The sequence below is a fragment of the Nycticebus coucang genome, chromosome 3, assembly GCF_027406575.1.
Source record: "Nycticebus coucang isolate mNycCou1 chromosome 3, mNycCou1.pri, whole genome shotgun sequence".
Classification (NCBI taxonomy): Eukaryota; Metazoa; Chordata; class Mammalia; order Primates; family Lorisidae; genus Nycticebus; species Nycticebus coucang.
Genome location: NC_069782.1, coordinates 83,605,034 through 83,749,212, shown reverse-complemented (window position 1 = coordinate 83,749,212; position 144,179 = coordinate 83,605,034).

Sequence of the window (144,179 nt, the reverse complement as noted above, 5' to 3'; positions counted from 1 at the left end):
GGACGTGGAAGACATTATTCTTAGTAAAGCATCACAAGAATGGAGAAGCATGAATCCTATGTACTCAATTTTGATATGAGGACAATTAATGACAATTATGGTTATGGGGGGGGAAACAGAAAGAGTGAAGGAGGGAGATGGGTGGGACCTTGGTGTGTGTCACACTTTATGGGGGCAAGACATGATTGCAAGAGGGACTTTACCTAAGAATTGCAATCAGTGTAACCTGGCTTATTGTACCCTCAATGAATCCCCAACAATAAAAAAAAATAATAATAATTAAAAAAAAAAAAAAGAATGCTCATGTATCTATGTAAGGTCTCACACAGCTATCAAGACCAGAAATATTCTGGCTTTACTGGATAACTTGGATGAGTCAATCACAAAGAAACTTGAAGATGCAGAGAAACCTGATCAAAGCTTTTGACACTGTATGAAAGAGTCTTATAAATACAAAAGTCATCATTGAACACTTTTTACTACCTACTGGCTGGTTATAAATACATATAAGAAAGGAGTGGGAATAGTAATTAGAGATGTTTTTTAAATCTTTGAAATAAATGAGAAAATAAAGTGACTGTGGGGACTGAATATTTGTTTCTCCTACAAAATTCTTAAGATGACATTTAGAGACAGAGAATTTAGAAAGTAGTTAGGGTTAGAGGAGATCATGAGGTCATGAGGGTGGGGCCCTTATGATGTAATTAGTTCTCTTATAAGAACAGATACCAGGTATTTATCTCTCTCTCTCTGAAACCCAAGCACACACAGAAGAGGCCAGGTGAGCACACAGCAGAATGAAATCTGCCCTGCTAGAACCTTAACTGTGGTCTTCTACCTACCAGAATTGTGGGAAGTAAATGTCTGTTGATTAGGCCACCCAGTCTGTGGTATGTTGTTATGGCAGCCTGAACAGAATAAGAAAGTGAATCTATGTCTAAAATCTTAATTCTAAGTTCTTGCCTCCACAAAACTAATTTTAGTTTTGCAACAGGGACCTCCCTTGTTGCAATTTGACAGTAGCACAGAGTGGTGAGAATATGCAGTGAGCATTAAACGAAATATTCTAATATGTTAAAAGACTTCACTGGAAAGATTTAAAGCAATAGACAGTTGTGTCTGGCAGGAGGTTGGGTGGGGGCTGAGAACAGCCTCGATTGCTGTAATCACCAGTTTGGTTGCTGCCTGCCTGGTGTCCCAGCCTTCCAATCTCTCAGCTCTGGGATTTGCGGATTTTCCTGGACCTCTCAGTCATGTAGCAAGTTATATGAACAAGCACAGAGGGAGGGCCGTCAGTGTCAGTTGATTCTTTAACAAAAGGCTTTCAAATTCTTTATCTTGTCTTCCTTTCCAGTATCATCATCTTATGGCAGCATCTCATCAAATCCCATAATAAGAATATTTCAACACTCTCTGCCTACGTGTTCATGCCTCTTGTGATTTTCCTATAATACCAGCACTATTTTTATTTCATAGACCTGATCATTCCACACAGAAAAAACTGATAGTTACCTGCCACCTGCAGGTGCCCAGACCCTGATTTGTTGTTATAGCTTCATCTTTGGCCAGTCCCCTCTCCAACTCCTAGATAAGCCATGCCATTATATTAACATTACCCACCTTTCATGAACAAGTCTTAAAGAGTGGCCTTTCTAAACTTTCCCCTGTCTCCAATGCCTTTCACCTACCATATAGCATCATGAAGTTATTGCTTATTGTGGTAGACAGTAAAACATTGTCCCCACAAGATGTTTTCAACTTTTGAATATGTTTTTACATGGTGAAGGGGAATTAAGGTCGCAGAAAGAAAGTCACTAGTCAGCTGCCCTTGATATTAAGGGTTCTCCAGTGGGCCTTATGTCATCACAGAGGCAGAAGGAGACAGGAGAGTTAGTGATGCAAAGTGAAAAACCATTGTGGCTTTGAAGCTGACGGGTCAGAGCCGAAGAACACACACAGCCTCTGGATCCTGAAAAAGGCAAGAAAACAGATTATCTTCTAGGGACTCCAGAAGGAATATAATCCTGCCGACACCATGATTTTTAACCCTATATGACCCACTTTGGAATTCTGACTTCTAGAACTGTAAACAACTTGCATTGCATTACATCAATAACTGTGCAATAATTTGTTACAGCTATGATAGAAAACTAGTACATGTATACTCATTGTTTTATTTATACTGAGAACCACTGAAGCTCTTTTTTTACCATTTTACTAAGCTCTTTGATAGGAACAGAGTGATGAGGGATGCTGTCCTCATCCCCAGGGATTTAAAAAATTCATGAATGGATTAATTAACTGTGGTATGTAAATACCGTGGAATACTACTCAGCCATAAAATGGAGACTTTACATCTTTTTTATTTACCTGGATGAAGTGGAAGCATATTCTTCTTAGTAAAGTATCACAAGAATGAAAAAACATACCTTTCATTCTGAATAATCATATGAGATGAATAAAAAACCACACACCCACATGAGAGAAAAATGCGAATATATTCAAGAGGGAGAGGGAAGGGGAAGAGGGAAAGGGGAGCAGGGCAGAGGATTAGTAAGCTCTCACCTAATGTGCACAATGTAAGTGTTATACAGCACATCCTCCTCTGCGTGAAGGGCTCAACCACAACTTGAACCTTTCCTTAGAGACACGAACAATGAAACCTAATCATTTGTACCATCATAATCTGAATTTTTTTTTTAAATCCACTTTGGAGAGATAATAACAACTAGCATTTATTGAACCCTTACTCTGGCAGATATGTTTGGAAACTGAATGGTTGTGTCCCCCTTAGAATTCTCATGTCGAAATTCTAACCTTCTATATTACGGTATTAGGAGGTAGGGAATTTGATAGATGATGTCAAGAGGGTGACCCCTATGAATAGGATCAGTTCCCTTATAAGAAAAGGACAGAAACTCCCCCTTTCCTCCCATCATGTGGGTTATACAAGAAGATCACCAGCTCTGATCTAAGGAGCAGGCCCTCAGCAGACACTAAATCTGCCCACACTGATCCGTGTCGTCCCAGCATGCAGAACTATGAAGAGCAGATTTCTGTTGTTTATAAGCCACTCAGTGTGTGATATTGTGTTACAGCTGCCCAGGCTAAGACAACCTGGCTCTGCCATCATACATAATGTTACCTCGTCCTTCTACTCTGCAGCAGGCTCCAAGGGGCTAATTAATGGAATAAGTTACCATGAGGGAGGAATTGGCATTTGAATGTTAGTCCAAGTAACATTTTCTAAATTATTTTAGCTAAACGTTTTTTAATAGAAAAGGAACAGATATTTGCTTTAGGGGTTGAGAGGGCAGTGGTATTATTTGCATTGAAAGGGTCAATAGTTTCTGGGAGGAAGGAGATTTTGAGCTGGATCCAAGCTTAGATGGGATATCATATATTAATCATTGTAGTCACAGAAAGTCGACTATTGAAGCATTCAACGTGTATTCATCATTTTTCCAAATGTATGCTTGTGTCACTGTGGTTCCTATTTTTTGCTAGCTGTCTATGTCTTGAGGGGTAGAGGATGCCCTGAGGTCCTTAACATGTGGCCCCCCCCTTCTCATAACATGATAGTTGCATCATCTTTGAAGCAGGCAGGAGAATTCTTTCTGAGGCTTCACCTTCTTTTTTGAGAACTCACCTGATTAGGCCAGGCCCACCCAAGATCATCTTCTCTTTGATGACCTCAAAATCAGCTAATTAGTAACCACCATATGGGAGTGATAATGTGTCATATTAGCTATTCACATGCACACTCAAAGGGAGGGCATTGCACAACACGTGGACACCAACTGCTGAGAATTTTGAGGGCCATCTTAGAACTCTGCTCACAACTGTTTATTTGGACATAAGAAGAAGCAACAATAAAGTTAAAATTTAACTTTGAAGTAGCTCTGATGTTTGACATTAAGCCTTGGCTACTACTTTAAAACTCTTTCACTTAAATTTGATCTGTGTAACTACAAATGGCCCACTAAGAAACTGAAAGAAAACCCAAAGCCAGCAGGGTGTGATCTGCTGGCTGGCAGGTGGAAGGGACAAGAGAATCTCAACATGGCTTCAGAGTCCAGGTGTAAGAATAGATATGTTAACTCCCATTCTTCCTAAACTAATCACTACCAGTTCCAGGAGCACATTTAACAGTCTTCGTGTATGTTTACTTTCTACTATATACAAGAAACAAAAAAGTTTTTAATTAGCTAATAAAGGGAAAGAACTTTACACCAAAGTCAAATTTTTATGCAGAGTTTGACATAGGGATTTTGTTAGACTGATCTCTCCCAAGACATTTTTGTTATTATTACTGTTAATTCCATTAGAAATTAAAAAAAGTTTCATTGGGAATATTGGTTTTTAAAATATTAACACTTCAATTATATACATTAAAATTCATTTCTTATTGCAAGTCCCTATGGGCTTTGCCAAGTGCATATTGTCATATGGGCTATGTATATCATTACAATATAACACAGAATAGTTTTACCATCCTAAAAATTCTGTTTCCCCTGTCCAAATCCTCCCCCATCCCTGGTATTTGCCATTTTTGTAATTTCACTTCTTCCAGAATGTCATATAAAATTAAATCAAGCAGTGGGTAGCCCTTTCAGACTAGCTTCTTTCATTTAGCAATATGAATTTAACACTGTCTCTGTGCAGCTAAGAAACTTATTCCTGTGTGTCACTGAATCCTATTACATTGTAGGGATGTGGCATTGTTTGTTTAGCCATTGACCTATTGAAGGACATCTTGGTTTTGTTCAGTTTTTAGGAATAGGAAAATTAAAAAGCTATTATAAACATTTCTATAAAGATTTTTTGTAAACTTAAGGTTTTAAATCAATTGGGTAAATACTGAGAAGCAGATGTTAGGGCATATTAATAAGACCAAGTTTAGCTAGCAAGCTCTCTTCTAAAGAGCTTGTACCATTTTTGCATTCCCACAGAAATAAATGGAATTTATTTCTACATTCTTACCCAAAATTGGGATTGTCAATTTTTTAGATTTTACTCATTCTAATAAATGTGTAGTGGTCAGCTTTAGTTTTTAAAGACACCTTGCTGAGTATGGAATTCCACGTCATTTTTCTTTCTTGCATCACTTTAAAAGAGATGTTTCACAGGCTTCTTGTTTGCATTTTTTCCTGACGAGAAATCTGCAGTGATCTTTGACTTTATTCCTCTATACACAGGTGCCTCATTTTTGCTGTGAATGATCTTAAAATTTCCACTCTATCACTGATTTTGAGCACCTAGATTACAATATTCCTGGATGTGGTTTAGTTCATATTTCTTATGTCTGGGTTTTTTTCATCATCTTAAATCTGTGTTTGTAATGTTTTTATCAAATTTGAACATTCGGGATTTTGAACTTCAAAAAGTGAAATAGTTGGCCTTGATAATATCTTTATACAGAATCCATTGGATTTATCCCAAAGTAAAAGGCTTGATAAGCCATTTGTCACCCTCACTAGCTCTATCATAACTGAATCATTGATGGTCTCAACCAGTGGGTAATAGGTAAACATCTGAGGAAAAAAGGCAATATGACCAACTTCACAAAGTCCCCTAATAAAAGGCTTTCATATAATTCTCCCCCGTTCCTCATGGTTACTAGGAGAGCACTGTACTGCGATGTGTCACACCAGACACACTGCTCACGCTCTCAACTCTGCCACATACAGTGCCCCACGTAAGGGGACACCATTCATATCGCAGAACATTAGGGAATTTTTATTCATGCAATTAGGTACTTTGGGGGGATGCAATTTTTATCATTTTAATCTCTATAGGGTAGAGGAATTTGTATTAAAGTATTAAATGAGAAAGGTGAAACTTCAACTAATAGATCAACTTTGTGGCCTCAATTCTAGTTGGGGTTTGGAAGGAAATCCAGGAACCATGATACAGTATAAGGTAAGCAATCAGGGTAAATAAACATGGGGAAGGTTAACACACCATGAAGTTTATAGGTAGAATCAGGTGCCAAATGGACCCCTGATCAAGATTCTGGCTCTGTCATTTACTGGCAACAGCAGTTAAGAAGGTTCAGTCAAACAATAATGGTACCTTGCTAATGGAGCTGGCAATGCCTAATTGCTATTATAATGTCTGAACAAAATGATGTTGATTTAAGTGCTCTCAGCAAACTGCCTGGTATACACTGAGCCCTCCAGAAATGTTAGTTATTATTGATTAGACAATGAAGTTGAAGCTCTAATTGAAGGGACGAAATGCAAAAACCTGTCTAATTGGTCCAGTGAAGAATAATTTGTTTTTATCTAAGACTATATGAGATCTAGAAATCAGGAAGAAAGAAGTCGATACCTGAAAGGAAAGCCAATAGCCAAAAAGCCAAAAAAGGTCTGGGGATGTTAATCACACTCCCTGCCTCCCCACCTTACCCCCCCACACACACACACACACTCAAAGAAGAAAAAATATTGGAGCTGGAATACAAAGTGTGAGGTCTGGAAACAATGAAGGTAAATAAGCAGAAAATGGGGAGAGGTCGGCAGAAATTGTCAGGACTTGTGTTTATGGCTGAATTTCCTTACCAGTAAATTTGACTGATACTATACTATAATACCTGGGCACCATAATAAGATTAAGGAAGATAACTATCCACTTGAACATGCCTCACAATGGCAGAGTGAGCCTCGGTCAACACCAGCTGTTATTATGATGGTGTTGGGTATGTGACAGATGCCACACTGGAATTCAGACCTTAAGGCAATAAAAATTCTAAAACAGTGAATGTGAAGTTGAAGACACAAAAAGAAGCAACTGGAATAAGAAAAGGGAAGTAGAGAGAGAAAAGGAACATAACAGTATAAACCTCTGTTACTGTTCCTAGCATCCACTGTGCCTAGATTGCTAAGAAGTTGATTCTAAAACTTTTGGAAATGAGTGTGTATTTTAAATCTGTTTCCTATGCTGGTTTGGAGTTTTTTGCTTATTTTTCACTCTCAGGAAGAGTTGATTTCCAAGAGTTTTAGTTGATTCTAAAACTTTTGGAAATGAGCATGTATTTTAAATCTGTTTCCTATGCTGGGTTAGAGTTTTTGCTTATTTTTTACTCTCAGGATTGGCTTTTGTGACTACAAAATTTCTGAAAGGCAAATCAGGCATTTATAAATATTAACCCCTTTTATAGATGGAGAGAGAGGTCCAGAAATATCTAGAGATTAGTTCATAATCCCCAGCTCATTTGACTAAGGTTTAAACCCAGGCTATTTCCCAAAATAAGTTCCTCTTCCATTTTACCATGTTGCCATATAAGCAGCATGTTAGTTAAACACTAAGGTGGTAACCCCCATAAAACTAAACAGCAGGACAGATGTGCTTGCTGGAGGCTGAGCCAAATCTGTCGGTGAGCGCCAAATTACTGTCTCAGAGCTGCTGCTAAAGCCTCATCTGCTCCCTGCCTCAGGCACCAGTAGCAACAGGAAGGTCCTTCCATATGGCACAAAAGCTCCCAACATGTTAGGAGGCACAGCCATGTCACTTCATCGAACTTGTTTTAATACCTATGCCAGGTTCAGCTGGGGCAAGGGTCCAGCTTTGGTGAGGATGAGCTTGAGGGCTGCCTAAGAGTGTACCCAATGTTGAGGACCAGGCAGTGCCTTCATGGCAAACAGAGTAATTACAGAATTTAAAGTTTTGATATTTTATTAATGAATAAGACTGCATGAGGTATTGAAGGATATCCATGACCATGTGCATATTTATGTCATGAAGGTACTTGGGGTTTATTTGCATCTCAGTCCACAGGGTCACTGTTGGTATCTGGCCGTTTAAAATAAGCAAAATGAAATCCTTTCCTTTTACAATTATGTATAGCCAAATCATGAATCAGGAAAGTGTGTTGTAAGGCATCTCATCCACTGCTTTTATAAATGAGAGGACTGGTGTCTCAGTGGGACCAGTGGACGTTGGTCTCGGTCACAAAGCTGATGGATACAGGAGCCTGGCTCCCCACCACAATGCCTGGACTTGCACTTCCCCATTCTTTTGTGTCTGGGGAAAGTCACATACATGCGAAGTACCAGTTCTTTCTCTTCTTACTTTTCTCCTTTCCTTTTGCTTCTATTCCTCTTTTAATATTTTATTACCCCATTTGATTGTTTAATAATTTCTAATTTTTTGTCTATTTTATATACTTTGTTCCTTTTCTCCCCTTCAGATTGAGCAAGAATATTCCTCATACAGTATGTTCAATACGAGAGAGATTTATTTGTTTATTTGTTTCTTCTGTTTCCAATTTTTACAAAATGGAAACTCAGAGCGGGTAGTGCCTTTCTAAGTTTACATAGTTACCCAGAAACATATTGAGGCTGAAAGTAAGCTTCCTTCACTGTCAGTATCATTTATATACATTTTTTTAATTAAATCACAATTATATACATCAATGCATTTATGTGGTACAATGTGCTGACTTTATATACAATTAGGAATGCTTACATCAAACTGGTTAACATAGCCTTCATCTCATTTACTTAATTATTGTGTTAAGACATTTATACTCTACTCACAATAGATTTGACATGTACCCTTGCAATATACACCATAGGTGAGGTCCCACCAATTATCCTCCCTACACCTCACCTTTTCTCCTCCCCTCTCCCTCCTCTTCCCTCCTTCATCCTGCACTATAGTTGTGTTTTATATTTCATATGAAAGTGTGGTTGATTATAAATTGGTTTCATAATAGTACTGAGTACATTGGATACTTTTTCTTCCATTCCTGAGATACTTTACTAAGAAGAATATGTTCCAGCTCCATCCACGTAAACATAAAAGAGGTAAAAAAAAAGATCGAGACTTTACATATTTGTTTTTGCAACCATAATACATCTTCTTCCACTATAGTTACCACTTGTGGGCAGTGACTTTAATTGTATTATTGATAATATGATAGCAATTTTCTTTCTTCAATGCCTACATAAACTCATAAAAAATTTTAGTTCTTACTTCTCCAAACTTCTAAAATTTTAAAAGAAGGATTCACATTAATTCCATCAGTGGAAACTTATGGCAACAAGTTTACAAGGCAGAGATTTTGTTGTGATGTTTCATAACATAAATACTCTCCTAGTGGGAAAAGCATAAAAGAATATTTTTAACAATTATTAATATTGACAAATTAACGAACAAATATCATTAGCACATCCTCCTCAATTTACATATATTAATACTTTGAAAATCTCACTTTCTTTGTTCATTTATGTCTTTATTTGAAGGATTACCAGCCACTACGTTGATTAGCCTAGATCAACCAAAATTTCTTGACATAAATTGATCAGTTTTTTATTTTTTATTTTTATGTGATAGGTCAAGTAAATCTAATTTGGCCCTACCATGTATATTTAAGCTAGACTTTCTTGAGTTTATCTCCAACCTTATTAACCCCATGTGACTCTGGATATGGCTGGGCAGGCTGGCAAGAGGCTAACAGATTTTCTATTTGCTTAAGGGTGAAGTGAATTTCATGGATAGTTAAAGATTAGATGATTTTAAGCCAATGGCTGATAATTAGGACTAAGATCATCCTACTAGAATATGCTGTCTATGCTACTTGCCTTCCCACACCCCCTTCTCCAGAAATCTGCTTGTCCATCAGTCATCCAATGACTTCTCTTTCTGTTGTATGACCCACGTTGTCCACTGTACAGTTATTTGAACCAAAGCCAAGCACTTCATGCAAGGGCATTAAAATGAAGTCTGGACAATGATCCTTGATATGAAGAAGTGAATGTGTTCGATCATAGTTTTCTTTCAGGAGATTGATGTAAGAGATTCTAAAAGAATTTATTCATAGCTAGGGAAATCTTCAACAGAAAGAGTGAAAATACAAGACTGACAACTTGCTACGCTTCCTGATGAATAAGTATGTTTATTATTTAGTATAATCATTAATAAAAAACTTTTCATTCAGGGATAAACCTTAAAACATAATAACACATTGTCTTTTACTATTCTCGCAGATAATTACTGTCTTGAGACTCATTCTAATATATTTTTGACTTCCTAATGAAAATAACTTTATCTCTGATTTTTCCAATACTGATCTGCAGACATGTAACAATCTTTTCGGATATAATAATTTTCAGGCAACTTTTGTTTTCTACCAATTACAAGGCTTTTTGTAAATTTCTTCTCTTTTGGAGTCACACTGAACTTTTTTTTTTGATTTTTTTTTTATTAAATCATAGCTGTGTACATTAATGTGATAATGGGGCACCATCCACTGATTAACCCTGAACTTTTTATTCTGAGAATCCAATTCTTCTGAAGACTGGATTTTCTCTATAGCAAATATTTTAAGTAAACATATGTTTTAAAATATTCAGGCCCAATATTTTTCATTTCATCTTTTTTTATGTACAAAGGTTATAAATAAAGGCTCATGAAATAAACAGAGATTATGTTTTCCAGGTCAATTTTGGTTTTAGCCCACATGTTTACTTAAAATCAGTAACTTCTTTGGGGGAATAAAATGTAAGGGATTTGTTCCTTACAACTAAATTTGTCCTGATAAATTGTGAAATACTGACCATCCTTAACAGTGACAGGAGTGTATGGAATTCTCTTGTTCATGAGAGACTCCTAGGGATCAGAGCACAGTGGATTATAAGACACCACAATTATAGACATACATGTCTAATCATCTAACTAAATTTCCTATGGATTCCTAAAATACATAGCATGCCTGCCTCCCAAACACTAGTTCATAGACCAGAGCCCATCTCTAATTATTTTCCTAAAAGTGAGGAAAAAAATTAGTACTTTTTAATAATATAAAATTTATTATATTTAAGTGGGTATTTATTATAAATACTCATCCTTTCTATATTCTGGAGTTCAAATATCTTTCTTTTATGGAAAAGTAATTATATTAAAGAGTGTTTCTTTCTTGACTCGGCCTAGTTAAATAATGGCCACCACATGCAATCCAAAGTACATTTTAAATTTTACTTAAATTTAAATTTAAAAGTCTGGATCTATGATACATAGGGCATACAATATAATACTATGCTGGGTTTTAGAAGCTTAGGAATGAATTTCCAGAAAAACACATATGGTAGAATCAAGACCTGCTAGGAAGATACCAATGTGCTTGAACCAAAAAACCCTATGGAAGCCACAGGTCTGACCAAGAAGAATAATCAGAGGCCCTATGTTGAGCCTTTGCCTAACCAAGGGAAAGAAGATGCCAACCATTGTTGAGGGGAAGGCCATGAGTGTTACGGCTGCTCAGGAGCCAAGAGGTCACCTTGGGGGCCCACAAATGGAGAAGAGGGATGTAGGGGCTAGAATATCAAGAATTGTGATGACAGGGTAGTTATCAAATATGATTTATTCCTATCACTATTGCCCTATTTCAAAGGGGGTATCTCCCACTCTGTGAAGCTCAAGAAAAGTAGATTATATCTTTTTAAAAGCCAGAAATAATTGGAAACTAGATTTGAAGTAAATGAGATGCATGGAAATCCTTTGGAAATTCCATCTTTTTGCATTTGAGTACATATGGTTCTTAATCCCGGATGTATATTAAAAACACATGAGAGATTTATATAACTACCATGATGAGTATGGAGACCTTGTCTTCATCCGTCGTGTGCCCTTATGCAAGCTACATCATTCTAATTTCTTATTACAAAATGAAGTCACTAGAATAATGATCTCAAAACTTCCGTTTAGCTCATATATTCTAATATGCTATTCTCTTACACTGATCCATTTTTAACCCCCAAAGGAAATGTCGTATCTTGGTCCGAAGACAAAAAAAAAAAAAAATGAATTAATGTTTAATATATTTCAATTCATTTAAATTTTAGATTAAATAATAAGGCTAAACTCAAATACCTGGCTTTTGTCTTAACAGGTGAGATGGCAAAAAATAAAAGAGTATCTATTTCTTCCTTTGATGGAGAGGCATAGACACAGTTCAATGATGGTGGAGAGGTCCCTGAAAAGACTGATACACTGGAATTCTGGAACTTGCCAGAAAGTTGTTCTGGGAGAGATAGCTCATCAGAGGCACTCTGCTTCAAACCTCTCGAGGATGTTGTTGGAAGAAGCTGCTGGCAATCAGGTGTGCTTGACTGCTGTGCACCACAGGGCCCAGATGCTGGAGAAAGTTCAGGTGCTGCAGAAGAAGTCCTGTGCTCAGAAGGAGCTGGACCTGGGGAAACCACATGCTCCACAGGCATCTGCATAGGAATATGTTGGAAGTAATAAGCCAGACTCTCTCCCTCTAAAATGTCTCTCCAGCACACTCTGCTATCAAAAGTTATGATTTCTAACAAACGAAAAACATTTAAGGGGCCCAAATCCTCCTTCACAAACCAAACTAAAAGTAAGAATTAGGAGCTGAGGTGTCATAAATGAACACCACCACAAGGCCCTTGAGGGAGACATGTCCGGTGATTCTGCCTATGAGTTTAGAATGTGCCATGACTGTGAACACCAATTATTCTCTGTGTATTGTCCCCAAAGTTCCCACTGTTGGAACTGGCTCAAGCACTTGCCTTTGACCCTGATTCCTAATCTGTGCGATCTCTTCCTGCAGTGTTCCTGTCTCACCACTGACTCCCACTGTGGGTCTCGAACCTCCGAGTAGTGCCTTCCAGATGCTTCATTAATACTCTTAGATTCCGCAGACTCTAAAGTAGGGAGTAATTCACCAAAGAGTGTTTAAGTAAAATCCGGTATTTACTGTCATATTCAGTGTGGAAAGACAGTAGAAAAAAGACATGAGTGGTCACAAAAGAGACCATGATTGGGAAAGGTGGACACAGCACTGCAGTCTCTAAGTGACAATGCCGCTGGGCCAATGCTACTTGCCAACAATGTAGGGCTCTGCTCATTCAAGAGTTAGAGCTCCAGAAACCTGAGAAACTGTGGAGGAACCCACAGAGCCAATGACTGCTAACATGCAATTGGTTTAGATAATTTTTCTTTAAATCAATCCTTACAACTTTTATTTTTAAATAAATTTATTTAAAGACATGCTATTTGAAAGCAAAGCTATTAATTTTTGTCAGTTAAATATAGTTTCTTACTATTACATCATGAAGAGTAACACATATTTTTGATATTTCTGATTTTTAAAATCCAAATATTTGAAGGAAACTTGCCCAAGTCTATGAAACATAGACCTTATTTCATAGACTTTATTTTTTATAAGTATCACTGCTATTAAGTTTTGTATTTGGGGGCCTTGATTTCTTCACCAAGGAGAAGAAAATTCTTGGAGAAGAAAATTCTCAGTACATATGTATTCCCCCATGTAAAGCTGAAATAAATAAATAAAAACAGTCATTCCCAATATGGAGAATGGAAGGGGAAAAGGGGAAGCATTGAGAAGTTGGAGTTTAGAAGTTAAAAACAATTGCTGACACTAAGCAGAACTGAGGAGAGCTGACCAGATTTCCCCATTATTTCTCCTTAAAAATTGCCTGTTTTCCTTGTGTCATTCTCAGATATGTTTCCTAAAACAGAAAGACTGCAGCATAGACAAAGCATCGTCGATGCCACATCCTCCCGTTTCATATGGTGGGGAAATGGTGCTTTGTATTTTGACAATCTGACATCAGAACATAGAGTAGCACAGCCCTGGTGGATGGAGGCAGCGTTTGCTGAGTGTACTCTTTTCTCCCTCTTCTAGAGATTGATATTATCACGTACACATTGCAAAGATGTCCCCGTTGGAATTCCCAAGGGCCCCAAAAGCAGGGAGTACCATCAGTCCCAAGTTTTCTTCTGCATAATAGGTGTTATGAAGTGATGAACAGAGAAATCTTAGCTGCCCCACATAGGACCCCCACAGGGGAAGAAAATTTTGAGTGTGCCAAGTTCTAGAGTCAACCTTCATCCCTCTACATGTCCTAAAACTAAATTACATTGAAATCTCATAAGTGTGGGCAATGTTGATAAGGAAATCTTGGAGTAATTAATTAAAAATACTGGTCAAGCCCTATGTATTGTCTATGTCAACTGAGACTGATCATGAGGCTGGTTTGCTGAGCATTTCCCTGTGTGTAAGTGCGTGTGTGTACTTGTGAACACCAATATGTGTACCACATTTTACTAAATATTCAACTTCATGTTCTTTTAAACTACAACCTTTTTCCACAATTATAAAGTAGTGCATAATGACTATATATAAACACCTATGTAAATACAGAATAACAGAAAGAGGAAGATCAAAATGTCCTATTGTTCTTCTTATAGAACAGGTTCATTGTAGAGGTCTCCAGATACTGAAATCGACTATTATGATAAGAAACAGAGACAAAAGAAGGAGGTCATTACACATCTCCATTTCTTCTCAAATTTAACCCAAAAGCTGACATTCAGTGATTTTGTTAATAACTGGAGCATCCTGACTTTCAACTTGGTCTTAACCTCTGTATCACCATTTCTTTTTCTCATATGTAAGTAATGAATTGTATTTTTTTCTGTGTGGCTTTTGGGTGAAGATGTCTTTAGATATTCATTGTAGGACAATGTAAGGGAATCCCTGTGGGGCACTGGACCAAAATAGCCATGAAATTTGAGTTTTTTAGAGCAGGGTCCTAAGAAGGAAGCAGGCAAGGAAAATGCTCACTGGGGGTGGGGGTTGGGCTTCACTGCAGAATAGGGGAATGGCATTTAATAAAGTACAATGTCATACATACATTTAATAAAGTACATGCTCAAGGTCTGGAGACAAAGCTTTTGCAGCGTGAAAAGATTTTAACAGAGCTGGTTCAATTCCAACTATACCACTTACCAGACTTGTACGCTTGAGCAAATTACCTAGCAACTTGTTACCTCTATTTGTGCATAAGTAATGAGAGTTAATCATCACACCATCCTTTTGCAGATTATTTCCAGAATTACATTCAAAATCTAGGCAAGCCCCTAGTATGATCTCTGGTGCTGAAATACGTGAGCAGCTTGAAAATCTCTGTTCTCTCATCTCTTCTTCCTCACTGCTGATTTATAATCCAGTGGGTTTGGGAGTTGAAGGAAGGTTACTTTCGAAGTCATTTTTTCCTCCTAGATTTCTTTTGGTTCAGTATGTGTCTGTCTTCCGTTTCCTATCTTAGACTTTGTAACCCTGGGTTAGCAATATGGAAGGTGTTGCTATGGCTACCGCTATCCTGTGACTTCAGGTAGTGATAAAGCTACAGGAGGCAGAATCTGTGCTTTCAGACAGATGTCCTCAAAACCACAGAGAAGGAAGGGGGAACCTTGTGAGAACACTTGGGAAGGAAATTCTGGGTTTTCGGGGGATGAGGGTCAGAGTCCGGGCGTGTGAGATCCTGCACCACGTGCTCTGTGCAGTATCGGCCATTCCAGGCAGCAGCTGCCACATGCCAGGCACTCAAACTCAAATTTCTTTTTCCTTGTATTTTTGTCTCTTTTTGTTCAATCACTCCTCTATTTCCAACCAGATATCCTCTCCTTCCTTTCTTGAAAACAGATGCTCCCTAGTTTTTACTCTGGGAACAAAAGCTTTTTCCTCTAATTTATGTTGTTTATTGAATCAGTTCAGTTTATGAAAGGCAACAGCATCCAGCACGTGCCTCTTCTCTCACCCCATCATGTGGTATTGACTCCTTCCCTTTTTGTCCTGATATCTTTGCCATTCTTTCTTTTGTTAGCTTTACTGGAGTCTAACTGATAAAAATTGCATATATTCAAGGTTTATCTTGCAATATTTTATAATACATATTCACGGCAAAATGATTTCTACAATAGGGCTAATTAACATCACCACATACGGTTAGCTTGTTTTATATGTGTGGTGAGAACACACAAGAGCACTCCTGGTCTATTTCAAGTACACAATGCATTGTTATTAAAAATAGTCACCATGCTATACATTAAGTCCCCAGAACTTGTTTACCTTATAGCTGAAAATGTATATACTCTTTGACCAATATCAGTCCCCAGTGCTTGAAAACCTTTCTATTTTTGTTTCTGTGAGTTCAACTGTTTTACATTGCACATATGAATGAGGTCATGCAGTATTTTTCTTTCTGCGCCTAGCTTATTTCACTTGACATAATGTCTTCCAGGTTCATTTGTGTTGTCACGAGTGACAGGATTTCCTTTTTTCCTAAGACTGAATGGCGTTCTTTTGTGAATATATATACTGCATCTGCTTTGTCATTTATCTTTCAGTTAACACATAGATTGTTTCCAAGTCTTAGCTATTGTAACTAATGCTGCAATGAACTTGGGAGTGTAGATATCAGCTCAAGATACTGATTTCATTTCCTTTGGATACGTATACTCCAAAATGGGGCTATTGGATCATATGGTAGTTCTATCTTCGATTTTTTTGAGGAACCTCCATACTGTTTTCTATAATGGCTTGCACCAGTTTATATTCCCACCAACACTGTATGAGGGTTCCCTCTTCTCCACATCTTTGGGGAAATGCAAATCAAAACTACAATGACCTAAAAACAAACAAACAAACAAAAAAAAAACTACAATGACCTATCACCTCACACCTGTTTGTTAGAATGGCTATTATCTTTATTATTTTAACCTAACACCACAACAGTCTGCAATTTGAATAGAATGTATTTCTCAATCCATTCAAAATTCTGGACATGAAAGGCAAAAAAATGCAAGAATTACCTCCAGAAACCCTGCACTAGCCATTTAATATAATGTCTTCATTTCATCTTACCAGCTATACTAAGAAGTGGTTGATACTTCTTAATGTTATAGAACTTATTGCCTAAAGTTACAGTTAGTGTCTATGCCACTATGTGAACCTAGTACTATCTAACTGCAAACCAGCTCTCTTTCTTTCAGTTTATATATAGTGACATATATGACATATACATATTAATGCTTTGTACAGAGCATTATACATGGGTAAAATTACATACAGCATTAAAAGCTGGCTGTTATAGCTGGAAAGTATTTCAGCTGAGGCTTTTTCCTAAGTCAGTACAGTATTCATCAGTGTAACCTATTTTTAGGGTTGCTGGTCTTTGAAAAATATATGTCTAGGGAAGCAGAGGAAAGAACTGATGTTGCCTATGGCATTTCATGTCTAATGCATAATACTACATCCCTCAGCTCTTGGAAAATGAATATCTTTCTTTCTCTCAATTCTTAGAATGTTTGGCCACTATTCACAACAGAGAAAATGTACAGATTATCCTTTTCCAGTTGAATTCTCACTTTCTCCATTAAGGGGTCAGGAGACAGAGGGGCGTGATGAAAAGAAATTGGTCTTTAAACCATGAATAATCAGGTATGAACGTTAGATATCTTTAGCCGCCTCATCCGGTTCTTTATCTGTAAGTAAGTGGCCACGGCTGTCTTCTTGCAAAGACCGAAGTTGTACTTGTGATACAATGTCTGTATGAGTCAGTCCACCCTATATGTTGTGCTCTCTGAAATACGAGGCCCATCCAAACACCCAGTTACCGTGTTCTGGATACTCAAGCACAAATTCATTTCCCCCGGATTTTTATCTCTATTTTCTATTTCCAACCATATATCCCTAATGCTAATGTGAGGATTTAAAGAAAATACCTAGGTGAAGTTTCTAGCACTTTATCTGGCATGTATGAGCTACTCAACAAAATAAGCTTCCTTGTTTCATTTTTTCCATTTCTAAGAGGAAAATTCCGTTTCTCTGTTTTTGATACAGGTTACTTTTGTTTTATTGACAAATCAAATTTCCACCGATCATAGCTCTTTCAGAAGTTCAGGAAAACCAGCATTTACTCAACAAATTGACACTCTAATATCATTTCCTCAGGGGAAATTATCCAATGGATAAACTTAAAAACCCACCATATAAGAAAGGAGGAAATATAGAAAACAAATCAGGGGCTTAGTCCTCAAAAAAGTTCATAGCCTGGCTGGGGAGAGAGTGATGCAAGAAAGACCTGTGAATGTGGACTAAGGGGTGCTATATCTGGCTTGGGGACTCCAGATTAGGACCCCAGAGTCACAAAGAGTGGGAAGGGTCTCTAACCCTAGGCTGAGTGGAAAGGTGATGATGGAATCAAACTCTCAACAAGATTTGAAGACTTGTAATTCTTCCAGGTTTCAGGATAAAATAGATCCTCTACTCCTGAAGACAGGACCGCATCACCACAGAAAGGTCTACCAGCAACCAGCCTACTGCCTGGAATTTACAATCAAAGAGAACCAGTTCAGGAGTCAATTATCACTTAAAACAATAATTGTACTTTAAAACTTAATTTGAGCCTTAGGATCTCTGTATCATACGTGGGATCAGAAAATCTTCACCTACACTCTTAGCTGTATTGATGTGGTCTAGTTTAAGATAAATTAGGCAAATGCCTAAGCTGTCTGAAAAACTAAGTCAACCTCATTTGATGGGTCAAGTGCTGGGCTGGGAGGGCTGTCCTGGTGATGGTGATGTACACTGGCCATCAGGTGAAAGAGTGATCCACTTTCACTTCCGGTGACTTCCTCAAAGTCTTCCCAAGAGGAGGGATTTCCCTAGGGGAGATTTTGTGCTGCTAGAGAGGAGGATCAGGCACTGCTCTGTCCGCGTATCTCACACTAACTGTGCTAACATCATTAACGACAGTCCTATAGTCCCCAGTGCTAGGTGTGGACTTGTACCTGTCCCTGGCCTGTTAAGAACTGGTCCATTCAGAATCATTGCCTGAGTTCTGATTCCTCTCCCACCCTTCCACACACACATAGGTCCTTCAACACCTTCGGAAAAATTGCTTTCCATGAAACCAACTGGTGCCAAAAATGTTCTGGGTCTGTGGCCCATTAGGCACCAGGCCTCTCAGCAGGAGGTGAGTGGTGGGCTAGCAGCAAAGCTTCACATGTATTTCCAGGTGTGCCCCATCACCACCTGAACTCTGCCTCCTATCTCATCTCCCCTGACCTCTATTGTGGAAAATTGTCTCCCATGAAATCGATCCTAGTACCAAAAATGTTGGGGACCACTGCCCTATTCAACAGGTGCAGAGATCAGAATCACAGAGGTCAAGTGTCCCAAGGTTACTTGGCTGGTAAGGGGTGGAGATAAGATTCAAACCACGGCTCTGTAAATGAAGAGCCTCACATCATTCTCCATTCTACCATGCTGTGCTCTGCGAAAGTACAGGATCTGGCAGTTTCTCTCTTCATTCTGCTTAGCTTCTGTTTTTGTTTCCTTTTCTCTCTCTGTTAATTTTTTTTCTCCCTCCATCATGTTTTGCTTCCCATCCACATTCTCAGCTATGTTCTGGTGGCATAGACGTCATGTTTATTGACATTGGTTTATGCTTCTCACTGTACATCATTGTCTAATAAAGCCAAATCTCTATCAGTGGGACAAAGCCCTCAATTTTCTGTCCATCAGATTACAAGGATCATTAACTTTTTTCTATTCTTCTCTCTTTATCTTTTAAATTTACTTTTGGAGTTATTTATTGCTTAAGACATCAGCTTGTTGAATGACATTTCCAGTCACTGCTTCCAAAAGACATAGAATTGTTAAGGAACCATATGTTTGCAAGGCAGTATAAAATTGCCAAAAGCAGATTAACTTTTTTCCTCCAATTTAATTCTATAGAAAATTTCCATTATGCTCATACTTCTTTTTACTCATGATTCATACATGGTGGCTGATAAGCACTCTACTTGTGTTTCATTTGCTAATAGCATTCAGCAGAATATTGTAATGTCATGAGAGACAAGGTAATAGTAGTAAACAGGTCACATATGCTATTTGCTGTAAAATGGAGACATGTGATTAAGATTTTAAGCAAGTAGTTGTCAAAAAGGAATACATTTTGCTTTTAAAGGCATAACTTCAGTTTCATTGAAGAGTTTAAATGGCTGCAATCCTGACTAATAACACAGTGTATTTTAGAGATGGGCAGTTTTATTTATTTATTTTTTTTAACAGCTGTTAGAGCACAAATGTAGGTCAGTTTTGGGACATTATGCTGAGAAAGGCTCCATACCTCAGAACAGCCTTAAGCTCAGCACAAACATCAAAGTAACACCACCATCTCACTCTTCACATCCTGCTCTTGGCCAGCCATGCCCAACTCCTTTAATAAACAGCCACATCCAGTTAAATACATACAAAAAGAAACCTACGTATCATCCTAGCTCACTTTGTTCTGTTCTTCAGACCAAGATCTACTTGATCCTATCTCTCCTAGCTAACATTTCCCTCTGTTCCTGCCTTGTCAGGGAGAGCATGGCCAGGACTTTAGGATTATTTAGTGAGATTTGCATGATTCAGTAGTTCAGAACAGACAGTGGGATATATTCTTGTATTTTATTATGGGTTAACAGATGAGGATGCAGTGAATAAGAGTGTGAGTTAGAGTAGCAGCAAATAAAATAGTGGTCTAGTTATCTGATAGGGAGTACTTCAAAACTTAGTGGCTTAAAGTAACTAACACATTCATTTTGTTTGCTAATCTGTAGTTTGGAAGTGAAGCAGCAGCCCTCCTCTGGCTGGCTCAGCCACCCAAACCCAGTGATACAGTTTGCACAGATCAGCATTGGACCTCAGGGTAGGGTGATGATGAGTGGCTAGAACCAAGTGTAAGTAAGGGGACAAGAGAAAACAATCACTGAATAAATCGGTGAGTAGGATAGCAGATATGTCTTATTATGAAGAATGAGCTATTAAGGGCCACTTGGAAATCTAGCAATAGAAATACCTCTGGAGTCTGTCTAGTGGTGAAATGTCTCTATAATCTGTTCTTTTTTTTTTTTTTTTTTTTTTTTTTTGTAGAGACAGAGTTTCACTTTATGGCCCTCAGTAGAGTGCCGTGGCCTCACACAGCTCACAGCAACCTCCAACTCCTGGGCTTAAGTGATTCTCTTGCCTCAGCCTCCCGAGTAGCTGGGACTACAGGTGCCCGCCACAACACCCAGCTATTTTTCGGTTGCAGTTTGGCCGGGGCTGGGTTTGAACCCGTCACCCTCGGTATATGGGGCCAGCGCCTTACCAACTGAGCCACAGGCGCCGCCCGGTCTCTATAATCTGAATGAGAGAGTGCCTACACTTAGTCATTGAGAGGACTGTGGTTCTTTTTGACAGTCTATTGATGCCTTATTCTTATACAAGAGAATGATAAATCTATAAAACCACATACAGACTATGGATAACCAGGCACTCATTTGATTTTTTATCTTAATAAAACAAGCACAGTTCAGAATTATCTAGCTGTAATCAATTTTGTTCCATACCATAGGCAAAATTACTTTTCAAAAAATGGCATACATACATATGTGCATGTGTATATATATGCACATTTACATACATATCATATAAATACCAATTATTTTTTGCACACCAGAATTGTAGACAATTTTTACATGCTAAACTGTTTTTCCCTAAGTTTTTCTCTCTACATATACATGTGTATACATGTATATGATATGCCAGTATGTATGTTTGTGTATAGATGTGTGCATGTACACACACATCAATGAAGGTAATAACATCATTGAGGTAGGTCTCTGTCTTCTCTGGAGTAGTGTTACTGTGCCCAAGATTGGAGGATGGTGGGGAAATCATTCATGCCATAATGTGTACCATAACGTCCCTTATAACATCTTTCTTTGATAAGCCAAGCAGATCCCTAAAATATTAACCCCTGTTTTGATATTCAAGTGTTTTTTAGTTTCAGTGGTACTGTCTCATACAGTTGAACTCCCATGAGTATATAAACATTTCAAAATGCCAGTGATGCTTCTTGTCAATAAAAAACTGGGGCTTTCCAATGTCTTAAATGCTTAGGCACAGTAACAAAGAGATCATTTCTTAGGATTGTTTCTTTCTTTTTTTTTTGCATGCTTGTTTAGCTTAGTCTCTATCCTCTTATAATCACATTAGCTTTTCCAAAGGTTTTGCTACCTTTCTAGCCTGATAGGTTGAGAAAAGGAGTTTGGTAACTTTGGGATTGAGACTTGCCAGTACCTACAGTATAATCATTTCTTCTTTGACTCCACATGGGTTAGTCTGTTACACAATGATAGTTAAGTTTTATTCTTACCATATATCCATAGCTTCCATTCTATTAAAGAACTAGGCATTTAGTTATAAAATGCAAAAAACAGAATCAGATGTCTCCTGTGTCCATGATAATATCCCATCTCTGAGGTAAAAAATTGAGTAGGGCTTAAGGTAGTTTAAGAGAAAATTAAGTAAAATACAGAAGAGGGGAAGGAATAGTAGCTCACAGCTATAATCCTAGCATTCGGGAGGCTGAGGCAGGAGGATTCCGGTAGCACAGAAGAATCCTTGGAGAGCAGGAGTTTGAGACCAGCTTGAGCAAGAGTGAGACTCCATCTGTACCAAAAATCAGAAAATGAGCTGGGCATTGTGGTGGGCACCTATAGTCCTAGCTAGTCAGGAGGCAGCTGAGGCAGGAGGATTGCTTGAACCCAGGAGTTTGAGGTTGCTGTGAGCTAGGCTAGTGTAATGGCTCTCTAGCCTGGGGCAAAGAGTGAGACTCTTGTCTCAAAAAATAAAGAAAAAATGCATATATTTTTTCATATATATATATATATAGAGAGAGAGAGAGAGAGAGAGAAAAGGGAAGTTGGAGATGGAAATTTTAAAGAACAATTTTATAAAAGTCATTGGTTAATATTTCCTACTAACATTTTGTCACTATTAGTTTGTACATAAAATATACTTTTTGTTTATCTAGCAACAATCTTCTCTATAAGTTCTGTAACCTTTACAAAGTAAAAAGAAAATTATGACAATTCAAATAAGATAGGTACGAACATCCTGATGTTTAGTTATCATTACAAATTTATAAATTACTTCATAATTCTAAATCTCAGTTTCCTCAGCTATAAAACAAACTACTTCATAAAAAATTTTTGAAATAAAATAATCAAAACTCAAAATGCAGCACCTAGCATCTAAAAATCTTGTTATTTATTCTTTCTTTAATTTATTTAATTCCTCTGAATCATAATGCAGACAAGATTGCTTCGTTGCATTTCCATGAGGAGTCAGCTGGAGCATTTGTTTGTGATCCTTACACACTGTTTAATATTGGAACCCAGATTCATTTATTTCAGTGAATTCTCCATTTCCACGGGTCCTAAAGGTATCAGAGAAAAGATATAAACCTGTCAGAGAAGAATGATCAAAATTAAACCAAGTATATAAAAAGAATTAAATTGCCAAGGGACAAATTATAATTCAAAATTGCTTCTGTAGGATCATCTGCTATATATGAAATCATTGAATTGGCTTGTCCTGTAGCTAAAGTCTGTCTGTCTTGAAGGCAGAAAGTGCAGACAAAAAGCATGCTCAAAAGTGAATCCCAACACCAAAGATAGGAAGCACTTAAAAGCAGCCTATTCAAAAAGCACATTAAATTCAAAAGAGCAAAAATAAGGAAGATAATTCCTTTTCAAAAGAAGTGATGAAAGGCAGAAGACATTGAAAAAAAATCTATAAAGAAATGAATAAATATAATATCACAAAAATTCTATTCACAGTGAAAGCATATTTTAAAAGAGAACATGAGATACAGATATTTGCAACACACACAGAATTTTCAGCAAACTGTCATTTTAATAAAATAATAGAAATAGTTATTAAAGAAGAAAAATAGTTACAGAAGAATGTATAGGAATACAGACAGAAAAAAGTAAGAACAACTGATGAAAAAAGAAAGAAAAGAACTACAGCAGGGTTACAGTCAATGTATATTAATATTACAAAATGACAAAAAAACAATATATTAAAGGTTTTAACAGATACAGGAAAATAAAATATATTATAAAATAACAGGATGTGGGAGCAATAAATATAGAAAAATGTTCTAATGCTTCCACTGTCTAGGAAGTGGTAAAAGTATCCATTTTAATTAAACTCAAGTAAATCAAAGAAAAAGATTGTGCCCACTAAACTACGACTAAAAAGGCAGTGAAAGCATGTTTAAAAAAAAATCTAAAGAAGATAAGATGTAATAAACTTGATTACTAATGAGATACTGGGAAAGAGTACTACAAAAAGTAGATCAGTTGTGACAAACTGAAAGAACATGTAAGAATATAGTTAAACACTAGTATCTCATGGGTTAATTTAAATTTAGGTGGACTAAGCATTTTAACTAAAAATATGAAAGACAAAAACTATATTATCTTAAAAATGACAAATCTTAAATGTTAGGACAAGAATTACCGAGAGTAATTGGATAGAAAATGTCTACAACACAAAACTAACTTAAAGATATCAGGGACAACTATGCTAATGTAGTAAAAAGTAGATATTAAAAACAAGAAGCATTACTAGAGTTAAAGAAGAATTTCCATAATGATAAAAAACACCAAATCCACAAAGACCTTTTCACAATTCTAAATATGTGTGCCCAATAATGCATCCTCAGATCATATCAGGCAAAATTTAAGTATAATAAAAGGAGCAATAAGCAAATATCCAATTATTATGGAAGACATTAACACATCTCCCTCAGCATCTGATATAGCAAGAAGACAAAACATCAAAATGAATCTATACAAAGGTGTACAAAATCCTTTCAAAGTTGATTTAATTGTTACATATACAATATTGTATAAGACAGTACTGAAGTAAACATTCTTTTCAATTATGAGCATTTACCAATATTAACTAATGCTAGAGCATAAGGAAATACAAAAAGATTAAAATCATTCATATGTTCTCTGAGGATAGTGGATTAAACTAGACAGTAATAACAAAAGATAATTAAAGTCACTATATACCTGGAACCAAACATGAAATACTAAATTGGAGAAAGTATACTACTAAATATTAAGATGTTTATAAAGCTATAAAGCTTAAGCTAGTGTGGTATTGGTACCAAAATGAAAATACTGAAAGAGAACAGAAAGATCAGAAATAGATCCACAGATAGATGATCACTTGACTTATTAAAAAGGGGACTTCAGAGCAATTGAAAGTCATTATGAGTCATTGATTTATAAGTCATTCATATAGCCAAGTAAAAATTAATCTTTATTCCTAATTCATATCATATGCAAAAATAAAGTCATATAGATTATAAATCTAAATGTGAAAGGAAAAATAGTAAAGCTCTTGCATAATACCATAGAAAAATATTTTCTTAAACTTATGGTAGGAGAGATCTCGTTAAAAGGGCACAAATAATCAATAAACATAAATAAGTGATTGATAAATCAGAATATGTTAAAATCATGTACTTATGTTCATCAAGAAATACATACAAATTGTGAGGGATGGGGTGACTTAATTTCTGGTATTTCTCCACAGCTGAGACTTCAACCCAGAGTAACAGTTTCACTACGGTCAGACAGAGACCAAATGAAAACAAGACAGAGCCACTTAGCCCCACCACACCAAGCAGGTACCCAGTTTCTCAGGCCAAAGCACTGTACGGGTCCTCGGCAAAGTTCCAGGGGAAAAGATACAGACACCAGTCCAAGCTCTTGGGCAAAGGGCTGGTTAATCACTACTCCTGGAGCTCCAAACCCAACTTTTCTTTATCCACTCATCTAGTCAAATGGTGTTAAAATAATCATGGGGCAGAATCAAGGGAAAACTCTGGTAACATGAATAACCAGAGTAGTTCAATCCCCACCCCCACCACCCAAGGAAAGATATGGCAGATGTAACTGAAGATCCCATTCATAAACACATGGCCGAGATGTCAGAAATCGAATTCAGAATTTGAATTGCAAACAAGATTAATAAAGTGGAGGAAAATTTGGAATTAGAAATTCGAGCAGCAATTCAAAAGTTGGAATTAGGAATTCGAGCAGCAATTCAAAAGTCGGAATTAGGAATTCGAGGAGAAATTCAAAAGTTGTCTCAAGAATTGAACGAATTCAAAGACAAAACCACCAAAGATTTAGACACACTGAAGCAAGAATTTGCAGCCCTCAAAGGTCTGATGAATACAGTAAAATCCCTCAGTAACAGAGTGGAGCAAGCAGAAGAAAGGATTTCTGACATTAAAGACAAAGCCTTTGAATGCTCCCAAACTCTCAAAGAGGAAGAGAAATGGAGAGCAAAAATGGATCATTCTCTCAGAGAACTCTGGGATAATTCAAAGAAGGCTAATATCCATCTCATTGGAATCCTGGAAACGGATGAAGTGGCCTCGCTAGGCACAGAGGCCCTTCTCCATGAAATTATGAAAGAGAATTTTCCAGACATGCCTAGGATTCTGAAATTCAGATAGCAGACAGTTTCAGAACCCCAGCATGACTCAATCCCAATAAGACACCCCCTAGGCATATCACAATTAACTTCACTAAAGTTATTATGAAGGAGAAAATTCTCAAAGCAGCCAAACATAAGAAAGCCATTACCTACAAAGGGAAGAATATTAGAAGGACTTCAGATCTCTCTGCTGAAACTTTTCAAGCTAGAAGAGGGTGGCCATCGACTTTTAATCTCCTAAAGCAAAATAACTTTCAACCCCAGATCCTGTATTCAGCTAAACTGAGTTTCACTTATGATGGAGAAATTAAATACTTTAACGACATTCATATGTTGAAGAAATTTGGCATAACCAAACCGGCTGTTCAGGATATTCTCAGACCTGTCCTCCATAATGACCAACCCAAACCTCTACCACAAAAGTAAACTCACTCAGAAACTTTTGATCAAACTCCAACTTCCGCAGTGGCAAAAGGATTAAAAATATCCACTGGACTTTCGAAAAACTCGAAACCCAAAATTTTACCAGACTTACCAATATTTTCCATTAATGAAAATGGCTTAAACTGTCCTCTAAAGAGGCATAGGTTACCAGATACAAAAACTCAGGCCAGATATTTTTTGCATACTGTGTCACAACTTACCTTAAAAGACAAATATAGACTCAGGGTGAAAGGATGGTCATCCATATTTCAGGCAAATGATAATCAGAAAAAAGCAAGTGTCACAATTTTATTTGCAGATATAATAGGCTTTAAACCAACAAATGTAAGGAAGGACAAGAATGGTCACTTCATATTTGTTAAGGGTAATACTCAATATTATGAGATTTCAATTATTAATATCTATGCACGCAACCAGAATGCACCTCAATTTATAAGAGAAACTCTAACAGACATGAGCAACTTGATGTCCTCCAGCTCCATAATAGTCGGAGATTTCAACACTCCTTTGGAAATTTTGGATAGATCCTCTAATAAGAAGCTGAGCAAAGAAATTTTAGATTTAAACCTAACCATCCAACATTTGAATTTTGCAGACATCTACAGAACATTTCTCCCAAAAAACTGAATACACACACTTCTCATCAGCCCACAGAACATACTCCAAATTCGATCACATCTTAGGTCACAAGTCTAACCTCAGTAAATTTAAAGGAATAGAAATTATTCCTTGCATCTTCTCAGACCATCATGGAATAAAAGTTGAGCTGAGTAACAACAGGAATCTGCAAAAACTGGGAAGTTAAATAACCTTATGTTGAATGATAGCTGGGTCAGAGATGAGATTAAGAAGGAAATTGCCAAATTTTTGGAACAAAACAACAATGAAGACACGAATTATCAGAACCTCTGGGGTACCGCAAAGGCAGTCCTAGAAGGGGAATTTATAGCACTGCAAGCCTTCCCCGAGAGAACGGAAAGAGAGGAGGTTAACAACTTAATGGGACATCTCAAGCAACTGGAAAAGGAAGAACATTCCAACAAAAAAAAAAAAAAAAAAAAAACAGTAGAAGAAAAGAAATAACCAAAATTAGAGCAGAATTAAATGAAATTGAAAACAAAAGAATTATACAACAGATCAATAAATCAGAAACTTGGTTTTTCATAAGGTCAATAAAATAAATAAACCTTTGGCTAACCTAACCAGGAAAAAAAGAGTAATATCTCTAATTTCATCAATCAGAAATGACACAGACGAAATAACAACGGACTCCTCAGAAATTCAAAAAATCCTTAATGAATATTACAAGTAATTTTATTCTCAGGAATGTGAAAATCTGAAGGAAATTGAGCAATACTTGGAAGCATGTCACCTTCCAAGACTTAGCCAGAATCAAGTGGAAATGTTGAACAGGCCCATATCAAGTTCTGAAATAGCATCAACCATGCAAAATCTTTCTAAAAAGTAAAGCCCAGGACCAGATGGCTTCACGTCAGAATTCTACCAAACCTTTAAAGAGGAATTAGTACCTATATTACTCAACCTGTTCCAAAATGTACAAAAAGAAGGAAGACTACCCAATATGTTCTATGAAGCAAACATCACCCTGATCTCCAAACCAGGAAAAGACTCAACAAGAAAAGAAAATTATGCACCAATATCAATAATGAATATAGATGCAAAAATGTTCAACAAGATCCTAAAAACAGAATCCAGCAACACATCAAACAAATTATACATCATGACCAAGTTGGTTTTATCCCAGGGTCTCAAGGCTGGTTCAAATACATAAATCTATAAATATAATTCAGCACATAAACAAATTAAAAAACAAAGACCATATGATTCTCTCAATTGATGCAGAAAAAGCTTTTGATAATATCCAGCATACCTTCATGATCAGAACACTTAAGAAAATGGGTATAGAAGGGACATTTCTTAAAGTGATAGAGGTCATCTACAGCAAACCCACAGCCAATATCCTAGTGAGTGGAATTAAATTGAAATCATTTCCACTCAGATCAGGAACCAGACAAGGTTGCCCATTGTCTCCACATTTTAACATTGTAATGGAAGTTTTAGCCATTGCAATTAGGGAATAAAAGTCGATCAAGAGTATCCATATAGGGTCAGAAGAGATCAAAATTTTGCTGTTTGCAGATGATATGATTGTATATCTGGAAAACATCAGGGATTCTATTACAAAACTCTTAGAAGTGATAAAGGAATACATCAGCATCTCAGGTTACAAAATTAACATTAATAAATTGGTAGCCTTTATATATACCAACAATAGTCAAGCTGAAAAAACAGTTAAGGACTCTATTCCATTCACAGTAATGCCAAAGATGAAATATTTGGGAGTTTATCTAACAAAGGATGTGAAAGATCTCTATAAAGAGAACTATGAAACTCTAAGGAAAGAAATAGCTGAAAACGGTAACAAATGGAAAAACATACCATGCTCATGGCTGGGAAGAATCGACATTGTTAAAACGTCCATATTACGCAAAGCAATACACAATTTCAATGCAATCCCTATTAAAGCTCCACTGTCATACTTAAAGATGCTGAAAAAACAATACTTCGTTTTATATGGAATCAGAAAAAACCTCGAATAGCCAAGACATTACTCAGAAATAAAAACAAATCAGGAGGAATCACGCTACCAGACCTCAGACTATACTATAAATGGATAGTGATGAAAACAGCATGGTACTGGCACAAAAACAGAGAAGTAGATGTCTGGAACAGAATAGAGAACCAAGAGATTAACCCAGCTACTTACTGTTATTTGATCTTTGACAAGCCAATTAAAAACATTCAGTGGGGAAAAGATTCCCTATTTAACAAATGGTGCTGGGTGAACTGGCTGGAAACCTGTAGAAGACTTAAACTGGACCCACATCTTTCATCATTAACTAAGATAGACTCTCACTGGATTAAAGATTTAAACTTAAGACATGAAACTATAAAAATACTAGAAGAAAGTGCAGGGGTTCTTGAATTTTCTTGAAGAAATTGGTCTGGGCAAATATTTTATGAGGAGGACTCTTCAGGCAATTGAAGCAACTTCAAAAATACACTACTGGGACTTGATCAAACTAAAAAGCTTCTGCACAGCCAAGAACATAGTAAGCAAAGCAAGCAGGCAGCCCTCAGAATGGGAGAAGATATTTGCACGTATGTCTCCAACAAAGATTTAATAACCAGAATCCACAGAGAACTCAAACGTATAAGCAAGAAAAGAACAAGTGATCCCATCTCAGGCTGGACAATGGACTTGAAGAGAAACTTCTCTGAAGAAGACAGGTGCACAGCCTACAGACATATGAAAAAATGCTCATCATCCTTACTCATCAGAGAAATGCAAATCAAAACTACTTTGAGATATCATCTAACTCCAGTATGATTAGCCCATATCACAAAATCACAAGACCAGAGAAGTTGGCGTGGATGTGGAGAAAAGGGAACACTTCTACACTGCTGGTGGGAATGCAAACTAATACATTCTTTTTGGAAAGATGTTTGGAGAACACTTAGAGATCTAAAAATAGATCTGCCATTCAATTCTGTAATTCCTCTACTAGATATATACCCAGAAGACCAAAAATCACCATATAACAAAGATATTTGTAACAGAATGTTTATTGCATCAATTCATAATTGCTAAGTCCTGGAAAAAGCCGAAGTTCCCGTAGATACACAAATGGATTAATAAATTGTGATATGTGTATACCATGGAATATTATGTAGCCTTAAAGAAAGATGGAGACTTTACCTGTTTCATGTTTACATGGATGGAGCTGGAACATATTCTTCTTAGTAAAGTGTCTCAAGAATGGAAAAAAAAGTATCCAATGTACTCAACCCTATTATGAAACTAATTTATGGCTTTCATATGAAAGCTATAACCCAGTTATAACCTAAGAATATTGGGAAAGGGGAGGAGAGGGTGGGAGGAGGATGGATGGAGGGAGGGTTATTGGTGGGATTATACCTGCGGTGCATCTTACAAGGGTACATGTGAAACTTACTAAATGTAGAATATAAATGTCTTAACACAATAACTAAGAAAATGCCAGGAAGGATATTTTAACCAGTGTGATAAAAATATGTCAAATGGTATATAAAACCAGTGTATGGTGCCCCATGACTGTATTAATGTACGCAGCTGTGATTTAATAAAAAAAAAAAAAAGCATTGCCTTCATGTATTGTAGAAACAGAGAATTTTTCTCTACTCCTCTTGAGAGGCAAGCTTTGAAGAAGATGTCAACTATTTTTTGTTAAACCAAGGCTTGGGCTTTGATTTTATAAGTGGTAAGTCATTTCCCCAATATATCCTTCTGATGTCCAAATCAAGGGGCTATAGAAATGTGTGGAATGTTTAATCTTAGAAGCAATAAAAAATCTGCAGTAGATTAGAATTGATAAGACATCCTGTGAACCTTTTTTTTTTTTTTTTTTCATATATTACCTCACCATATTTCTGATGAAAATATGTCAAATGGTATAGCAAACCAGTGTTTGGTGAAAAAAAAAAAAAGGAATACGTACAATTAAATCAAGTCACAGTGTAGAAGATACTTATAATGTACATAGCTGACAAAATATTTTAAATATTTCATGCACAGTGGGCTCTCCCAAATAAAAAAAAGACCCAATAGAAAACAGTAAAATGCCTAAACTGGTATTTCACAATTAAGATAAGCAAAAGTTCAATGAACACTTGAAAAGATTCTCTTATCTCATCTATTGTTAGATGTGCACATAAAAACTGATATAACAGTTTCCTCCTTTATCTCTTCCTTGACTCAACTGTCTTTTAGCATAAGGTTGTTTAATTTCCATGCCTTTATGTGCAGATGAAATTTTTTGTTGGAGTTGAGTTCCACCTTTATTGCCTAATGGTCTGAGAAAATACATAGTATAATTTAAATTATTTTAATTTTTTTGAGTTTCGTTTGGGATCCTAGGATATGATCTGTTTTGGAGAATGTTCCATGGGCTGATGAGAAGAACATATATTCCTTAGCTTCGAGATGGTGTGTTCTGTACCCCTTTGTTCTAGGCTTGCATTTATGTCTCTTGTATCTTTGTCTAGTTTCTGTTTAGAAGATCTTTCCAGTTCTGCCAAAGGGATTTTAAAGCTTATAGTTCAGATCAATCAAGGTCTTTTTCAAGAATCTGGGAGCATTAATTTGGGTGCATAAATATTTAGAATTGAAATGTCTTTTTGTTGTATTGTTCCCTTGACCAAAATAATGTGATCATCTTTGTCTTTCTTAATTTTAGTTGCTTTAAATCCACTTGTATCTTTGGAAAGAAGTATGGAGAAACTTCAAAGAACTCAAATCCCACTACCAAGCATTTACCCAGAACAGCTGTTCTCAACCTGTGGGTGGCAACCCCTTTTTAACAATGAAAATATATTGCAGCATTAGGAAGGTTAAAACCAGTGACCCAAAAGAAAGGAAATTATTTTACCTTTACCAAAAACATTTGCACTAGATTGTTTATCACAGCTCAATTACAATTGTCAAGATGTGGAAGCAACCTTAATGCCCATCAACTCAGGAAAGACTAACAAACTGGTATATGCACACCATGGAATACTGTTCAGCCATAAAGAAGATGGTGACTTTACATTTTTTGTATTAACCTGGATAGAATTGAAACACATTCTTCTTAGTAAAGTATCACAAGAATGGAAAGGCAAATACCCAATATACTCCATACTTCATACTTATATGAAGCCAGTAGATAATCTAATTCACACCCACATAGGAGAAAAACTCACTTCAATTCAAGTTGAAGAGAGGGGACGAGGAGGAGGTTTGGGGTACTCTCACCAAATGGGCACAATGCAGGGATGTATGGCACACCTTTTGGGTGTGGGATACAACTACAAGAGGGACTCTACCTAAGAAATTCAAACATTGTGACCAGGTTGTTTGTACCCTCATACGAGGCTGAAATTTTAAAAAGTATAAAATATCAGAATTGCCAGATTTTAAAAGATTAACAATAACATTTGTTGAGCAGGTATGTAATAAAGGAAATTTACATAGTTTTCTGTTAGTATTGTATGTTGTTATAACCACTTAGGTATACTAGCGATATTTCCTAAAGATCACTGTACAGATATATGTTAACACAGCAATTCTATTCCTTAGTAAATTTTCAACATAAATGCATGTATAACATTTTTGGAATCAATATTTGTAATATTCTCACAATTGCAACAACACCAATGTCCATCAGTGTTTTAATGCATAAACATATATATATATATATATTGTGTCTTATTCATGCTATGCAATTGCCACGGACCGCCCTGTCGGTGGGCTTCAGTCCGAGGGGGAGCAGGGAGAAGGAACAAGGAAAGTTGAGAGGTCGGCGCAGGAAAGACAGTCTGGCACACCACGGGTGAAGTATGCAGCTGTAATTTTACTGTGAAACTTATGCAAGTACTTATACACTTCTGCTCACAGGCAGGGGCGTCATGGGTTACACAAGGGTCATTCTGAATTACTGGGAAAGTACGGCTGTGGTGCCGTGGGTGCGGCATGCAATCCTATACAAGATTACAAATTAATTAACTTTGTACAACAAATATACAAAAAAACATGGATTATCCCTGGATGATACTGACTGAAAGAAGATAGACTTAAAATTAAAAGAGTATAGACTATAAATCAATAACAGATAAAACTATCAAACAGTGTTAGAGCAGAGATTACCTTAGGAAAGAAAGTGGCTGAGAAGGGCGCAGTTACTTTTATGAAAATTTATCTAGATATATCTACATATACAAACATACTTTGTGCACTTTTCTGTATGTGTATTTCCAAAGTTTACTTACAGGAGGATAAAAACACTTAGATGAAAATTTAAGTAGTTCAATAAAATTTTGTCAGTAATTTTTACGTATTTCTAAATTATTAATATTTGTTCCGAATTATGTTCTGGCAAGTGGCAGGAGATTTGGGGATTTGGGGACCACCTTAAACCCATCCTTTTCTCCATTCTTCCCTTTCACTTAGCTTCTGTGCCCTGTTGAGTGTCAAGCTCCACATGTAAAACTACAATGTCCTACTCTCTGTGAAAGCTACTCAGCTCTTGTCCTCTTTCTAGAGAAAACTTTCATGATATTATAAAGTGGGACTATTAGATAAGAGGTTGAACGAACTCCAGATATTATCCTCTTCCTTCTGCAATAATAGTTAGTGTAGCCACACTTGAGGAGAACTTCTGGCCCAGTGGTACCTTCGGGAGGTGTCTTTGCCCTTTGATAACTAAAGAAGACCCAAGATGAGACCTGAGGAAAGGGAGCAAAGATAGATGCATAGCAACTTTACCTGTGGTATTTACAAGAAAGCATTTGCATCATAAGATTGCTTGTTCTGTTGTCCATCTCAGCTTCCCAGCGCAGGAAAGCAGAGAATTGGAGCTTCCACGATCATAGTTGTTCTTGAAATCAAAAGGGTTAAGAGTGACCATTCAAAAAGCTGCAAACCTGGGTGAAGAGGAAAGATCTCATCAGAATACCTGAAGAACTATAGGAAGAGTGCTCATAGAGATGTTGACCATACCATAGTGTGCTTTCCTGAGTAGATGCCTTCAACATTTACAACACTTCTCCAGATAGCTTGGAGACCTAAACATCACAACTAGAATGTCTATTAAGACTCATTTTTTCTCATGCTAGAATATAATGAACCAAAGGTTAAAGTGTGGAATGTACTAATAAATGCTCTCCTTGATTTCATCAATATTGACCTTATATATTAGTTGATTTAACCAAAAGTTTGTAGGGACCTTGCCCCTGCCTGCATGTCTAGTAGACAGCTGTTGAAACATCTTCCCAGTATGGAATGATACCACTTTAACTGTATCCTCCCTCCTTCTGTCCCTAGTTCACATAATGAACTCCTGGAAGGCATTTCGTGCAGTGTGACCATGCCACAGTCCTGCCCCCATCTACTGTTGATTAAGCCCTATGACTAAGCTGGGCCAATCAGAAGTATATCTGCAAGTATTGAATTTGGTGCTGAGTGAGAGGCCATGTCTCTATGTTTGGATAATACTGATATTTAAAATTCAGAAAGTGTGGGACACTTATTTTTAATCAGATGGACTTGGAAGTGAAGAAACCTGATGTGCAGAGAAGGAGAGAAATAAGAAAGATATATACAGAGAAGCTGCCAAGTCTCATTTCGAGTGCAGCATTCCTGCCCTGGGATTTCAAGACACAACCCACTCTCATTACAAGAAATGCATCCATTTATACTTACTGAAGTAGCATGAGCTCTTTTCATGTGTTGTAAAAAGGTTCTAATAAAGAGGACATTACCACACTGAAAAAAAAAAATGGGTAGGTACTCCATCTGAGAGTGAATGTTGCTTATGCTGACTCAAAACATGTGTATATGCTTCTTTAAACCTATAGCTTAGACTCAAGTAGATTTTCTCTTCTCCTCTCTCTCAAAGACCTCTTTTATCTTACTTGAAAAACTCAAGACTGGCTTGTCATGTCTGTTTTGCAGTTTCCCTCTGGGACCAAAGGAGACAAAGGCAGTTATTTAGTCTTGTTTCATAATTGTCCTTGAAGATGTTGAAAATTGTGATTTTTTGTTTACTGAGTTTTATCCTCTTGCAATTTGCTAATGTTTTTACTTGACTACAAACAGATGGGGAGAGAAAGCAGTACAAAGGCATTTTCTGTTACTGTGTGAAAGATCTTCCAGTAATTCTCATTCCCCAAAGAGCAAGCATTCCGGGCCACCTTTTTTTTTGGCAGAAGGAAGCGGAAGACACTTTTGTGGGCATTCCAGACAGCAGTAGAGGAAGCGTGTACATTATGCGCAGACTTGGCTTCCAAAACTGTGTTTATATGATGGAAATCGATCTTCCAGATAGCAATTACATATTCACAAAATACTTTATAGTGGAGGAAGTACCTTCAGGATCTTGTCTGGGGAAACTCAGATCAACACAGACATGTATGTCTCTCAGAAAATCTTTTCTGGGAATACATGGATGGCTAGAGTTTATAAATGGATCCTGGACTCCATGGCACCTGCAAATGATTTTGAGATCTTAATCTTTGCAATTTAGTTTAAGCAGGAAAAGAGCAATAGCATGTCACGAATAATCATAACCTTAAAAATGTAAGCAAGCATTTATGGCCATTTAGTATGTGCCAAGCACAATGCTAATTACATATAGCACAGTATGAGGTAAAAATTATCCTTGAATTACTGACAAGCTTACTGCAGTTCAGTGATGTAAATTTACATGGTTCCACATCTCAGAACTAGAACTTCACACAGGCAATCTGATTTTGATACTTAGATTCCAAGGACACTCTGTGATCCATTCCACTCTTCATTGTTCAGACTATGGGACACTTGCCAAGTTTCCACACCCAAGGTCTAGGCAACAGCTGTCAGAAAACCCCAGGACTGAGTGTTACCTGAAGAGCAGGGAGGAGGCCTGGCATAAACGAACAGCATGTGGAGAAATAGTCAGCAGCCAGGAGGAACAAGAGGAGCATCTCAGTCCATGGTTAGTTGAGATCCTGCATTGCAAATGCATCCAAGCCCTTACCCCACAGTGAATGCAGGGGCCAGGCATGGGTGCTTAGGAGCATCTGCCGAGCTGACTCTATGTCCAGTGCTGGTTCTAGGTGCTCAGACACTAGGGCCTTTCAGGTAGCGGGAGAAAGGAAACAACATCCTCAGGTAACCATCAGTCTATCTACTGTGGGAGCAATGCTGGCCCCAGAGACAGAGCCCATGACACAGTTCTGGCTGCAAACTCTGGGTCCTTGGATAGCTCACCTGGCTTTCTAAGCATTTTTTCCATGGGATAGGAGAGTCTTTATTTTCAGTGCATTCATAGCTAAGTTACACAGAAGAGGAGTGGCAGAAATAATGTACATTCGGGCTCCAAATCTCAGAATCTTTGACCACAATTCCCAGCATCACTCCAGCCCAGACAATTTAGCATTTGCCAAAAGCTTTGTAAACTGCACATTCTGGAAGAATTCCTAGGCAGTGGAGAGTGACCACTTTGTAATCCTGTGTTCTCACCACTTTAAAGGCTACCCCACCTCAGTCCTTAGCAATGATATGGTAACTATGCCTAAATGGCTTTGTTTGTTTTGTGCATCCTTTAGTCCACTTCAAGCCCGGAGCAGAATGTTCCACAGTTTCTTCCTAATTTGTACTCTCCCCCTTCATCCCAGCCTTCCTCTCATCCCTCATCAGCCAGTTTATCTCAACCCAGGCTGAGAATACATACTAGCAACTTCTCAAAGCATATAGAGGAATAAACCTATTCCTTTTACAACTAACGCCAACTTTGAACAGTTCTGGAAGCACCTGGTTCTTCCTGGTGCTTGCCCATGACTTTTTAACCTTGAAATGAAACACACAGGATACTTCAGAGCTCTCACTCAAGGAACTGAGAGATTCTTGGCATAGATGTAATAACCTGGTATCCACACAGGACTTTCTCCAGTTCTGAAGGTGATCAAAAATGGGAAATGGACAAAGTGCTCCAACCCTCGAGTTCATCACACAAAGCTCCTTTGCCCTTATCTCAGCTTGTGCCTACCCCAGGCTCACAGGCCCTGGATGATCTCACACCATCTCCTAAAAGGTAAACCCTGCTACCCAGATTTATATGCACTTAACTATGTTTCTTCCTTCTAGGTCCCAGCCCCACTGTATTCAGAGCCCCAGCTAACATGAGAAAAATTTTCTAGTACTCTAATTTCCCTCATGTCTAAGAGAACATTGTATGGATGTCCACATGGCCCCTTAGAACCTGCCCTCTCAAATCTCACTTATGGTTGTACAGGACCAGGACCCAAACATCGTGAATGGGCTCTCTCAGTAGATATGGCTGTGGTATGAGCTCCCTTGCAGAGCCACTCAAAGATGTAAGTATCATTACTGTACACACTTTACAAATCAATACACTAAAGAACAAATGGATTAAATGATTTTCCCAAAGTCACACAGCTCACGAAGGATAGACCTGGGATTTGAATCCAGATAAATTTGAGCACTAAGCCACAGTTATTCCCTGCTGGCTTCCACAGTCTCAAGCTTCTAATGCACATCATATATTTTCATGAGAACAAATAATCTGTCATAACTAGCACAAAACTTGCACTGCCATGTTTTGAACCAGGCAACTTTATTTATGAAAATCTCTGGGTAAACCTGTTTAGGTTCATTATTTATGACTATACTTCCTGTGCTAAAATAAGACTGGCTGATAACTTGAAAAATGGACGGAGAATTGTATCATTGTGCTCTGACTGGTTAAAATCCCTCCTAAACTGTCAGTTCTCTCAGGCATTTATCTTGGAATTATAGTGCAAACCATTAAGCTTGGGGGTATTCTCGATTCTTAGCAATTTCATAAACTGTGGAAGCCCCATTGAGCATAAAGACTGAGCAATAAGTGGATGTGTGTTGTGAGTGGAATTCGTTGTGCTTCGAGAATCCATGTAGAGAAAAACAAAGGAACAAGAGTGTCAAATTTGATTCAAATCAACTGGGATCTTGCGACTCTTCCTGTTCAACTTTATAATATCTGGCAATACCCCTCTTTTTCTACAGTAGCTGTCAGCTATGCCCTGAGATCTCCCGGGGAAGCGAGCAGCTGTCCTGAGACCTGCCTGGGTAGGGCCTGCATCCTTTATGTCTCACCTCATCCTTTCAAGAGCTCAGCCCAGCTGCTTCCTCAGATGCACCCGGCTGCCTATTCTATGTCAACTCCTCACCAACCACGTTCCTCTGAAGTTCCTTCTCACTTGACTATGGTGGGACTTTCTGGCATTAATTTATGATGATCTCACTATAAGCAGCAGGTTGGCCTTTTGCTCCCTAGCCCTTCAGCTCCCTGCTCTCTGTGCTGGTCTCCCTGAATTTCCCTCCCCATACCTGGTGTTTGGGGGTTAACTGTGCTGATCTAAATAAGAAGCATGGGCTGCCCCAAATCAACTTGGCTAACAACCTGGCACATCAGTCCTTTTGGTGTGGCCAGTCCTAGGGACCAGGGTTGCTGAGCTTTATAACTCTTTTCAAACCAACCTTTCACCAGTGTGTCCATGAAAGTGTGCATACACATGTGCAAGTGTGTGCATGTGTATGTGTGTCCATGCTACACAAGTGTGTCTCTGTGTGCATATATAGGTGTGAGAGTGTGTGTGTGTGTGTGTGTGTGTGTGTGTAGAGGTGGAAAAGGCAGAAAGGGTGGATCCTTGACCAATTTTTCCTCAACATTACTTGATCCAACAAGAAATTCCGGGCAGGGACCCAAGGCCCTGGTGTGAGGCTGTGGATCTGCCTGCAGTGTGTTTTCACATGTCGGTGTTTACCCCTCTGTCATTCTCAGAAGTTCTCCTTGGGCAATCTTGTTGCACCAGCAGCCTAAAATGCACAGGAAGGGTTAAGGGCAGGAGGCCAAACCAAGGGCCATGGGTAGTACTGACCAGGAAGGACTTGTGAGACAGAAAGAAATAGATCTGAAGCAATCACTGGTGACACAAGAGATGATGGGAGATCAGAAATCACCAATGCATTGGTGTTTGTGAGAGTTACCAAGGGACAATAAGTGAAAAAAAAAAAAAAATATATATATATATATATTTTAGCTGTTTGGCAGCACTTTACCCACTGACAGGTCACCATGGTGCTCTTAGATATACTTCTGCCCACTTGTGCCCCAGCAAGCCTCATTTCAGTTCTGCCTGGGCGAGCGTCCAGGGCCACATAAGGGCAGCAGTGCAGCAACCACGGTGCACTTCCCTAGTTCCTAGCTTTAGAGAGACCCTCCAGACATACCATGATTTTCATCAGCTCAGCAAGAATATGAAAATTAGAAAGCCACAGACACTTCCAGGAAAAAAACAGCTGAAGTATCAAATCAGCTGCAAATTTACAAATCTAGAAAAGTAGAAATGGTCTCTATTTCAATGTATAAATATATTTTTAGTTATTTTTAAAAAGGGATTCAATGAGAAAACATCCAAGGGCTGATCTTGGCTATTACAAACCCAGGCATATTCACCGGCTCTCTGACACACACTCCAGCATCATGTACCCCTGGTACTCACAAACACACAGGCGTCAGAACATTGTCTACCTCTGGACCACTCTGCTCTTTTCTTCACTCCCTGGGTGTACCCTGCACGCTCTCAGGAAGCGGGTGCTCACTCTTCCATCTGCCTGGAATGACCACCGGCCTTCCTGTGTGTAGCTAACTCTGTTGACCTCTGCACTTTTTGTCAGTGCATCCTCTACTAACTGCTTTGTCATCTGTGGCACTACGCAGAGTTAAGGTCATGGTGATGTCAGAATTTCTAGACTGGTGGTCAGATGGCTCTTTATTTTCTTGGGCCAAAGATCTTGTCCCTGCTGATTGAAGGTGGCCTCCAAATATGACTAAAGTTGTCTTGATCCTTTTATGTTTAAAGCATTATTTTTTCTGATAAACTATCAAAGTCAAAATTTTCTAATTATTCATTAGGACTTTTTTCCCTCTCTTATTTCATCCTCTGTCCCCTAACCCTACACAAGAAGGTGTCTGGAGGTAGCAGAAGGTGTACACATCCCTAATGGACAAATAGACAAATGGACTTGTCCCCAGCTGCCCTCAAGGTCCTCACTGCAGTCTTATCCTCTTGTCCTGCCTAGTGACCAGTCCTCCTGTGCTAGCATATAATGAGGTGAATCTGAGCCTTTCCAAATTGTCGAGTGTCAGATGTGAGGGCAATATGGCTGTGGCATCTGTCACCCCATTGATCACCAGAGTTGATTTGGTTGCCTTGCCTCGCTAGGCGAGTGTCCCTTTCCTCCCTCACTACTCCACATGTGTCCCTCCCAAAGCTGCATGCTCAGTCTAAGAGGATGACCTTCCCTGACAGAGGAGGACCATTCTTCAGTCAAGGGTATCTGAGTAGCAGCACTCCCCTGCTGCAATCTTCCAACAAGCTCTCAAGTTCCAAACTGTAGAGTGCCATACCATACCGACTGCTGACAACCACTGATCTTGCTTCTTCAGCCTCGATGCCCCACACATTTGGTGTTCTCCTTGCCCTTCCACAAGCCTCTTCTGGTCCAGTGGCCATGGATCTAAAGTACTATATAGCCAGTGTGGGGATGAATCAGGCAGTTGAGGAGTTTTCTGGCTAGAGGTAAGCAGGGGGGACTGTATTCTGATGTAAGAAGAAACGTCAAATCTGGTATTTGAGCACAACATGGGGTATCAGCATATCCCAACTCCAGTATCAGGTGCAGGATCACAGGAGGCGACTTACCTTGTCCGGATTCCTTACTGCAGCAGTGACAATAGTCTCCTGGATTTGCTGGCAGCAACAGCAGCATGTTGGCACACTCCAGGACACCTCTTTACTTAGCGGCTAGCATCAAGTTTACCAGCATCCAGAGGGCATTTTAAGGGCTGGCTTACACAGCACTCTGAGGACAATGAGGACTGGCCACTGGGGTCTGGGACTTTAAGAGGAAAAAGAATATAAACATCAAAAAAGACATTCTCACCATAGTGTAAGAGGCTAAATATGCCTCTCCAAAACTTGACACTTTGGCATAAAAATTATTTTCAGCTGGAAACATTTGAAACTCAACAGATGCAAAAAGAAACCTTCCCAGAGCTTCCATTATCTGACTAAAAGCAGAAATTTTGAAAAACAAGGACTACCATGAATCCTCTGTCTTGGGGAAGTTTTATGACCATGAATAAGATGAAGAACTGATGCTAAGATGGACCTGGACAAGCAAGTCTTACACCATTTGTTTCCCCCATGTAATTATCTTCCCACTCTTTGCCACCCTTATAATCCTCAATCTTTTCCTTTGTCTGGACATTTATTTTTCTTTTTTTTTTAATACCCCAAATGCACAGACTTTAATATAAAAATCACTCATCATGCCAAGAACCAAGAAAATCTCAAATTGAATTTCTGTATGAACTTATTTTCCTTTGTTAAGAAGTTATGTTAACTCAAGTTCTAATCACCTCTTTGAGTTTCTCCTGTGTATATGTGCTGTATTTGTTGGTACACTTTGATTTTTCTCTTGTTTATCTGTCTTTTATCAGTCTAATTTGCAGGATCTTAGCTGGAGAACCTAGAAAAGTAGAGGAAAGGGATTTTTATCCCCTCCCCTACAATAGCAGTCATTTAAATCTAAACAGTATTTACTACACTACACATTTTTTTCAGAAAACATTTATTTCTGTAGATTGTCTCCTCTTTCTGTAGATTCACAGCCAAAACCTTGCCATTGAGGAGATCAGAGTGTGACGTTGGGAGATGGGGAGAATTGAGATGTGATAGTGTATTTACAGAAAGTTGTAGGAGATCTGGATTGGAGGGCTGAGAGATGTCTGCATAGGCTTCCTGGAGTCTTCACTCTCATGCAGTATTATGTATAAAATCTTGATTCAGATAAACCTATGATTTGCATACAGATCTATCACTTACATGAAATAAAGCACATCTGGGCATAAATAAGGAAAGATTTTATTCCAAAGAACTATTGAAATAAAAAGAAATAAATGTTGCGATTATGGAAGAGGGAGTACTGCAGTAAGGGGAGGGCTCCCATCAGGAGATATGCAATACCTCAAAGGTTAGGTAGAAAAGGGTTTCTCTTGTACAAGAAAGAATAAACAAGGATGGAAAGAATTGGGTGAAATGGGTGGAGATACAGAGGGCATGATTTGAAAGGGACTCCAAGGTCAGTCTGTCTTTGGCAGGGGACAGATGGGAGGAGCTGACAATTCAGAGAGTCTGTGTCTGGCCTTGTCATAGGTATGAACGGGAGAGCTTCTGAGAGCCTTACCTAAGTCATATCAGAAAGGATGACCCTGTACAGCAGAAAGCCACTTCCTGAAATACAAAAGAGGGAAGCGTTTTTTCAATTTTTGCACTTTTTAAGAGCATGGGCTCAGATAAAATGTAATATTGTCACTTAATTTCTAAATAAGTTTGAGCCTCAATTTCTTCACTGAGGAGTTCTCTGGCTAGAAAAGTTGGGTTAAAAAGGTATGATGAAGATCATAGATGGATCTTGTGTAAAAGAAGCTTGCGTGGTACCAAGCACAACTTAAAAGCTCAATAATAATAGTCACTGGTGCTATTCTGATTAATTTTGTTGTTATTACTTCATTCTGGGCTTTGCTTTTATTAAAGCAATTTTTATCATCTATTTTTAAATTTAATGCAAGTAACCAGAATCTATAGTAAAGCATTTAGCAAGAAATGAGTATGTGATTAATAGTAATGTGACCCCATTACCATCCAGGAGACAGCCAGTGGCATGGAAGCATCTGACTAAACAAAGGACACAACAGTCAGATCTCATTAAAGTAACTTTCAAACATGATTTCATTCAATGCATTCCCTGGAAACCCATGCAAAGCGTTGTTTGCAATTAAGTGAGCATGGGCCTCTGGGGTATAGAGGCTGGAGACTTTTTAGTGGAGCCAAAGGGATACCAACTCTCTGAGGGTTGTGCCTCTGGGTCTCAATGTGTACTCAGACTCCTGCTAATGTGACTACAGTGGCTTTTTCTATGAGTATTCAAATTCTTCCAGACCTTCCTCTCTCACACTGGGGATGGAGTGTCTCCTAACAGCTTCCTATTGGTTTGGAAAAGATTCCCTTTAGACTTTGCAAAGGAACCTTAAATATTTCATGGACTCATCCTCTTGTTTAATTGTGTCTACATGCAAAAAATACTTCCTGAGTAGACATACATTTTACAATACAGTTATCTAAATATTTAAACAGCTGGGCTTCTGTGTCCTCATGAAACGTACCAGTCTTTGCTTAGGAGGAAAGGTCCAACACGAAGAAGCTTTGGAAATGTCTGAATATTATAAGTAGATTTCCACATATAAATAGAGTGGCTAAATTTTATTTTTAAAGCTAATTAAACCAAAAAAAAAAAAAAGAAAAAAAAAACAACCGTCTGCCCTTGGCCTAGAATATTTGTTAGGGCAGCTTATGATAGGCTATTGTGGAGCCTTGGAATAAAAAAGGCATGAATGAGAGTCCTCATTTTACCATTTACCAACTAGGCAAAACAATGCCAGTCATGTCATCTCACTGAGACTTATTTTCCTCCTTTATAACTGGGAGTCATAATGGTGTCATTGGCAAATACTGGCAATCACTAGATGTTCTCCATTTCTTATCATTTCAAGAATATTACATAAATGGAATCATACAATATGTAACCTTTGAGAACTAGCTTTTTCTAACCACTTTACTGAAGTATAATTGACATACAAGGAGCCATACATTGTTTACAACTTGCTATATTTGGAGATAAATACACAGCGTGAAACCAGAACTGTGGGAAAGGGATCCTAAAACCTTAGATACTCCTTAGCATACTCCTTAGCATGAGCACGGCCATTCTAGTGAGGTTGTTATTTAGAGGACTTGGGCCAAAAAGTCAAATGAATGGAACCAAAGGTCAAACTACAGAACAATAGCCAAGCCAGAGGTCAAGAGGTTAAACTCAGAATAATGGTTAAAACCCCATGTTTCTGGAATATTGCAGGGCAATCGCTCCTAGAATGTGGTGGAGCATGGACTTTCCACCCTGGCTAGTGGCCTCTCTCTAGGAGGTAGTTCCTCCCATGGCTACCCATCCCGTATTTGTGTGATACTGACAGCCTTAATGAAGGCACCTGCAACTGGGAGGGGTAGGCTGAACTGGTTCAGACCCTACTTCTGTTCCTTTTCTTAATAAACTCCTTTTTGATCTCTGGACTGGATGTCTATCCTTTCTATGAATTATCACCCCGCTTTTATCCTTTACCCAACAATAACCACGATCTACTTCATAAACATATCCATGATCAAAAAAAGTTTCATTCAGACTGCACCCGTAGCTCAGTGAGTAGGGCACCGGCCACATGCACCAAAGCTGGTGGGTTTGGAACCCAGCCCCAGCCAGCTAAACAACAATGACAACTGCAACAAAAAAATAGCTAGGCATTGTGGTGGGTGTCTGTAGTTCCAGCTACTCGGGAGGCTGAGGCAACAGAGCCACTTAAGCCCAAGAGTTAGAGGTTGTTGTGAGCTGTGATGCCATGGCACTGTACTGAGTCAGACACTGTTGCAAAAAATAAATAAATAAATAAAGTTTCATTCTTTTATTTCATTTAATTTGTGTATATGATAAGATCATTTAATATAAGATCCATCCTTTTAGCAAATATTTAAGTACACAATACACTATTATTGACTATAGGAACTATGCTATACGGTAGATGTCTAGGACTTACTTATTTATCTTACATAACTGTAAGTTTGTACCTTTATCTAATACTTCCTGATTTCCTCCTTCCTTCAGGTCTTGGAAACTACCATTCTTCTCTCTGCTTTTATGAGTTTCACTATTTTAGATTTCTCGTACAAGTGGGATCAGGGAGTAGTAGTACTGTCTCGCTTAGCATTAAGTGTTCAGGTTATCCACATCAGTGCAAATGGCAAAATTTCCTTCTTTCAAAAAGTTGTATAATATTCCATTACATGCATGTTCCACATTTGGTTTATCCTTTCATCCATTGATGGACACTTAGGTGATTCCATATCTTGGCTATGCGGACATCTCCTGGAGTTCCTGATTTCAATTCCTTTGGATATACACCCAGAAATGAGATCAATAAGTCACAGGGTCATTCTAATTTTAATTTTTATTTAGCGTAATTTTCTCAAGATTTATCCAGGTTGGCAATTGTATTTTTAAATAAAAGTATAGATGATTATTAAAACAACTTACACCATCCAGGTTTTGATAAATATTTAATTCTCTTCATATGGCTTATACAAAGGGACTTTAATGAACAGACTAGTGCCAGACGCATAGGCAGGAGTAAAGGGACCAGAAAAGGATGATGTACCTGAGGATGAGCAACGGTGGGAGCCACAGTCATCCCTGAAGCAGAAGCAGAGCCCCATGAGAGGGGAAGGTAGTGGAGGAGGAGGAAGTTCTGATGGGAGCAGAGATCAAAGACAGACATAGCTACTGAAGATTGCAGCTGGGAAGACATGTCCTTACCTCTCCGCCTGCCCCAGATTTTCTGTATAATGTTAGCTGAACCCAGCTAGAAGCCAGTGGATAATGAAATCCACACAGAGCACTCTTCAGGAGCCCCCCTCTGTTGGCGCAGAGCAGGCACAGAAGGGCACAAATGGATTTAGGGACAATAGCAAATAACCAGCACAAGACGTGATACAAATTTGTCCTTTCTTCAAATATCTCTTGAACATCCTCTATTTGAAAGGCTCTGCTCTAAGCATAGAAGAAGCTCTAACCATTGAAGAACATAAGTATCCAAGAATAAAATCTTCATCCTTAATTTCTAGTAAGGAAAGATAACTAATAGATATGTATATGTGCAGACGTTATTTTTGTTCATGGAAATGATGTAAGATGAGAGATATGATCTTGCAAAGAGTAAAGACACTGCTGCAGTGATGCCCTTGAGTTGGGAAGAGCTGTTGGGATCCAGTGCTTAAGACTCAATGGCCTAGAATAGGGGTGAACAGTGCACCCATAATACCAGCTGGGGAGGCAAAATAAATGACACAGCTATGCATAGGTGTTCTGATGACTTATATGGCAGTTCTCTTCCATTGGTTTCTAATTTCTTAATGAAAAATGAATTAAGCTGATAAGAAGGATAATTAAGGAGCAGCTGGAGGTTTGAGGAAAGAAAAAATATGAGAAACTAGGAGAGTTGAACTGCAAATGGGTTAGGTCACAGGCACCTTTTATTTTTTTTTAATTTTATTATTTTTTTATTGTTGGGGATTCATTGAGGGTACAATAAGTCAGGTTACACTGATTGCAATTGTTATGTAAAGTCCCTCTTGCAATATTGTCTTGCCGCCATAAAGTGTGACACACACCAAGGCCCCACCCCCCACCCTCCGTCCCAAAACTCTTGCCAAGACTGTATCCCTGACAACTTAGATCACAACCACCAGGGGTGGGACCCAGGCACGAGTGTTTTCTGAAGCTGTGAAGTTGCTATCAATGTGCAGGCAAGTTTGGGATAGCAAGACCGGAGTAGGGAGATGAAGCCTGACTGTCAGGCAGCTCTGAGGTTCGAGGTGTGGTTTGAACGTGAGGCCAGTCAGCAGGGTCATTGCATCTCATCAGCTGCAATGGTATGTGTGTAGGCATAGAGTGGGTTGTGGGTAACATTTAACCACAGTTGGGTTTATATATAAATATAATAGAGACAAGGGAGCTGAAGTATGTGGGGAAAAGGTGATTAATATGATGGAACCTCGGCTCTCAGCTGGGTAAGGAAAGACTTGCGTGTAATGGTGTAAGCTCCTATGAGTTACCTTTCTGGATCTGGCATACTAGAGGGAGCGACCTGCAAAGTAGATGATGACAATCACATTACAGTATACAAAGGAGCTGATACTGGGGAGAGGATACAACTCCCAGTAATGCTAAATTTCAAAGCATGAATGCAGAAGCTGGTGACTTAGTTAGACAACAGAATATTAAGAAGAACAAGATAAAAACCTAAAACTTGAATATGTTATAGAGGTCTTGTGTGGGGGTGGTTACATCCTCAAACAAAATGTCACAAATAGTACTAGATACAAGACAATAAGCCAGATATATGTTACAAAGGAATTGCTGTATTTAAATATGATGTTGGAACAAATCTGGGTGGGGGGAATCCCATTGTCTACACAAAAGCTGAGGAAGACCAAAACAGTGATGAGAAGTAGATTTAGGGGTCTGATCTGACACTGGTTTCCCCACTTCTCTGTATGTGGCCTTGTGCTGATGACTTAACCTCTCTCTAAGCCACTTTATTCATGAATGAATGTAGCTGATGATAGCATTTCTCTAATAGTTTTGGTATGAGAAGTAAACTAATGTGGAACCTGTAAAATTCTTAGAATTCTGCCTGGCATTACCACATTGAATTTTGTCTACGTTTCTCAATTATCCTTGATGGTTTCTGGTCTGCAGTGACTCTGGTCTTTAAAAAGAGTGGAGTACTCAAACAAGAATGTGCATTAGAACCATCTCGAGGGCTTGTCAAATATATTGGATAGCCTTAATCCATAGTTTCTCATATAAGGTGGGGACTAAGAATTTGCATGACTAAAAAGTTACCAGATAAGACAGATTCTGCTAGTCAGGACCACGTCTGGAGAAATGTCCTAGGAGTGGACCCAGAAGGTGTGTTTTAACAACCCTCTTCTCCCTGCAGGCTTGTTATTACAGCATGGTAGTCGCACAAAATCATAACCTTCTCTCCTTTACTGATGTCAGGATTAGTGAAACTACTATACTTAATCCTCCTTCCCTGGTTCATCTCAGCATTTATCAGAATCTTCAGACCATGGTGGCATCAAACCTCTTTTGAAAGACGCATGCTTTAACTCCCATCAGTTTCCAAAGCCAGAGATGGGAAGGTGTAATCACCAAAGGCTTTAACCATGGGCACTCTCACCAACATTTTTTAGAGACTGTTCCTGTCAGGAAAAAAAAAAAAAAAAAAGGGAAGAAGATTTGTAACTTTAAAATAAAACTCAGCAACCATCTCTTAACACTTCTTTGTTAAATTGCCTATAAACACTCTTACTTCTTAAATGTTCTTTGAACCAGTTACAACACCTCATTGGTTCTCTCTGTGATCAACCAGTTACAGTCTTGGATGTGTTCATTTTAGATGCATCTGAGAGTCATGATTTTGCATATCTGAAAATTACACTTTAATGCCATTCCCTGAAGAAACCACTCAAAATTATTTTTCAGAAGACTAGGCTTAAAACATGGTGAACATGACTCCTCTGAGGCAAAAATGTGCCACCAGTACTTGCTTTTTGCTGTAATTGGCTCAATGATACATTGTAACAAAGGATATCAAAGAGCATCAAGATGGGAAAGCTAAAAAGCCATGATTTCCTCACCAAAGACGTACTCAGGTGGTGACCATGCAGAAGTTCTGTGTTTCCAGCATGAAGTTCTGCCAGAATGCAAGAACCCCAGAGTTTGGGGGTGGGAGAGAGATGATCCTATTTCCTGAAACTCTTTTGCTAAGCTATCTACTTTTGCCAAGTTCTGGTATAGTTTCTGTCTATGTTAGTTCTGTTATCATTTTGCTGTAAGGTCTCCAGGTTCTATTTAATAACCACCCATCACACGTGCACAGTCATGTGGTAACCATGCAATGATAACAAGTTAGGAGCACAAACCAGAACCTCCTGTATTATAAGGCAGGGAGGGACTGAGCATGGCAGACCCAGCCATGTAATTCCATCTACTCTTCTCTTAATTAAATCCAGATTTCTATAATAAACTTAACCAAAGGACTGAAAGATCTCCATAATGAAAACTATAAAGCTCTCTGTAAAACATTGGCGAAAGAAATTGGAGAGGACAAACACACACTCACATAGATATTTCATGGTCATGAATTGAAAGAATGAATATTGTTAAAATATCCATACTACCCAAAACAATCTGCAGATTCAGTACAGTCCTGTCTAAATACCAATGCTATTTTTTACAGGAATAGAAAAAAATAATCCTAAAATTAATACAGAAATGTAAAATATGCAGAATAGCCAAAGTCATTCTGAGGAAAAATAACAGAACTGGAGAAATCACATTACGTGATTTCAAATTATACTACAGAGCTGTAGTAACCAAAACATTATGGTAGAAGCATAAAAATAGACACACAGAGATTAGAGAACCAAGAACTAAATCCACACATTTACGGTGAATTTATCTTTGACAATTGCGCCGAGAAGATACAATGATGAAATGTTAGTCTCTTTAATAGATGGTACTGGAAAAACTGGATGTCCACCTACAGGATAATGAAATGACATACTTATCTCTCACCATGTACAAAAATCAAATAGAAATAAAGACTTAAATCTAAGACCTGGAACTATGAAACTACCAAACAACAACAAAAAGCCCATTGGGGAAACAATGATTTCTTGACTAATACTTACAAAGCATGGACAACCAAAGCAAAATTGGACAAATGGCAAATGGGGATTCCATCAATCTAAAAAGCTTCTACACAGCAAAGGAAATAGGCAACCAAGAGACAACCCATAGAATGTGTGAAAATATTGCAAACTACCCATCTGATAAGGGATTAATTACTAGATCATACAAGGAGCTCCAACAGCTCAACAGAAAAATAATAAAATAATTCAATTAAAAAATGAGTAACGGTCTGAATAGACATTTCTCAAAAGAAGACATACAAATGGCCAACAAGGATGTTAAAAAATGCTCAATGTCATAAGTTTTCAGAGAAATGCAAATCAAAACTAGAATGAGATATTGCCTCACCTCAATTAGGGTGGCTTTTATCAAAAAGGCAAGTGATATTGAATACTGGCAAGGATATTAAGACAGGGGAACACTCATACATTGTTGGTGGGGATGTAAATTAGCACAAGCACTATAGAAAACAGTATGGAGGTTTCTCAAAAAGTTGATAATAAAACTACCATATGACCCAGCAATCCCACTGCTAGGTATATATCCAAAGGAGAGAAAATCGATAGGTCAAAAGATATCAGCACCTCCATATTTTTTGCACCACCATTCACAATAGCAAAGATTTGGCATCTACCTAAGTGTTTATCAATGGGTAGATGAATTAATAAAGAAACTGTGGTACATCTATACAATGAAATATTAGCTAGTATATAGCCACAAAAAAGAATGAAATCTTGCCACTTGGGTCAAACTGGAGAACATCATATTACATGAAATAAGCCAAGTTCAGAAAGACAAATTTATATGTTTCACTCATTTATAGGAACTAAATATTAAAACAATCTAATGGAGACAGAGTAGAATGGCGGTTACTGAGGCTGAGAAGGATATGAGAGGGAAAAATAGAGTGGAAATGGTTAATGGGTACCAAGCTACAGTTAGATAGAATGAACATTTGCTAGTGCAAAGAAGTGACTATAATCACACTTTAAAATAACTATATGAGTAAAATTGGAATGTTTCCAACACAAAGAAATGATAAATGCCTGTGGTGACAGGCTCCACAGGAATTTATCCTGATTTGATTAATACACATTGTATGCCTGTGTCAAAATATCACATGTACAACCTATAAAGATGTACAACTATTATGTACAGATAATAATTAATTTTTTAAAAAAAAATCCATTTTTCCCAAGTGGAATGAACACTTTATAAACAAAGATATAATAAATTTCTACAGTGAAGAATGTTACTAAAACCTTATTTTTTGAAATTCAAATTAGCTAAAATTTAAGCAAATGAGAACATCAATCCAAAGAAAATTTAAGGAAGGAAAATTATAGAAATGCAGAAAAAATACAGAACTAAAAGTTAGTAAAATTGACAATTAGACCAAAATATGGTTGCTTAAAATGTCTCATAAAATAAGAAAAAAATAGTATTAAGTTAATCAAAATAAGATGAGAAATAAAAATAAGAAAAGGTATATAAGGAAGAAAAATGATTGAGTTAAAATGGATTGCTTCCATAGTTTGTGATAAATTTAGAAATATCAATGAAAGGGATCACAGTCTATAAAACAGATGAGTAGGTACTATAATACAGTAAAAGCAAAATTAACACAAAAATTAACATATTAAGAAGTAGAAACCTGAACAAAGCAATTGAGAAAATTAAGAAAAGTATTATAGGCTTGGTGCCTGCAGTACAGTGGTTACAGCACCAGTCACATACACCAATGTGGTGGGTTGGAACCTAGCCCTGACCAGCTAAACAACAGTGACAACTGTAACAAAAAATAGCCGGGCATTGTGGTGGGCACTTGTAGTCCCAGCTACCTGGAAGGCTGATGCAAGAGAATCACTTCTGCCAAAGAGTTTGAGGTTGCTGTGAGCTGTGATGCCATAGTACTCTACCGAGGGCTACATAGTGAGATTCTGTCTCAAAAAAAAAAAGTATTATAGATTATCCATAGAAATGAGTTTAGTGTAAAGGGATATTGCATATTATTCTTTGAAGATTTCACAGTCTGCCATCTAGTTACCTATTCCAAAGTATGCAGCAAAAGAAAAGGTACCCACGGTAGCTACAAAATAATCATCAACTCAATCTCTAATTCTGATAAAATCTTTACAAAAGCAGAGGTGAATCGATCATAGCTGTAGATATGAAAATCGAAATAAATGACTATAACTTGAGCAATACAATAGGGAAGTAATAAATCATATTGGGAAATCAACCCTGATACAATTTGAAAAAATTCACAAATACTACACAAAATATCAGTAATTGAATGAAAATGAATTCATATCATTTTGTAAGTATGTAAAAGAAATACGGTTAATCCATAACTCATGCCAAAAATTAAATTTATTATAGAAAATAAGATTCTTCTTTTAAAATTTTTTTTAATTTTGAAAATGGAAATATCTTTATTTTTAAATAAAAACATACAAACTTTGTTTATGGAACTGACCTGTTACAGCAGTGCAGATGGACTTAACCCATAGCCAATGGGTTTTCCGGTTGGGGCCCACGTTTCTGCACATGGGGATACTTATGCAAAGTGATTTAAGTACTAGAGAAAAGACTGTGTAGTTAGCAGTAAGATATAGAATTGAATATGGAACTAAGAAAAGTCCAAGAGGATAAGAAAATACTGACAGGATAAAGATGAGTACTTTTCTTCCACTATTTTGCCTCTTAAAGAAACTTAATGAACACAGACAATTGGTCTCTTGGTCCATCGATAATCTTAACAGAAGAATAAATAGTAACAATTGGCAAAGCCCACTCCAGACTACCCAAACTGCTAGTAAACTTTCTGAGGAAAATATCACAACCACTTTCTCCACTGAAAGTAGAAAATAGACTAGTTTGATTCTAAAGTGCATGTGTGTTTTGAGAAATATAATCTTTGATATTATTCTACTTACACAAGCTTAGACACTTCCCGAAACCGCTTCTGGGTCATCAAACTAAAACAGATTCATGGAGCTATGACAGCATTCTTTATTCTCTAGGCATCTCTTCAAACTCACATCAATAAATAACTTGAACTCTGAGAAATAGTGCAGGTAATAGCTAAAATTCTGACTCGGTTATCACGTTATGTGTCAGTGGATCCTTTCTCGCCTCTGTTCATATTTCTTTATACATCATATTAAGAATGTCATTATAAGTTCAGCACCTGTAGCACAGTGGTTATGGCACCAGCCACATACACTGAGGGTGGCAGGTTGGAACCCAGCGCGGGCCAACTAAACAACTGCAACAAAAAACAGCCAGGCATTGTGACAGGCGCCTGTAGTCCTGGGAGGCTGAGGCAAGTGAATTGCTTAAGCCCAAGAGTTTGAGGTTTCTATGAGCTGTGACACCACAGCACTCTACCAAAGGCAACATAGTGAGACTCTGTCTCAGGAAAAAAAAAAAAAAAAGAATGTGATTATACTCTTACCTGGGTATTTTTAAATGTTCATTGTGACAAGCTTACTGATTCCCAATTACAAACAGTTAAGCAAACTTCTCTTCTTTTTGATTTTCCTCCATCTTTTTTCTTCATTTTTTGCAAATACATACCTGCTAATTTCCATAGTAATGTTAGTCTAAACAAACAAATTGAAATAGATGTGAAAACAAAAATTGTTCTATAGTTAGTAAGCTCCTAAATCGATAGGATATCTGGAGTTATATGAAACATTGACATTAAGACCAGTGAACAAATTCATGTTGTATTAGATACAACAGAACCTATAGTCTTTTCTAACCAATTAATAAAAAATTGATATCTTGAAAGAGGCTGTGTGGAGGCCTAACACCATAGCTGGCTGTCAGAATCCCAACCAGCCAGTTATCAATCATGGCCCAATTTTCCAATAATGTTCATGAAGTTGTAAGATTGACATTAATTTTCAACTTTAGAGGATATTTGAACAGACTATATATTTTGTTCATAGGGATACAATTATACTCTACTGAGAAAGATACCAAAATTGCTTTGATTATTGTGTCATCATTTTAGAGATCTCCTGGGTTGCTGAGAAAATAGTTGAAATTAGGAGACTAGGGCTGTGATGGAACAGCATGTAAGACTACACAAAATTGAAGTTCTTCAATCCATGAGAACAAGTCTGGGTAGAGAACTGTGTAAGGATAGGGATAAGTGTTTTCCTACAGAGGAAGAAGACAATCGCAATGTTAACTTGTAGATTTTTATAGTTGGCATAAAGTCTCATTTGGTATAAAATTTTCCAATTAATATTTATTGAATTTGAAAAAGGGTAAAGAAGGAAAGAAGAAAAGAAGGTAGGAAAAATATCAGCAAAAAGATCATCAAATTAGTCTCAAATGCTACTTCTTCTTTGTGTAAGAGAGCAATGGTATAATAATATGTATTTGACTTATATAGTATGTATTTATATTGTTACACAATGTAACTAATCTATGCTGTATATAATATGCTGATGCTGATTTTCTTTTTCTTTTTTCTTTTTTTTTGCCTGCACAAAAGTATGTATATGTACAGCATATATACATATACATGTATAACAATATACATATTGTTTTCTAATATTAGCTTTCATTTTAAAATATATCATTGACTTCTGCTGGTGGAAAGATAGAGTATATATACTTTATCCTGTCCTCCCACTAAATACAACCAAATGCTCTGGGCATTATACATAAAACAACACAAGAAATAAGAATGTAGACTAGTTAGGGACCTCAGGACCGAAAAACAAACATCCTGTTTTTCTCCAGTCTGGTTTGCTTTTTCAGTTTGTTTTGTTTCCCATAATATAGCCTATATTCGCAGCTGAAGAATCTAATAAACTCAGAAAAGCCAGCAGGCATAGATCAAAAAAGAAGCTCCAATAAAATCCTATTCTGTCTAGTTAAAGGACCAGTAAAGGGACAATACAGGACAGAAATTTTTCAACAGTAAATGCTCTACCTCAGTGAAGCACCACAGAATAAAACTGGCGCCACTCCCACTATTGCCAGCTAGGGCTGAATGGGGAACCTAGACTTCCACCCTTGCAAGGCTGCACCCCAGTAGCCCAATACCACCCCTGTATCACCTTTGCACAGGTTCATTTGACAATTTAGAAAAATGGACTAATGCCTTCAAAAATGAATGTTAATGTGACTTATAAACACTTTTAATAGCCTATAGCAATTCAGAAAATGAACCAAGAAGATAAAGAAAAACTTATACCCTGAAAACTACAAAATGTTGCTGAAAGAATTTAAATAAGACACAAATAAATGGAACGGAATCAATGTACAAGGAATGGAAAACTTGAAATGTTAGGATGTCAATACCACCCAAAGCAACTCAAAGATTTAATCCAAACCCTACAAAAATCTCAAAGACTTTCTTTTGAAGAAATAAAATCTATCCTAAAACTTATATGGATTTTCAAAGGAACCTCAAATACCCAAAACAATTTTGGAAAAGAAGAACAATGTGGCAGGTCTCACACTTCCTGATTTCACAACTGACTACCATCCACAGGGATGAAAATAGTGTGGTACTGGCACAAACACAGACATATAGATTAAGGGAATGATGTAGAAATCCCAGAAATAAACTCACACATATATGCTCAAATAATTTTTAAAAATGTTTCCAAGACCATTCAATAGGGGAAGAGAGATTCTTTTCAACAAGTGGTGCTGGAATACTAGATATCCACCTGCAAAGGAATGAAGCTGGGACCTTGTATTGCCCAGCTTCATTCAAAATAGATTAAAGTTAAAATTAATTCAAAATAGATTAAAAACATAAAAATTAATTCAAAATAGATTAAAGACCTAGGATGTAAGAGCTAAAATTATAAAACTCTTTAAAGAAAACATAAGAAGAAACTTTAAAGACATTGAACTTGACAATGATTTCTTAAATATGACAGCAAAATCATATGCAACAAAAAAGTAGATAAATTGAGCCACATCAAAATTTAAAACTTCTATGTATAAGAAGACATTACCAACAGGGTGAAAAGACAACCCGCAGAATGGAAAAAAAATTTGTAAATCTTATGCCTGATAGTTAAGGGATTAATATCCTGAATATATAAAGAAATCCTGCAATTCAACAACAGCATAAAAAGAACAATAAGAAATGAATAAAGGACTTAAAGGACTTGTATATCCTGAAAGAAGATATACAAATGGCCATTATGGACATGAAAAGAGGTTCAACATTCCTCAGCATTTGAGAAACAAATCAAAACTACTCTTAGAATTGATTTAAAAAAAACAAAACAAGTGCTGGCAAGGAAGTGGACAAATTAGAACCCTGTGTAGCATTGGTGAAAGTGTAAAACGGTTGATCTTCCGTGGACAATAGTATGGTAATCCTTCAAAAATTAAACATAAAATTACCATATGATCCAGCAATTCCACCTTTGAGTGTTACTCAAAATAATTGTAATAATGGTCTTAAACAGGTATTTTTCTGTTCACATTTAGAGCAGAATTATTCACAATAGCCAAAAGGTAGAATTAACCTAAGTGTCCTTTATGGATGAATTAATGAACAAAATGAGGTATATGCAAACCGGTAATATTATTCAACCTTAAAAAGGAAGGAAATTTCAGATCTACATCAGAGCTACCCAGCAAGCCACAGAAGAGTCAATTGAGGCCACCTGTGCCCAGCCCTGGCCCCAGCCCTTGCTCTGAGCAAGTGCTGCCCTGGCCAGTTTTCACTTCTGGTCCTAGACACACCATCAGTGCAGGAAAGGAAATTGGTACCACACATGCTAAAAGCTGCTTCTCTGCTGAGGAAAGATTTTCCCACAGCTGCCAACAGGTGTAGAAGTGAAGTCTGTCTGCCTCCACTGGAGGAGTTTACTCTGAAACTACCATCAGAAGGAGACATCAGGAGGGAGGGAAATGATGAATTAGAATCAGTCCCCCCACCCCAACTCATAGCTCTCAAGGAAAGAAGAGAATACAGGAAGCCCCGTTGCCTAACTACAGACAGCTATTCTCAGAAAGAACATTGTGAAACCACAAAGAAGCCCTTCAGGACTCTGGACGTGGGAAAAAACAAAGGTGGAAGATTGGAAGGACAGAGTGCTGGGACACCATGCTCACCCTACAGGCACCATGGCCAAGTTGTGAGAGCTGCTCTCTCCACTGCCACAGATTGGGGACTGGCCTAGAATCTGGGCAGAGTCATTGCTTAGGTGCAATGGAGTCAGGCAGCATCTAAAGTTTTGCTGAGCTCCTGAGTGCATGCCATGCCAGAACAGGTTCAGCTTTGCAGTAGTAGCCTTCATGTGGCCCACACCAGGCTGGGGAAGGAGTGGACAAATGGGAGGCTCCTCTAAGCTATGGTAGGTGACTGAAAGCCACGTCCCCCCACCAATACCACAATGGTATTGGAGCACACAACTTGGGCTTTGGGCAATGGCTTTGGTCAGTCCTGAAGGATGCAAGAAAAACTCTCCAGTCCTGGCAACATTTTGCCTATGTGACTTGCTTGGCCCCCATTCTGCTGTTGAGGTCCCAACTACATGCTGCCCACTCAGCCCTGCACATGCCCTCCTAGTTGGATAAGCCCTGCCACTCCCATAACCCTGCTCCTAGCTCTGAGGCTCTTCTTAGCAACCCTACTTCTGGCTCCTCTCTAGTCTCAACTTTGAGACTCACCAGAACCAGAAGCTCTGCCTCTGTGTCTCCAGAGCTTCTGCCAGGAGTGAGAATCCAGCATTGCACCTACAGACCAAGAACTCACCCTGGATCCTCACCTACTGACACGGGAACTGCTCCAAAGTGCAATACCCTGCCATGGAGCACCATCCCCCCAAACATTGAGCCACCAGTGTACTGGGACTTTGAGCAAACACCTACAGCCTGGGAAACTCGTGACTACTGCCTAGATAGCCTCATCCAGCTGCCACTGTTACCTTGATGGGGAGAAGACTCTGGGCAGAACAAACTCTACAACATCAGCCTCAGGAAAGAGGGTCTTGTCCAACTCTCAACTAAAACATATTACCGCTATCTGGTGAACAACCAAATGCCCAGCACAAACAGCAGCCATCACAGGTTTGAACATAGGTAATTGCAGGTGAACAGATCAAATCAGAACAGCTGCATCACAGGCTTCTAGTGCCCACGCCCCTCCCCTGCTGCACCAACATTCCAGGGTGGGAGAGCACCATGTAAGGACCTCTGCTTCTTCAATTTGAGCAGGATGGTTCCTAGCAAACAACTGGCACCCTGCAAACCTCCTACCTTTAAATTGAGAAAAGAGGTTTCATATGAGAAGAAACCAGCAAAAGTTTTCTTTTGGTGGTTTCCAGCAACATGAAAAGTCAAAATAGATTGACACTCCCAAGGGATCACAATGAAGCCACAGCAGTGAACCCAAACTACAAGGAAATTGTCAAATTGACAGCAATGGAATTTAGAATATGGCTGGCAAATAAGATTAATAGAATTAAACAGAAAATTGAATACCAACACAAAAAAAGCCAAAAAAAATTTAGAAAATTATAAGGAAGAATGTAAGAGTTTGAAGAAATGAAATAAGTAATTTAGGGAATTTCAAAACATAGAAGAAAGTATGAACAGCAGTCTAAACCAAGAAGAAGAAAGAATCTCAGAACTTGAAGACAAGACTCTCAACCTACCCAGTCATTTAGATAGGCAGAGCAGATAAAAAAAGTGGGCGAGTCACTCAGAGGGATATGGGACTGTGGGAAGCAAACTAATATATGAGTTATAGGTTTCCTTGAGTGAGAAGAAGAAAGAGCTAAAAGCATGGAAAATCTCTTTGAGGGGATTATTAAGGAAAACTTCCCCAATATTGCCAGAGATACAGACATATGGATACAAGGTGGTCATCAAACTCTAGGAAGATTCACAGCAAATAAAACATCTCCAAAACCGATAGCAATCAAACTGGCCAAAGTCAAAATTAAAGTAAAAATTTTGCCGGCAGCTAGATGTAGGCAACAACTGACCTACAGAGGAAGATCCATCAAGCTAACAACTTTTCAGGCGGAAACCCTACAAGTCAGAAGGGAGTAGCACTCTGTCTTCAATCTTCTTAAACAAAACAACTGTCAGCCTAGAAATTTGTACATGCAAAAACTAGGTTCCACAACTGAGGGAGAAATTAAGACTTTTGAAGACAAGCAAACACTGTGGCAATATTTCAAGACCTGACCTGCCCTGTAGGGAGTACTCAGAACTTCATTATCCAAAACAGCACATATCTCACCTATGGTGCATATTGCAAGGGTCCATGTCAAATCTATTATGAGTAGAGTATAAATGTCTTAACACAACAATTAATTAAGTGAGGTGAAGGCTATGTTAACCAATTTGATATAAGCATTCCAAATTGTATATAAAATCAGCACATTGTACCCCATAAATGCATTAATGTACACAGTCATGATTTAATTAAAAAAAAAACAAAACATAAATCCCCACCAGTATAAAACCACCAAAAAAAATCTAAAGCTTACAACTCTTGTAAAACAATACCACAAAAAGGAAAAGAACACTATAAGATTCTTTTAGAGATAGAATTGATATTTCAATGTGCCACTCAAAAGACATAAGCAGGCTGAATGGATGTGAAAGATAATTCAACTATATGCTGTCTCCAGTGGCCACATCTAAACTGCAAGGATGTACACAGGCTTAATATGAAAGGATAAAAAAAAATGCTCCACTCAGATGAAGACGAAAAGAGAGCAGGTGTAGCTTGCTATTCCCATATCAGATAAAATTTACTTTAAATTAATAATAGTAACAAAGAACAAAGATGGTCATTTTATCATGTAATGGTAAGACGAACAATTCAACAAGAAGACATAACAATCCTAAATATGTATGCACCTAATATAGGAGCGTCCAGATTCATAATGTAAACGCTACTAGATTTAAGCAAAGAGATAAACAGCAGCATTGTGATAGCCATGCATTTAACACTCCACTGACAGACTCAACAGAGGATCCAAGCAAAGAATAAACAAACACTGGACTTAAACAAGACTCTAGAACAAATGGGTCTAGCAGACATTTACAGAACATTTCACCCCAAAACTACTGGATATACATCCTTTCTCATTAGCACATGGAACACTTCTCCAAATTGATCATATTTTAGGTCACAAAACATGTCTCAACAAATTCAAAAAACTAGAAATCAAGGGATTCCTGGAATTGACAAATAAATGCAGCCAAGTGTCAGGTTACAAAATCAATGCACACAAATCAGTACCATCCCTATCCACTAATAACAGTCAAGCTGAGAATTAAATCAAAGAATCAATGCCACTCAAGATAGCTACAGAAAAGCACAATGCCTAAGAGTATACTTAACCAAGGAGGTGAAGAGTCTCTATAAGAGAACTACAAAACACTGAGGGAAAAAACTGCAGATGACACAAACAAATGGAAAAATGTATGATGCTCATGGATAGATAGAATAAACATTCTTAAAATGTCAATACCATACCCTAAGTTATTTACAGATTCAATGCAATGCCCATCAAACTGTCAATGTCATATTTCACATATCTAGAAATAATAATTCTACACTTCAATTACAAACAGAAAGAAGCCCAAATAGCCAAAGCAATCTTAAGCAAAAACAACCTGCTGGGGTCCCACCCCAAAGGCTGGATCCTTTAAGCCTGTGGAACTGGCAGCAATCAACAGAAGAAAAGTAAAGGTAAAAGTGGAGAGAGATAAAAAGATAGGAAATGCAGAACAGAGTTTTCAAAGGTGGGAAACATAGGGGATCATTACCACTAGCTTGTGGGGTTCCAGTTAATGGCCCTGAGTGTTTGTTCCACTCAGCTTCTATTGAACGCTATTATTTGCAGGCTGTATCCCTTACAGGCCAGGCTTCTAGCAAAAGCAGGAACTTCTCAGTTAAGTACTTTAGCTGCTAGTTTAAAAGTAAACTAACTAGACTGTTTTTATTCCACCTTGCTCAGCTTATTTCTGTTTTTTCCTTTTTCTGGGGTGTTTCCCTTGCCAAGAAGGGGTCCTTGGTCCCCATTCTCCCTTCACAATCTGGAGGCATAACATTAACAGACTTCAAACTATACTATAAGGCTTGAGTAACCAAAACAGCATGGTATTGGCACCAAAATAGAGACATAGACCAGTGGAACAGAACACAGAACCCAAATATAAAACCATTCACGTACAAATAACTAATCTTTGACAAGGCAAACAACAAATGAGTGGGGGGGAAAGCCCTATTCAATAAATGGTGCTGGAAAAATTGAAGAGCCACATGCCAAAGAATAAAACAGTATCCCATTCTCAACACTCACCAAAATTAATTCAAGATGCATAAGAGACTTAAATTTGAAATATGAAACCATAAGAACTGTAGAAGAAAATGTGAAAAAAATTCTTTTAGATATCAGCATATACAAGGAATTTATGAAGAGCCCATTTGCAATCATAGCAACAACAAAAATGAATAAATGGGACTCTATTAAAGAACTTCAGCACAGATAAGAAAATAATCACCAAAGCAAATAGACAACCTACAGAATGGGAGAAAATATTTGCATGCTATACATCTGATAAAGGACTGATAACCATAATCTACAAAGAGCTCAAGCAAATCAGCAAGAAAAAAATATCAAAAGAACCCATTAAAAAATGGACAAAATACATGAACAGAAGCTTTTCAAAAGAAGATAGATTAATGGACCATAAAAATATAAAAAACTAAATGTCACTAATTATCAGGGAAATGCAAATTAAAACCACAATGAGATATCATTACCCAAATTAAAATCATTTTTATTAAAATGTTTTTTATTAAAAAGTCCAAAAATAAATAAATGCTGGCATGCATGCAGAGCCAAAGGAATGCTTCTATGTAGTGGGACTGCAAACTAGTAAAACCTCAGTGGAATTCAGTAGGGAGGTTACTAAAGAATGAAAAGGAGACCTACCATTTTATCCAGCACTCCCTCTAGAATGGGGATTATTGTATAGTAGTTTCAGAATTTTAATTAAAGTGGATAAAAATTCTGGATATGGATGGTAATAATGGTTGTACAACGATATTAATATACTTAATGCCACTGAACTCTATATTTAAAAATAGTTAAAATGATATATTTTACATTATATATCATCTATATACATGGCATATATACAAAGTTATATACATACATATTCATTAAATAAGAGAGAGAAAGAGAAAATAAACATAAATGAGGAAAGCAGCTTTCTTTCAGGCTTGCCAGGATGCCCATCCATACTATCTCCTCAGATTCTAAATATTTGAACTTAAAAACTAAGTGGGAGAAATCTCACATTATGGGGTGAGTTGGGATGGCAGGTGGGCTTTCTGAATTCCACAATCTTCTGAAAAATCTCTTCATAGGCATTCCCTGAGCCTACACCTTCAGAGACCCACAATGCCATGACTTCCAACTCAAATTTCTCAAACCTCACAACATTTTGGCTTTTTGATTAACCTTGATTAACATTTACTACCTGAATGGTCAGGATAGGAACCCCTCTATCACATATTTTCATTGCATAGCAGAAAAATATGAGGAAAAAAGATGAGCAAGATATTCACTTACCCTATATCTATCATATCCATTGCTACATTTATTAATTTATGTATTATACTAATATTTTTGGAGCATAACAACATACTCAAAAAAGATGAAAATTACAGCCTGTAAGTAGCCTATATTTTAAAGGAGAGACCAGAAATATTAAAAATAAGTAAACTCAGGATTGACTACGTCATTTCTGGGTTCAGTGTCAATTGAAAATGTAGGGCCACATGTTCTAAGTTATTAAGAATTTCAAGGTGGTGGTGGTAGCAGATTATAAATTCAAGTGTGGGCCCAAAGAAGATGGCCCTGAATAAACATATATAGAATCTCAGAGTATATATAAAACATTATACTGTATTCTATTTTGTATTACATAATAAGTGTATAAAAGCGAAAGAAAAAGCATGAAAGAGTGATACAAAGTAAGGAGTTTGCAATTTTTGGAGAGAATGGAGGAAAGAAGGTCTGTCTCCATAAAAAGCTTTTAGATAATAACCTAAAAGAAGGGAGGAAGAGTGCCGTGGAGACAGCTGGAGAAAAGTATTCTTGGCAAAAAGCACAAAAGCCCAAACTGGAAACATGCCTATGTCCAGCCTACTGAAGAAACAGTGGCTGAAGGAGAGAGAGAGAGAACAGAAAGAAAATGAGGCTGGAGACTGAAAGGGGTGAGGGAGAAAAATTGTAGTAAATACCATATAAAATGTCTCATGTCATATTAAAGACTGACTTTTGCAATGGGTGAGATTACAAAATCCTACACACCTAGGTTAGGTTTATACCTTTGTTTATCACAGTAAAATTTTAAAAACTTACCATCAGAACCTACTAATTTATTTTTCCTTTGACCTTAAAAGAAGTAGAGATGGAGAAGAGATAATGATTGAGTTCCTCTCAGAAACCAGAAACAAACAGTAAAGTAGATTCATCAAGGTATGTCAAATGTTATCATTTGGATTATACTACATCTATCATATGGGGTACCTCAGAGCCCAAACAATTCCTTTTGTCCCAGGACAATAGTCTAATTCATTCCCTTCTTTCCCACTCAACCTGTAGTACATTCCTTTAGACCCCAGTATGCTTAATGACAAAGGCAGTGGTTACTCTGGTTCTAAGCCCAAAATATCTAAATAATATTTTCAAAAACAACATTCCCTTGAAAAGGTATGCTTAAAATAAATCTCGTTTTAGCAGAATATATAGTGTAAATGTGTTTATAAAATCTTCTCAGCAGTTAAAACTTAAACTTCTGGTAAAATGTTAAGTTCACACATTAACCATTTTATGTGCATATTCAGAATTGTTATTGCGTAAATTTTTATACCAATTGGAAACCATTATGCTGAATTTTATGGAATAGACAATAAGCGTATTATGCTCACATGTAAGGACTTTCCACTGAGAACCAGGAGCCTGGTCAGGGGTTCACATTGCTAGCATGGAGGTAAGCACAAATCAGAGATAGATGAAGTGTTAGGAAAATCCAGGGAAACAGGAAATCACCCTCAGCTGCAGAGTTAGGGGACGATTCATGAAACAGCAGCAGTGTTTGGACAGTTGTGGTCAGGTGTATTTCCTAATTCATTCAATTGGTAACAAGAGAAGGAAATAAAGAGAAATAGATACAAAAAATAAATAAAGAGAAATATACATAGAAAAAGACAAGGAGAGGACAAAAAATGGGGAGAAATGGCAGTGAAAGAGAAGAAAGGGAGGTTTCAGCAAACATGAAAAAAAGTAGTTACTAAGATATGCAGAGGAAAAATAAAAGGGGAAAAGAAGAGGAACAAGATAAAAGAAGATGCAAGAAACGGGAGAAGGCTGAGGGAAGCAAAGGTAGGTCATGAAACCCAGAGAAATGTGGCTCAGTGAGTAGGGCACCGGCCCCATATACTGAGGGTGGCAGGTTCCAAACCCAGCCCCGGCTGAACTGCAACCAAAAAATAGCTGCGCGTTGTGGCGGGCGCCTGTAGTCCCAGCTGCTTGGGAGTCTGAGGCAGGAGAATCACGGAAGCCCAAGAGCTGGAGGTTGCTGTGAGTCCTGGGACATCATGGCACTCTACCCAGGGCGGTAAAGTGAGACTCTACAAAAAAAATCCTGAAAATCGGCGGACATCTGGTAAGATGATCAAACTTATCATCAAAAGGCACGAGGTTATGAGTCTCCGCCCAGGGAACCCCCTGAATATATCGTATTGGGTCTAATAACTTCAACTCCATGGAGTTCTAGATCCACTCAGAAAAGCATTCCTTTATATTGTTTTTGTAAATGTGTTTATAAAATCTTCTCAGCAGTTAAAACTTAAACTTCTGGTAAAATGTTAAGTTCACACATTAACCATTTTATGTGCATATTCAGAATTGTGGCATGTGGGCATGGTAGCAGTGCTTTCACTCATTTTGCCTAGAAAAACTCCTACAGTTCAGCCTCAAAATCCCAACCCAAGAAGCACCATGAGTTTTCACGTGGTGATTGTTGCTTGTTTGCTTGAAAGCCTGCAGATCTGCTTTGCACCCTTGCAAGCATAGAGAACACTGTCACATGCCCTGAGGCTAGCCGGCAGGTCCACAGGAAAAGTAAAACTTTCCCAACCACTTTTTCATACACAAACAGTATTAAATTTGAAACCAGCAGCTGTGCACTTTAACCACTTTTTCTTGCGTGATTTATTCCAATTGCACTTCTTAAATAAAACTTCCATTTTAGCTATGGAAATAGATTTCCTTCCTGAACAACTTGTTCTAGAAATAAGTGTTGAGTCAGATATGTGACAATGATTCTGCCGAAAGAAATATGCACCATAAACAGTGTCTTCCTATTTGTAGTTGACTTGTGTTCGTCTGTGATAGGAAAAATTCTTTATCTACATTTTGGGGATGAAGAGGAAGTGTCTCATGGAAACAGACTAAACACATTTCTGAGAAATAAGAATTAACTATGGGGCTAGTGAAAATGTCTTTCAGAACAGGAAAAAGTGCGATTTAAGGCATTGGTAGGTACTCAAACGGGTAGCTCCAACCACCACTTATCACAGGCATAGAAGTAAAAGTGTATTTTAAAGTCAGTTTAGAAAGAACAATTTTCACCCAACAATCTGCCCTACTTTTGATTTTGCAGGAAAAAATCTTTGGTTTTGCTATTTGATAATAAATAAAAGTTACTCCTAGTGAACTTTTCCCCTTACACTTTTTGTAAGTCATCTCATTTTATCCTTAAAACAAACTTAAGAGGGCGGCGCCTGTGGCTCAAGGAGTAGGGCGCCGGTCCCATATGCCAGAGGTGGCAGGTTCAAACCCAGCCCTGGCCAAAAACCACAAAAAAAAAAAAAAAAAACTTAAGAGAAAAGCATGCTTATCTCCTCCCAGCAGAGCAGAAAACTGAGGCTTGGGGCCGCTTAAGTCATATATAAATAAAAGTTCCTAGGTCATATACCAATAAAAGCCAGAACTTGAATTAGGTCAAAGCTAGACTATTTCAAATACTAAGTGTTTAATCAGTGCCCTATGTGACCTCTAACTGAGGTTTCTTTATTAGAAGACATATCAGTTTGCTTGAATCTCAGCTGATCAGTTGGGCCAGAGAGTTAGGCTACTGAGGGGTCTATGTGGGCAAGAGTTTGTTTGTGAAGCAAAAAAAAAAAAATTTTTAAGGAAGTTCAAACAGAGCTCTTTTAAAAGAAGTCAGAGACAGCAGTTGTGTAGACCAGATGGCAAATAGAAATTCTATGATCAAAAGTCAAGTTTCAAAACAATGTATGAACTCGATATAAATGTAAATAGGTCAGAAATAATGGGGATGGTCTCAGAGAATTGGTTTAATATGCCTAGGTGCTGAGAATTGGTCCATAGGTTTGTGAAAAATGGGAGACTTGGGCTGGCTTAAACAATATTGCATTTTATCGTATACAAATTAACAAGATAGCAATGTGTCTGCCAGGTCTCAGAGCATGCTATTTCAGGGTGCACCAAATAGGCTGGAAGTTCTATAAACTGTGGTGCTCTTATCATAATTATTACCATCATTAATTATGAGAAGCAATATACGAAGCTCTAAATACACTATATACTAAAGGATGATGCTAGAAATTAGAGCTGAATCCACAGTGCACTGAAGCTTACATATGCAATATCTTTTCTACTTTATTCAAGATTTTCAAATTTGACTGTAGTATTGTCAAACTTCTAAATGTATATTTTTAAAAAAATGTTATATCCTGAGAGTAAAATGAAAAATAAAGGGGGGTGGAGACAAGATGGCTGACTGAAGCCAGCTTTCCACAGAGGCTGCCGTCCAGAAGGAGAGCTAAAGGAGATAAATTTAGCAAATAACCTGGTGGATTAGAGCTGCACCAAGAGAGAAGGTTGAAGAACGCACAACAACCCCACTGAGGCAAGCTGCAACCCCAAGGATACAAGCAAAAGGTACAAAAATCCATCACCAAGCGGACGGGAGTTCCCTCCCCATAAGAACGGCTCGGAGTGCCCCACAAACAAAGGTTCAAAGGTCCTCCCACTACAGAGCAGAGTTCAAAGGTCCTCCCACTACACTCCATGGGAGACACCCTCTAAAAACTGGACCTACCTCCCCCACTAGGGTGCCATGGCATTCTCCTGCCAGGCATAAAACTGTATAAAACTGTATATATTCTCTACCTGCAACTCTGAGCTCCCAGCACTCCCCTCCACTCTCACTCTGAGGTCTGGAGGTCTGTCCCACAGGAGTCCAGATTCTTGGGTGATTTCTCGAGGGAGGTGTGTGAACAGGGCCTAAACTGCAGCTGGTCAGTGCTGACTCTGTGGCACTGGAGTAAGGAGAGGATGGTCAGCTGAGAGGGAACCACACCGGAGCAGTTCTGTCCCGAGGCCCAGAGCAGCAGCAGACTTTTGGCAACAATAGGGCTCACTCCCGGATATTCCGAAGCCACACCCCCTATCTCTCTGGGCAACCAGAGGAGGCCGGGCATCTACTCAGGTGGCAACCACCATAGAAAAGATCTGGAACAGAAACATAGGCACTGTGAGTAAAGGGTTTTCCTGGGGCGGTACAAGCCTGGGTGGAGTGCGGGGACCGGAAACGCGCGCACACACGCAGAGCTGGGAAGTTCCCTGGGCAGGGCTGACACACAGGACTGCTTTACTGAGCCTAAGACACACCTGGCCTTCAGGGGATCGTCAGCCTATAGACAAAGGAAGACTGGAGGCTAGAACTGACGGGTAACCAAATACAAACCTGCAGGAGCAAAGACAGGGCCTGAAGGGCAGGCTCTGGGAACTCAAAACAGCTTCTCTTCTGCAGAGGAATTTAGCAGGGACAGAAACAAATTCCTGCAAAGTTGTTCTGTTCTGTTCTGTCAGTAACATCAATCAGGAGTGGGGCTGGAACTGAGTGAACACCCCCCAGCCTCCATCAAGCCCAGAGGTTGTCAGGCCTCACCTCCCCCTGCTAGATAGAGGCAGAGTGCAGTTGCCTGGCTCAGAAAAAAATAGATTTCCTTGTGATTCAGGCAGGTTCAAACCCCTGGAGTATCTATTCACTACAGGCAACTGGGTCACGGCCCTGCGGGGCTATCAGTAACTGGGTGTGAAAGAGGTACAAGGTGGGGAAGGAGGTATCAACCTTCCCACACTGATCTATTTACTGGGTGGGTCCTCCTGACTCCACTGAGCACCGGAACAAGCCATATCAGAGTAGTCACCAGACTCCTGCGATCCAGTTGCCAGAGACCTTTTAAAACACTCCCACCTGAGACAGGTGCTAACTGAGACAATTGATTTCGACCTTTTGAACTGAGCCAATCACACGAGGAATATTCAGGTGGTGCCCTGGGTGTATGGTTGTAGGAAGGTTTGATTTTCCTTTTCCAATTGTTGCCTGTGGGGGGCAGGGTGACCTAATTGCTGGTATTTCTCCACAGCTGAGACTTCAACCCAGAGTAATGGTTTCACTAGGGTTGAACAGAGACCAGCTGAAAACAAGACAGATCCACTTAGCCCCACCACACCAAACAGGTCCCCAGTTTCTCAGGCCATTGTACAAAGGCCTCTTAGGTCCTCAACAAAGCTCCAGGGGAAAAATAAAATGGTGTAAAACAATCATGGGGAGGAATATGAATAACCAGAATAGATCAACCCCCCAAGGAAACATATGGTAGATGTAACTGAAGATCCCATTCATAAACACCTGGCCGAGATGTCAGAAATTGAATTCAGAATTTGGATTGCAAACAAGATTAAAGGATGGAGGAAAATTTGGAATTAGAAATACGAGAAGAAATTCAAAAGTAGTCACAAGAATTTAACAAATTTAAAGACAAAACAGCCATAGATTTTGACGCACTGAAGCAAGAATTTGCAGCCCTCAAGGATCTGAAAAATACAGTAGAATCCCACAGTAACAGAGTGGACCAAGTAGAAGAAAGGATTTCTGACATCGAAGACAAAGCCTTGGAACATTCCCAAACTCTCAAAGAGGAAGAGAAATGAAGAGCAAAAAAGAATCATTCTCTAAGAGAGCTCTGGGATAATTTGAAGAAGGCTCATATCCACCTCATTGAAATCCCTGAAAGTGATGAAGTGGCCTCGCTAGGCACAGAGGCTCATCTCCATGAAATTATGAAAAATAATTTTCCAGACATGCCAAAAGATTCTGAAATTCAGGTAGCAGACATTTTCAGAACTGCAGCACAATGCAATCCAAATAAGATATCCTCCAGGCATATCATAAATAACTTCACTAAAGTTAATATGAAGGAGAAAATTCTGAAAGCAGCCAGACGTAAGAAATCCATTACCTACAAAGGGAAGAATATTAGAATGACTGAGATCTCTCTGCTGAAACTATTCAAGCAAGAAGGAGGTGTTCATTGACATTTGATCTCCTAAAGCAAAATAACTTTTAACCCCAGATCCTGTATCCAGCTAAACAGAATTTCATTTCTGAAGGAGAAATTAAATACTTTAATGACATTCATAGGTTGAAGAAATTTGCCATAACCAAAACAGCTCTTCAGGATATCCTCAGACATATCCTCCATTGTGACTAGCTCAATCTTCCACCAAAAAAGTCAACTCACTTAGAAACTTTTGATCAAACTCCAACTTCCACAGTGGAGAAAGGAATAAAAATGTCCACTGGACTTTCAAAAAACCCAAAATTTTACCAGACTTATCAATATTCTCCATTAATGTGAAAGGCTTAAACTGTCCTCTAAAGAGGCACAGGTTAGATGACTGAATACAAAAACTCAGGCCAGATATTTGCTCCATGCAAGAGTCACATCTTACCTTAAAAGATAAATATAGCCTCAGGGTGAAAGGATGGTCATCCATATTTCATGCAAATGGTAATCAGAAAAAAGCAGGTGTTGCAATTTTATTTGCAGATACAATAGGCTTTAAACCAACAAAAGTAAAGAAGGACAAGAATGGTCACTTCATATTTGTTAAGGGTAATACTCAATATGATGAGATTTAAATTATTAATATCTATGCACCCAACCAGAATGCACCTCAATTTATAAGAGAAACTCTAACAGACATGAGCAAATTGATTTCCTCCAGCTACACAATAGTCGGAGATTTCAACATTCCTTTGTCAGTGTTGGATTGATCCTCCAATAAGAAGCTGAGCAAAGAAATTTTAGATTTAAACCTAACCATCCAACATTTGGATTTAGCAGACTTCTACAGAAGATTTTACCCCAACAAAACTGAATACACATACTTCTCTTCAGCCCATGGAACATACTCCAAATTCGATCACATCTTAGGTCACAAGTCTAACCTCAGTAAATTTAAAGGAATAGAAATTATTCCTTGCATCATCTCGGACCACCATGGAATAAAAGTTGAACTCAGTAACAATAGGAATCTGCATACTCATACAAAAACATGGAATTTAAATAACCTTATGCTGAATGATAGCTGGGTCAGAGATGAGATTAAGAAGGAAATTGCCAAATATTTGAAACAAAATGACAATGAAGACACAAATTACCGGAACCTCTGTGATAAGGCAAAGGCAGCCCTAAGAAAAAAATTGATAGCACTGCAAGCCTTCCTCAAGAGAATGGAAAGAGAGGAAGTTAAAAACTTAATGGGTCATCTCAAGCAACTGGAAAAGGAACAACACTCTAACACCAAACCCAGTAGAAGAAAAGAAATAACCAAAATTAGAACAGAATTAAATGAATTTGAAAACAAAATATTAAACAACAGATCAACAAATCAAAAAGTTGGTTTTTTGAAAAGATCAATAAAATGAATAAACCTTTGGCTAACCTAACCAGGAAAAAAAGAGTAAAATCTCTAATCTCATCAATCAGAAACAAAAAAGATGAAATAACAACAGACTACTCAGAAATTCAAAAAATCCTTAATGAATATTGCAAGAAATTTTATTCTCAGGAATATGAAAATCTGAAGGGAATTGACCGATACTTGGAAGCATGTCACCTTCCAAGACTTTGCCAGAATCAAGTGAAATGTTGAATTTCATATTTGAACATTTTCAACATTTGAAATTCAATGTTCATAATAAATGTTCATATTTGAATATATTTAACATTTGTAATTCAACATTTCAAATGTTGAATTTCAAATGTTGAACGCCCATATCAAGTTCTCAAATAGCATCAACCATACAAAATCTCCCTAAAAAGAAAAGCCCGGGACCAAGTGGCTTCATGTCAGAATTCTACCAAACATTTAAAGAGGAATTAGTACCTAAATTACTCAACTTGTTCCAAAATGTAGAAAAAGAAGAAAGACTACCCAACACGTTCTATGAAGCAAACATCACCCTGATCCCCAAACCAGGGAAAGACCCAACAAGAAAAGAAAATTATAGACCAATATCACTAATGAATATAGACGCAAAAATATTCAACAAGATCTTAACAAACAGAATCTAGCAACACGTCAAACAAATTATACATCATGACCAAGGGGGTTTTATTCCAGAATAAACAGATTTAACAAACAGAATGGTTAGGTTTAAATCTAAACAGAATCCAGCAACACATCAAACAAATTATACATCATGACCAAGTGGGTTTTATTCCAGGGTCTCAAGGCTGGTTCAATATACATAAATTTATAAGTATAATTCAGCACATAAACAAATTAAAAACCAAAGACCATATGATTCTCTCAATTGCTGCAGAAAAATCTTTTGATAATATCCAGCATCCCTTCATGATCAGAACACTTAAGAAAATTGGTATAGAAGGGACATTTCTTAAAATGATAGAAGCCATCTACAGCAAACCCATAGACAATATCATATTGAATGGAGTTAAATTGAAATTATTTCCACTCAGATCAGGAACCAGATAAGGGTGCCCATTGTCCCCACTGCTCTTTAACATTGTAATGGAAGTTTTAGCCATCACAATTATGGAAGAAAAGGCAATCAAGGGTATTCATATAGGGTCAGAAGAGATCAAACTAACACTCTTAGCAGATGATATGACTCTATATCTAGAAAAAAACAGGGATTCTACTACAAAACTCTTAGAGGTGATCAAGGAATACAGCAGCATCTCAGGTTACAAAATCAACATTCACAAATTGGTAGCCTTTAGATATATAACAACAATAGTCAAGCTGAAAAAACAGTTAAGGACACTATTCTCTTCACAGTAGTGCCAAAGAAGATGAAATATTTGGGAGTTTATCTAACAAAGGACGTGAAAGATCTCTATGAAGGGAACTATGAATCTCTAAGAAAAGAAGTAGCTGAAAATGTTAACAAATGGAAATACATACCATGCTCATGGCTGGGAAGAATCAACATTGTTAAAATATCCATACTACCCAAAGGAATATACAATTTTAATGCAATCCCTATTACAGCTCCACTGTTATACTTTAAAAATCTTGAAAAAAATAATACTTCGTTTTATATGGAATCAGATAAAACCTCAAATGGGCAAGACTTTATTCAGAAATAAAAACAAAGCAGGAGCAATCACACTACTAGACCTCAGACTATACTATAAATTGTTACTGATCAAAACAGCATGGTACTGGAACAAAAACCAAGAAGTAGATATCTGGAACAGATAGAGAACCAAGAGATGAATCTGGGTACTTACTGTTATTTGATCTTTGACAAGCCAATTAAAAACATTCGGTGGGGAAAAGATTCTCTATTTAACAAATGATGCTGAGTGAACAGGCTGACAACCTACTGAAGACTGAATCTGGACCCACATCTTTCATCATTAACTAAGATAGAATATCACTAGATTAAAGATTTAAACTTAAGACATGAAACTATAAAAATACTTGAGGAGAGTGCAGGGAAAAGCCTTGAAGAAATTGGTCTGGGTGAGTATTTTATGAGGAGGACCCCCCGGGCAATTGAAGCAGCTTCAAAAATACACTACTGGGACTTGATCAAACTAAAAAGTTTCTGCACAGCCAGGAACACAGTAAGTAAAGCAAGCAAACAGCCCTCAGAATGGGAGAAGATATTTGCAGGTTATGTCTCCGACAGAGGTTTATTAACCAGAATCCACAGAGAACTCAAACGCATTAGCAAGAATAGAACAAGGGATCCCATCACAGGCTGGGCAAGGGATTTGAAGAGAAACTTCTCTGAAGAAGAAAGGCGCGCGGCGTTCAGACATATGAAAAAATGCTCATCATCTTTAATCATCAGAGAAATGCAAATCAAAACTACTTTGAGATATCATCTAACTCCAGTGAGACTAGCCTATATCACAAAATCCCAAGACCAGAGATGTTGACATGGATGTGGAGAAAAGGGAACACTTTTGCACTGCTGGTGGGAATGCAAATTAATACATTCCTTTTGGAAAGAGATATGGAGAACACTTAGAGATCTAAAAATAGATCTGCCATTCAATCCTGTAATCCCTCTACTGGGCATATACCCAGAAGACCAGAAATCACATCATAACAAAGATATTTGTACCAGAATGTTTATTGCAGCCCAATTCATAATTGCTAAGTCATGGAAGAAGCCCAAGTGCCCATCGATCCACGAATGGATTAATAAATTGTGGTATATGTACACAATGGAATATTATGCAGCCTTAAAGAAAGATGGAGACTTTACCTCTTTCATGTTTACATGGATGGAGCTGGAACATATTCTTCTTAGTAAAGTATCTCAAGAATGGAAGAAAAAGTACCCAATGTACTCAGCCCTACTATGAAACTAATTTGGGGCTCTCACATGAAAGCTATAACCCAGTTACAACCTAACAATAGGGGGAAGTGGGAAAGGGGGGTAGGTGGGTAGAGGGAGGGGGATCGGTGGGATCACACCTGTGGTGCATCTCACAGGGGTATTTGCGAAACTTGGTAAATGTAGAATGTAAATGTTTTGGCACAGTAACTGAGATAACGCCCGAAAGGCTATGTTAACCATTGTGATAAAAATGTGTCAAATGGTTTATGAAGCGAGTGTATGATGCCCCATGATCATATCAATGTATACAGTTATGATTTAATAAAAAAAAAAAGAATGGAAGAAAAAGTACCCAATGTACTCAGCCCTACTATGAAACTAATTTAGGGTTTTCACATGTAAGGTACAACCCAGTTACAACCTAAGAATAGGGGGAAGGGGGAAAGGGAGGGGAGGGAGGGGGGAGGTGGTTAGACGGAAGGGGATTGGTGGGATTACACCAGCGGTGCATCTTACAAGGGTATATGTGAAACGCGGTAAACAGTCTGTGAAGCTAGTGAATGATGCCCCATGATTGTATCAATGTACACAGCTATGATTTAATAAAAAAATAAATAAAATAAATAAAATAAATACTAGAGGAGAGTGCAGGGGAAACCCTTGAAGAAATCGGTCTGGGCAAGTATTTTATGAGGAGGACGCCCCGGGCAATTGAAGCAGCTTCAAAATACACTACTGGGACCTGATCAAACTAAAAAGCTTCTGCACAGCCAAGAACACAGTAAGTAAAGCAAGCAAACAGCCCTCAGAATGGGAGAAGATATTTGCAGGTTATGTCTCCGACAAAGGTTTAATAACCAGAATCCACAGAGAACTCAAATGCATTAGCAAGAATAGAACAAGGGATCCCATCTCAGGCTGGACAATGGACTTGAAGAGAAACTTCTCTGAAGTAGACAGGCGCATGGCCTACAGACATGAAAAAATGCTCATCATCTTTAATCATCAGAGAAATGCAAATCACAACTACTTTGAGATATCATCTAACTCCAGTAAGATCAGCCCATATCACAAAGTCCCAAGACCAGAGATGTTGGCGTGGATGTGGAGAAAAGGGAACACTTCTACACTGCTGGTGGGAATGCAAATTAATACATTCCTTTTGGACAGATGTTTGGGGAACACTTAGAGATCTAAAAATAGATCTGCCATTCAATCCTATAATTCCTCTACTAGGCATATACCCAGAAGACCAAAAATGACATCATAACAAAGATATTTGTACCAGAATGTTTATTGCAGCCCAATTCATAATTGCTAAGTCATGGAAAATGCCCAAGTGCCCATTAATCCAAGAATGGACTAATAAATTGTGGTATATGCATACCAATGCATATTATGCAGCCTTAAAGAAAGATGGAGACTTTACCTCTTTCATGTTTACATGGATAGAGCTGGAACATATTCTTCTTAGTAAAGTATCTCAAGAATGGAAGAAAAAGTATCCAATGTACTCAGCCCTACTATGAAACTAATTTATGGCTTTCACATGATAGCTGTAACCCAGTTATAACCTAAGAATAGGGGGAAGAGGGAGAGGGAGGGGCGGGAGGGTGGAGGTGGGCAGCGGGAGGGTGATTGGTGGGATTACACCTTTGGTGCATCTTATAAGGGTATATGTGAAATTTAGTAAATATAGAATGTAAATGTCTTAACACAATAACTAAGAAATGACAGGAAGGCTATGTTAACCAGTGTGATGAAAATGTGTCTAACAGTCTATAAACCAGTGTATGGTGCCCCATGATCGCATTAATGTATACAGCTATGATTTAATAATAATAAAAAAAGAAAAAATATTTCAATAAAAAATAAAGAAAAAATAAAAGAATTTTAAAATTCCACATTCATAAATAGCCACAAACATTTGGTGAGTACAGTTTATGAAAAATTATATTTTATTCATGCTAAATAAATAACTTGAGTTGAGCTTAACTGAAACTAAAAAAAAAAGGAAAAAAGTTCTCAAGTAAAACCAATGGAAGTACTGTATGAATTTCAGAGAATGAGCATTCTTACTTTGGTTTAGGCTTCCAATTCTCACCCTACCTTATTTTCATCTCCTTCTGTGCTTCTGGAGATTTACACCACACTGTGCTCTTTTGCTGAAAGGTGGAACCATCTGATGAATTCTGACCACTCAGTCAGCGAGGAAAGTGGCAATATGACTTTCAGGCCAAAGTATTCAATTGCCATATATGCCTTTCTAACACTCCCCTCCCCCACCAATTTAATTAGGGAAGCTGCATAATGAAGATGATGAAGCTACTTGACAATGCAATCTAATGAACCTGTAACACACTTTCCAAGAGGAAGAAATGAAGCTTTGTTATATTCAGACAGTGAGGCTTTAGAGTTGTATATTATTGTAGTTTATTCCCACTAATTCTTAATAATATTCCACATAAAAAATATTTAGTTCACAAAACATGCCTCTAGAATTTTTTAAATGATACTAAAAATTAATAGGATGAACTATAATGGCGGATATATGTCTTCGCTCTTATGTCAAAACCTATAGAATGTATAACGCCAAGAGTGAACACTTGGTGAACACTTTGGGTGATAGTCAGGTGTTCATGTGGACTCCATAACTACTGTATTTCATAGGTTTTCATATGTTATATCAGCATTTTCATTTGTTATGCTTTCAGATGTTTTCGTGCTACTCACTAGTATTCTTTTATTTTAACTTGAAGAACTCCCTTTAGCATTTTTTACAAGACATATCTGGTGGTGACAAACTTCCTTAGCTTTTCTCTGGAAAAGTCTTTTCTTCATTAAGAAGAACAGTTTTGCCAGATACAGTATTGTTGGTTGATAGGGTTTTTTTTTTTTCTTTTTTGTTTGTTGTTTGTTTTTCTTTTTCATCACTTTGAATATATCATCCCAATCTCTCCTGGAAGCTTGAATACTCTCTTTGGCTTTGAATTTTGACAGATTGATTATATATGCCTTTGATGGTCTTACTTGGATTGAATTTGATTAAAGACGTTTGACTTTCCTTTAGATGGATATTTACATATTTTTCTAAGCTTGGAAAAATTTTTGATGCAGTTTTTTTAAAAAGCTTTCTATGCCTTCTTCTCTTGCTCCTTCTTTAACTACTATGACTCAAAAATTTGTTCTTTGGATGCTGTCTGTAAATTCTATAACTTTCTTCATTCCTTTTCACATTCTTTTTTTTATTGACTATTTTCAAAGAAACTCTTCAAAGTTCACAAATTTTTGTCTTCTGTTTTATTCATTCTGCCATTGAAAATTGCTATTGCATTTTTAATTTTGTCATTGTGCTCTTCATCTTCCAAATTTCTCTTTAAAATTTTATTATTATTTTAATCTCTACTAAATTTATCATTCTGGTCATTTACTGTTTTTCTCATTTCATTGAAATGTTTTTCTGTATTTTCTTGAAGTTTTATAAGCTTCCTTTAAAATAGTTATTTTGAATACTTTGTCATGCAGCTCATAAATATTCATTTCTTTGGGATCAATCATTGGTACTTTATTTGTCTATCTGGTAATGCTTCCTTGATTGTTCTCAAGTTTGTGCTTGTACATCAATGTCTGAAGAAGTAGGTCAAAACCTATTTTTTTCTGGGAAAGTCATGCATTAGGTATTCTAGGATGTGCAAGAAGTCCAGAGCAGATGAAATTGGTACAGTGATTCCAGAATCATGGAGGCTGCTATCTAAAAACAATGCTGGAGCAAGAGTCCAACCCCAGGTCCGTATGGCTGGCTGCTGCTGAGGGCAACATAGAGTCCAGAACCACTTATCTTGCCCCAGTGATGGTGAGAGTTATAAAATGAGTTCACCAAGCAAGCCTGAAGCCTGGGGCTATGTCATTCTACCTGGTACTGAAGTGGGTCTAAAAGCCTAGGCTATGTGTACCAACCTGGAATTTGCGGATATGGGCTTGTGCCCAGTACTGAGCTTAACTGTGGCTGGCCAATATTAGTATCCAAGACAAGCTCTCCACTCATTTCCCTCTCCTTCAACAAAATGGTATCTCTCTCCATGCTGTGCTTCCTGGAGTTAGTAAAAGAGTGGTGTGAAAAATATAAAGTGTTCTTCCTACCCATTTCAATTCAACTTTTCTTATTATTGTGCTACAGCTAGGTATTATGTCCTCTCATCTGATTGCATTAGTTCTTTGACAGGTATTTTTTACACATGAAATTGTTGCAGAGAGTCCTACTCTGACATCTTGCTCTACCTCTCCCTAGCTTCAACTGCCTTTATGTTAGTGAGGTAAATCTCTCTGCCTAGTAGAGAAAACTTTATTATATATGATATAATCACATACAGTTATGGATTCATCAATTTTGGACAACATTTGTTGATTTTCTATTAAGATTATTAGATTTTTTTTCTCTTAAAAATTCATCGTGGGATAGAAAAATTCATAAAAGATTAATAAAGAATATTTTTAAAGAAATGAATTTTAAAAGGCCCTTTTCTTACCAAACTCAGGCTCCCTTGAGCTCTCTTCTCAATAAGGTATCAACTTTAACCCACAGGGACACTAAACTCTCAGAACAAACAATTTCACTCTTCTTGACATTAACACACTTGAATACACTCTAACATGGTCCCTAAAAGCTCAAGGATGTGTGCCTAAGATAATCCAATCCCATATGAGAAACAGGAAGGCTACCTGAAGAATTCATTGTTTATTACAGCCAACACCTAAGGATAGAGAGGCTGTCTCCCAGTTTCTGTGGTAAGGTAGGACCCCAACTTTGAAAAGTGCAACTTAGTTGGAGAGCAAGATAGCGGCCAAGTAACAGCTTCCCTGCATCTGGGCACCATGAGTCTGGGGAGATAAGACTCCAGGCATCTCTGGCTGGTGGGATCTTCCTATAATCATCCCTTTGAGGATACAGGGAGTCAGCGAGAGACTTCTGGACCCCAAGAGGAGGACAAAAACAGTGGGAAACTGGCAAGTGGTCACGTGTGTTTGATTGGTCTAATCCCACTGGCAGCTATAAGTACAGCAGCAGCGAGAATGCAAACCAGAAAGGCCTTACCTGTGAACCATTTTGGTGTTTTGGGAGTTGGCACTCAGTTGAACTGCCTTGGGGAGAGCTTGAGAAGGAGTGTGGACAAATTTGGGCATTGTCTAGGGCCCCAGACGGAGCCACTGAGCCAGATAGAGATAATAGTGTTTGGCTATGGGCTACAGAGAGCCACTGTGAGAAAACTGCCCCAGCAAGCTCCACCCTCAGGGTCACAGAGCAAGGATCAGGCTGGAGCTAGTAAGATAGTGACTGAGCAGCCTAAAGGTGGGGACTGAGCTGCCTTACAGCCTTACCTCTCAGGGGCAGAGTGAGACCAGATTTGGCACACTGGGTAAGTGAATAGCCACTTCAGCAGTGATTCCAGCAACAAGCACTGTCCTGGGAAAGCTTCTGCTTAGCCAAGTTTAGAAATTTAAAGTGCCTTTTAAGAGGGCTGAAGAGAGATTTGGGGTGTCCACCCTGTTGGGTTTGAGAAATCAGCAGAGGCCTACAGTCATATCAGCATTGTGATTAACATCTCAGACCCCAGAAGACCATCTGTTAGCCAGACAATATTCAACAAGATATATACAATGCTTTGTTTCAGTTGGGTTTTTTTTGTTATTGTTTGTTTGTTGTCTATTTTGAAGTTGTTATTTTGTTTTTTAATTCCAACCTTTTCCATACAGATTTTTTCTTTTCTTTCTTTTCTTTCCCCATTTTTCTAGTTTAAATACAATTTCCCATTGCTGCTTTTTTCAGTAACTAGAACATCATTTTTGCTAGTGTTTCTACCCCTATTATTTGGTTTTTCACCCAATTTTATCCCATAAAGTTTTTTGTTTACTTGTTTTGTTTTGATTCATAGCATTTTTTTCTTTCCTCTCTACTTGGTGGAGGTGGGGTACTGTGTCTGATCAGGTTATCAAAGAGCTGCTGACCTCAAGGGGACCACACTACTGGGTACCCTCAGAGGTTGGGATTTTTTTAAGGTTGAGTCAAAGTACCTTACCGTACACCTATATTACTCTGTATCCCTCTTTCTGCGCCTCTCTTCTTTTTTGTCAACATTTCCTTTTACCCACCCCCTCTCCTTTCCCTATTTTCTTTTTGTTCTTTTTCTCTTTCTTTTATCCCTTCTTGCTCTTCAACCTTCACATCCTTCTGGTCCTGTACCAAAAGGACTCATAGAATCCTTACTCCACAGGAATGGTAACATAAAGAGCAAGAGGAAGTGGAAGGAAAATTAGGGCAAGGAAACAGATAATAGAAATCACTCATGAGGAGAATCAGCAGAAAACTCCAGGCAACATGAAGAACCAGTCCAGAGCAACCCCTCCAAGGGACCATGAGGTAGCTACTGCAGAGGATTCCACCTATAGAGAAATGTTAGGAATGACAGAAAGGGAATTTAGAATACACATGTTGAAAACAATGAAGGAAATGATGGAAACAATGAAGGAAACTGCTAATAAAGTGGATAATAACCAAAAGGAAATCCAAAAACAGAATCAAATAAGAGAGAAAAGATATGAAGAATATAGAAAGAATATAGTGGAGCTGAAGGAACTGAAGTAGTCAATTAGAGAACTTAAAGATACAATGGAAAGTATCAGCAACAGGTTAGACCATGCAGAAGAAATAATTTTGAAGGTAGAGGACAAAGTGCTTGAGATAACTCAGATAGTTAAAGGGGCAGAAAAGAAGAGAGAGAAAGCAGAATGTTCACTGTCAGAATTAAGGGACTTTATGAAGCATTCCAACATACGAGTTACAGGAATCCCAGAAGGGGAAGAAGAATGCCCCAGAGGAATGGAAGCCATACTAGAGAACATATAAACAAAAATTTCCCAAATATCAACAAAGATTCTGACACACTGCTTTCAGAGGGATATCGGACCCCAGGTTGCCTCAACTCTAACCGAGCCCCTCCAAGACACATTGTGATGAACCTGTCCAAAGTCAAGACAAAAGAAAAGATTCTTCATGCTGCCAGGAATAAGTGCCAGTTGACCTAGAGGGGAAAATCCATCAGACTTCTCTAATTAAACTTTCCAAGCAAGAAGACAATGGACATCTGCCTTTAATCTACTTAAACAGAACAATTCCCAGCCCGGAATTCTGTACCCTGCTAAGCTAAGCTTTAAAATTGATGGAGAAATCAAATCATTTATGGATATATAATAATTGAAGAAATTCACCACAACAAGACCAGATCTAAAGGAAATATTTCAACCTGTTCTACACACTGATCATCACAATGGATCAGCAGCAAAGTAAAAACTCAGAAATTAAAGGACAGAACCTAACCTCCACACTGATGCAGAAGATAAAACTAAGCAATGGACTCTCACAAAATAAGATGAATAGAATACTACCACACTTATCAATTATCTCAATAAATGTTAATGGCTTGAAGTCCCCACTGAAGAAACATAGATTACCTGACTGGATTAAAAAACACAAGCCGTCCATTTGCTGTCTGCAAGAAACACACCTGGCTTCAAAAGACAAATTAAAGCTCCGAGTCAAGGATTGGAAGACAATTTTTCAGGCAAATGGAATTCAGAAGAAAAGAGGAGTTGCAATCTTATTTTCAGATACATGTGGATTTAAAGCAACTAACGTCAAAAAAGACAAAGATGGTCACTTTATATTGGTCAAGGGAAAAATACAACAAGAAGACATTTCAATTCTAAATATCTATGCACCCAATTTAAATGCTCCTAGATTCTTGAAACAGACCTTACTCAGTCTGAGCAATATGATATCTGATAATACCATCATAACAGGGGACTTTAACACTCCTCTTACAGAGCTGGACAGATCCTCTAAACAGAAATTAAACAAAGATATAAGAGATTTAAATGAGACCCTAGAACAACTGTGCTTTATAGACACATATAGAACACTCCATCCCAAATATAAAGAATATACATTTTTCTTGTCACCCCATGAAACATTCTCCAAAATTGATCATATCCTGGGACACAAAACAAATATCAACAGAATCAAAAGAATTGAAATTTTACCTTGTATCTTCTCAGACCATAAGGTGGAAAGGTGGAACTCTAATAAAAACGTTCAGCCCCACACAGAGGCATGGAAATTAAACAACCATCTGTTCAATGACAGATTGGTGCAGGAAGAAATAATATAGGAAATCATTAACTTCCTTCAGCCTAACAACAATGAAGACACAAGCTACCAAAACATGTGGGATATTGAAAAAGCAGTTTTGAGAGGAAAATTTATCACTTTAGATGCCTACATTCGAAAAACAAAAAGAGCCATCATCAAACTCACAAGCCATCTTATGAAATTGGAAAAAGAAGCACAATCTAAGCCTAAACCCAGTAGAAGAAAAGAAATCTTTAAAATTAAATCAGAGATCAATGAAACTGAGAACAAAAGAATTATTCAGAAACTTAATGAAACAAGAAGTTGGTTTTTTGAAAAAATATATAAAATAGATAAAACTTTGCCCAGAATAACTAGAAATACAAAAGTAAAATCTCTAGTAAACTCAATTAGAAATGATAAAGGATAAATAACAACTGATCACACAGAGATACAAGAGATCATCTCTGAATACTACCAAAAACTCTATGCCCAGATTTGACAATGTGAAGGAAATGGATCAATATTTGGAATCACACCCTCTACCTAGACTTAGCCAGGGAGAAATAGAAGTTCTGAACAAACCAATTTCATACACCAGGATTAAAGAAACAATAAAAAACCTTCCAACCAAAAAATGCCCTGGTCCAGATGGCTTCACACCAGAATTCTATCAAACCTTCAAGGAAGAGCTCATTCGTTTTCTGCAGAAATTATTCCAAAAAATTGAGGGGGAAGAAATCTTCCCCAACATGTTCTATGAAGCAAAAATCACACTGATACCAAAACCAGGAAAAGACCCAAACAAAAAGGAGAATTTCAGACCAATTTCACTTATAAATATAGATGCAAAAGTTCTCAACAAAATCCCAGCCTATAGATTACAGCTTATCATCAAAAAAGCATACATCATGATCAACTATGTTTCATGCCACGGATGCAAGGTTGGTTTAACATACGCAAGTCCATAAACATTATCCAACATATTAACAGAAGCAAAAATAAAGCTCATATGATCCTCTCAATAGATGCAGAAACAGCGTTCGATAAAATCCAGCATCCTTTTCTAATTAGAACACTGAAGAGTATAGGCATAGGTGGCACATTTCTAAAACTGATTGAAGCTATCTATAACAAACCCACAACTAATATTTTACTGAATGGAGTAAAACTGAAAGCTTTTCCTCTTGGAACTGGAACCAGACAAGGTTGTCCTCTGTCACCTTTATTATTCAACATAGTGCTGGAAGTTCTAGCCAATACAATTAGGCAAGACAAGGAAATAAAGGGAACCCAAATGGGAGCAGAGGAGGTCAAACTCTCCCTCTTTGCTGATGACATGATCTTATACTTAGAGAACCCCAAAGACTCAACCACAAGACTCCTAGAAGTCATCAAAAAATACAGTAATGTTTCAGGATATAAAATCAATGTCCACAAGTCAGTAGCCTTTGTATACACCAATAACAGTGAAGATGAGAAGGTAATCAAGGACACAACTCTCTTCACCATAGTGTCAAAGAAAATGAAATACCTAGAAATATACCTAATAAAGGAGGTGAAGGACCTCTATAAAGAAAACTATGAAATCCTCAGAAAGGAAATAGCAGAGGATATTAACAAATGGAAGAACATACCATGCTCATGGATGGGAAGAATCAACATTGTTAAAATGTCTATACTTCCCAAAGCAATTTACCTATTCAATGCCATTCCTACCAAAATACCAACATTGTACTTTCAAGGTTTGGAAAAAATGATTCTGCGTTTTGTATCGAACCAGAAAAAAAACCCGTATAGCTAAGGCAGTTCTTCGTAATAAAAATAAAGCTGGGGTCATCACCATACCAGATTTTAGGCTGTACTACAAAGCCATAGTGGTCAAGACAGGATGGTACTGGCACAAAAATAGACAGCTAGACACTTTGGAATTGAATAGAAAATCAGGAAATTAAACCAACATCTTACAACCACCTACTCTTTGATAAACCAAACAAGAACATACCTTCGGGCAAAGACTCCCCATTCAATAAATGGTGTTAGGAGAACTGGATATCCGCATGTAAAAGACTGAAACTGGACCCACACTTTTCCCCACTCAGAAAAATTGATTCAAGATGGATACAGGACTTAAATTTAAGGCATGAAACAATAAAAATCCTCAAAGAAAGCAACAGAAAAACACTGGAAAATATTGGCCTGGGGAAAAACTTCATGAAGAAGACTGCCATGGCAATTGCAACAACAACAATAATAAACAAATGGGCCTTCATTAAACTGAAAAGCTTCTGAACAGCTAAAGAGACAACAACCAAAGCAAATAGACAACCAACACAATGGGAAAGGATATTTGCATATTTTGAATCAGACAAAAGCTTGATAACTAGGATCTATAGAGAACTCAAACTAATCCACATGAAAAAAGCCAACAATCCCATATATCAATGGGCAAGAGACATGAATAGAACCTTCTCTAAAGGTTAGAGAAGACAAATGGCTAACAAACAAATGAAAAAATGTTCATCATCCCTATATATTAGAGAAATGCAAATCAAAACAACCCTGATATACCATCTAACCCTAGCGAGGATGGCCCACATCACAAAATCTCAAAACTGCAGATGCTGGAGTGGATGTGGAGAGAAGAGAACACTTTTACACTGCTGGTGGGACTGCAAACTAGTACAACCTTTCTGGAAGGAAGTAGGAGAAACCAAAAGGACTCAAGCTAGACCTCCCATTTGATCCTGCAATCCCATTACTGGGCATCTACCCAGAAAGAAAAAAATCCTTTTATCATAAGGACACTTGTACTAGACTGTTTATTGCAGCTCAATTTACAATCGCCAAATTGTGGAAACAGCCTAAATGCCCACCAACCCAGGAATGGATTAACAAGCTGTGGTATATGTATACCATGGAATAGTATTCAGCTATTTAAAAAAATGGAGACTTTACATCCTTCTTATTAACCTGGATGGAAGTGGAAGACATTATTCTTAGTAAAGCATTACAAGAATGGAGAAGCATGAATCCTATGTACTCAATTTTGATATGAGGACAATTAACGACAATCAAGGTTATGCGGGGGAGGAAAAGCAGAAAGAGGGATGGAGGGAGGGGAGTGGGGCCTTGGTGTGTGTCACACTTTATGGGAGCAAGACATGATTGCAAGAGGGACTTTACTTAACAATTGCAATCAGCGTAACCTGGCTTATTGTACCCTCAATGAATCCCGAAAAATAAAAAAAAAAAAAAGAAAAGTATAACTTAGAAAATCTAGATCTAATTACATTGACCAGCCTACTTTCCACTTCTCCAACTTTGCTTGAGCTCCATTGTTCCACTTGCCTACTCAATTATATTCCCTTTAAAATGTGCAGTCACTGCTACTTAGATCTAAGTGGAGTACAGTCTACACTGGACTTTCTTCCCAACTACAGCAGTTACTGAGGAAAATCTGTTGTGCGGTCTTTAACAAGTATCAGCTTTATTTCTCTTGGATAGAATGCAGCAAGATATACCAGCTTTATGAACTGGAAGATGCACTATTATAATTAAGTCAATTCTGCCAAAATCATGCTATAAATTCAATGCAATCTCAATGAAAGTCTGAGAGATGCACGGGCAAAACTTAACATTAAATTTTTAATTAACATAGAAAATCAAAAGTCTAAGAATAGCTATTATTATTAAAATAAATAGAAGGAAATGCTTTATAGGATACAAAGTTTACTATAAAACTACTGTTATTGTCAATGAGACAATATGGCACTAGCACTGGGATGTGTGATAAGACCAATAAATCATAAAGAAATCAAAATCAAATACAGGCCTAGTGAATGTGGTAAGAAGAGAATTTTTTTTTTTTTTTAAGAGGGGCTTTGGTTGTTGGCCCACTTTATTTTTTTTATTATTTAATCATAGCTGTGTACATTAATGTGGTCATGGGGCACCATACACTGGTTTTATAGACTGTTAGACACATTTTAATCGCACTGATTAGCATAGCCTTCCCGTCATTTTGTTAGTTATTGTGTTAAGACATTTACTTTCTATATTTACTAAGTTTCACATATACCCTTGTAAGATGCACCGCAGGTGTGATCCCACCAATCACCCTCTCTCGGCCCACCTCCCACCTCCCTCCCCTCTCTTTCCCCCTGCCCTCTATTCTTAGGTTATAACTGGGTTGTAGCTTTCATGTGAAATCCATAAATTAGTTTCATAGTAGGGCTGAGTACATTGGACACTTTTTCTTCCAGTCTTGAGATACTTTACTAAGAAGAATATGTTCCAGCTCCATCCATGTAAACATGAAAGAGATAAAGTCTCCATCTTTCTTTAAGGTTGCATAATATTCCATGGTGTACATATACCACAATTTATTAATCCATTCATGGATCGATGGGCACTTAGGCTTTTTCCATGACTTAGCAATTATGAAGTGGGCTGCAATAAACATTCTGGTACAAATATCTTTGTTATGATGTGATTTTTGGTCTTCTGCATATATACCTAGTAGAGGAATTATAGTATTGAATGGCAGATATATCTTTAGATCTCTAAGTGTTCTCCAAACATCTTTCCAAAAGGAATGTATTAATTTGCATTCCCACCAGCAGTGTAGAAGTGTTCCCTTTTCTCCACATCCATGTCAACATCTCTGGTCTTGGGATTTTGTGATATGGGCTGATCTTACTGGAGTTAGATGATATCTCAAAGTAGTTGTGATTTGCATTTCTCTGATGATCAATGATGATGAGCATTTTTTCATATGTCTGTAGGCCGTGTGCCTGTCTTTTTCAGAGAAGTTTCTCTTCAAGTCCCTTGCCCAGCCTGCGATGGGATCACTTGTTCTCTTCTTGTTTATACGTTTGAGTTCTCTGTGGATTCTGGTTATTAAACCTTTGTCGGAGACATAACCTGCAAATATCTTCTCCCATTCTGAGGGCTGTTTGCTTGCTTTACTTACTGTGTTCTTGGATGTGCCAAAGCTTTTTAGTTTGATCAGGTCCAGTAGTGTATTTTTGAAGTTGCTTCTATTGCTTGGGGGGTCCTCCTCATAAAATACTTGCCCAGACCAATTTCTTCAAGGGTTTTCCAAGAAGGGAATACTTTTGCATTGCTAGTGGGAATGCGAATTAACATAACCTCTATAGAAAGAAGTATGGAGAATTCTCAAAGAACTAAAAGTCAACCTTCCATTTGATACTGTAATCCTTCTACTAGGTATTTACCCTGAAGAACAAAAATCATTTTCATCACAAGTACACATGCACCAGAATGTTGATTGCAGCTCAATTCACAAGTGCCAAGACATGGAAGTGATCAAAGTCCCCATCAACCCATAAATTGATTAACAGATTATGGTATATGTATACCATGGAGTACTATTCAGCCATAAGAAAAGATGAAAACTTTCATCTTTTGTGTTTACCTGGATGGAGCTGCAATGCATTCTTCTTAGTAAAGTATCTCAAGAATGGAAAAAAGAATCCAAGGTATTTAATACTAATAAGAAGCCAATATACAAATAACAGCATGCCCATGAGAAAGAAAAAACACAGATAAAGTCTGGCAAGAGTGAGGGGAGTGGAGGGAGAAAGGAGAGGGGGCGACTGAAGGAAGGATGGAGGGTAATAGGTGGGATCTCACCCTAATGTGCACAATGTAAGGATGTTCAGCATGCCCCCTGGGTGAAGGGCTCATCTACAACTTGAACTTTACCTTAGAATTGAAAACAATGTAACCTAAACATTTGTGCCCTCATATTAATTTAAAATTTGAAAAAGCACATACCTATAAATAAATGTAACATATAATTGGAATGGCATTACAAATTAATGAAAAATAATGAACTACTTAATATACTATTCTGGGACGATTTGTTATCTATTTAGGGAAAAATTTCAGTGAGATTTTAATTTCATCCAATTTATAAAAATAGAACATTTTTATTTATATAAAGGTTAAAAACACTATACTGATGCATATCATTGGTTTTGTTCATATACATGTATGACTGAAGCATATAAAATAAACAGAGTTGGGTATATATAATTATTTGTCAATTAAATATTTTAAAATAAGAGCTACATGGCAATGATGAAAAATGAGGGTAAGAGTTACTTCCAGAAAGGGGAAGTAACAGGAAGGCACAGGAAGCTCTAATTGTGCCTGTAATAACTGATTTACTAAAAAAAAAAAATTTGATTCTAATTTGACAAAAGATAATTTTTAAGTGACTATTTTTATTATTGTCTATAACTTTGCACATACAGAATTATTCCCAAGAAATTCAAAAGGGAGAATGAGAGCGTTTTCAAAATGTCTGACTAGAGGCAGCTGGCATTCATTTTTTCTTCAGAGAGTGGTCAGAATATCCATCAAATTCCCATATTTTGAAGAGATAATTATAGAAAAAATGATTTAAAGATAACAGAGAAATGATGGGGAAACACCAAGGGTGAAGCTGGTCTTCCAGCAAGGGCTTCTGAGAGCCTTGAACAACCCCTGGTCCTAGACCCATGGAAATGGCAAACATTAGATCTTTGTGGCTCTACATTCCCACCCCAGAACTTTGCAGATGTTGGCTACAAGAGAGCTCCTTGATCACTACAGGCCTGTAGAGTGGTGTGAGGAACTGGACAGATATCATGCTGAGGTACTGTTTGAGCTCATGAAGAGTTCCACAGGCTTTAGAAGCCTCGGAGCATGCACCCAGACCCAAATGGAAGCCCTTTCCTACAGCCTTAAGCCCACCCTGAGGAAGTTTCTGTCCCAGGCCAGAGAGGGAGAGAACAACCCAGGTGATCTCTCTTTCTGCAAAGTTAAGTTTTTCACCATAGCTCTAGCCCACTGCTGAACCAAGGGATCCTCAGACTGAGCTAGCTGCTCCCACAGAGTGAGGAATATCCTTACCACTCTACAGCTGATCCACAGTTAAACAACAGTTGCTCTGATTCAGTGATCCATGGGCAGCTAGGGACCAGCACACATCTCCCTGTCTGACCCAAAGCTTGAACTGAGAGGGCTGGAGGGATTTTCCATGATCCTTATCCCATACTTTCAGAAACTCCTTGCATCATTCAGATACATGGAGATGAGATCTGTGAAGAGATCTCGACTGGAGAGAGCCCACGCAGGCAGAACTGAGAGGAGAATATGGTATGGACCTATGCTGCAAATCATGGGTGGAGGGTGCCTCCACAACAGGCATGCTGAGAAAGCCGAGCTTTTGGTCCTGAGCAGGATTCTTGGCAGAGTGAATATTTACTTATTCAATTGTGTAGAGTTTGGCTATTACTGGAAATGTAACCTACTGAACTGGAAATTAAACTGAATATTCCAGTATAATTCATAATATTAGAAGTCCACAGAAAGGCTATGGAAAGAGATAATATTAAAGAGACCTCCAACTCCCCTTCTCAACAGAATGCCTGAAATCAACCCACACACTTGGTGCACTACCACTGCAGCCTACAAATAACTACCAAGTGAGGAAACCATCATATGAAGGCTATCTACAGCCAAGGTATTTGTTCAGAGCCTAAGCTCCCTTAAAAGTATGCCAAAACAAAGAAAAAGACCCGTACTCAACTACTCACACCCTTAAGAGGAAAAAAAGTATTATTTTAATAAAAGAAAAATAAAAAACAAGAAGTGTCAGCCTTGGGCTCAAATAATCCTCTTGCCTGAGCATCCTGAGTGGCTGGAACTATATGCATTATCCACAACACCTGGCTGTTTTTTCTGTTTTGGTAGCAACAGGGTCTCATTCCTGCTCAGGCTGGTCTTGAACTGCTGGGTTCAAGGAATCTGCCTGCCTCAGCCTCCCAGAGTGCTTGGATTATAAGCATGAGCCACTGCACCTACCTTCTTTTACCTTATTTTGTTAATATTTCTTATTTTCACGACTAGCTAATGCATTCATATGGTTTAAAATTTAAGGAGTACAAAAGATATACGGTGACAAGTCTTCCTCTCACCTATCCCTCTATTTCTCTCTTCCATCACAACCACTGTTAATCAGTTTCTTGTATGTTCTTTCAGAAGTATTCTATGCCTATACTATCAGAATAACTCCTTAAAATATACATACATACACACTCTAACATACTATACCAGTTGTTATACACCTTCCTTTTTATGTTTCGTGTAAATATATACAATATATATACATATCTGATAGAAACTTCCCTGTCACTACATTAAATTTGTTAATATTTTATCTCTTTGGTTCTTAAATTTTTTTGCAGTTACATAATATTACATTGTATTAATGTATCATAATTTATTTGACCAGCCTTTAAAGAAAACAAAAGAAGCAGAAAAAGAAGTGACAGCCTCTACAGATAATGAGACATTGGTGCAAGAACTCTGGAAATGAAAAAAAAAAAAAAAAGTGTAACAATTGTCCCTCCCCCCACTACTACACCAGCTCTCCAGCAATGGATTCTAACAAAAATAAAAATACTAAAATGACAGATGAAGAATTCAAAGTAAAGATTGGAAGGAAGCTCAATGAGATCCAAGAGAAAAGGGAAAACCAACTCATAGAAACCAGAAAGTAATTTGGAAAAATTTAATGAAAAATTTTCTAATGAAATATGTTTATTTAAAAAAAAAACAGAGCTTCTAGAAATAAAAAAATTACTTCAGATAATACAAAACAGAATGGAAAGATTTAGAAATAGACTAGACCAAGCAGAAGAGAACATTTCAGAGCTTGAAGATAAGTCTTTTGAATTAGTGCAGTCAAAAAAATTTTTTTAAATCAAAAGAAATGAACAAAGTCTTAAAGACATATGAGTATGTTAAATGTGCAAATATGAGAATCATAGATAACCCTAAAGGAAAATCTAAAAACCAAAAGAAAAAAACAAACAAACAAAATGAAAAAACCTATTTGAGGGGACAAAGGAAATGATTGAGGAAAATTTCCCTGGTTTTATTACAGATTTATATATTTAGATACCAGAAACTCAATGAACACCTGAGATATTTGTGCAAAAGGACTTCTCCAAGGTATATAGTCATCAGGTTGGCCAAAGTCAAAACGAAAGAAGAACTCCTACAAGCCATGAGACAAAATCAACAAATAACTTACAAAGAAGAACCCATTAGATTAAAAACATTTTTCTTAGCAGTACCTTATAATCCATAAGGGAATGAGGACCTATTTTAACCCCTTAAAAAGAATAGCTGTCTGTCAAGAATTTTGTAACTGAAAAACTAAGTTTCATAAATAAGAAATAATTTTTCCCCAACAGAAAACACTGGCTATATTCAATGTGAAAAGAAGTGAAATGGTTCAAAACAGCTCAATCAGAAATAAGAAAGGATACATTAAACTGTTACAACAGAAATAGAAAAGATATGAGACTACTATGAGGACCTCTATGCACACAAACTGGAAAATATAGATGAAATGGATGATTTGGGGAACACACATCCTCCTAAGCTTGAATCAAGAAGAAATAAGAATCCTAAATAGACAAATAATCAGTAGAAATTTTGAATCGGTAATAAAATGCCCCCCAAAAAGCTTAGGACCAGACAAATTCACAGGCAAATTCTACCAAAAATACAAAGAAGAGCAGGTACTTATACTGCTGAGACTGTTCCAAGAGATCAAAAAAGAGGAAATCCTCCCTAATTCATTCTATGAAGCCAGTATCATCCTGATACTAAAGCCAGAAAAAAATACAACACCAAAGAAAACTATAAACTGAGATCTCTCATGAATACACAAGATGTAAGAATCCTCATCAAAATGCTAGCAAACTAAATCTAACAGCACATTAAAAAAAAAAAAATCACTATTATCAGGTGGGTTTTATCCCAGAGAAGCAAGAATGGATCAACACATGAAGCAAGAATGGATCATCACGTGCAACATAAATGTGATTCACCACATAAATAGAAGTAAAAACAAAAAACTATGATCATCTCAATAGATACAGAATAATCATTTGGTAAAATCCAACATCCTTTGATGGTAAAAACCCTGAACAAAATAGGAATAGAAGAAGCATACCTCAAAATAATAAAAGCCTGATATGACTAACCCTACAGCAACATCATTGGTATCTACAAAAATCTCAAATTAGCTAGAAATAAAATAAATAACCCCATTAACATGTAAGGAAAAGACATGAACAGATATTTTTCCAAAGAAGACACAAAATAGTCAACAAACGTATTTTTGAAAAACCTTTAAAATAATTAATCATCAGGTTAATACAAATTAAAACTACTATGAGATACCACCACTGCCCATGTTAGAAGGGCTATTAATAAAAAGTTGAAAAACAAGAGATGCTGGTAAAGATTAGGTGAAAAGGGAATACTTGTACATTATTAGTGGGAATGTAAATTAATACAACCTGTATGGAAAACAGTATGGAAATTCCTCAAACTACTAAAAGGAGATCATTCAATCCAGCAATCCCACTACTGGGTATTATCTTAGAAAAGGAAAAGCAAATACTTCATATTCTCACTTATAAGAGGTAGAAAAATGATAGGTAGACATGGTCATATAGAGTGATATAAAGACATGGAAGACTCAAAAGGGAAGAAGATGGGAAGGGATGAGGGATGAAAAATCACCTATTCAGTACAATAAATATAAGCTGTTCAGGTGATGGGTACACAAAAAACCCTGACTTCACCACTATACAATTTATGCAACAAAAAAAACTCAACTTGTATCCCCTTAATTTATTGAAATTAGAAAAAAGAATTAATGTTCATAAAGCGACTGGTTAAAATAATAAATTTTCTGTGCCAATCATGATGCTAAAAGTCTTCATTGATGATTTTATATATTTCTCACAAAACTCTATTAAGTAGTCATCATTTAGGTCCATTTTATTTACAAATAAATTGAATTTCAAAAAGGTTACATGTTTAAAAGGATAAAATAATCAGAAATATGTCAGATTCCAAAAGCTACAGAAGCATTTTGTTGCTAAACCATGAATTTTTAAAATGTGTCTCTGAAGCAAAGCATGAAGAACCCAAAACTTTTATTTGAATTTACTTTGTTTCTATTTAGTCCCGCCAGCATTAATATAGTATGAAAATATCAGGTTGTTCCAATTTTCCATGCTTCCATAATACAAGTTTTTTTTTTTTTGTAGAGACAGAGTCTCACTTTATCACCCTTGGTAGAGTGCCATGGCATCACACAGCTCACAGCAACCTCCAACTCCTGGGCTGAAGCGATTCTCTTGCCTCAGCTTCCAGAGCAGCTGGGACTACATAATACAAGTTTTTAATAGAATTATAAATAATATTTGCTAATATGATAAAAATTCTATCATGCATTTCCAAATGATATGAATGGTCTGACACAAAGAGTGGGAACAATTTCTGGAGCATTCTCTCAAGTTATTTGCCATTTTCCCTTCAATGAAGTTAACAGAAAAATTGCGTAGATGCAGTTTTTACTGTGGCATTTGCTATTTCAATTACTCTACTTCTGACTTGTGTGTCCAGACATTTAAACCTACAATAGAAGTTTCAAATTGAGGCAAGAGTAAGGATTATAATAGCTATATGCCTTTGACTAAGTAGATAAAATCAGCCAGTAAAGAAGAATATAGAAAATAGGAAAATCCATCACATTTTAACCAATTCCTTTTGTTCCTGTTTAACAGTTTTGCTAAGTTACAAACTGTATGATGAAATTACTAATGTATCAGAAGGAATATAATTATTCAATATTATTAGATTACATTCAAAATACTGTCCTGAGTGGTCATACTAGTTGATTCTGCAAAAACATTTAATGTTGGGTGGCGCCTGTGACTCAGTGAATAGGGCACCGGCCCCATATACGGAGGGTGGCGAGTTCAAACCCAGCTCCCGCTGAACTGCAACCCAAAATAGGCGGGTGTTGTGGCGGGCGCCTGTAGTCCCAGCTGCTCGGGAGGCTGAGGCAGGAGAATTGCGGAAGCCCAAGAGCTGGAGGTCGCTGTGAGTCCTGTGACATCATGGCACTCTACCGAAGGCAGTAAAGTGAGACTCTGTCTCTACAAAAAAAAAAAAAACATTTAATGTTGCTATAATCTTGCTAACACATGGGCTTACCAGCCTTTACTATTTGTTTGACTCTGATTGATTAAATTATCATTGTGGTTTAAATTTGTACTTACTGATTTATGGATAGTTAGGGATATTGTCATTTATTTTTGGACATTTTAATTTTTCTATGAACTGCCCGTTCATATCCCTTATCTACTTATGAAATGTGTTTATTTGTAATTTTCATGTTGATTTATGGGAGTTGTTTATATACTTGGGATGCCAACATTTTGTCAGTTATGTACATTGAAAATATTTTCACTGAGGCAATAAAATATTTAGCATTCTGTATACCTAGAAGTTTGCCACATTATTTTGTTAAAATAAGTTGGAGAAATGTAGACATGGAGGGATATGATTGATAGACACATTAGTTTCAAGTGTACTGGTAGCTTATTTGGAAACTAAAAACTCAATTATCTAGCCCTCTTTCTGACTAGTTTAAGTCACTCGTTTGGAGCCCTCTGCAATTTCTGTTTCTAGGGTTCCCAACCTTGTGAATATTCTCTTCTGCCTGATGCACCATGCCATCTCTAAATTCCTTGGAGTTCTGAAAATGTGCTTCACTACATGAGGAAACTAACTTTGTGATCTCTTTGTCTCCTCATCTATAAAACAGAGGTATAAATATCTACCTTATATATTGTTAGGGCAATTAAATATAGCAATATATGCTTCATGTAATACATTATAATTGATTTATAGAATGCAAAAATAAAGCCCCATGAAATAAAAACATTTATAAACACTTAACATTTTGAAATTTAAAAAGAGATAATAAATATTCAAAAATCATCTCCTTCTAATCAGTTTAATATATTTTGCTATTATTTATGCTCTTGGGATCTACTCCAAGTAGGGTAGGAGTACTATAGAGTGCTGTGACCCTGCATATCTCTCCAAACTCCATATTCAGTGATGTCTCCTTAGCAGCCCAAAATTACCCAAGGTGGGAGATCTTACACCATGGAAATATGCAAATTCTAAACAATAAAGTTTAATTTACAGTTTTTTGACTATCTAGGAAAAAAGTGATGCTAATAATGCAGATTATACCTAAAGCTCTATCTACTCTACAGCTTTTCATTAGAAGGATCACAAAAAAATAAGGCAACATTCTTCAGATTCCATAAAAACATTGATCACATTGTTGTCAAATTCATTCTTTTCCAACATCTTTGTTATTTCACTTTCATCTTCCTTATTAACAAAAATATCAATCAGCATTCATGTGAAAGCTACATTTCTTAGGTAATTGCAACAATAATTGGTTCCAGATATAAGAGCTCCACACCAATGAATGCATTGTCTAAGAATCAGTTGACTGTACAGAATTTATAATAAAGAATATTGATATTTTATTGCTAAAAATAAATGTATATATTGTTTTATTTTGCCAAACGAACACTATAATATATAATAACATGGCAGTTTTAATTCAAACATAAAAACAAATAAATGTAAACACTCTAAAATAGCAATGAAAAGAGATTTGCAGAATAGATTTAATTTTCTTAAAGTGGCTTATGTACGGTTTGTCTACAAGAAACTTACTTAAACAATAATGATGGATAGGTAAGATATAAAAGAATGGAAAATATATATATCATGAAAATACTAGTCAAATGAAATCTGGAGTGATTATATTAATATCAGATAAAATAAGTTTCAGAGAAAAGAAAACTACCAAGGATAAAGAGGCATATTAACAAAATAATAAATCAGTCAATTCATCTAGTAGACATACTGATCTTAAATGATTAAATGATCACATGTATGTATCAAACAACACAACTGTAAAACACCAGAAGCAAAAACAAAGCTAAAATAAGAATTAGAGAAATTTTCACAATTATAGTTGATGACTTCAATATTACTCTTTCAGCAATCAAAGCATTCACTAAACAAAAAAATCAGCTTTAACAAAAAACAGCTTAATATCATCAACCAAGAACATATAACTGACATTTATGGAATACACAACAATAGCAAAATACAAAATATTTTCAGGCAGGCATGGGACAGTCACTAAAACAGACCATCTCCAGGATCTCAAAACACAACTTAAAAATGTAAATGCCCATTCATGAGTAGATTAATAAAATGTGGTACATGTATACAATGGAATATTACTCAGGGATAAAAAAAGAATGAATAAATGCCTTTTGGATGGAATTGGAGACTAAGTAAAGTCTCCCAAGAATGGAAAATAAACACCACATGTACTCAATGTTAAATTGGAACTAACTGATGAGTACACGAATGTAGAGGGAGGTAACATTCAGTAGAAATAAAGCAAAGAGTAGGGAGGTCAGGAGGGGGGAAAAGCCTACCTAATGAGTACAATGAACACTGCAGCCATAACTCATATTACAAAAAGAATTTGTGTATCCAAAAATAAATTTTGAAATAAAAAAATGTAAAACAGTCTTGGTGCTTGTAGCTCAGTGGCTAGGGCACCAGCCACATACACCAGAGCTGGCAGGTTTGAACCCAGCCTGGGTCTGCCAAACAACAATGACAACTACAACCAAAAAAGTAGCCAGGTGTTGTGGTGGGTGCCTGTAGTCCCAGCTACATGGGAAGCTGAAGCAGGAGAATCACTTAAGCCCAAGAGTTTGAGGTTGCTGTGAGCTGTGATACTACAGTACTCTACAGAGAGTGGCATAGTGAGTCTCTGTCTCAAAAAAAAGAAAAACAGAGACCAGGTGCACTAGCTCACACCTATAATCATAGCACTTGGGAGACTGAGGTGGGTATATAGCCTGAGCTCACAGGTTTAAGACCAGCCTGAGCGAAAGTGAGACTTCATCTCTAAAAAGAAGCCAGGTGTTGTGATGTATGCCTGTAGTCCCAGCTACTCGGGAGGCTGAGGCAAGAGGATCACTTGAGGCCAAGAATTTGAGATTGCTGTGACCTATGATGCCATGGCACTCTACCAAGGGAGACAAAGTGAGACTCTGTCTCAAAAAAAAATTAAAATCAGATGAAATTTGTCATCTGTTCATAATGGATCAAAACTAGAAATCAATAAGAAAAAAATCTTCAAACACTTAGAAATAAAACATCCTTCTAAATAACAATGAGTTAATGAGACAGTCTCTATGGAAATAAGCAACTGTATGTAACTGAATGGAACTACAACATATCAAAATATATGGGATGTAGCTAAATCATTTCTCAAAAAAATTTAAGGCAATAAATGTTTATATTACAAAAGAAGAAAAGTTTCAAGGAAACAGTCTAAGTCACCATATAAGAAGCAAGAAGAGGAGACTGAGATGGTTGACCAGAAGCTTTTGGTACTTACCTCCTCTACAAAGAAGAACCAAACTAGTGAGTAGATAATCACATTTTCAATACAGCATTTCAGAGAGAACAATGGAATTCAGCAGAGAAGTGACAGAAAATACCTGAAGCACAGAAGGAAAGGAATCAAAGTAGCTGTCCTGGCCAGGAGGCTAGGAGCCCAGAGAGACTCCCAAATTTAGGACAATGGTAAACAAGAGATTCCCTTCAGTCCACATGCCCTCATAGACTTCTGAAATACTAACCACATGAGAGCAATTTGCCCAAACCCTGAGGCAAGGACAGAGAGCTGCCTGGAGTTCATATGGTAACATTGCTGTAGACAGGAGATCACACCGGTTCCCATACTCTACCCCTAACACTTTAGAATATCTTAAATATTCCAAATGGATCATTACACCTTCTATACAGTAACAAAGTTATCACATGTACTCTATAAATACATAAAAACATAATGTAACAATGTTAAAAAGCAAGAAAAAGAGAAATATATAAACCCAAAATTGACAGAAAAAAAGGAAACAATAAAAATAAGAATAGAAATTATTTAAATGGAAAACAGAAAAACAATAAAGAAAATAACTCACATAAAATTTTTTAAAGATCAAAAACTGATAAATTTATAGTAGGACTTATACAGAAGCCTACCAACGTTAGATAGTTATATCATCACAGACTTTTCAGGCATTAAGAGGGGAAAAGGTACACTATCAAAACCTCCTCACACACAAATGCGGCCATTTATGTGAAATAAATCAATTCTTCAAAAATCAATGACAACTAAAACTCATCCCAGATGGAATAAACAATATGAACAATTCTATCTCTAAAAAAGAAATGATGCCCCATGATCACATTAATGTACACAGCTATGATTTAATAAAAAAAAAAGAAAAAGAAATAAAACTTGTAGCTGAAATCCTCTCTAAAATATCTCCAGAACCATATGGTTTCATGGAGAATTTTACCAAATATTTTAAAAAGTAGGTAACAGCAGTTCTATAATTTCCAAAAAACATAGGAGAAAGGAACATAATTGAACTCATTTTTATGAGGACGGCATTTTCCTGATATAAAATTAAAGATTTTGCTCAATCAGGAAGATGGCAGATGAGAGACCTCTCCTTACCAGCCACTCATGATGAGACAGGGGAGAGAGGACTTCAGCCACCTCTGGCTTAGGGATCCTGCCCAGAAAAACCACTCTTGGGGCACAGTGAACAAGTAGGGAACCAATAGGGAGGTCAGGAGCTGAGGAAGACCAGCAAAAAAGGCAATTGCATGAGTATGGGTGGAGGCTGACTAGCTCTCCAGTGGAGTACTAGAGACAGGAAAAGGTATCCTGCAATTTTTTTGTTCTTGGACTGGACTTCTGGCTGCAGCTTCCTTGGAAGGGTTTAGGCAAGCAAGTATAAACAAAGTGTCCAGTGGCCATGACTAAATCACTGGACAAATTGATGACCAGCAGAGTGCTGCCACTGTGGGAGGGTTACCCAGCAAGAAAAATCCATAGGGTCAATCTCTAGAACACCAGCTCTACAACACCTGCTAAGCTCAGAAAGTTGTCTTGGGGTAAGTTGAACAGCTTCTACACTGTCAGGAAAGCCACATTGTGACCAAAGGGCACTGTTTGGAAGGTGAAGGCATGTCAAAAGTAGAGACAAAGACATAAAGAACCAAATAGAAAACAAAGAGATGAAAACAGTCTCTTATTGCCATCTGATCTTTGATAAAACAAACAAAAGCATACCCCAGGGAAAAGAATCCCTATTCCAGAAATGTTGCTGGGAGAATTGGATAACCACATGTAAAAGACTGAAAGTGGACACCCACCTTTCACCACTTACAAAAATTGACTCAAGGTGTATAAAAGATTTAAGTCAAAGAGATGAAATGATAAAAATCTTAGAAGAAACTGTGGGAAAAACTCTTGGGGATATTGTCTTGGGGAAAGATTTTATGAAGAAGATTTCTGTGGCAATTGCAACAACAACAAAAATAAACAAATGAGACTAAATTAAGCTGAAAAGCTTCTGCACAACTAAGGAAACAACAGTTAAAGCAAATAGACAACCTTCAGAATGAGAAAAAAATATTTGCATATTATGAATCTGGCAAAGGCTTGATAACTAGGATCTATAGCAAACTCAAATTAATTATCAAAAAAAGATCAAACAATCCCATTTTACCACTGTGCAAGGCATGAACAGAACTTTCTCAAAGGAAGACAGACAAATGGCTAACAAATATGAAAAAATGCTCATCATTTCTAATCATCAGAGAAATGAAAATCAAAACCACCCTGAGATATCACCCAGCTCCAGTGAGAATGGCCCACATCACAAAGTCCCAAAGTTGCACGTGCTGGTGCAGATGTGGAGAGAGGGGAACACTTTTACAATGTGTTGGTGGGAGTGCAAACTAATACAGCCTCTTTGGAGAATCCTGTATGGAGAATCCTCAAAGAACTCAAATTAGACCTCCTTTTTGATCACACAATCTCATTACTAGGCATCTACATAGAAGAAAGAAAAACATTTTATCATAAAGGCATTTGCACTAGATTGTTTATCATAGCTCAATTTATAATTGCCAAAATGTGGAAACAACCTAAATGCCCATCAACCCAGGAATGGATTAACAAGCTATGGTATATGTATACCTTGGAATACTATCCAGCCATAAATAGATGTAGGCTTTACATCTTTTGTATAAACCTGGATGTAGCTGATACATATTCCCCTACCAACATACTCAATACTAATATGAAACCAGTACAAAATCTAGTTCATGCCCACATGATAGAAAAACTGAATTCAAGTCTGGGGGGAAGGGGAAGAGAGAAGATGGGAGGGGATTGGTGTGGTCCTACTTAATGAGCACAGTGTAAGGATGTGTGGCACACCTTTTTGGTGCAGGACAAAATTACAAAAGGTACTCTACATAACAAATGTAAACATTGTAACCTAGTTGTTTGTATGTTCACATCAAACTGAAATAAAACACAAAAAGGATTGTCCTTCCCTCAGAACTTCTTCACACCCACATAATCCATAGGCCTGTAAAATTTTAGGTTAAAAAAAATGGGCATCACTAGTTAACCCAACCATAGTTTCATACAGCAAACAACAACCACCAAAAAATAATGAAAAGAGAAGATAAATCATTCCAAATTTTATCAAATTATTAACAAACACAATCTTTAAAACATGTATGAAATTGTCTTAAGGCAAAATAACCAGATCCAACAACTGGTTCTCTTAACCACAGCATGTCAAGCAAAACACAGAGCTACCAGGAATGATATATTAGATTACCACTCAAATATTATCCAACATGGGGGATAAAATTCATCAAAAAAAAAAAAATTCTTTGGGTGCCTACTTTGTCAGCACATATACTAGAATTGAAATGAATGGTACAAAGTAAATTACGGTGGCCCCTCCACACAGATGGCATAAAAACTTATGAAGTGTTACATACTTTTGGGTATTGTAGTTATTGTTTAATGAGTATGGAGTTGCAGTTTGGAAAGATGAAAAAGCTCAGGAAATAAATGTTGGTGATGGCTGTTCAATATAAAGTGAATATATTTAATGCCAATGAACTATACACTTGACAGCTAAAATGGTAAATTTTGTGATATTGTAAACATTGTCAGAATCAAAAAGGAGTCAGTTGTGCCAAATCCTAACAAAAAATAAATAAACCTGGGAGGCTTAAAATGGACGGCCCTAATACACACATGCCTGTGATAAAAGCTATTACAGACTCCATGAAGGGCTCTTCCACACTTCAACAAAAACTTTTGCAGAGGACTTTGCAAACTCAAGATTACTATATGAGTCAATGAGAACAGCTAGCAAAAAATACAGGGCTCTCTTCCTAAAATGTTGTCAGAATGAACATTCATTCTACTCTTAGCATTAGTTACACTTTTGTTTTGTCTAACATACTAGATCCTAGGAAATTATGTCCATCAAAGACCAATGCAGTAAATATAAATGGTTTGACTTGCTTGGGCTTTCATTAATATCTTTTGGTCATTTATTTAGTTGTTCCTGTAGTGCAATTGGCCCGGTAAAGAATTGTTGTTGAAGATTTGCTAATTAAGTCTGTTCGACTTAAAAATGTTACTGATTCAATATTCAACAATGTTTATTTACTTGTTCACTTGTTTTTGGCTGCAAAAGATATGCCAAACATTATGTTTTGTCCTGCAAATATAATAGGCAAAAACAACTGACTGTGGGAGAGATAGACAGAAATAAAATAATCGCTAAAATAGGCACTTACAAAGGACAACATAAACAATGATGGAAAATGAGAGTGTTTGCTAGGAGGAGCAGGTGTGAGAGTCAGGGAGGATGGGGCGGAGACCTAACAATGAGCTGGAGACAACTGGGGGTGGCAGAGGTTCCCCTCTGTGTGCCAGAAGAGGTAGGTGTCACCGTGCAAAGTGGAATAAGTCGGAGTGCTGGAGTCTAGAGCTCATAGTCAGCATTGGTTTTAGACCTTGGAGAAGAAGACTTTCAAAGACAGAGGTCTCCAAATCCAGGACACAGAAGTACAGTTTCACCATTTCCTAACATAATCATATCTTCTAAATACAAAGAACAGAATCAGGCTGAGGAAAGGAGATATGTAGCTGTCATCAATGGAGAAAAACCTTCCTATATTACTTAACAACTGATTCCAAGAGTTCTTCTCCAGATTTGTCAAGCTGTGCACTTAAACTGCCTGCGCAGTGCTGCCAACATCACGGCTCACTTGGCTGTCTGCTTTGTCCTATTAAATTAAGACACTTTTATCATGCCCTTTATGGGAACGAGCAAAGCAGAGAACCCTGAGGAGATGATGCTGTTGGCGGGCTAATGGAATCCATCCCTGCCCACCTTCATTGAAGATTAGAATTTGCACAGAAGGAGTGGTATTGTTGCTGGTTTACTTTCATCCACAGACCTATCCATTGTTCACAAACTCCAGTTTTAAATTTCATTGCTTTTCAGTTTTCAGTCAGGGAGCCTGATATGTATCCCACAGTGCTATATAAAGAGGCCATTATGACAGGATAAACTTAGCCTTAACAAAGGACTGCTCTTGAAGGCTGTCTTAATCCTGATCCATTTTACTGCTTTCTTTTATGACATGATACAGGAAGCTATAAACATACTGAGAATGGCTATTGTTGAGAAAAGTTATCCTTCTGTTCTAAATATAACTAGCATCTTTATTTTTCATATATAATCACTTAGGGAAAAAAAGAATCTTGAAACTGGATTACTTACATAACCAGTTCTACAACAGATTCAGTGTTCCCATACATATAGCTGAGTGGGTCTCGAATACCTTAATGAAGTGCAACTTTCTTAACCTCAGGCTACGATTTGGGAGAAATAGACATTTCCCCCTCAGTGCCATGTTGAGAAGCTTGGGTTATCCACAGGGTATGTGATTTTAAAGGTGTTAATTGTACAGCAGAGGACTACAACTTGAAGAGGCATGGAAAAAAAGCATTTGAAAAGCCAAAAAATAATTATGTTGGTGAATGTTGTCCAGATAAATAGCAGTTGTCATCTGGGAAGCATGTCTTACCTAGCTTTCAATCCTTATTTATTACTTAAGGTAGAGAAATTGTAGCACGCACACTGTTTAAACAAAACAAATGCCTAATGGCAAACACTGATGCTGGATGGAGAGCTGTTTTTAGTATTAATTACTAGATGTTTTCCGTTAGTTTCTCCATAATATTTCCTTTAATGTCTCCATTAGGTAAAGCAGAAAGAGGGCAGAATTTGATTTTAGACAGACTTGGTTTTGAACCATGACTCTGTCATTTATAACTTAGCATTTATATATTAAGTTTTAAATTGTGATACTGCATGTCAACCAAAGGAGAGTTCTGACAGGTGGTTAGGAAGAAGGTATGCTGTTTGGTTCCCCTAGACAGGAGGAACGCACAGTGGTAGGGCATCTTGCATTGCACACATGACAGAAGAGAATGGCCTGGAGCCTGTGTTTTATGACTCCCAACCCGGCAAGAGAAGACAGCAGTCTGAGTGGCAACCCAAACTGACAAAAGTTCCTGGACAAAGCAAATGGGTCCAGCACCACTGATGAAGGGAATCAATTGGTAAAACCACTGAAGGTAAGCCACTGGGGAAAGCACTCATCTTTATCAAGCCTAAAATTCCCTTTTTCCCTTCAGAGATCCAAGGTGGTCAGCCAGAACCAGACAACAGGAATCCTGCCCTACAATGAGCTGCCCTGTCTGGGAAGCTTCTTTGTCACCACAGGCACAAGATACTCCATACCTTGCCACAGACACTGGGAAATGGGGCAGGACAGGGACCAGTACCAATGGGAAGATTTCTACCACATCCCTCTCCCAGTAAGGTATGCCCAGGTACCCTACCTTGGGAAGCCCCTTCCATTCCCTCAGGAAGCACAAACAGGGGCCAGTGGAAGCCCTGTCCATACCAGATAATCAGACAAATCAAAATGGTACCTCACAGGCTCAGAAAACTGAACTTCCATTGAAGCCAAAGCCCAGAAATTAGCCCATGGCCTGCAAGTTAAAACTAAATGCATTTATTGCATGGACAAAAAAAAAAAAAAAAAATTTAAGTAAGACCCAGAGTTTCCCAACATCAAATGCAAAGTTTTTAAGATACAGTAAAAAATCACTCATTGTATAAAAAACTTGGAAAATTATAACTTGAGCAAGAAAACTCAATTGACTGATGCCAACACCAAGATGAACCAGATGATAGATTACTCAATAAGGATTTTAAAGCAGTCATGATAAAAATACTTCAACAATCAGTTACAAATTCTCTTTAAACAAATGAAAAACAAAAAGCATCATAAATTATTTTTAAAACAAATAGAAATCATGGAATTGACAGGTAAAATAATAGAACTAAATTCTGCCCCAGGATTTCATGTGTATGTGGGGTTTGAGTTCTAAATAAGTGTTAAATTTTGACATGATGCTTCATGCCAAAATATATTAAATAGTTCTCACTAGAGAATATGAGCCCAGTGTATCTTTAAAATATTTATTTTTGTCCTGTTGTTACTGCTCCACTAGCCAGAGGTTGTATTTTGTGTCTCGGAGGTGATCTTTCTGTATTGTTTGGTGTATTTTTAAGGATAACAAAAATGAATAAATCTCTGGAGTATCCTCCTTATGAAATCCACATCTCCAGCCTGTGGGTGAACAGTTCTGCTAGCAGAGATATAATTCCATAGTCCTTTACTTATTTCCAAAAACAAAAGAAATGAATACATCTTCAGGTTCATCTGGCCCTTTGCCACTAGCACGTGAGCCTTGCTACTTTTAAGTTTATAGTACATGAGGTCTGTCCGGAAAGTATGCACCCATTGTTAAGGGCGACATAAGGAGAATGAGAAATGGTTTGCACAACATCAGTGTAACCAGGCAACCAAGGAGACTGGTTTGGAATGTGCATATGTGAACAATGATGACTTCACTGTACTAATCAGTGAAGCGCTAGCCACCACTGAGGGAGCCTGTGACTGTGTGACTGCTGCATTCGAAATGACTGAGTGAGTAGAGCAACGAATCTTCATCGAAATTTGTGTTAAACTTGGACATTCCAAGAAACTATTTGGATAATTCAGAAGACTTTAGGGAATGATGCAATGAGCGCAGCACAAATAAAAGTGTGGCACAAATGCTTCAGAGACGGCCAATCTGTTGACAGTGATCCATGATCTGGAAGGCCAGCAATGAGCAGAGCACCTGAGAATGTTGAATGTGTTCTGGCTGCAATCAGTAAAGATAAGCAGCTGACAGTGGCGAGAACCAGAAGCTGATCTGGGGATTCCAAAAACTACTGTGTCCGAGATTTTGACACAGGATCTTGGCATGAAACGTGTCATGGCAAAATGTGTTCCATGGCTTCTGCTACCAGAGAACATCGTGCTATATTAGCTAATAACTTGCTTCAGACCACTACCAGTGAATCAGATTTCCTCAAGACATTAACCGTAGATGAATCATGAGTTTACAGCTATGGTCCAGAAACGAAGGCCTCCTAGGTAGTCCTAATGTAAATCTTCTGGTTCTCCACACATGAAGAAGATGCAGCAAAGTAGCGGCAAGTTCAAGACCTTTTTACTTGTTTTCGTTTGTTTTTTGTTTTGTTTTGATTGGGAAGGTGATGTCCATTATAAGTATACTCCTGGAGGCCAGGATGATTCAGACAACTGGTGTTTCACAGCTCCATTACAACAGTGCTTTTGCCCAGGCATCTTGTGTACAGTTTTTGGATAGTGCAGCAAATCACCCAGGTGACTCAGCACCCCATCTACAGCTTTGATTTGGGACCCTGCAACTTATAGATTTTCCCAAAACTAAAGTCACTTTTTGAGGGAAGAGATTTCAGACCATAGATTCAGAAAAATATGATCAAGCAGCTTTCCCAAAACTAAAGTCACCTTTTAAGGGGAGAGATTTCAGACCATAGATAAGATTTAGGAAAATATGATAAGGTAGCTATTGGTGCTTCCAACCCAGAATTTTGCAGTGTTTTGAACACTGGAAGAAATGTTGGGAGAACTGTGTGAAGTCCCAAGGTGCCTATTTTGAAGGGATTAAGGTGTTAATGTCCTGTGTACAGTGTTTCTTGTATTTTGTATCTTCAATAAACACCTCCAATTTTCATAGTACATGGCTGGATACTTTCTGGGCTGATTCCTAAAATCTGTGATCTCTACTTAATCTCTCCTGTCTGTATCACAGCTATATTTTCTGTTTCACATTTCTGAAGACTCTTTTATACTGTGTCAATTTTTTTTTTCCATAGGAGTAATTCATAGGAAACAAAAATATGCAAATAACAGCCTACATGTCATATTTAACATAGTGTACTTCCTGATTTTGTATGACCTTGTAAACTCCTTTGTTAGCTGATCAGTTGAAATGGTTTTGATAGTTGTTTCATGTTTCACAGAATTCATCTTTGACTAGCTTCAACTAGAATTCTACCTCTAATATAAAAACTTTATAATGTACTCTCATTTATCTCTTCCCAGGTTCTGTGCCATGTTTATCATGCTATATTTTATTTTTACACGTTATAAACCCCATATGTTACTATCATGCTTCAAATGATCAATGACTTTTAAAGAGTTTGAAAATAACAGGAAAACATATATTTACTCACATAAAAAATAAAATAAAATATTTATTTTTAATTAATTTAAATTTCACAATTTTTAACACCAAAAATGGCTGTTCTTATAACCAATCACAAATTGAATAGAAGGACTCATTTCAACATCAATCTAAGCAAGATGTTTTTCCCAAAATTATGTCCCTTGTTGTTTTCTACAGGTGACAAAATTAATCAGCAAATAAATTTTAAGCAAATGTATAGGATTGTACTCATCCTTAACCCCCAAATTTGATACTATCATTATTTACATGTGGGGAATACATAAATTTTTAAATTCTTTATTGTATAGGAAATAGGAGTAAGGACTCTACTTGTCTGGCCCTCATAGTTACTTCTGTGAAGTTCATCAGAGGAGCTTTATAAAACCTCACGGTTTATTCAGAGCCAGGTATGTCCTATCTCATCTTCTTAATTTGATGCAAAGGCCCAGGACCATTCTGTGAAGTTTGAAGACCATGCTCTTACTAGCCCCAGCAGCCACACTCTCTTTGTCGAAGGAGCTGACACCTATCTAGTGTGATTTATGAATGTGAAAACAGTTTCAGACACAGAAACATTGCAGACAACCCTCTCACCTTCCCATTATTGAAAAACTGGTCCTCCCCTCATGAGGCTATGCCAGTTCTTCTTTCTTAATTGCCAGCATTTTCTGTGATCCTACAATCCCGAATTCAAACTCTGGTTAGGTTATCTAGCACTATTTGGACTTAACACTATGAAAATCTAGAAAGGAATAATAAAAAGCAAGTCTCTTTGTTTTCTGATAGCAGATGATGGTTAAAACAGCTAATTATACCACAATCAGTGATCACATGAATTAAAGTAGTAAGTGAAGGCAAAATTTTGGGAGACTAAATAGACAGGGGCTCAGACCAGTGTGAGTGAGAAATGAAAAAAAAAATCAAAGACTGTGGGGTAAAATGGTTATTATTAATAGCATTAGATACATTTATCAAAAGAAAGATCAAAACAAACTTCTCAACTCTAAGCACATACTGAAAACTTGGGACTTGTTATGAGTGTACTTCAAAAGTTGAAATAGCTGAAATTAAACTAAGATTTTAAAAGTGAAAGCTGCAAATTACAATATCCATTAAGTCCATGATTTCACTGCATCTTTTGTATGGTAATTAGTGTTTTAGTTGAGAAAGCACAAAATCCTAAGAATCCAAATGGGGAGATGGTACAGTATTAGCCCAGAATACCATAACTGCTAACTTTGAGCTCTCCTTGCCTCCCTGTCTGATAAAGATATTCCTGGCATTCTTAAAGAGCCTATACATATACATGTGGAGCTGTTTTCATTGTTTCTCATCATACACCCTGTAACTTCTCATTCTACATTCCCTATGATCCCTAAGTGTCTACAAACCTAGGCACAAAAGAAGAAGCCAGCATTATCCAGACCAAGAGCAATGTCAGAGCCAAGAAGAAAAACTTAATCTCTAAAAGAAGTGGAAAACTTTTCTATCTATATTTTGCAAAATTCTGAAAATCCATGTAAGAATAGATTCTGCCATGATTGCATTGAACACAGCTATGATTTAATTAAAAAACACAGCTAAGATTTAATTAAAAAAAAAAAGAAGAATAGATTCTGAAGGTGCCAAGCCAAGGAAAACCACAGCATAACGTCAAATTCTATAATATATCTGTGAGGTATTTTTTTTCAGCCAATTATGCAAGCACCATTTATTCTATAAAGCATGTTTCCACTGTGCCACAGTGTCACAGCTCACAGCAACCTCTGTGAGGTATTTTGAAGCATTTCTGAAGTCAGTGTGTTAGCACACAAGCAGCAGGAAGTAGTTACAATAGTTAACCAGTAATTTGCACTAGTACTAATGTACTAGTAGTTACAACTAGTTCAGTTGATTAACTGAAACAAGTTCAATAAAAGTCTCCTTTAAGATGAAGTTAAGATGGCAGCATTTTCTTAAGGTACCATCAAAGAAACCCCAGCGACTTAGGGAGAGATATGTAATCCCCTGTCCAAACTAAACTCTTCTCTAAAGGTCAAAGATGCTGGTAGGTGCTACTGTGACTGAAATAGTTTCCTTAACTTCAGTGGGAATAGCAAAATTATAAGTAGCCAAGGCCAGGCAGTGGCTGTGAGTTGAGGACTTATATAGAACCAAAAGACAGCTTTAAAAATCATAAATTGCTATGAAATTATCTTGTGTGGGGTAACTATAAATAAATGAGTAGCACAATAAGTTATTTATGTAACTAGAGTGGAAACAAAACAAACAAAAGAAAAAGTGTTTCCAACAACATCAGCAGAAAGGACTATAAATTGTACTCTTGGACCCCTACGGCCATTTGCCAGTGTAACAGTACAATAAGAAAAGAGAATGATCCAGATTCTTCTAAATGTATCAGAGGCTGGCTCCTGGGTTGATGCCCATTTTCTGAGCCCTTTAATACCACTACACTCTGCCATTCAAAATAAACACCTGATGCTATTATTCTCTATTATTTTATTCTACCCTTCTTGATATGTAGATCCCATAAGATCCTACACCTATTCCTGGTCCAGAGTACTTACTGGAAGTGGTGTGACTTACTAACAACAGTTAGTAACTCCCCTCCCCCATATTGGCTTCTTGACATACAGAGTAAGGGCCAAGTGGATGCATTTGATGATAATATTAATCAAGTCCAAATCCATAGCCCGAGAAACTGAAGAAATGTGTTCCACCATGGAAAACTTGAAAAGATACAGGGGTAATGATACCACTTGTTTGTCAAAAAGATGAAACTTAGAGAATAACAATATAGTATAACAATACAGTATTACCAAACAGGGACTATAATTATAGCTATCTGGTTTTTCAAAGCAAATCAATGTGTAGCTATTTGGCTTTTAATGTGAACTGTTTTCTGAAACAAATCAATGTGGGTCTTGGAACCTGATATTCAGTTATTGATCTGGAGGATGTTTATCCCTATCACAATTGTTGCGGGAACACCATTCAGTAAGTGATCCTCACTAGTTCTATAACTCAAGGGCAAGCAAGGGTGACATACTCAAAATAAGTAATGTAAGATAGTTTACTGATGTGGTTATTTTCAAAGGTCTAAACAGAGTTAAGGGACATGAAAGAGAGATGCTGGAGTATCCTAGGGTTAACAACACCAAGAAGCCATTATCATTTCTAGTATTGAAGGGGCAAATGAAGAGAGAAATCCATAGGACCTAGAAATATCTGTAATTATATGAGGAGGGCAGCCATTGGGAGGTGTGGTCTTCAGTAGAGAAATGCAGCCTCTTCCAACTGAAGGTCTGGAGAAGAAGAGCCAGGAAAAAGGAACAAGGTCTCTTTCCTCCTAACCTTCAGCATCCTGTCAGAAGTTCCCAGGAGACTAATCCAGCTAGAACACAGACAGCAATGGTGCCTTAGAGTTCAGCCTCTTCATCACAGAGAAGAAAATAGAAATTTTATTTATGGGGGCAACGAAAAAAAAAAAAGGAAATCCATAACACTTGTCCACTATAATGATGATCTCTTGTGAAAAGACTGGTATGGTAGGAAATAGCAAACATCCCAACCATCATATGGTTAAATTCACATATGCCAGAGAGTGAAAAACAGTACAAGGTACAGCCACTTCAGCTAGAGTTGTAGTGTCCAGGGATCTGGTATATATTAGATTATATGTTACAAAGCATAGAACAATTTACTACATGAAGAACTGCACCTTCTGCCACAAAGAAAATGACCTTTTTAAAACTTTTTAAACCTACTCTGTACAGTAGAACTTCCATAGGTGACCATCTCCCTTCACTGACCAACCCCTTAAGTTGACCTAATGTTCATAGACCAAACATGCACCATATGTACTCAATGGAAGTTCGTTATGTTTACCACCTCTATATATTGATCAGTTTGTTATAGTTGGATCATCAACTTACAGAGTTTCTATTGTATTTTTTATATTTTATTGATAAAGATTATATGTACATATTTTCAGGGTACATGTGATTTGATAAATTCATATAATCAAATAAGTATAACTGACATATCCATCCCCTTAAATATTCATCTTTTTCTTAGGCTAGGAACATGCAAATCATTCTTTTCTAGCTACTTTAAAATATACAGTTGATTAATTGTTAACTATAGTCACCTACTGATCTATTGAACACCAGGTGTTATTTTGTCTATCTTATTGTGTATTAGTAAACATTAATCAATCTTTCATCATTCCCCTACCCCCAAGGCCCTGGTAACCACCAGTATACTCTCTGTCTTCATATTTCTCAGTCACAAGATTTCTGTTCAATTATTTTAAACTTTTTGATAAATTTCTCTGACAAAGTTCTGAATCACTTTTCTGTATTGACTGGAAGATTACGGAGTTTTCTTAAAACTACCATCTTGAATTCTTAATCAGAAAGCTCATGTGTTGTCATCTTGTTAAGGCCAGTCACATGATTTTTACTTCATCCTTTTGGAGAGTTCATGGTTCTCTATTGATTGGTGTTTCATGTGGGTATATGTCTATGTCATTGCATTGAAGTGTTATTTACTCCTGTCTTCTCTGACTTGTTTGATATTCATTAGTTATGTTTGCTTAGCAATACCTCTCTTCTATTCTTTTTCTTTTTTTTTTTATTTCAGATTAATGTGAGGGTACATAAACTAGGTTACAATATTTACATATTTTAGATAGAGTCCCTCTTGTGTTTGCATCTCACACCCTCAATGTGTGCCATTAATTTTATAATGTGTCCATTAAGTAAGAGCACACCAACATCCTTCCTTCCTCCCCTCTTCCATCTCCCTCATTCCCCCACCTTGCAATTTGAATGAATTAAGTTTTTCTCTTATATGGGCATGTATTAAATCATCTACTGGCTTCATATTAGTATTGAGTATATTGGATATTCACTTTTCCATTCTTGTGATACCTTACCAACAAGATTAACACATAAACTGTAAAGTCTCCATCTTTTTTATGGCTGAATAGTATTACGTGGAATTCATACACCACAGTATGTTAATCCATTCCTGGGTTGATGGGCATTTAGATTGTTTGCACATGTTGGTGACTGTAAATTGAATCCCAATGAACAATCTAGTGTAAATGGCTTTCTGAGAGAATAACTTTTTTCCTTCTGGGTAGATGCCTAGTAATGGGATTAAGGGATCAAATGGGAGGTTTAATTTGAGTTCTTTGAAGATTCTTCATACTTCTTTCCAAAAAGACTGTATTAGTTTGGAGTCCCATCAGCAGGGTAAAAGTATTCCTCTCTGCCCACATCTGCATCAGCATCTGCAACTTTGGGAATTGGTAATGTGGGCCATTTTCACAGGTGTTAGGTAATATTTCAGGGTGATTTTGATTTTGATGTCTCTGATGATTAGAGATGATAAGTGTTTTTTCATATGTTTATTAGTCATTCATCAGTCTTCCTCTGAGAAGCTTCTTTTCATGCCTCATGGGCAATCATAGATAGTATTATTTGCTCTTTTTGTTGATTAATTTGAGTTCTTTGAAGATTCTAGTTATCAACCATTTGTCAGATTTTTATTTATTTTTTTATTTATTTTGTCAGATTTTTAATAAGACAAATACATTTTCCCATTCTGAAGGTGGTCTATTTGTTTCAATTGTTGTGTTCTTAGCTGTGCAGAAGCTTTTCAGCTTAATTAAGTCTCATTTGTTTACTTTTGCTGTTGTTGCAATTGCCACAGAATTTTTCTTTATAAAATCTTTTCACAGCCTGTCATCCTCAAGAGTTTATTCTAGGATTTTTATCATTTCATGTCTTTGATTTAAATATTTTATCCATCTTGAGTCAATTTTTGTAAGTGATGAAAGGTGGGTTTCCAGTTTCAGTCTTTAACATGTGGTTATCCAGTTCTCCCAGCAACATTTCTTGAATAGGGATACTTTTCCCTGGCATATGCTTTTGTTTGTTTTATCAAAGATCAGATGGTAATAAGAGGCTGTTTTTATCTCTTTGTTTTCTATTCAGTTCCAAATGTCTATGTCTCTATTTTTTGCCAATACCATGCTGTTTTGATTACTGTGATTACTTTGTAATATAACCTAAAGTCTGGTAGAATGATACCTCTGGCTTTGTTTTTATTACTAAAATTCTCCTTGGCTATACAGGGGTTTTCTGGTTCCATACAAAACAAGGAACATTTTTTTCCAGTTCTTCAAAGTATGATGTTGGTATTTTGATAGAGATTGCATTGAATCTGTAAATTGCTTTGGGTAGTATTGATATTTTAACAATGTTGATTCTTCTCAGCCAAGAGCATAGTGTGTTCTTCCCAATGTAATGTCTTATTTTTTTCTTTTCTTAGTATTTTATAATTCTCATTTTTTTATTAAATCATAACTGTGTACATTAATGCATTTACGGGGTACAATGTGCTGATTTTATATACAATTTGGAATGCTTGCCTAAAACTGGTTAACATAGTCTTCACCTCACTTAATTATTTGTTGTGTTAAGACATTTATACTCTACCCTTAATAGATTTGATATGTACCTCTGCATTATGCACAATAGGTGAGGTCCCCCCAATTACCCTCCCTCCACCCGATTTCCCCTCTCCCCTCGTTTCACCCTCCACTTCCCTCCTTCATTCTGGGCTATAGTTGTGTTTTATCATTTCTATGAATGTGTGGGTGATTATCTATTGGTTTCATAATAGTTCTGAGTACATTGGATACTCAGAATGTATACTTCCATGAATGGATTAACAAATTGTGGCATAATTCTCTTTGTAGAGATTCTTCGCCTCTTTTGATGGGTATATTTCTAGGTATTTCATTTTCTTTGAAGCTATTATTAAAGGAATTGTCTTTGATTAGCATCTTATGGCTGCTATTGGCATACACAAACACTACTGATTTTTAAACATTGATTTTTATACCTTGAGACAGTACTGTATTTCTTCATCACTTCCAGGAGTCTTGTGGTTGAGTCTCTGAGATTCTCTAAGTATAAGATCATATAATCAGCAAAGAGCGAGAGTTTGACCTCCTCTGCCCTTTGGACAAGATCATATAATTGGCAAAGAGCAAGAGTTTGACCTCCTCTGCCATTTGGATGCCGTTTATATCATTCTCTTGCCTGACTGCATTGGCTAGAACTTCCAGTATTATGCTGAATAGTACTGCCGATAGAGAACATCCTTGTCTGGTTCCAATTCTAAGTGGACAAGGCTTCAGTTTTAGTCCATTCAATATTATATTAGCTGTGAGTTTGTCATAAATGGTTTCAGTCAGTTTAAGAAATGTGCCACCTATTCCTACATTCTTAAGTGTTCCTTGTTAGAAAAGGATGCTGAATTTTGTCAAATGCCTTTTCTGTGTCTATTGAGAGGATCATATGGTCTTTGTTTTTGCTACTATTAATATGGTGAATTATATTTATGGATTTTGTATGTTAAACCAGCCTTGCATCCCTTGGATGAAGCCTGCTTGATTGTGATGTATGATTTTTTTAACGTGTATCTGTAATCTATTGGCTAAGATTTTATTGAGTATTTTTGCATCAATATTGATTTGTGAAATTGATCTATACTTCTCCTTTTATTGGGTCCTTTCCTAATTTTTGTATCAGGGAGGTGTTTGCTTCATAGAATGTGTTAGAGAAGGTTTCTTCCTTCTAAATATTTTGGAATAAGTTCTGCAGTAGAGGTCCAAGCTTTCTTTGAATGTTTGATAGAATTTTGTTGTGAAGCCATCTGGTCCAGGGCTTTTCATTTATGGAAGCTTTTTCACTTTTTCTTCAATCTCAGTGCTTAATATTGTCTGTTCAAGGTATCTGTTTATTCTTGGTTAAGTCTAGGGAGATGGTGTCATTCCAGGTTTGGTCCATTTGTCAACATTGTCAAATTTCTGGTCATAGAGTTTCTATACTATAGTAGTCAGAGATAATCTCTTGAATCTCAGTGGTAACTATTGTTATTTCTCTTTTTTCATTTCTGATTGGGGTTATTAGAGATTTTGCTTTTATGTTTGTAGATAATCTGTCCAATGGTTCATTAATTTTATTTATCTTTTCAAAGAACCAACTTTTAAATTAATTTTCTGATTCTTTTATATTCAATCTTATTTATTTCTGATTTAATTTTGGTTATTTCTTCTCTTCTGCTAGGTTTGGGATTGGATTGGTCTTTTTTTCCATTCCCTTAAGATGATTCAAAAGGTTGCTGATGTGATCTCTTTCTGTTTTTCAGGTGTGAGAATTTATCACATTAATCCCTCAGAGGATTGCTTTTGTCATATCCCATAGGTTTTAATAACTAATAGCTTCATTGTTGTTATGTTCAAAGAATTTAATAATTTCTTCCATGCCCCAGCTGCCATTCAGCCATAAGGTTGTTTAATTTCCATGCCTTTGTGTGGAGATGAAAATTTTGGTTGGAGTCGAGTTCCATCTTTATTGCCTTGTGGTCTGGCAAGGTACATGGTATAATTTTAATTATTTTAATTTTGTTGAGATTTGATTTTTATCTTAGGATATGATCTGTTTTGGAGTATGTTCCATGGGCTGACAAGAGAAACATATATTCACTAGCTTTGGGATGCTATGCTCTGTATATGGCTATTAAGTGCATATGTTCTAAGATTACACTTATGTCCCTTGTATTTTTGTTTAGTTTCTGTTTAGAGGATCTCTCCAGTTCTGTCAGAGGTGTGTTATATTCCCCAGGTATTATAGTGTTATAGAATATTATTCTGCTTACACCTTTTAAGGTCTGTTTCATAAATCTGGGAGCATTTAAGTTGGGTACATATATATTTAGAATTGAAATATCCACTTGTTACATTATTCCCTTAACCAGAATAAAGTGACCATCTTTATCTTTCTTAACCTTAGTTGCTTTAAATACACTTTTATCTGAAAATAAGATTGTGACCCATCCTTTCTTCTGATTTCCATTTTCTCAAAACATTGTTTTGTTACACTTTGCCTTTAGTCGTATTTTGTTCTTCAAGGTTAAGTGTGTTTCCTGGAGTCAGTATATAGATGACCTGTGCTTTTTTATCCTATCAGTTAGCCTGTGCCTTGTCTGTAAGGAAGTCAACCCATTTACATTAATTGAGAAAATTGATACATTTGTTGAAGTTGCATTCATCTTATTTTATGAAATTCTATTGCTTAGTTTTATCCTTTGAACCTTTGTGGAAGCTAGGTTTTTTCCTGTAGTTTCTGAGTGTTTGCTAGTGATCTAGTGTCATGGTCAGTACAGAGAATAAATCTAAGTATTTCCTGTAGAGTTAGTCTTGTTGTAGTGAAATTCATCAGTGTTTGCATATCATTAAAAATTTGATTTCCCCATGAATTTTGAAGCTAAGTTTATCAAGATACAAAATTCCATGCTGAAAAAAAAAATTTTTTTTAAAGGTTAAAAGATTAGATGACCATTCTGTACTGGCTTAGAATGCTTCAACTAAAAAGTCTGCTATCACCCTGATGAATCTTCCCCCTGCAAGTCAATTGGCACTTATTCCTTGCTGCTTGCAGAATTTTCTCTTTATCTGGACTTTGGACAGGTTCATCATAATATGGCTTGGAGATGCTCTGTTTGTGTTACAAAGACCCAGGGATTTAAAAGGAGTGTTTTGGAATCTTTAGTGAAATTTAGGAAATTTTTATTTATGATATCTTCCATTCCTTTGGAACTTATTCTTCCCCTGAGAGATTCCTATAATTTGTATGTTAGAACTCTTCAAGAAGTGCCATATTTCTCTGAGAAACTGTTCTATATTCTCTCTCTTCTTTTCTGCTTCTTTACCTGGTTTAGGTCAAGAGTTTTATTCTAAATTTCTGAGATTCTTTCTTTTCTATGGTCTAATTTTTATTGCTACTTTCTGCTGCATCTTAAATTCCCTGATCGATTCCTCCAATTCCTTAGGTTATGCTGTATTTTTCTATATTCTGCATACCTTTCATCGGCTTGTCCAGAATAGGATGTTCCAATGAGAATATCCCAGCAGTGCAGAAGGGACGGCAAGTGGTTTGGTGGAATGTACCTCCTACAGCATAGTGCTAATGAACAATCGTTCTGATTTGGCACCTGCTTTGGGCAAGTTACAGAGCACAGTTTCTAGCGCTGAGATGTTAATTCTACCTCCCCACTTTGTCTCTGTTCTCAAAGATATGTCTCCCAATGCTTCAGGACTCCCAATGCTTCACATGGGTTAAGACCTGTACAAGTATTCTGCCAAGAAATAAAGATGATGAGGAAGCTGGTTGTCCATCCCAATCTCAATTTTTTCCAGTGTAGAAACTGTGAGATGGGGGAAATTTCCCAGATGTTTGGCGTGAGGCAAATTGGTAAGGGAGGGGCATTGCATATATAAAAATCTGATTCTCCATGTGTTCAGAGTTTCTTGTTACTTCTTTGTAGCCCTGGGAATTTAATTGCCCTTATACTTGAGTTCTGGAATATTGCTGGTGATAATCTCACTGCTGTGTATATTTATTTGGGTTTTCTGTGGAGTAAGGGGAACTGAAACCAGCTTATATCTGTGTCACCAATTTGGAACTGATGTCTCTGTCTTTTTATTTTTGAGGCAACATACACACATTTGAGTATGTACTTTGGTGAATTTGATAAATTAAATATAAATTTTGATAAATTTTCTTAGAGAATAGAGATTGTCACCATAGAGTAGGATTGAAAGCAAGAAAAGTTTTCCAGATATCTCAGACTATCACACAAGCCTTAGGACCCAGTGGATTCAATGATGTTCATCTTTAGAAGATTAGATTTCTTCAGGATCTCAGGTCAATTCTCAACAGAAGAAGTACAGTTGAAATGTCAGAATTTGAAGCAAATCCATTGCCTGTTCCTTTTTTAAGTAATACCTCTTGACTTGTTAGTGGGCCTTGGTAAAAATTCAACCCCCAATAAAGGATCACCAGAGCAAATGGTGATCCAAGAAAGCAAACCAAGATTTTCTTTCATGAACTGAATCATCTGATCTATTCACCATAAAGTAAAGGCATTTCTAAAAGTGCACCATTAAGTGGAAGCAGAATATAAAGCCCCAGGCCGAAACAGGTCACAAGCAAGTACTAGGACTAGGTCTCATACATTCCCAGGATGCCTATTCCTTTTGTTCTACTGGCCTTCCTTTGATGCACAATCATGGCCTCACTGAGAGTGTCCTATGACCAGCTTACTCTGAAGGGATGAAAGAAAATCAGGTGCCTCAAAACAAGACGTTGAATCAAATAAAAATTGAAATTCTGTGGCATTAAAGCCCCTCTCAAGGGCTCAAGACAAAGGAGAAGAAATATTCTTCCACTGTTTAGAACTTTGTATGGCATATATATTTTTCCACTCTGCCAGGAAAGAGAGAGAAACTGGAAAGTGCTTCCTGCCCAGGGACCTTAAAAGAATAAGATTGCATAATTTGTGATAAGAACATTTGTTAAAGAAGTGTGTAGATAAATGACTCAAATAATGCTCATGGTGTGGGATGCTCATCAATCAAAATAATTATGGAAAGGCTTTTAATCATCTGTGTATATTCTTCACACATGGATGACTCTAAGTCAATAAGCTTTCTTCCCTAGCCACCCAGTGCTGAGATTCATTAATAAGATAACAGACATAGAAGTTAGATATTAATTTCAAAAATGGGCTTTTCTTCAGTAAGGTTAACCTGATTATTATCCCCTTCAATTTATTTCCTTTTTCTGCAGTTCTTCTTTTAGCACCATCAGACTTGAAATTACAGAGCCGTCCTCTCCAACATAGTTTCACAAACATTTCATATTCAAGAAAGACCTATTTTTAGTTTAAAAAGAGAGGTAATTCTTATAAACCATTGGAATCTAATGATATTATGGCATGCCCCCCATCTAGTGGTATGACTTATAGTAGATTCAGATATGGTTTAGGATGAGATACAACAACTTGATGGGTTGGACTCTGTCCTGCAGAGTTGTGTTCCAATAATATACAGACACAGTGATTTTGATTCCAAAGTTTAAATAAATGGATGGAGAAATAAGAAGAGGAATTTGGAATAGGATATCTCACTCTCACAACTGATTCCAAATTCCCCAGCTATAGCATTGTTGTGCTACAAAGTACCATGTGCTGATAAGGCATTTTTTTTTTTTATTGTTGCAGTTTGGCCGGGGTTGGGTTTGAACTCACCACCCTCAGCATATGGGGCCAGCACCCTACTCACTGAGCCACAGGCACTACCCGATAAGGCATTTTAAGACTCAAGGGAAGAATGCTTCTCCTAGGAGGTATAATAATATTTCCATTAAATTCAAAGATGAAACTAGTATCAGGTCAATTTTTGACTCTCCATGCTCTGGGTCATCATACAAAAGAATGTTTATATTTTTGACAAGGATCATCAATTTTGACCATCAATGAAAAAAGGGAAACATGGGGCGGCACCTGTGGCTCAAAGGAGTAGGGTGCCGGCCCCATATGCTGGAGGTGGCAGGTTCAAACCCAGCCCCAGCCAAACACTGCAAAAAATAAATAAATAAATAAATAAATGGGAACCATGGATGAATAACTATGTTGGAAAACCAAGGATCCCTCAGGGAGACTCCTTAGACTACAGTGTTCTTTGTAAAATTTAATGGAAAATGGCTGTACCCAAATGTAAGACCACTGATCATGAGATATCTAAATAATAAGCATGTGAGTCACATCATTTGCAAAGAATTTTGACCAGTTGAAAGGCTCTCTGAAAAAGAGAACCTGGGGTCACAGAGGACCCTGCTCTAAGAAGGCATCTACCCATTCCCTTCCCACCTGATTTAATGCTTTGCTGCAGCCCTTTCAAAATTATTAATATTTTTATTATTAACAGTATTTATTATTATTTTAAAAGTGCAGTCCAAGCTAACATGGCACGTGATCACCAGCAACAGATTCACCAGATGACAGCACTAGCTCCGCCCCCACAGCAGACAGTGCAGGCGCAGTGCCATTGGCTGGTGGCCAGGTGCCTCTGCCTTTGGCTGTCTGGAACACCACAGACAGTGGGTGGTAAAGGCCCTGAGGCAGGGACCTAGGCCCATAGGCAGCAAAGCCAGCAGCTAGTTCCTTGGCTAAGGGACAGTGCACCAGGATCTAGTGAGAGGCCGCCAGCTTGCACACGTCTCTAAAGGCCTTCCTTGCAGCCCCTGTGAAACATTAAGTCTCTGACCTTGCCAGTGCTCAGGCAATTAACTTTTGTCAGTAAATTATTACAAAATAAAACCCTACGCAAGGACATTGTAATAAATTGTAGTAGTTATCTTAGATTCTTCTTAGTCTAGAATTCTTAGTTTAGATTTCTTTAGATTCTTAGTTTAGAATCTCCAGTTTTAAGAACAACTGCAACATTACAAAATAAATAGAAATTAACTTTCAATATCATGGCATTCCACAGGAAAGAATACTAGTAGTCTATAAAGCTCAGGATGAACCAATTATTAATGAGGAAGAACACTTTCAAATTAATGTTTCGTTTCTTAATTGAAAATACAATGATAGACTGCATACACAGGCATTTTGAATAATAGGCAAAGCATGAAGCCACTTTCAGTTTCTTGTTAAACCTCCATAGGCTACAGGAAATGTCAGAGGACACATTAAAACGCCATTGTACAAATTTATGTTTAAAATAAAATTCAGATTTACACAAAGCTGATTTTAGAAAAATTGTTTCATAAGAATCAATTCTAGATGTCTTAAAATTTATATTTTGAAATAATTGGTTGGAAATTCCTCCACATTTTCAGTCTATAAAATATTTTTAGCAGCTCCAGTAACAGTTGCATCAGCCCAAAGATCTTTGTCAAAATTTAAGTTATCAAAAATTATTTGCAAAATATTAATAATAATTATAATTTTTTAAAAAATTATTTGCAATCTTGCATTTCCCAAGAGTGACTGGTACTCCTTTCATTTCTATTAATTGAGCATGAACTTACTTTTAGTATAAACTTTTATGACCCAACAAATTTGTAGAAAAGCCAGAAAAGGGTGGTGCCTGTGGCTCAAGAGAGTAGGGCACTGGCCCCATATGCTGGAGGTGGTGGGTTCAAACCCAGCCCCAGCCAAAAACTAAAAAAAAAAAAAAAAAAAAGACAGAAAAAATAGTATAATCATTAAGATAGAATATAAATTATTATTTATTGTTTTATATAAATTTATGGCGTCAAAACATTATTTTGTCATTTGTGTGCCTATGTTGCGTTTTAAAATTAATAAAATATTTTTAAAGAAAGAAGATTTATACATTTTTGGTACCTTCAATGTCACTTTTTCCTGCTTCTTGAACAAAGGCCCAACATGTTCAATTTTCACTGTCCCTGTCAATTATGCACCAGCCCTGGTGGTCACTGACATTTCTTTTTCTTTCTAACTGGAATGGACATGAATATGATACTTAAAAGTATAGTAGTCATTTTGAAATTATGAATATATAAATCCAACAAATTAAAAATGAATAGATTGATGTGTCATCTCTGTTCTGATATTGCCATTGAGCAGATACACCGGGACTGCACAGCTCATCAGTAGATAACCTGTTATATGTACAAAAAATAAAATAAGGCAACAGTGGTTTGAGCTACTGTTTTGTCTGAGCATCACTCAGATACCAAGTTATAAATCCCTCCTCAGAGACAAATTCTCTAACCCCTTAAAAATTCCTCCTTCCACTGTCATAATCATTCTGTTGCCATTTATAGCACGCATCACTACCTTGAATGATCTTATTTTTCTGCTTGTATGATTATCCTTTATCTTCTCTTATTTTTCTGCTTGTGTGATTATTGTTTATCTAAAATAAAGTGTCAGCTCCATAAAGGCAGACATAATTTGTCTGATGTATCCCAATACACCCAGCACCCCAGCCTGAAGTACCTACTTAAGAAATGTTTGTAGAAGGAGTAAGTGCAAGAATGAATTAATAGAAGGCTTTCCTCAGCAAAGAAACCAGGATCAGATCACAAAACATGAAGGGGAAAAACACCTCTTAATTATTTCTTTACCAGTATGAACTAAAGAGCATTTTTCCTTAAGTACTTCCAAGTGCAAATTATGGTGGGTTGTAAATTGCCTTATGCTAGTTGGTGAGAATATTTTTTATGCTCACAACCTGCAAAACTGAGTTTCCATGGAAGCAAGTGAGTCTTTTCTTTCCTCTTAACAGTAAGGCCTGTTGTCATCTTGCCAACAGACTGTATGACCTGCCACCAAAACAAGACTCCCAATTGTTCTGAATGTTCAGTAGCTGAAACAGCACCCATGGACACCAGCACTCCTAACATAATCTTTTGACTATTATTATTCAGCAGCTGGGGGTAAAATCACATACCAGAGAGCTAAAGTTATGATACAGAAAGAAAAAGCTGATTATTCACTCTACCCTCTCCTCCCTGATATATGTATAAATAGCTCCCACCTACAAACCATCATCCCCAGAGCACATCTACAACTTCTCTGTAACTCCATCTCAGCAAGACCTCAAGACGCAGTTTTTACTCTTACCTTATTTATAATCTTAATCTTTGTATGTGTACTTTGAATGCTTGATGCACTTTATCTCCACATGCCCCTAGTACCCCTTTGCCACTTCCATTTGATTGAGGTTATATTCCTCTTCTATTTTCTCCTTTCACATCAGTTGGCAGCTGCAGGTGATAAGGGTTTCCTTCCCATCGGGGCCAGCATCTCCTCTCCAGGTGATGAAATCACCTTCAGGTATGCCCATGAAACCAGTGGCTTTTCTATCACTCTGTGCTGCTTCTCTCCCTTTTAGTCTTGACCAGGCACAAGCCAATAGAAAGAGCATGTTAGCCACAGGAGGATCCAGGGTAACCCTTGGAACCATCTCAGCATCCCTCAGCATTCTCATGTGGCAATTAGAGATAGCAAAATACTAATGCCATATAAAGTCCTTCAAATACATTCTTTGAAGAAAAGATATTCTTTCAAAACGTGCATACACACTCACAAAATTATTGGCAACAATGAGAATAATAGTGATCGTAATATGAGAAAGATCCCAAATTTCAGATATCTATTATATGTGGGAAAATAAGATGTCTAGAAACAGATGTCATCTTTTCTCATTAACTGTTGGTATTTCATCAGAACACTAATTTATAAGATAACAAGTCACATGTTATAGTACACATGTACTTTGTATGGTAATACACACATAATTTCTACTTGATAATCTTATAATTCTAAAAGCCTTTTCCTGCTCATTTTATTCTCACAGTGTCCCTTTAAAGGGAGTAGATTAACAGCAACCCAATTGCATAAGTGAGAAAATTTTGATATGGAATAAGTTTAAATGGCTTGCCCAAGTAACTTTAGTTCCCTATCCCAGCCTCCCACTATTGCAATTAAATGCTTTTCTCTGTTTATAATCTCCTTAGTAATAATAAACTTGGGTTTGGTTACTACAGAGTTTTGTTTTTCTATATAATATGAAAGGTATTTTTTTTAAATAGTAAAATGTTCTTCTACCCTAGCATGGGGCAGTGTGTGGGAATACAGAAAATAGAAAATAACGTTAAGATAGTGCATTTGTGTGGCTTCTCAAGGGCTCAGCATTTCAGAGATAATCCCTGCTGTCACTATTAATTAATTACACAATACTACCATTTGACAGATTAGATTCAGAAAGTTCGTGAATTTATTTTTCTCTCTTTCATATAGATAGAGAGAGAGAGATTATTTTTTTTAATGGTTATATTTATTTATTTATTATTTTTTTTTTTTTTTTGGTTTTTGGCCGGGGCTGGGTTTGAACCCACCATCTCCGGCATATGGGACCGGCACCCTACTCCTTGAGCCATAGGCGCTGCCCGAGAGAGATATTATTAAATCATAGCCATATACATTAATGCATTTATGCGGTACAATGTGCTGGTTTTATATACAATTGGAATGCTTACATCAAACTACTTAACATAGCCTTCACCTCACTTTCTTAATTATTGTGTTAAGACATTTATACTTTACACTTAATAGATTTGACATGTACCCTTGCAAAATGCACCATACGTGTGGTCCCACCGATTACCCTCCCTCCACCCAGTCTGTGAATTTAAAGAAGTGAAACTTACAACTTTGTGACAGAACAAAACGTAAAATTCTAGTCAAATCCTTCACCCATTCGCATGAGCTGATGTTAATAGCAATGACGAATTCATTTGCAGTTTAACGCAAGAAAACAAAAAAGCTGAAACTGCAATACAAATATCCTAATACAACAGTGCTTGTTTTTGAAAAGGCAGGAAACGAGTAACTGAATGAGACCTGGTAGAGAGAGAATGCTTTTTTATTAGCTTTAATGATTCTGTGACAGTTGGAAATATTGCCTTGAGGGCCAAAAGTGTTGCTCGATGAAGATGAAGATACAAGATCAGCAGTAATACTTGGGCAAATCACTCACTGATCAATTCATTTAACAAGTGCTTTCGGAGACATTATTTTGTTCAATGAATTGAGAAAGGCATTAGCTAAATCTAGATTAATTTGCTCAAGGGCAGTAAAAAGAGAAGTAGGCTCAGGACAAAATCCGTGTGGTTCTACATTTCAGCACCAAGCTGAAAGGCTCATCCTCATCCTGCAAGGCTCAGCTCACACATATCTCCTTCCGAGGAGGATTTCTGGCCCATTCTTTCCTGTCCTTGAGATTTTCATGATGCCTGGTGCATATTTCTACCACTGTATCTCCCACATTATTATAAAGTAGTCCTCTGTTTGTACCTTACTTTTACCCATGTCACTTGAGCTTCTTAAAGGGAAGATGCATTTTTCTTATCTGTATTTCCACCTTGACAAGTACAAGGCCCAGGACATAGTGGGTACTCAGTCAATGCTGGCTCAATGAATGAATGAAGAACTTAATGAATTTAACTTGGCAGGAAAAAAAAAAATCCATGAAATCTGCTTTTCTCACTAAAGAATGAATATCAGGCTTACATTGAATAATCACGCTTGATTGAATGTGTTTGCTACCAAGAAACATTAACTTTTTTTAGATTTATTAATTTCCTCTGGAATATGAAAATACTAATTATTAATAGAATTAGTCACTGAATCTTACTTTCTAATTTTCTTACTAGCAGTTGATGATATTACTGAAGACAGTCCCCAAAGATCTAAGGAATTCATCCAATCTTCAGTAGTCCAAAATCCAAGTAAGGAAGATCAATTAGATCAGATTGCTGCTTCCATTTTGGATTCTTTCAGACTGAGCTAACAATGGGCTTCTGAATCACATGTCATCAACTCTAGTCTAGGCAGAGCCACCCATGCTTTATATCAGGGGTCCTCAAACTATGGCCCGCGGGCCACATGCAGCCCACTGGGTGTTTTTGCCACAGCTGCCTGTCTTGCTTAGCAGCCAATTCCTCCTAGCCAGCTGGGTGCCTGTCATGCTTAGTAGCAGACTTGTCCCTAGCGGCAGTGCGTATGTGTGGAATGTGCACCAACTCTCCCACTCTGCTCCTTCTCTCTCTTTCCCTGCTGGGTGTTTTTGCCGTCCTGTTTAGCAGCCCACTAGTCCTGGCCCACAGTGCACATGTGTAGAATGTGCCCCACACTCTCCAACTGCCCTCCTACTCTCTGACTCCTCTTCTCAGTGTCTGGTGTAATTGGAGGAGTCACCAGGTTGCCTGTGCAGAGCCTGCTGCCACCTAAGGACCAAGGTAAGAACAAGTTAGGATTTATTTATTTATTTTTTGAAGTTAAGAGGTCTTTTTTTTGCAGATGGGGGCACCTTTTTTTTTTTAAGTTAGATGAGTCTTTTTTTGAAGTTAGGAGAGGCTTTTTTTTTAAGTTGGTTAGTTGGTTGGAGGTGTTTTCTAGGAGGGGTTGCATCACAGTGATAACACAAATAGTCAGCACTCAGTGCTAAAGCAAATTGTCAGTGCTCAGAGCTAATGCAAATGGTCAGAGCTCAGAGGTAATGCAAATAGTGCTCAGTGGTGATGATAATTGTAAGTGTTCAGTGTTAATGCAAATTGTTAGCACTCAGTATTAATGCAAATTGTCAGCAATCAGTGTTATTGCAAAAGGTCAGTGCTCAGTGTTATCGCATGCCTAGGGCCCCATGGGAACTTAATCTGGCTCTGCAGACAACCAAGGAGTAGGAAACCCAATTTAATTGACAGTAAGTGCATTTATATTCTGATTGCTATTCAGTTGTGTATGATGTTGTCTGTTGTATGCTGTGTAAGCCCGAGTTCACACTGTTGCGATCTCTGAGCAGTGCAAGAATATGGCTGAACTTGCAGACTGTATTGATGGGCAGTGCAGTATATATGTTTCTGTGTGGGCAAAGTTATTGCTGGTATATTGTTTTTGGAGTGCTGTACATATATATATTGGTATTTTACTAATAGCAATTTGGAATCATTAGGAAACAATGATATCAGGAAAGAGAAAAATTGACTCGGAGTATAGGATATTCAAAGAACAGTGGACTTATGATTACTTTTTTGTGCACTACAAGGAAAGAGCTGTGTGTTTGATATGCCAGAATATAGTGTCTGTGTTCAAAGAATACAATTGGCATCAACACTATCAAACTCAACATAAAGGTAAATATGATTGGTTGGTTGGAGAAGTGAGAAAAGATAAAATATTAAAACTGAAACATACATTGATAATTCAGTAAAATACTTTTGTGAAGCAGAAGCAGCTAGATACTCATCACTGTGAGCAAGTTTTCAAGTTTCTAATAGTGTGCACTTGCAGACCATTCATGGAGGGAGAATTTGTTAAAGAATGCCTTTTTTCTGTTGCCAAAGAGATGTGTCCAGAGAAGGCCGATTTATTTAGTAGAATGAGTCTTTCAGGACTCTCAGTTACACGAAGGATTGAAGAAATGGGAGACAATTTGCATCAGCATTTGCAAAACTCTGCAAAAAAACTTTCCTATTTTTCCTTGGCACTCATTTAAAGTAATGATGTTCGTGATTCTGCACAACTTCTAATTTTTATTCGTGGGATGAATGACTATTTTGAAGTCACAGAAGAGCTTGCTGCACTGCCAAGCATCAAAGGAACAACTACAGGACAGGATATCTATGAAAAGGTTTTCCAAACTGTGAATAATTTGGAGCTAGACTGGGCAAAACTAGCCAGTGTGACAACTGATGGTGCTCATAGTATGGTGAGGTCTAAGAAAGGAGTAATTGCTCGCATTAACCACGAGATGGACAAACATAACCATTCTCATCCAATAGCCATACACTGCCTCATCCACCAACAAGCGCTGTGTAGTAAATCACTGAAATGGGACTCTGTTATGAAAACTGTAGTATCTTGTGTTAACTTCATTAGAGGTAATGCAGTAAACCACAGACAATTTCAGGAATTTCTGTCTGAGCTAAATGTTGTCTGTGAAAATGTTCTGTACCATACGGAAGTCCATTGACTGAGTCAAGGGAGAGTTTTGAAACATTTCCATGACTTACTTCCACAGATTACAGCTTTTCTGCTTTCAAAAAACAAAGCACCAGAGCTCAGTGATTCAGAATGGAAATGGCACCTTGCCTTTCTGACAGATGTAACAGAGCTACTCAACAGTTTCAATGTGCAACTTCAAGGAAAGGGGAAGCTCATCTGTGCTATGCAATCACATGTGAAAGCATTTGAAGTAAAATTAGGCCTCCTCATCAAACAAGTGAAGGAAGAAAATTTCTGCCATCTCCCCACGACTCAAAATCTGTTAGTGGAAAATCCATTGGTTGCATTCCCAAATAAAACATGTATGGATTCACTGGAAAAGTTGCAAAAGGATTACCAATTTAGATTTAAAGAGCTTCATCTCCATGAACAGGACATACAGCTTTTCCGTAACCCATTTTCTATTGACATTGAAAATGTCGATACAATTTACCAAATGGAACTGGCTGAACTGCAGAATTGTGATGCTCTGAAAGACGCATTTAAGTCAAGCAGCCTTTCTAATTTCTATGCATCTCTCCTCTCTGAGACATATCCTAATCTCAGGAACCATGCACTCAAAATGGCAACCATGTTTGGCAGCACTTATGTCTGTGAACAGACTTTTTCCAGAATGAACCATCTGAAATCTCCAACCAGATCTAGACTAACTGATGCACACCTGCATCACTTGTTATGACTAGCAATGACAAATATGGAACCGGGCATTGACCATCTCATTAGCCAAAAGCAGGCCCATAGTTCCCATTGAAATACTGTTAAGTTTGTTTATTTAACTTTACTTGTTCTGAATTTTAAATATTGCATTTGTTCCCATTTTGTTTTTTTACTTCAAAATAAGATGTGTGCAGTGTGCATAGGAATTTGTTCATAGTTTTTTGTTTTTTTTTAACTATAGTCTGGCCCTCCAATGGTCTGAGGGACAGTGAACTGGCCCTCTGTTTAAAAAGTTTGAGGACCCCTGCTTTATATAATCAACTGATGGTGACAATACCTTAATTTTAGGGAATGCAAGAATTTTCCAATTCAGTAATTTACCATGGATTGTATACCTAGTAAATTACAGCATTCTTAGCCAGGCCATCACTATAAATATTTTCTCTACTTAATTCAGTTTTAACAAGTGAATAGATTAGTTTTTTAAAAAAACAAAAGTAACTCCTTACAGAAAGAGAAAAAAACAAGTAGAAAGTGGTTTGGGGAGGTTTTTTGTTTGTTTGTTTTTTCTGTTTCTGAGAATCTGGCTGAAGATTCAGACCAGAATCTGGTCATAAATATAGGGGGGTGCCAAAAAAAAGGTATACAGATTTTAAGAAAATAAAAGATGTATCAAAATTGTAATACTCAATATATGCTGATAACAAAAGGTGAATACAAGTCACATTTGAACATCTTTCATAATTTCAGAAGTTACACATGACTTGAGTATTACAATTTTAAAACAGTTTTTTTTCCTGTCTTAAGATATGTATATATTTTAGATCACTCTCTGTAGAACTACTTCATACAAAGAGATATTCAATATATTAATTTTTTTTATTTTAACATGGTAACTCTATTCCTGGAAATTTTTCTCAATGTAGTGACTTAATACAATAAAAAACTTAAGCTAAAAAAATTCATTACATTACCGTTTATACTGGATACAAAGGAAAAATTGAATTATGGAAAATAGAGTATATTGACAAACTAAATCAAGGCACTCATACATGTTGATATATTTTATATATTATTTAAATATGTAATATTTAATTTTTTTAATGGTAGAAAACAAGAAACATCCTAAGTGAGCAACAGTGGAAGTAAAATTAGAAAACTATGGTATACGTGGAATAATTTCTCAAATCTCTGATTTCTTTTTCTTCTTTGCTGCTACAACCCACTCCTCAGAGATGCTGAGGTTTCTGTAGTCCTTCATAAAGAAAAATACCCCCGTCTTCTCATCAAACTAACAAACTCACTACATCTGTAGTCACACTCTGCTTTTCTCCTGTGAAGAAAGAAAAAGTGTCCAAATATGAGAACCTGTGAAGAAAAAAAAGTGTCCAAATATGAGAATCTCCAAATTACTGTGATTCTCTTCCAATTTTATTTTCTTGGAGGACTTTCTACCCCCAGTCTTCTGAATTATTCTACTCATTCTAGTTTCTTAAAAAGGCAAACAAAATACAATAAAAAAGGCAAACAAAGCACAAAATTTTCCTAGCTCATAATATTTCATTCATACTACTGCCATAATTATCTTCCTCTCAAAATTAAATTTTATGAGAGAATTGTAAACTGGTTGTACTTGCTAACATCTCATTCTCTCTTCAGTAGATACCAACAGGGCATTGGCACTCATCAGTTAATTGAAAATAATCTTAATAAAAGCAACAATGATCTTACTGCAGCGAAATCAAGTGAGTAATTTTCTGTCTTATCTATCTTACTAGACTTTTTAGCAGTCTAGTAAGTCTTCACTTAGCATCTTCTGTTCTTAGAAACAGTGACCTTAACCAAAAGGATATACAACAAAAATAAGTTTACAGTAATTGGTGTAAACAGGTGTTAAATTCCCACAGCATATTTTTGGTCACAAAAAATTTCACCAAACTTCCAACTAACTACCAAAACACTTCTAATATTAAACACTGAAATAAATGTGAGCATACACAGATTTAAGAAAGATTAATTTGAGGCTGAGCAAGATGGCGGCCGAGTAACAGCTTCCTTGCATCTGGGCACCATGAGTCTGGGGAGATAGGACACCAGGCATCTCTGGCTGGTGGGATCTGCCTATCATCACTCCTATGAGGATACAGGGAGTCAGCGAGAGACTTCTGGACCCAAAGAGGAGGACTAAAACAGTGGAAAACCGGCAAGTGGTCGCGTGTGTTCAATCCGTCTAAACGCGCCCACAACGGTAAGTTCAGTAGCAGTGAGACTGCAAACCAGAAAGGCCTTACCTGTGAACTGTTTTGGTGTCCTTGGACTTGGCACTGAGTTGAACTGCCTTGGGGAGGGCCTGAGCGGGAGTGCGGAGAACTTTGACCGTGGTCAAGGGCCCCAGTCTGAGCCACTGAGCCAGACGGAGCTACTTGTGTTTGGCGGTGGGTCACACAGAACCATTGTCAGTGATCTGCCCCGGCAAGCTCTGCCCTCAGGGTCACAGAGCTAGAAACAGGTGGGAGCTGGTAACCCAGCAACCAAGTAGCCTAAGGGTGGGGTCTGAGCATCCTTGCAGCCCTAACCCTCAGGGGCAGAGTGAGACCGGTTTTGGCACACTGGGTAAGTGGATAGCCACTTCAGCAGTGATTCCAGTGAGAAAGCTGGGAAAGATTCTGCTCAGCAAATTTACAAGTTCAAAGTGCCTTTTAAGTGGGCTGAAGAGAGATTTAGGGTGTCTACCTGCTGGGGTTTGAGAAATCAGCAGCCTCCAGTCGTATCAGAACTGTGATTAACATCTCATACCCCAGAAGACCACGTGTTGCCCAGACAATATTCAATAACATATACAAACTGCTTTGTTTTTGGTTGTGTATTTTTTTCTTTTTGGTCTGGTTGTATTTTTTGTTTATTTTGACGTTGTTGATGTTCTTTTTTTTTAATTTCAATCTTTTCCATACAGATCCCTTTTTCATTCTCAATTTTTCTAGATTAATTATAATTTCCCATTGCTGCCTTTTTTAATAACTGGAACTTCATTTTTGCTAGTGTTTCTACCGCTATCATTTGGTTTTTCACCCAATTTTATCCCCGTAAAGTTTTCTCTTTGCTTGTTTTGGTTTGATTTATAGCATTTTTGTCTTTCCTCTCTACTTGGTGGAGGTGGGGTACTGTGTCTGATCAGGTTAGCAAAGAGCTGCTGACCTCAAGGGAACCACCCAAATGGGCACCCCAAGAAGGTGGGTTTTTTTTAAGGTTGTGTCAAAGTACCCTACTGTACACCTATATTGCCCTGTCTCCCTCTTTCTGTGCCTCTCTTCTTTATCTCAATATTCCTTATACCCACCCCCTCTCCTTTCTCTATCTTTCTTTTTTTTCTTATCACTCGGTCCTCCTTTCTTTCATCCCTTTTTGCTCTTCAACCTTCTCACCCTTCTGGTCCTGTAACCCTTAGTCCACAGGGACAAGAACTTAAAGAGCAAGAGGAAATGAAAGGAAAATTAGGGCAAGGAAACAGATAAAAGAAATCACTCATGAGGAAGAATCAGCAGAAAACTCCAGGCAACATGAAGAACCAGTCTAGAACAACCCCACCAAGGGACCATGAGGTAGCTACTGCAGATGATTCCACCTGCAAAGAAATGTTAGGAATGACAGAAACAGAATTTAGAATACACATGTTGAAAACAATGAAAGAAATGATGGAAACAATGAAGGAAATTGCTAATAAAGTGGAAAATAACCAAAAGGAAATCCAAAAATAGAATCAAATAAGAGATGAACGATATGAAGAATATAAAAAAGATATGGCAAACCTGAAGGAACTGAAACAGTCAATTAGGGAACTTAAAGATGCAATGGAAAGTATCAGCAGCAGGTTAGACCATGCAGAAGAAAGAATTTCAGAGGTAGAAGACAAAGTTCTTGAGATAACTCAGACAGTAAAACAGGCAGAAAAGAAGAGAGAGAAAGCAGAATGTTCACTGTCAGAATTATGGGACTTTATGAAGCGTTCCAACATACGAGTTATAGGAATTCCAGAAGGGGAAGAAGAATGCCCCAGAGGAATGGAAGCCATACTAGAAAATATTATAAAAGAAAATTTCCCAAACATCACCAAAGATTTTGACACACTGCTTTCAGAGGGATATTGGACCCCAGGTCACCTCAACTCTAACTGAGCTTCTCCAAGACACATTGTGATGAACCTGTCCAAAGTCAAGACAAAAGAAAAGATTCTGCAAGGTGCCAGGAGTAAGCGCCAGTTGACCTACAGGAGCAAATCCATCAGAATGACTGCAGACTTCTCTAATGAAACTTTCCAAGCAAGAAGACAATGGTCATCTACCTTTAATCTACTTAAACAGAACAATTTCCAGCCCAGAATTCTGTACCCTGCTAAGCTAAGCTTCAAAATTGACGGAGAAATCAAATCATTCACAGATATAAAAACATAGAGGAAATTCGCCACAACAAGACCAGCTCTACAGGACATACTTCAAACTGTTCTGCACACTGACCACCACAATGGATCGGCAGCAAAGTAAGAACTCAGAAATCAAAGGACAGAACCTAACCTCCATACTGATGCAAAAGATAAAACTAAGCAATGGACTCTCACCAAATACGACGAATAGAATACTACCACACTTATCAATTATCTCAATAAATGTTAATGGCTTGAATTCCCCACTGAAGAGACATAGATTGGCTGACTGGATTAAAAAAGAAAAACCATCCATTTGCTGTCTGCAAGAAACACACCTGGCTTCAAAAGACAAATTAAAGTTCCAAGTCAAGGTTTGGAAGACAATTTTTCAGGCAAATGGTATTCAGAAGAAAAGAGGAGTTGCAATCTTATTTTCAGATACATGTGGATTTAAAGCAACTAAAGTCAAAAAAGACAAAGATGGTCACTTTATTTTGGTCAAGGGAAAAATACAACAAGAAGACATTTCAATTCTAAATATTTATGCACCCAATTTAAATGCTCCCAGATTCTTGAAGCAGACCTTACTCAGTCTGAGCAATATGATATCTGATAATACCATTATAACAGGGGACTTTAACAGTTCTCTTACAGAGTTGGACAGATCCTCTAAACAGAAATTAAACAAAGATATAAGAGATTTAAATGAGACCCTAGAACAACTATGCTTGATAGACACATATAGAACACTCCACCCCAAAGATAAAGAATATACATTCTTCTCATCACCCCATGGAACATTCTCCAAAATTGATCATATCCTGGGACACAAAACAAATATGAACAGAATCAAAAGAATTGAAATTTTACCTTGTATCTTCTCAGACCATAAGGCACTAAAGGTGGGACTCAACTCTAACAAAAATGCTCGACCCCACCCAAAGGAATGGAAACTAAACAATCTTCTGTTGAATAACAGATGGGTGCAGGACGAAATAAAACAGGAAATCATTAACTTCCTTGAGCATAAGAACAATGAAGATACAAGCTACCAAAACCTGTGGGATACTGCAAAAGCAGTTTTGAGAGGAAAATTCATCGCTTTAGATGCCTACATTCGAAAAACAGAAAGAGAGCACATCAACAATCTCACAAGAGATCTTATGGAATTGGAAAAAGAAGAACAATCTAAGCCTAAACTCAGTAGAAGAAAAGAAATATCCAAAATCAAATCATAGATCAATGAAATTGAAAACAAAAGAATCATTCAGAAAATTAATGAAACAAGGAGTTGGTTTTTTGAAAAAATAAATAAAATAGATAAACCATTGGCCAGACTAACTAGAAATAGAAAAGTAAAATCTCTAGTAACCTCAATCAGAAACGATAAAGGGGAAATAACAACTGATCCCACCGAGATACAAGAGATCATCTCTGAATACTACCAGAAACTCTATGCCCAGAAATTTGACAATGTGAAAGAAATGGATCAATATTTGGAATCACACCCTCTTCCTAGACTTAGCCAGGAAGAAATAGACCTCCTGAACAGACCAATTTCAAGCACTGAGATCAAAGAAACAATAAAAAAGCTTCCAAACAAAAAATGCCCTGGTCCACATGGCTTCACTCCAGAATTCTATCAAACCTTCAAGGAAGAGCTTAGTCCTGTACTGCAGAAATTATTCCAAAAAACTGAGGAAGAAGGAATCTTCCCCAACACATTCTATGAAGCAAACATCACCCTGATACCAAAACCAGGAAAAGACCCAAACAAAAAGGAGAAATTCAGACCAATCTCACTCATGAATATAGATGCAAAAATTCTCAACAAAATCCTAGCCAATAGATTACAGCTTTTCATCAAAAAAGTCATTCGTCATGATCAAGCAGGCTTCATCCCAGGGATGCAAGGCTGGTTTAACATACACAAGTCCATAAACGTTATCCACCATATTAACAGACACAAAAATAAAGATCACATGATCTTCTCAATAGATGAAGAAAAAGCATTTGATAAAATCCAGCATCCTTTTCTAATTAGAACACTGAAGAGTGTAGGCATAGGTGGCACATTTCTAAAACTCATTGAAGCTATCTATGACAAACCCACAGCCAATATTTTACTGAATGGAGTAAAACTCAAAGCTTTTCCTCTTAGAACTGGAACCAGACAAGGTTGTCCTCTGTCACCTTTACTATTCAACATAGTGCTGGATGTTCTAGCCAATACAATTAGGCAAGACAAGGAAATAAAGGGAATCCAAATGGGAGCAGAGGAGGTCAAACTATCCCTCTTTGCTGACGACATGATCTTATACTTAGAGAACCCCAAAGACTCAACCACAAGACTCCTAGAAGTCATCAAAAAATACAGTAATGTTTCAGGTTATAAAATCAATGTCCACAAGTCAGTAGCCTTTGTATACACCAATAACAGTCAAGATGAGAAGCTAATTAAGGACACAACTCCCTTCACCATAGTTTCAAAGAAAATGAAATACCTAGGAATATACCTAACGAAGGAGGGGAAGGACCTCTATAAAGAAAACTATGAAATCCTCAGAAAGGATTTAGCAGAGGATATTAACAAATGGAAGAACATACCATGCTCATGGATGGGAAGAATTAACATTGTTAAAATGTCTATACTTCCCAAAGCAATCTACCTATTCAATGCCATTCCTATCAAAGTACCTACATCGTACTTTCAAGATTTGGAAAAAATGATTCTGCATTTTGTATGGAACCGGAGAAAACCCCGTATAGCTAAGGCAGTTCTTAGTAATAAAAATAAAGCTGGGGGCATCAGCATACCATATTTTAGTCTGTACTACAAAGCAATAGTGGTCAAGACAGCATGGTACTGGCACAAAAACAGAGACATAGACACTTGGAATCGAATTGAAAACCAAGAAATGAAACTAAGATCTTACAACCACCTAATCTTTGATAAACCAAACAAGAACTTACCTTGGGGGAAAGACTCCCTATTCAATAAATGGTGTTGGGAGAACTGGATGTCTACATGTAAAAGACTGAAACTGGACCCACACCTTTCCCCACTCACAAAAATTGATTCAAGATGGATAAAGGACTTAAATTTAAGGTTTGAAACAATAAAAATCCTCAAAGAAAGCATAGGAAAAACACTGGAAGATATTGGCCTGGGGGAAGACTTCATGAAGAAGTCTGCCATGGCAATTGCAACAACAACAAAAATAAACAAATGGGACTTCATTAAACTGAAAAGCTTCTGTACAGCTAAGGAAACAATAACCAAAGCAAAGAGACAACCTACACAATGGGAAAGGATATTTGCATATTTTCAATCAGACAAAAGCTTGATAACTAGGATCTATAGAGAACTCAAATTAATCCACATGAAAAAGCCAACAATCCCATATATCAATGGGCAAGAGACATGAATAGAACTTTCTCTAAAGATGACAGACGAATGGCTAACAAACACATGAAAAAATGTTCATCATCTCTATATATTAGAGAAATGCAAATCAAAACAACCCTGAGATATCATCTAACCCCAGTGAGAATGGCCCACATCACAAAATCTCAAAACTGCAGATGCTGGCATGAATGTGGAGAGAAGGGAACACTTTTACACTGCTGGTGGGACTGCAAACTAGTACAACCTTTCCGGAAGGAAATATGGAGAAACCTCAAAGCACTCAAGCTAGACCTCCCATTTGATCCTGCAATCCCATTACTGGGCATCTACCCAGAAGGAAAGAAATCCTTTTATCATAAGGACACTTGTACTAGACTGTTTATTGCAGCTCAAGTTACAATCGCCAAAATGTGGAAACAGCCTAAATGCCCACCAACCCAGGAATGGATTACCAAGCTGTGGTATATGTATACCATGGAATACTATTCAGCCATTAAAAAAAATGGAGACTTTACATCCTTCGTATTAACCTGGAGGAAGTGGAAGACATTATTCTTAGTAAAGCATCACAAGAATGGAGATGCATGAATCCTATGTACTCAATCTTGATATGAGGACAATTAATGACAATCAAGGTTATGGGGGGAGAAGCAGAAAGAGGGATGGAGGGAGGGGGGTGGGGCCTTGGTGTGTGTCACACTTTATGGGGGCAAGACATGATTGCAAGAGGGACTTTACCTAACAATTGCAATCAGTGTAACTGGCTTATTATACCCTCAATGAATCCCCAACAATAAAAAGAACAAAAAAAAAGAAAAAAAGGAAAGATTAATTTAAAAATGAAAACAAAAAACAGTTAAATAATTATTTACCTGCTTATTTCATCATTGCTTTAGGTGGCCAGAGCCCTTTCAGACAGCAGCTCAGGGCACACGGTGGCAGCCCAGCCTGGAGAGGATGCCACTTCATCACAAGGTGCACTCCCACACACACCCGCACTCACCCACAATGGAGCAATATGGACACGTCAACTAACCTCATGTGTCTATCTTTGGAGTGTGGGAGGAAAGCAGAGTACCCAGAGAAAACTCACACAGACACAGACAGAACATGCAAACGTCACAGACAGAGGCCTTGTTTAGGAAGCAATTTTGTTTTACTTATCCATGTTGTAGTGGAAGGATGTTATTCAAAAACCTATTGTACTCTACACTTGGGATTGGAAACCATAGCCAATTAACACCTTTGTAAATAAAATTTAACTGGAATACAAACAAGTTCATTCATTTATGTTTTATCCACAGCAGCTTTCAGACTACAATGGCAAAGTAGTCTTTCCATCCTGAACCACTCTCTTCCCTCAGTTTCCCTTGCAATCATCTGCTTGGTTTTCTTCTGTTTCTGTAATTTCTCTATCTTCTCCTGTTTGGTCTCCTTATCTAGCTCCTCCTCTTCAACACATCCTCAAATATTGGAGTTTCATGGGCTGATTTCTGGGTCTTCCCTTCTCAAACACTCCACTCCCTAGATAGCATCATCTATTCTTTCACTTAAAAATAGTATCGCTAGGCTAATAAATCACAAATGCATATCATGAAATCAGACTCTACTGTTCTCCAGAATCATTTAGCCAACTGCAAATATGACATCTCCATTTGAGATGGCTTCACAAACTTAAAAGTCCAGAATTGCACTCTTACCCTTCCTCCATCCTCTCACACACACCCATGAAATCTGTTTCTTTTGGAGAGATTTTCACATAAGTTTATGAATCTATCAGTCTCTGCTAGAAACTTAGGAGTTCTGCTTGAAAACTTGTTTTTCTCAATGCAATGCTGCCAATTCCACTGTCAGGATAGATCTTGAACCCATTGATGTCTTTACATCACTGCATCATTTCTGCAAACTACTATCATTTCTCCACTGGAGAAGTTGTGTCCTATTTCTAGCATCTGTTCAAATCGTTCTCTATGAATCTTACAGAGAACATTTTAGATCTGATGTATGCTTCTCATTGAAGGGTTCTGCATAATCTAACCCCTACCAACACTTCCTTCATATCAAGAAACACTTCCTCTTATACATTACATACCACCCAGGCTGATCTTCTTTATGATTAGAAAATATATCAAGTTATTTTCTGTCTTAAAGATTTCCACTCCTCCCTTCTGCAGATGTTTAACTCCTGTGCATTCTTCAATTTCAATTTGATTCTCACTCTCCCAGAGAGACCTTCTGTATCCTTGATTACAATATCTCCTTACACTTGTCATCCCAGAGTGCAAGGTAGGACTGAAACTCCACAAAGAGAGATGCTTAAAGTATTTTAGATTTCTTTGTTTGGATGAAATCAATTTAATTATGCCTCTTTCTGTTTCCACTCACTCAGGCAAATTAGACATCATTAATTCTTTGGGAATGCTCAACATGGGATTAAACTGAATATTTAGGCAATTACACAGTGCTAGGAAAAAATAGGAAGCTTGTCTGATTGTCAGCTTCCTGAACATGCAGCTTTGGTGTTGAGATGCTCATTGCCCAAGATCAAGACAAAAGATCAAGGGCTTTCTCATTCCAGATGCCTTGGTGCCATGCTGGGGCCCATGGTCCCAGGGAACACTCGCAGTTTTGTGGGCTGATTTCTGGGTCTTCTCTTCTCAAACACTCCACTCCACTCCACTCCCCACTCATCTACTCCTTCACTTAAAAATAGTATCACTAGGCTAATAATTCACAAATGCATATCATGAAATCAGACTCTCCACTTCACAGCTATTTCCCTGCTGACTTGCAAATCCTTGAAATCCTCATGTTTGAGAACCTGCAGCTCCCCTCCTCTTCCCAGTCAAGAATCTCACCCTCCTACTCATTGCTTCTCATTGCTCTCCCCCATTCATGTCACCTTGTCTAGTCCCAGAGCTTCATTGCCTGATGCTTGCTAGGGGAAGGATCCTAGCCAGTTTGACTGAATCTCTCTCAACTTCCTAGACATAAACTTTAGCTTGGTTCTTGACACTGCTTAGTGACCCTAGCAAGTTTCTTGATTATGCTTATTTTCCTGTTGTCCAAAGCAACCCTTTCATAACTTCTTCTCTCTTTTCTAACCACCTCTTGCCTCTCACCCTTCACCCTCAACTAATGCTCTCTTCCTACATTAAGAAAAATTATCCATTCCCATGCCCTTGAATTCCCAGTACCAAATTTATAAACCTATTTCAATCCATCTTCTTCAATCCTATAACAAATGATAAAATTTCTTGATTTCTATTAAATACCAGATTTTTCCACCTGTCCTCTGGATTCTTTTACCTTTTTCTTTACAAATTTTCTTCTTTAGTCAGCTGTTCTTTCTTGTAATGTCAATATTTCCCAATATTTCTCATTATTTTCGTCAGCATACAAAGTTTATTACAATTTTCCATTTTAAAGTTAAAATATGATGCCCCCTTATTTTTCATTTATTGACCCATTCTCTGATTCCCTTGTAAGCCCAATCTAGATGATATAGTTTTTTAGGTAAACTAGCTTTAGTTACTCACCTCCCATTGACATCTTATTCCTTATTATCTTGGGGTTTATTTTCCTGATTTTACCATTTAAACAAAAGTATTCCTGTCAAAATCACTAAAAAACTTCATGTTTCTAAATTTTATTGACCTATGTAACCCATATTTGCTCTCATCTCCTCAAGAACATTCAATATATTTTCTCCTCCTCAAAACACCATACATTTTTGCATATATAATACCACTTATTCAATTTTCCTCAAATGAGGTCTGGCCATGACATTTTAGCCACTTTTAAAGTTTCTTCTCTACCAAATATATAAATGTTAGGTTTCCAGGTCTTAAGACAGGCATTGAAGAATGCATTTCTTAGGGATGATTGAGTTTTTAGATCAAATTCTGGCTGGGCCAGAAACATATTGGTTGTTCTGGGATTAGAGCCAAATAATCATAAAGCCAATAACTTTATTATTTCAACTGATTTACTCTTAGTTCATTCTGAGATGACAGAATTAATAATAGAGCTTATTAATTAGCACTCTAATGCCTGATGTCTTTATTTAACTCTGTCTCAAACCTGCCTATTATGAAAAGACTAAAATCTCCAACTTAGAACAGGGCTCATTTCTTAAGAGTGAAATTTTACACTGAAAAGCACATAATTGGAGCAATATATAGTCTAAAACAGCTAAATACTACATTTAGCTCATACAAGTTAGAAGGCCAACTTTGTCGAATACTCAACTTTAAATATCTTTTTACTTCCAAGCCCCCAAGACTGCTAGGCAAAAACCTTCTCCAAGAAGCCTGAGTAACAGGGTTGTATGTGTGGTCTGTGCCCAGGTGATCATCCTCCTGGGAATTTTGGTCCATTCAGCATCCCTTACACTGACAATCCCACTGATGTAAAATGCAGCAAATACATGTATAGATCTTTATGCTCAGCTGTGTTTCTGAGATTTCCAGTGTCACCTGGGAAGGAGCCCTGGGAAAGACACTATTATTTCATCTCCTCTTCCTTTCTTGGCCTCTGTACAGATAATTCTACTCTCTATGTTTATGAGATCCACTTTTGTAACTCTCACATATGAGTGAGAATGTATGGCATTTATCTTTCTCTGCCTGAGTTATTTCACTTAATGTAATGACTTCCAGTTCCTATTATGACCTCCAGCATCTATGATGCTACAAATGAAAGTATTTCTTTCATTTTAATGGTTAAATAATAGTAGTCCATTGTGTATATATACTGTATTTCCTTCATCCAGTCATTCAATAATGGAACCTTAGTTTAATTCCAAATCTTGGCTGTTGTCAATAGAGATGCACTCCACATGGCAGTACAAATATCTGATTTCCTTTCTTTTGAGTCTATGCTCAGAGTAGTGGGATTGTTAAATCATACATAAATTATACTTTTTTCAGGGAACTTCCATACTGTTTCCCAGAGTATGAAAATTTCCATTCCCACCAACAGCGTATAAGCATTCCTTTATCTCTGCATCCTTGCCAACATTCTTTATTTCTTCTCTTTTTCATAGCAGTGATCCTAACTGAAATAAGATAATATCTCATTGTGGTTTTGATTTTCATTTCTCTATTGATTAGTTATGTTGAACATTTTTCCATATTCCTGTTGAGCATTTGTATGTTTTCTTTTGAGAAATGTCTATTCAGATATATTGCACATTTTTTTTAATTTGTTTAATTATTGTTAAATCATAGCTGTGTACATTAGTTCAATCAAGGGATAAAATGTGCTGGTTTCATAAGCAATCTGAAATATTCTCATAAAACTGTTCAACATAGCCTTCATGGCATTTTCTTCATTATTGTATGTAGACATTAGTATTCTACACTTAATAAGTTTTGCCTGTACCCATTCTAAGATGCATCATAGGTGTGGCCACACCATTTACCCTCCATCCACTCCAACCTCCCCCTTCCCTTCCCCTCCCTTGGCCCTTTCCCCATATTCTTGTGCTATAGTTGGGTTATAGCCTTCATATGAAAGCTATAAATTAGCTTCATAGTAGGACTGAGTACATTGGATAATTTTTCATCCATTCCTGAGATACTTTGCTAAGAAGAATATGTTCCAGCTCCATCCATGTAAACATGAAAGAGTAAAGTCTCCATCTTTCTTTAAGGCTGCATAATATTCCATGGTATACATGTACCACAATTTGCTAGTCCATTCGTGGGTCAATGGGCACTTGGGCTTCTTGCATGACTGAGCAATTATGAATTGGGCTGCAATACACATTCTGGTACAGATGTCTTTGTTATATTGTGATTTTTGGTATTCTGGGTATATACTTAGTAAAGGAATTATAGGACCGAATGGCAGGTCTATTTTTAGGTGAATAAGTGTTCTCCAACATCCTTCCAGAAGGAACGTATTAGTGTGCATTCCCATCAGCAGTGTAGAAGTGTGCCTTTTTCTCCACATCCACGCCAACGTCTCTGGTTTTGGGATCTTGTTATGTGGGTTACTCTTACTGAGGTTAGGTGAAATCTCAAAGTAGTTTTGATTTGCATTTCTCTGATGATTAAGAATGATGAGCTTGGGCAGCACCTGTGGCTCAGTGAGCAGGGCGCCGGCCCCATATGCCGAGGGGGGCGGGTTCAAACCCAGCCCTGGCCAAACTGCAACAAAAAAAAAAAAAAAAAAGAATGATGAGCTTTTTTTCATGTGTCTGTAGATCGTGTGTCTATCTTCTTTAGAGAAGTTTCTCTTCAAGTCCTTTACCCACCCCGAGATGGGATCACTTGTTCTTTTCTTGCTAATATGTTTGAGTTCTCTGTGAATTCTGGTTATTAAACCTTTATAGGAGGTATAACCTGCAAATATTTTCTCCATTCTGAGGGCTGTCTGCTTGCTTTACTTACTATGTTCTTGGCTGTGCAGAATCTTTTTAGCCTGATCAGGTCCCAGTATTTTTGATACTGCTTCAATTGTCTGGGGTGCCTCCTCATAAAATATTCACCCAGACAGATTCCTTGAAGAGTTTTCCCTGCACTTTCTTCAAGTATTTTTAAAGTTTCATGTCTTAAGTTTAAATCTTTTATCCAGTGAGAGTGTATCTTAGTTAATGGTGAAAGGTGTGGGTCCAGCTTCAGTCTTTTACAGGTCGCCAGCCCGTTTACCCAGCACTATATGTTAAATAGGGAATCTTTTTCCCACTGAATGTTTTCAATTGGCTTGTAAAAGATCAAATAATGGTAAGTAGCTGGATTCATCTCTTGGTTCTCTATTCTGTTCCATATATGTACCTCTCTCATTTTGTGCCAGTACCATGCTGTTTTGATCACTATCGATTTATACTACAGTCTCAGGTCTGGTAGCATGATTCCTCCTGCTTTGTTTTTATTGCTGAGTAATGTTTGGCTATTTAAGGTTTTCATTGATTCCATATAAAATGAAGTATTATTTTGTCAAGATCCTTAAAATATGACAATGGAGCTTTACTAGGAATTGCATTAAAATTCCTATTAAATTCTTATGTTGCTTTGGGTAGTATAGACATTTTAACAAATGTTGATTCTTCCCAGCCATGAGCATGGTATGTTTTTCCATTTGTTAATATTTTCAGCTATTTCTTGTCTTAGAATTTCATAGTTCTCTTTGTAGAGAATTTTCATGTCCTTTGTTAGGTATGCTCCCAAATATTTCATCTTCTTTGGCACTACTGTGAAAGGAATAGAGTCCTTGACTGTTTCTTTGGCTTGGTTATTGTTGGTATATATAAAGGCTACAGATTTATGGGTGTTGATTTTGTAGCCTGAGACATTGCTGTATTCCTTGATCACTACTAAAAGTTTTGTAGTAGAATCCCTAATGTTTTCCAGATATACGATCATATCATCTGCGAAGAGTGAAAGTTTGATCTCTTCTGACCCTATGTGGATAACCTTGATCGCCTTTTCTTCCCTAATTGCAATGGCTAAAACTTCCATTACAATGTTAAAGAGCAATGGAGGGTGGCGCCTGTGGCTCAAGGAGTAGGGCGCCGGTCCCATATGCTGGAGGTGGCGGGTTCAAACCCAGCCCCGGCCAAAAAACCAAAAAAAAAGAAAATATTTCAAAAAGAGCAATGGAGACAATGGGCAGCCTTGCCTGGTTCCTGATCTAAGTTGAATGATTTCAATTTAACTCCATTCAATATGATATTGACTGTGGGTTTGCTGTAGATGGCCTCTATTAGTGTAAGAAATGTCCCTTCTATACCAATTTTCTTAAGTGTTCTGATCATTAAGGGATGCTGAATATTATCAAAAGCTTTTTCTGCATCAATTGAAAGAATCATATTGTCCTTATTTTTTAGTTTGTTTATGTGTTAAATTACATTTATAGATTTACATATATTGAACCAGCCTTGAGACCCTGGGATAAATCCGACTTGGTTATGGTGTATAATTTTTTTGATGTGTTTGGATTCTGTTTGTTAGGATCTTATTGAGTATTTTAGCATCAATATTCATCAGTGATATTGGCCTATAATTTTATTTTCTTGTTGGGTCTTTCCCTGGTTTGGGGATCAAGGTGATGTTTGCTTTGTAGAATGTGTTGGGTAATATTCCTTTTTTTTCTATATTTTGGAAGAGGTTTAGTAGTATAGGTACTAGTTCTTCTTTACAGGTTTGGTAGAATTCTGACGTAAAGCCATCTGGTCCTGGGCTTTTCTTTTTAGCAAGATTTTGTATGGTTAATGCTATTTCAGAACTTAATATAGGCCTGTTCAACATTTCCACTTTGTTCTAGCTGCTAAGTCTTGGTAGGTGGCATGCTTCCAAGTATTGGTCAATTTCCTTTAGATTTTCATATTTCTGAGAGTAAAGTTTCTTATAATATTCATTAAGGATTTTTTGAATTTCTGAGGGGTCTGTTGTTATTTCATCTTTACCATTTCTTATTGATGAAATTAGAGATTTTAGTCTTTTTTTCCTGGTTAGGTTGGCTAAAGGTTTATCTATTTTATCGATCTTCTCAAAAAAACAACTTTTGGATTTATTGATCTGTTGTATAATTCTTTTGTTTTCAATTTCATTTAATTCTGCTCTAATTTTGGTTATTTCTTTTTTTCTGCTGGGTTTGGGGTTGGAATGTTCTTCCTTATCCGGTTGCTTGTGATGTCCCATTAAGTTATTAACTTCCTCTCTTTCCATTTTCTTGAGAAAGGCTTGTAGTGCTATAAATTTCCCTCTTAGGACTGCCTTTGCAGTATCCCAGAGGTTCTGATAATTTGTGTCTTCATTGTTGTTTTGTTCCAAAAATTTGGTGACTTCCTTCTTAATCTTGTCTATAACCCATCTATCCTTCAGCATAAGGTTGTTTAGCTTCCATGTTTTTGTTTGTGTATTCAGGTTCCTGTTGTTATTGAGTTCAACTTTTATTCCATGATGGTCTGAGAAGATGCAAGGAATAATTTCTATTTTTTTTTAAATTCACTGAGGTTAGATTTGTGGCCCAGGATGTGGTCAATTTTGGAGTATGTTCCG